Here is a 144,179-nt window from a genome sequence, read left to right on the forward strand (position 1 = left end):
ACTTTTTTTGTCGTAAAGAGCATATTTACCAAAACTAGCGGCCATGAGATCGCCTAGCATCAATTTCACCACCTCGCACACATATCGGCCACAATATGCTCACCCAAAAAACCGTCCACAAAACGTGGAACTAACCAGAATTTATCACAGCGTTATGAACGCCATGTTCTACATCACATGTCGCGTCCTTTAAAAGGCTGCTATGCTTCAACTTCGGCGGAGTTCGGATGTACTCTGCAGGTCGCTGGAGTTGATGTGAACATCTGTGAAAACATCTTGACCATACTGTGACCGATTGGAATTGAAGAGGTATCCTTATCGGGGCATTCCTTGTTTGTGACCAATTGGTGGCAACCAGAGAGCTACTGCAATGGGGCCTGTCCTTTCTCACCCTCTCTTGGTGACCAATTACATGCAGCAGACTCGAGATCGCCGAAGGAATGCTCCACTGCATTATGTGCCCAATGTAAGATGTGACAGACAGGTGAGGAGCACCAGACGTTGCACCCCCCGCAAGTACAAGGAGAAGCATTCTTACCTCGACTTGCCCGACACCACCTGCCTTTGGAGACTGCGCTTCCACAAAGAGGTTATCACTGAGGTATGCCAGCTGATAAAGGCAGATCTGCAGCCTGCCAGCACCATCAGTAGTGCACTGACTATCGAAGTCAAAGACACCGCGGTACTGTCGTACTACACCTCAGGTTATTTTTAGGCTACAGCTGGAGACATTTGCAGACTTTCTCAGCATGCCACACATCGCTGCATGAGACAGGTCACTGAAGCCCTGTACGGATGCAGGAGGGGCTCGATCAGCTTCCCTATGACCAGGGAGGCACAGACTGAGAGGGCTCTAGGATTCACCAGAATTGCAAACTTCCCCAAGGTGCAGGGAGTAACAGACTGTACGAACATCGCGATGCGGGCACCTTTTCAGGATGCTGAGGTTTTCAGGAACTGCAAGGGATTCCACTCCCTGAATGTCCAACTGGTTGTCGACCACCAGCAAATTATACTGGCAGTGAATGCTCAATTTCTGGGCAGCATCCATGATGCTCACACATCCTGCGTGAGAGCACTATATCTTACTTGTTTAACAATCAGCCACAAGGTCAATGTTGGATGCTTGGTGACAGAGGATCTGGACTCACCACCTGGCTGATGACCCCCCTGCGTGACACCCACACCGAGGCCGCGAGGCGATACAACAAGAGTCACAGAGCAACTCGCAATATCGTGGAGAAAACCATTGGAGTGCTGAAGCAGCGCTTTAGATGCTTGGACCACTCAGGAGACGAGCTCCAAAACTACCCTGAGCAGGTAGCTAAATTCATGGTGGTGTGCTCTATGCTGCACAATTGGCTATCAGGAAAGGACAAGAATTGCCTGATGAGTCTGACAGTCCACCTCACCAGAGAGAGGAAGAGGAGGATGAGGAGGTGGATGCTGACATCGGCCCACACAATCAGATTAACGCAGTAGCCATGCCCCCGCCCCCCTGTAGACCGCATGAAAGGGCCCATGGTGGCATGATAGCTGAAAGAGCATTACATCAGGAGCTCATCAATGATCACTTTGCCTGAAGGAACATTGGTGTTATTTACAAGGCTGACACAATGCTGGGTGTGCAGTTGAGACATGAACAGTGGGCATCACCTTTGTGACAGTTAAAGTTTAAGTTGATTGAAGTTAAGTGTGATTATACCCTTTGATGTGAAGGAATCACCGGCGTATAATGGTGCAGCTATCTGACACAATGCGCTACAAGGTTTTGTTAAATAGACAACATTTAAACCGAACATTAGTCTGAAATCATCAGTATTTCTGTACAAACCAACCCTCCCCCCCCCTCCCTCCTGCTTCTCCTCCCCTTCCCCTCCTGACTCCAAGCCGCCTGGCCGAGCAGGTCCTCAAACGATGCTTCATTGTGGGTGGGGGGGTGACGGCTGAACCGCTACTTGGACGGATGCGGGAGAGGACGGTTTCGAGGTAGGAATGTGCTCAGAGCCAGAAGCAAGATGTTGCTGCTGGCTCTCATGTGTGGTTAGCAATGTGGGTGCGGCACTATGGGGTGCAGTGCCGCGCTCCGGGGCTACTGGGAGCCCTCTGCCTCCAGTGTTCCTGGCTACCAGCTCCAGGGCCTCCTCCATCCCTTCCATGTTATATCTTATTTGTTGGACAAAAACTCGGTGCCAACTATATTCTTGGTACTTAGTAGGCTTTTTGCTACTGGTGAATCTCCCTCGTGCCTCCCGCAACAGTCAGATAAGCATACACCACAATCACTCACACTTTCAGTGCCTCTGAGCTCCCTTTCTCTCTGTCTTCTCTTCTGCGCATGTCATGATGACCCTTGACCTCCTGAATCGCGGGGAATCGAGCGTTGCCATGCCATTGCTTAGGACGGCCACACTTTACGGCAGAAGGTCAAAAGAATTTAACGCTACTGCCCATTTGATATCGCTCGTGGTAACGCCCATTTTCAAAAATGGAAACTGGGTGTTTTGAGAATGGGCAAGAAGCTGAGGATCTGAAAACCCTTTTTGAATGCCCACGCCAGAAATAACGCCCATTTTTAGGCGATAAGCACAAAAGTGGAGGTTCTAGCCCCTAATCTTTTATAAATGACTTAAGTACACACATGTACAATAGTTCTTCTTTATCTTTCAGGAATATAACCCTGTCTCACATGAAGTTTTTAAACTCTCTCTTCTTGTGAGATTCTCCAACTAACTACTTTTCCCAAAGATCTTTTAACTACCCTTAACTTGAACAAAATTGTTTCTTTTTAATTTCATGTACAGAAATTACCTGAACATCGTGGATTGTTAATACTATTGAAAAGGAACTGTCAATCAAATCTAAACTGGACAATTCACAAAATCATATGATTGAAAATTGTGTGTTAGATTGCCTCTCAGACCTATTCTAGTGACAATACTGTATAACAACATAACAAGGAAAAGTAGTTAGTTGGAGAATCTCACAAGAAGAGAGAGTTTAAAAACTTCATGTGAGCCAGGGTTATATTCCTGAAAGATAAAGAAGAACTATTGTATATGTGTGTACTTAAGTCATTTATAAAAGATTAGGGGCTAGAACCTCCACTTTTGTGCTTATCGCCTAAAAATGGGCGTTATTTCTGGCGTGGACATTCAAAAAGGGTTTTCAGATCCTCGGCATCTTGCCCATTCTCAAAACACCCAGTTTCCATTTTTGAAAATGGGCGTTACCACGAGCGATATCAAATGGGCAGTAGCGTTAAATTTTTTTGATCTTCTGCTGTAAAGGCTTTAACTGGCTGCTAAACTCCCTCTAAACAATGACTGCGTTTTAAACTGACATTTAACAAAACAGCACTCAAAAACAATATATATTTTTTGACACATACACAATTAAAGACATGTGGATTTATAAAGGGGTAAAGGGCCAATATATGTTTCAGCCTTTATAAAGATTCAAAATGAATTTTAATTACTTGTGAAACTTTGCCATGGCTTGGCGGGAGAAGTGGGGAGGAATGGCAGGCAGAAATAAAGTGAATGGAAATCCAATGTGGAGGTACAAAATGGGATCTGCAGGCAATTGACAATGGTACAGCATCTGACCTTCAGTTTCATGACTGGGAAAGTGGGCATGCTGGTCCACGAGGTGGGTATGAGTCGGACTTCTCTGTTTCACACTTCAGGGCAATCTCCCCAGAAGACAACAATGCACCATTCTTCGCAGCATATGATGAGCGAGCTCAATGTTGTCCACACCAGGGGGTTCTCAACCTTTCTGCTTCTGAGGCCCCCTGTCCCATATTATAAAACTTCCACAGAACCCCTGTAACACAACATGAGTATTTTGTCTGTATAAAAAAATAGTTATACAATGAAACATATATATTAATTATTATTTTTGTTTTAGTTACGTAATGTGACATTTGTTGCTGGTGCTGAGCAACAATTGGCAAGGCGTGGAGGTATCTTCGACAAGCTGTCCCCCTACCATGTGGCCTGATGAGGAGGGAGACCCTCCACAAGGCTGAGCAGGTTGGCAGGACAATTGCTGATTTTACAACAACAAAAAAATTAAACAGAAAGACAGCATTGTAAAGATTAAAAGATTTGTGTTGGGATTGTTAGTGCAAGTTTTTTTTTTATAGGTGCAAACAAACGCTCCGTGTAAACCTATCCAATTTTCTCTCTTTCGCAGTAGTTATTACAAAGTTTTTGCTCCAGAAAAAAAATCTGCATTTTATTTACTTATTGCTGACATGGACAATAACCTTTATCTAAAGAGGGAGGACATTATGGCTGCGATTTCACCTATCTCAACAAGTCCAATGTGCGAGGGTTGGTAGCGGGTCCCAACCTCGCTGCTGGCTCCAGCCCGCTGTGTGGAGATGATTTTCCATTGATTGGACTTGTTAAGACCGCCCAGTACATTTCCCGGGCCAATTAAAGGAAGCGGGTCTGATGACGTAATTTGATGATGCATCATCAGCTGGTTTCCTTAAAGGAACCATGTCCACATTGATTTTGACAGTTCTGCTCTCAGTGTTCTACAGCATTGAGATCCTGCAAACACTGACAAAAACTATACAGAGGTGCGCGACTGCACCCAGGCTCTCCCATGACACCTTCCATATGCTTATGGAGGGAGTCACAGCATGCAGGGAGCTTCTCTTCCCTTCCCATGGGCGGAAGAGACCTCCACAGGACACCAACATTGCCTGGTTGCACATTGCACAAGAGGACACAAGCAGGGATGTTGTCAGGAGGACCTGGCTACAGTGGCAAACCTTTCAATGATCTCAGTAGATCACGAAACATTACTACAAAGCCTCACCCAACCTTATCCTGCTGTGCCACTCATTACATCCCCATCACTCTGCCTTCCCTACCCTACTCCTGCACATCCTTACTCACACCAACTTACCTTGCACCTCTATCCATCCCTCTCTATCTACATTATCACTTCCCCATCTCACTAGCCACCCCTCACACTCATCCTAATCCTAGTCCAATCATACCAACTAACAACACACATGAGTAGGTACATAGGTGTTTTAGCCAATGTTCATGTAAAGTATTTGTTAATGTGCTGTCAGTCATTGAAATCTTTATTTTCAATATTTTGCATTCTTGGACATATTTGTGTGCACCTTTGGAAGTGACTTAGTGAGTTGCATTGAAATGTGATACATAACAGTATCTCCCCCCTCTCCCCGCAATGGTGATGAGTGTGAAAGGAATGGCTTGGGGCATGCTTTATGATGTTGGTGTGGGGTGGTGCCAACCTGACGCATCATGTGACAGCCAGGGTATATAGCGTCAAGTGAAGAAAATCTGACCATGGTGAGGCCATCCCTGGTGTCCCGGGCAGCAATGTGGTCAGGTGCTGATCGCTTGTATCCTGGGAAGCATCAGTTGATTGCAGAGAAGGTTGGTGTTGTTGTTGGTGCTGCTGGTGTTGGGTCTGATCGTGGTGGGATTCTGAGGACTAAGGTGGGATCGCTTCAGGGTCTCTGATGCTAATGTAATAGATGGCAGGCGTAATCTGTCATTGGTGAGAGAGGTTATTCCAATGAGGTGACACTGGAGAGATTGTTCCAAATATTTTCTCTCTGCTCATTCCTCTGCAACTCCTCCTCATTCTTAAGCTTGCTGGGGGACAGGAGAATTCACAGATGAATGCTTCCTGTAACAAATTAGGGTGCTTAAAATAAATTAAAATCACAAGTAACCATAAAATGCAAAAAAATAAGTGAAAAACAAAACAAAACAAATGAACTGAAGACAATGGAAAATAAGGGACCCAAAAAGCAAAAGCTGCAATTAAGTGAGAAATAACCCTGAACCAGAAAAACACAGCTTTAAGAAAAAAAAACCTCAGGCCAGGGAGGGCCTGTCACTCAACCACTGTTTTGTAGCTCAGAGCATTGACTGTGCTTCATCACAGACCTCAAAAGATTGCGGGCCACATAAATATAAATCATTTTTATGGGCTTAAATAATGCTCACCAGAGCTATGAAAGAGCCTCCACTGTGTCCAGCTCAGCCAGACCGTAAAGAATAGGCTGCACAATCCTTCACTATATTGGTGCAAAGTTTACTCTCAGGATTTTTAATACCTCTGCGTGCATAACTGGTTGTCAATTTTCTCCTTAAATCAGAGGGTAATTATTTTCCGTTAGATGAAAATCCTCTTTAAAAAAGAATAAAAACCTTTTAACTAAAATGAATATAATAGAGATGCGATAGTTTAGTGGGCAGGTGCACTGTGAGCTGTATTATTTAGCAATCCAACCCTAAAAGTTCCAGCTTCGATCACTGGTCTGTGCTAGGGTTTCCAACCCTCCCGGAATGACCAGGAGTTTCCCAGAATCGAGGACTCCCCCCCACCCCGCCCCCCCCCAATTGCTGCTTCGAGCAGTCCAGAAGATCAGCGATTTAAATTTTGCACCATTGTCCATTCTCCTGCTCCACGATGACAATGGCTGCTGTCGGAGAAACCTCCAGTTCTATGACATCACCAGACCAATGCCTCACAGAGCCATGACCATGTAGCGTGCAGTCGGAAGGGGCTGGAGAGTCAGAAATCAGGAAGCTCTGCAATCGCGGGATGGGGGGGTCACTGAAATCGGGGAGGCTTGAGAATGGGGGGGTGGAGTGGGAGGGGGTGAAAGAGAGGGAGAATGGAGACCCGGGGAGATGGAAACAGGAATAAGGACTCAAGGGGAGAGATGGGGAATGGCAGTTCGAGAGACTGGGGAATGGGGCTCGAGGGAGAGAACTGGACTGGGAGTCGGGGCTCAAATGGCACGTGAGTGAGAGGTATGGTGTGGGGATGGGCGTGGGGCCCAGCATTTCCCACAGAACTGGGAGCAGCAGCAGGAAGGTGGTGAGTGGGAAGGGCAGCCAGTAAAGGGCTGAGTGAAACTTAGGGACCTCACTGTGGGTAAGTAGTGAAAGATTGTTTCCACTGTTGGGAGAATGGGGAACTAGGGAATGGAACCAAAGAATCTCACTGGAAGAAACAAGGAGCAGGAAGGGTTTTAAATTGGGGGCTATTAGGACATGGGATTCTTCACCGCATGTGGTGATTGAGGTGGAGGCCAAAACTTCATTTCAAAAGGAATGGGATAAATATTTGAAAAGGAGGGATATAAAAAGATCTGGGGATGGGGGGGGCGATGGGGTTACAGGAGGGAGCACCAGTATCGAGACGCGAATGGCTGTAATAATGCTGTCATTTCTATAAATCTCTGAAAAAAACCTTTATTGAGTGCCAAGCTCAGGAAGTGGTTTAGAAATATTGGTGCTGAGTTTAGGTGTCACATGGTCAGGATGTCATGTGGTCAGAATGTCATGTGATCCCACCAGGAATACCTCCAACCAGAGGTGGCAACCCTTGGCTGCTGAATTAACTGATTTCAGTCAGAGCATTAGTTGGGGATCTATAATTGGCTCGGGAGGGGAGCAAGTATCAGCCAGAGTTCCTGCTTCTGATCGCTATCTATTGACCTCTGCTGGGAAGTGGATGCATGTGGATGTTGAGTAAGGACAGAATCAAGCTGGTGATCTGCATGATTGAGTAGCCTGTCAGCACTCACTCACCAGGCTCATTGGAGAAGACTGGATACTTGAAGATGTAGCAAAGAAATTCTGGAATCCCTGGAATTGCGTCCCACAAACGTCACCACCTTCAGGAGACGGAAGATGAAATTCTTTTAAAACATAATTGCAATTTAGAAATGTATCTAGTTCCCCTTTGGCCTAGCTCCTACATGTTAATGGAGAACACTGGAGGTTTTATGATTTTGAAAGTTAATTACAATAATGTGTAATAGTTTGCATATTAGATTATAAGGCTGGTTTGATAAGATTGGTAGAGTCTGCACTTGTTCAAATAACAATATGCCTGATTGTAAATCAATTATCCTTAGGGACACTATATATTTAGTGCTGTCTATTAATATCTGTGGAGGGATAGATATTCGAGATTTATACTGAATCATTCAGCTAGCAACTTGCTTTTTAATCATTGGGGAGACCAAACGCAGATTGACTGATCGCTTTGCTGAACACCTTCGTTCAGTCCGCATGCATGATCCTGAGTTTCTGGTCGCTTTCTATTTTAATTCTCTGTCCCACTCTGATCTCTCTGTCCTCGGCCTCCCACACTGTTCTAATGAAGCTCAACGCAAGCTTGAGGAACAGCACCTCATCTTTCGATGAGGCACTTTACAGCCTTCAGGACTCAACATTGAGTTCAATCATTTCAGATCATAACCACTGCTCCTGTTTTTTTTCAGCTAGCAGTTCTTGGTAATGTTCATGCCATTTACAGTTCCTCCAGACCCAACTTTTGTTTCTTTACTTATCCCATTACCATCCCTTTTTGCCTTGCCCCTTTTGCTCTTTCATCATTTCATCACTCCTACCTTCCACCCTATTACAAACCTTCCTTCTTGTTTTTTCCTCCCTCACTCCTTTCCCTGCCTCTGTACTTGCTTAAAACCTGTCACATCTCAAACTTTTGCCAGTTCTGACGAAAGGTCATCGACCTGAAACATTGGGCCCAAGTTTTGGGCCGCGCCTAGAACGGTGCAGCCCCGACCTGGACGCCTGTTTTTCGCGCCACAAAGTGCATCTAAAAGAAACTTCCAGATTCTCCGGCTCCCTGCTGGTCCTCTTGAGCCAGGCGTGGCACAGTACGAGCTGTAGGGGGCGGAGCTAGGTCCCTGCGCTGAAAACAGTGCTGGGACCTCTGCACATGCGCGCTACAGTGGGCGCGCATGTGCAGTAGCTCCAGGTGCCCAAAACTGTGTGGGAGGGGCCCGAAGCACGCAGCTCCTAGCCCTGGCCCAATGGCCTCACTGAGGCTGCGTGCATAAGGCTCCTCCCACGCCCAGCTCCTGCTTCCTCCCCCGACCTGACCCGACTCCCGCTTCCCCTACCCCCCTTGCTGCCCCCCCCTGGACCAGACCCGACCCGACCCGCGCTCCCACCGACCCAACCCACGCTCACGACCCGCGCTCCTCCGACCCCGACCCGCGCTCCCCCCGACCCGACCCGTGCTCCGGACCCCGGACCCGACCCGACCCGACGCCACATACCTGTAAATCTGGTGCTGGGGACGGGCCCAGCCCGTTCAGCCTTTCCCCCCTTCTCCTTTCCTCCCCCCTTCACCTTTCCCCCCTTCTCCTTTCCCCCCACTTCTCCTCACCCCCTTCCCCTCTCCTCCCTTTCCCCTTCCCCTCTCCCCCCTTTCCCCTTCCCCTCTCCCCCCTTTCCCCTTCCCCTCTCCCCTCCCTTTCCCCTTCCCCTCTCCCCTCCCTTTCCCCTTCCCCTCTCCCCCATTTCTCCTTCCCCTCTCCCCCCCTTTCCCCTTCCCTCTCCCCCCCTTTCCCCTTCCCCTCCCTTTCCCCTTCCCCTCTCCCCCCTTTCCCCTTCCCCTCTCCCCTCCCTTTCCCCTTCCCCTCTCCCCCCTTTCCCCTTCCCCTCTCCCCTCCCTTTCCCCTTCCCCTCTCCCCCCCTTTCCCCTTCCCCTCTCCCCTCCCTTTCCCCTTCCCCTCTCCCCTCCCTTTCCCCTTCCCCTCTCCCCTCCCTTTCCCCTTCCCCTCTTTCCCCTTCCCCTCCCCCCTTTCCCCTTCCTTTCCCCTTCCCCTCTCCCCCCTTTCCCCTTCCCCTCTCCCCCCCTTTCCCCTTCCCCTCTCCCTCTCCCTCCCCTTTCCCTCTCCCTCCCCTTTCCCCTTCCCCTCTCCCTCCCCCTCTCCCCCCTTTCCCCTTCCCCTTTCCCCCCTTTCCCTCTCCCCCCCCCTTCTCCTCTCGCCCTTCTCCTCTCCCCCCTCCCCTTCTCCCCTTCCCCTTCTCTCCCCCTTCCCCTTCTCTACCCCCCTTCCCTCCCCCCTTCTCTCACCCCCTCCCCCTTCTCCCCCATCCCTCCCCCTCTGCCTCCCTCCCTCCCCTCCCCCTGCCCCCCTCCCACTACCCCCCTCCTTCCCTCCCCTCGCTGTCAGAAACACAGACACTGACAGACAGAGAGTGAGAGACACACACAGACAGACAGACAGAGAGATAGAGATACTGACAGAGACACACTGGGGGGGGGGGGGGGGGGTGGCATCCCAGCACGCTGTTGGAGGACTCCCGGTGCTGCAGATGGTAAGTAGAAAATGTTTTATTTATTGATTTAAAAAAAAAATTATTTCTTTTAATTTTTTTTGATTGATTTATTGGTTGATTCATTGATTTTTTTATCATTTATTATTGATGATGGCTCTTTATTTGTAAAACTGAAGTGTTTAATGTTTGTAAACTTCCCTTTAAACCGCCCCCCCCCCCCCATTCCCTACGCCTGATTTGTAACCTACGCCTGATTTTCTGAAGTGTGGACAAGGTTTTTTCGAGCGTACAAAAATCTTCACTTACTCCATTCTAAGTTAGTTTGGAGTAAGTTTTCACTGCCGAAACTTTGAAAACAGGCATAAGTGGCCGGACACGCCCCCTTTTGAAAAAAATTCTGTTCCAAAGTGAAACTGTTCTAACTGACTAGAACTGGAGCAAACTAAATGGCGAGAATTTGAATTTCTAAGATACTCCATTCTACACCAGTTGCTCCAAAAAATCAGGAGCAACTGAGGCCGAAACTTGGGCCCATTAACTCTGTTTCTCCCTGATGCTGCCTGACCTGCTGAGTATTTCCAGCATTTTCTGTTTTTATTCCAGATTTCCAGCATGCGCAGTAGTTTGCTTTTGCTTTTTAATCAACTTTTTATTCTCTATTCCAGTTTTATTATACAATTTCTGGGAGCACCCAGCTAGTCTGAAATTCACATTCTGATCAGATGAATGTAATTTATAATTCGTACAATAAATGACAGTAATTCAATACAGTGGCACAGTGGCATCAGACAGAAGGTTTGAATGCAGATGCATTTGACATGTCTCCTGTGAAAAATATTTACAAGACCACTCAAAATTGGTACTTATGGCTCAATATACACAGCATTCAAACAAATTGTTTGTAGTTGTGTTTTGAGTAATTGGCAGGTCTAACACGGCCTCTCTGTATACACTCCCCCTGTAAGACAATTCTACTCCCTCCTATTAAAGATATTTTCTGAGTGAGAGTAAGTGTTATGCTAGCATTGCCAGTCAGAAATGAGCAGACTTGGCTTAAAAAGTACATTTTTATGTTATTATATTTTCCAGCATAGCTTTAAAGCAGCATTGACCAGTTTCTGCCAGTGCAATGAGCCACCAATAGAGGTAATTAACAGGGGACAAACCCAATTAACTTAAGTGACTGGCTGCTGGCCAACCCCAGTCATGCTGTAAGCCATGCTTTGACCAAGATTCCCATCAGATGCCCAGAGATCGGTACAAAAGTTTGACTACTGGGCAGCAATGAGATTGCTGAAGTCCTGTGTTATGGCGGGTTCAATTATCTCAACATGGTGAATCGAGACAAGACGACTGCTGTAACTTGGAGCCCAAGGTCGCTAGAGCCCAGGATCTCAGCCAAGGATGACTTCACTGTCGAAGTCACCCTCGCCATGGTGATCTGCAGCTTGGTCAGGTGATACTACCCGATGATACAGGTTACGGTAACTTCATAGACACCGTCATTTGTACTTCACAGTAGATGGATAGCTTTTAAGAATGTGCAGCAGATCCCTTTAAGTGCTGCTGGTGCCAGATAATCCTCCTGTTGACCGCCATGTGCTGGCAACATGTCACGTCCTGTGTGGCGGGAAAGTTAGCTAACCTCATGTTATTGTGCAACATCAGCTCTGAGCTCACCAGGCCAAACAGCAGTGGAAAAGTTTACTCATGTCGAGTGGTCAAATCTTGTAAACTTCAGTGAATTTTCAGCAGAAACTGGTCTAGTTCTATGAGATTACACTGTGGAAAGCATATCAAAATTGATGGTGAATGACAGAAAGTCCTGTCAGAAAAAACATGACTGGGAAAGATGGTTAACTTTAGGATTTTAAGGTGTGAGTACTCAGACTGTTCTCAGAACAATGACAGTAAAATTAGTAAAAAAGCAAAGAGTAGGAGTAAATGGGTACTTTTCAGAATGGCAGGCAGTGACTAGTGGAGTACCGCAAGGTTCTGTGCTGGGGCCCCAGCTGTTTACACTGTACATTAATGATTTAGATGAGGGGATTAAATGTAGTATCTCCAAATTTGCGGATGACACTAAGTTGGGTGGCAGTGTGAGCTGCGAGGAGGATGCTATGAGGCTGCAGAGCGACTTGGATAGGTTAGGTGAGTGGGCAAATGCATGGCAGATGAAGTATAATGTGGATAAATGTGAGGTTATCCACTTAGGTGGTAAAAACAGAGAGACAGACTATTATCTGAATGGTGACAGATTAGGAAAAGGGGAGGTGCAACGAGACCTGGGTGTCATGGTACATCAGTCATTGAAGGTTGGCATGCAGGTGCAGCAGGCGGTTAAGAAAGCAAATGGCATGTTGGCCTTCATAGCAAGGGGATTTGAGTACAGGGGCAGGGAGGTGTTGCTACAGTTGTACAGGGCATTGGTGAGGCCACACCTGGAGTATTGTGTACAGTTTTGGTCTCCTAACCTGAGGAAGGACATTCTTGCTATTGAGGGAGTGCAGCGAAGGTTCACCAGACTGATTCCCGGGATGGCGGGACTGACCTATCAAGAAAGACTGGATCAACTGGGCTTGTATTCACTGGAGTTCAGAAGAATGAGAGGGGACCTCATAGAAACATTTAAAATTCTGACGGGGTTAGACAGGTTAGATGCAGGAAGAATGTTCCCAATGTTGGGGAAGTCCAGAACCAGAGGTCACAGTCTAAGGATAAGGGGTAAGCCATTTAGGACCGAGATGCGGAGGAACTTCTTCACCCAGAGAGTGGTGAACCTGTGGAATTCTCTACCACAGAAAGTTGTTGAGGCCAATTCACTAAATATATTCAAAAAGGAGTTAGATGAGGTCCTTACTACTAGGGGGATCAAGGGGTATGGCGAGAAAGCAGGAATGGGGTACTGAAGTTGAATGTTCAGCCATGAACTCATTGAATGGCGGTGTAGGCTGGAAGGGCCGAATGGCCTACTCCTGCACCTATTTTCTATGTTTCTATGTTTCTAGTAAAGTGTTATCAGGAAATGAAAGCTGCATTCAGTGTTGTTAATCAATTTAAAAATATTGTAAGGGGTTTTGACAAGAAAATTGATAAAAGGCTTTGACTAGGTCAGTAGACAACCATAATAAATTGTGTTGGTTCATTCAATCACCTCCCCAGAAAGCATCCCAACTTCAAAATACAGTCTAAGTTCACCACAAAGTTATACACAACTTAACCATTAAAAGACCTCTCGAGAGTGAATCAAGAAATGGTAGATCTGTTAAACAAATTCTTCATATCAATCTGAAATACCAGAACAAATCAGACTGGGTCATTATCAAGGTCAATAAAGCAACTTGATCGACCTTATTTTTTTAATCCAGATAGATTTTACACAACATGAGTGCTTCCTGAGTTATTTATCTTTATTTCATATGTTACAGTTGCCACATTGATCGGCAGAAAGGCTAAAGAAGCAGTGTTTTGATGATGTCAACACTTACACAGCAGGTCACTTCTGCAAGGTGATTCATATTACTGTTCATTTGAAAGGAAAATTACATTGTATAGCCTTCAATTATCTGCTGGGAGGGGAAGTTATTCCTGCTCTTGTTGGTTTGGTTCATAGAATTCTAACAACAATGTTAAATGAATGTGACCAACATGTTAAAGTTAGGATGGGGACATCAAGTAGAATGATTGGTTATTACAAAGGTCTAACAGAAAAAGTCAAACAGCTTAAAATGTAATTATGTGAAAAGGACAATAAATGGTTATTAGCAGGAGCAGAAATATAGTTATTAGTTGTGATAATGGGATAATTACTCACAATTACAACACAAAAATGGCCCAATTAGTGATGGCTCACAAAACGAGGGGTGTTACTCCTGATCACTGTGAGATAACTGGCTATAAAACAGAGAGTAGGAATCTATGTGGCAGAACCCTGTGAGACAAAATTTCTCTGTTTATGTATTTTTCATATGAACTTTTTAAACCAAAATATTGTGTTCATCGAATGGTTATGGTTTTTGATTAGCAACCTAGAGGGTATTAGTCAAATTCCAGCAGGGCAAGTTGTGAACCAAAATTCAAAAAATCTGCTCGTGGGTGAGCCAGCACCAGGACAATGCATGGTGGCCCCGACCTGTGTGAGAACACCAGCGGCAGGTTGGGGCCTTAAAGAAAGCATACCACTCCAGGGAGCAGCATGAGCCAGTCAGGGAGGGCGACAGCTGTGATATATGTGAGCACTAGGTCCGTGCAGCCGAGCTGGTCTCCAGTCGTCTTGGTTAATCCTTGCCACTGGACCAAGACCTAGCTCTGTCAAGGCCGTGTGGTGGCTGGTGTGCAACGACCATCACACGTTAAAAAAATCCATGCACAGGCATCTTCCACTCTTCAATATGCAATCTGAGACCTGGAATATTAGGTCCTTCATTGAAACACCTGTGAACTCATTGAATTCATCTCTTTTTGGCGTGGAAGCAAGTCATCCTCGATTTTCTTAAGGAACATCAGACACTGTACTACAGGTCCTGGATTATCTGTGAGTAATACCACAGAAGATCTATTAGCAATGTTAAAGAAAGCTAAAGGATTACAGTCAATGTCAGGACGTCCATTATAGGTTTCCCAGGTACCATGGGTCCAGTTTTATGTTCCGCTGTCTCCAGGAATCTCCCTGACCTTTGGAACTGCAAGGTCTCAGCTCAGCAGTAGTACAGTGGAGAAACAAGCTTAAAGATCACATCAAAATAGTCATAGGAGTCACCAACAGAGCACCTCAATTATTTATAGATCATTCAATATGAATGAAAGACACAAAATAAACATTTGCTACAGTGTAGAGAATAATAATTGCATTAAGAAGAAACACTACTGGGAAGTATGCTTGTCGAACCTCAATGTGTATAAAATAATTGAAACATTGTGGCAGTTGGAGTCATCTAAATGTTACTTGTTTTGCCTATTTTTAGCATAGGCTACAATGAATTTTTAAGTGTATGCTGAATATATTTATGTGGTTTTCTTGGAGCTTGGTTCCTCACAACACACAACATGCTTACAGCTTGCCCAGGCTGGAGCAGATTCTGCTGCCAGCTCATGATTCTGTGATTAGAGGAAATCATAAAACACATGATCCACATTGGGACAATTTCCAAACATTGCTTCTGTTTCACGGCACAGATATCCTGCAGAAGGTCTATGATCTCTTCGCTACAGAACTGATAAAAATGGAAACACTCCCGATGCAATGCTGTTTAATTTGTCAATAATGAGCTTAAATGCTTTCATTTATCAAGGGGTTTAATGAACTGGTGCTTATTTTGCCTGAGATGAAGCTGAGCACTAAAACAATCATGGGCTTGGTGGAAAAAATGACATTTGTATGATTTTGAGTTCATTATTGCCATCGTATTTGCAAAATAAAAAGACTGGCTGTTTATTTTACATACTTAAATCAATAAATACATACTAATTAGAGTGTGACAGGTGACACTTTGGGGAGGGAACCGATGAGATGGTTATTCTCATTGTTGAGTTTGACAATGATGACATGCTGTTATCAGCAGGAGTTCTGCATATAATTGAAAAAAGTATGTTTTCGCCGCAGGGAAATGGGCCCAAAGCCATTTCTGCCATTTTTACACCCTCAAATCGATCTGCCCGAATTTCTTTGTACGTTTTGGTCCTTCCCGTGATTTGTCCGTGACCTCCATTTAAATGTATGGGAATGAGGGCCAATGACACTGCTGCTCCGAGTTTCCTGCTTTACACTCACAAAGCACTTGGGAGTAACTTAAGCCCCTATTTTAACCTAACCTGTTTGGTGCGAATGGGTCGGGTCAGATGTAGAGTTTACACCTCACCTGATTTTATGTTCCATTGATTCAATAACAACACATCAGCCCTCTAAGCTCCATGTCAATACACATCACCTGAGTGAATGGGACAATTTTAATCTAACCCACCCGTCGGGAATCTGATGGGATTGAGTGCAGTGCTAGTTTCACAGCCCGTCCAATTTTACTCTCCACCAAAGTTTTTTGGTGAGTATTTGTAGATTAGTCAATATGATTTGATTGAAAGACCCATGCTGGTGTTTGGATTGGGTGCAGACCAAAGGATGGTGGAAGGACTGGGACTGATTTGGTAATAATGGTTGCTACAGGGGAATAGGAATTATATGGTCAAAACATTTCTCAATAACTTACTGTCGAAGAGCTCTTTAAGCTAGCAGGATAGGTGGGCCTTGGTCTTCCTCACCTTCCTCTGATTTTTCCTGTTCTTCATGCTCCTCTGTCTCTATGTCTTTCTTCGCAGGTGACTCGATGGGTTGGCCCCTTTGCATGGCAAAGTTGTAAAACACGCAGCACATGACGACAATCCTAAAGATTCTCTGAGGGCTATACTATGGGGCGCCACTAGACCTAACCAGGCAGCAGAAACGTTGCTTGAGGATGCTGATGGTTTGCTCCATCAGGACTCTAGTGGAGGCATGGCTTTGATTGTATCTCAACTTGGCACCTGTGCATGGGTTTCTGACAGGTGTCATGAGCCATCATCTTCATCATAGGCAGTCCCTCAAATTCGAGGAAGACTTGCTTCCACTCTAAAAATGAGTTCTTAGGTGACTGAACGGGAATTACAGTCTCCGTCACAGGTGGGACAGACTGAAGGAAAGAGTGGGTGAAACAGGTTTTCCACACGCTCCTTCCGCTGCCTGAGCTTGATTTCTGCATGCTCTCGGCGACGAGACTCAAGGTGCTCAGTGCCCTCCCGGATGCACTTTCTCCACTTAGGACGGTCTTTGGCCAGCGACTCCTAGGTGTCGGTGGGGATGTTGCATTTTATCAAGGAGGCTTTGAGGGTGTCCTTGAACGTTTCCTCTGCCTACCTGGGGCTCGCTTGCCGTGTAGGAATTCTGAGTAAAGCGCTTGCTTTGGGAGTATTGCGTCAGGCATGTGAACAATATGGCCCACCCAACATGGTCAGTGCTTTGATACTGGGGATGTTGGCCTGATCGAGGACACCAACGTTGGTGCATCTCTACTCCCAGGGGATTTGCAGGATCTTGAGGAGACATCATTGGTGGTATTTCTCCAGCGATTTGAGGTGTCTCCTGTATATGGTTCACGTCTCTGAGCCATATAGGAGGGCAGGTATCACTACAGCCCTGCAGACCATGAGCTTGGTGGTAGATTTGAGAACCTGATCTTCGAACACTCTCTTCCTCAGGTGGCCAAAGGCTGCACTGGAGGTGGTGTTGAACCTCGTTGTCGATGTCTGTTCTTGCTGATAATAGGCTTCCGAGGTATGGAAAGTGATCCACGTTGTCCAGGGCCATCTTCAGGGGCTAGCCTTCATCTCCATGTAGCCAGCCTCTGAGCCAACGGTCTAGGTGAAAGAGAGGGGAAATTGAGGACTGGCACAGGATGAAGACATGGCAGCTGCCAGGATACCAGGCAGAGTGCTGCGTGATGCACTGTCTGTCGTTACACATCAGTTACACATTCAGTCCTACTCTTGTATGCTCCTGGATCTTTCATTGGAATACACAAGGGTATGTGCATGCAGTCCACAATAAATTGCACTGGTGAATAGCCAGCAATCTCGGCAAAGCCTAGAGCCCTATCTTCATGCTTCATGGCATCCAAAGGGAAGGCAATGAGGTCATTCCTTTTGGCAAAGAGCACATCCAAAATCTTCTTGATGGAGGTGCGCACAGCTGATTGACTAATGTTGCAACTGTCAACTTTATGCAGCCTAGAATGACCCTGAGGCATAAGAATTCAGGGTCATAGTTACTTTCACAGCCATAGGCAAAGACGAACATGGCTGGTGCTGGACTGCCGTTGGTGCTGCAGCAGGAGACACAGCTCTATGGGAGCTTGCCTGATAAAGGGGAGCCTTCTCACATTTTGCTACTTGCTGAACTGCTGGTATGTAGTGTACACTCCAGTGGGGTAAGGCCTCTTGCGAGTTTCCCTCCTTCTACCTCTTCTGTCTGCAGCGGCAAGCCTCTGGGCTCTTGCCCCCTGCTTTTCTTCGTCCTCAGCTTCCAGCCTCAATGACATCTCAATCACCAAACCTAGAATGCCAACCTAATATTTGGTAGGACCCCTGGTCAAAGTTACAGTACAGATTCAGCCAGATAACTTTTAGAAAGATTGATGACAGCACTGCCCAAGAAGCAAAAGCAGTACATTAGTAGTCAAAATGAACAAACCAGTGATTTATCTGAGAGCAGCGGATTATCCTTTTAAATAATACTGGAAATGGTGCCCTCTCAACTGTTCCTGCCCATGATTTGTGGGTCTATTCTAAAGTTGTTGAAAATTATATTTGGGCCTTTAAACAAGCACAGGACTCTAATTTGCATATATTAAATAGGTGTGCACTAATTTCAGGCAAGCAGCCTGGATGCCTAAGAGGAGACACGACCCAAAAAAGGCGTTGGGCGCACTTCTCGTGCAGTAAGCACAGGCGAGACCACGACCCGATGTTCAAAGTCCTAGCACCCAAATTAACATCATTAAACAGGCGGGACGCCCATTGAAAATCATCGCCATGTGGTCTAGCATCCTTGCATACCTGCTTGTTCCTCAGCCTGCTACTGCAATCTTCAACCAGAACTGGCTTTTTAAAAGGCTGAACTCTAATATCTCTGCACACCAACAGATGAAGTACAGAAGCAAAGATGAAGAAGAAAATATTCAACATCACGAATTCTCCCTCAAATAAAAGAATGTTGCTACAGAATAATTTAAAATAGCTGTGGATCCAATAAAGACATGACTCAACAAGCTCTCCCCATCATTTGCAGAAACTTCACAGGCATCACCCATAGTCTAAGTCCCTAATCCCCTACCTCAGAACTAAAAGTTACAGCATTGCCTCTGTCTTTGTGATTGAGCTTACAGTCTCTAGATTTTTCCATGCTAAGAAATCTATGCAGCTCACCCTCAAAGGAGATGGTGACCACCTCATTAAATAAACTGAACTGCACTGTGCTTCATGCTAATTATTCTGTGTAAACTTGATCCTTCTTAAGTCCATCTCAATTAATGTTGAGCAGTGTCCTTTAGCTCTGTTTTTAAACTTTGAGTAAATAAAATCTAGTACTCATATAATCAAGTTCCTCTGTTATTTTAATATTTTTAGAAAGCTATTCAAATATCAGGAACACAGAAAATAAGCCATCATGAGCAGAGACTTCTGAAGTACATTCAAAACCACTAAGTCCATTAAACTCAGCATTTTAATGTCAGCAAAGAATAACAAATAAGGATTAATATTGTAAGAAGTGTACTGTTCATTGTAACTTGACTGAATTTGCTGTACCAGCATGCTTTGAGAGGCTAAGAAGTCATGTTGCTGTGCAAATGCTGTAAAGATAAAACTGCTGCGGTTTACAAACCTACGGTTGAGACAATTTGCATGACCTTGAGAGTTCCGCACAACAATCTTTTAAGCTGTTATTAAATGATTGAACAATAGTCAATGTGGTCTGAAACAGAAGAGATACTAATGATTGAACAATAGCCAACGTGGTCTGAGACAGAAGAAATACCAATGATTGAACAAAGGTGGGGGCAGGTGTTATTGGGAGGGGGCAGCAACGATGTCACTGTGCCCGAGGTCCACCCGCCCGCTCACTGGTGTTTGTGCCCCAGATCTGTGGTAGCTTTCAGCCTGTTTTGCTTTGGTTGATGTCTGCGTTGTTTGGCAGAATTGGCTTTCGTGGGCACGCAAGTGCTTTATCGCGTATAGGGATCTGTGTAAGTACAGCAATCGGCCTTTCCCTGTCGTCTTTCTTACTATCCACACTCTTAAATATTACTCAACTTGATGAACATAGGACACAGCGCGGGTCGCGACCCCTCGCTGGGAATGATGCCGGATTAGGGAGGTTGCCGAACCAAAGAGTGCCGGATTTGAGAGGTTCAACCTGTACATATGTATGCTTGTACTTGCTTGTAATCATAGATTGATTTTAAGCAAAGAAAAGTCACCCTGAAGTCTTTTGTCTCAAGTTGTCTGTTCCACTACTCTATATACTGGAGGCAAGGTAGACACATCTTACAATATTTATTAACTAACTGGGCCCCCAGTGTTAAAGCTTATTGAGCACAATACAATTTCGGCTTGACATGGCTGAGAATAAATTGGTTCAAAAGTTACTTACTGTATTCTTCAACAACAGCACCACCAACATCTTATGTAAATTATATCTGTTGATCTACAGTCCTTTTTTGAAACTCTTCAAAAGTATTTTTAATTATGAATCTTAATGGACTCAATGACTCAGAATGTTGAATAGTGTCAATCTGCCTGCTTGCGGAGTGTTTGTTGTGGTAAGGCTCTTTTGAAAAGGCCATCCTGCCTGTAATTGGAATATCAGATTTCACTTTAATTGTTTCTCCCCCGGGGTACAGGTCATTAAAAAAGCAATGCAAATGTCAGCACCAATAAATTCCGAGCTGTATTTTTTTCTGGTATTTGATTATTATGCATGGTAATTCAGTTAATGGACACAGAGAGAGCCGGCTAACATGCTTATTTAAAAAGGTCGGATGAGAGGAAGTACTCTTTGCATTTGGTTTAAATCTAATAAAGAGTTATTAAGATATTGACAGAAAGTTATGGAAACATTTATCGTCTTCTTTAGCAATGAAAAATTAGCATTATAATCCCTCACATATAAGATCACAGTTAATGTGTTATAGCATAGGCATCAGGCGATTGTGAAGGTGTTCGTTATAACCAAATAGATACCATTATATATCAATAGGGCAACATTTCTATGAGTATAGTTTATGTACTGGTAATCTGCTGTAGAAAACAACCTCAGAATACGTTTGCAGCAGTCATATGATATCACATACCATTAATCCCAACAACAACAAAATGTATTTATACAGTGCCTTTACCATGGTGAAACGTCCCAAGGTGCTACAGTCAAGTTACAATGAACAGTGCACTTCTTACAATATTAATCCTTCCTTGTTATTCTTTGCTGACATTAAAATGCTGAGTATTATGAGATAAAAAATTTGACATCGTGCCACATAAGTAGAAATTAGAGCAGGTGAACAAAAGCTTGGTCAAAGAGATAGGTTTTGAGGAGCGTCTTGAAGGAGGAAAGACAGGTAGAGACATGGAGAGGTTTAGGCAGGAAGTTCCAGAGCTTGGGGACAAGGCAACAGAAGGCACAGCCATCAATGGTTGGGTGATTATAATCAGGGATGCTCAAGAAGGCAGAATAAGACACTGACATCTTAGGGGGGTTGTGGGGCTGAAGGAGATTACAGAGATAGGGAGAGGTGAGGCCATGGAAGGATTTGAAAATAAGGATGAGGATTTTGAAATCGAGGCGTTGTTTAACTGGAAGCCAATGTAGGTCAGCGAGCACAGGGGTGATGGGTGAGCGGGACTTGGTGCGAGTTAGGATACGGGAAGCCGAGTTTTGGATCATCTCTAGTTTACGTCGGGTAGAATGTGGGAGGCCAGTCAGGAGAGTGTAGGAATAGTCAAATTAGAGGTAACAAAGGCATGGATGAGGGCTTCAACAGTGGATGAGCTGAGGCAAGGGTGGAGACAGGCGATGTTACAAAGGTGGAAATAGTTATGCTGTGGATATGTGGTCGAAAGCCCATTTCAGGGTCATATATGACACCAAGGTTGTGAACAGTCTGGTTCAGCCAGACAGAAGTTGGTGAGAGAGATGGAGTCATTGGCGAGGGAATGGAGTTTGTGAAAATAATAGCTTTGTTATCACTTTCATCACTCTTTCTTTTTAATCCTGATATCTCCTACCATATAGTAATGAGTCAAAAGTAGATCCATACAGTAATTTCTATAACAAAAAAACAAGATGACAGTGATATTTGATTATTGTGTCAAGGCAGTATTTCAATCTCTGCAAATGCTGATAAACCACTTGCTTGACGTACTGCCTTTCAATTCAGTGCCATCTTCTATTATGCTGCATGTATCAGTATTTGCATTGATGATGAAATCAGTGGGGTGCATTCTGGCATACATCCAGTACATAAAGGGAGCAGGTACATTTCTATGGCAGGAGTACTGAGCAGAAACCATTTCTGCTGGCTTTGTCAGTAAATCGTTCTCTGAGTTCCCCAGGCAAGTGGCGCAACTCACATGTGTCGACATTCATCCCCAGTATATTTGTGCACATGGTTAACTATCTGATTGCACTGTGTGGTGAATTCTATATTCACTCACAGTGCAGTGCATCGTGAGCATCTCAGCAGCTCGGCAAAAGCACTATTATAGACTCAGAACACAATGAAACCAATGGGCAGGAGAAAATAATGGCAGCCGAAACTCAAAACCAGGATGTGGAAGAACAGTGCATGTTCAGGGTCCTTGACATTAATACCATTGGATAAAATGAGTGTCCCGGGTTAATGTAACCATTTTAACAATGGTGAATGTCAATTCAGCCATAGAAATCTAGAACCAGCCAAACGCAGTCACATTACGCATTATGAACTAAAAACACAATTGCACTATCACGGACGTGATATATTGGGGCCGAAATTGCCCCTCCCCATAAGGCCTCCGGCCGCTGGAAAGTGGCAGCCATGGGATGACGTGGAATGGCTGCTGACTCTCCGTGGAGGGGCCGCCATTTTAGAAATTGCCCTACCTGACAAACAAAGCGGTGTCCGGAACCACTTCGCCTGTTTTCTTGCCGCGGCGTGCACGCGCTGACCCCTTTCCAACTGGCAGGGACCCCCTCACGTAATTCCCCCTTACCCAAAATTGCCCCGTGGGAGAGGCCCCGCTACTGGCCAGTGTCCCCGACAACTTTTACCATTGGTGCAGTCTGTGAAATGGTGGCACGACAATTTTTTTGTAGGCCGACTGCCAGGTCGGCCCGACAATTATGCCCCCGGGTTTGGCCGGGCCGCCAACATGCAGCATTGCACCCCCTCTTGGGTTCCAAGCTGCTGGCCTGGCCTAAACCCTCTCTGGTGGCCCAGTGGACCTAACTTAAAAAGCTGCAGAGTTCGCAGTGGCTCTCCCCTTTAACTGAAAGGGAGAGACCTTGTGACCCGTCAGCAATGGACTGACGTCATCAGCACCGTGCTGATGACTACTGGGATGGCGGAAAACTTTTTAAAATGGTAGGTGCGCCCCATTTTGGGCAGAGGGCAACTTACCTTTAGAACAAGTTTATGTTTTATAGGAAGCAGGACATTTAAAAAAATCAAACATACCCTGATATTTTGTTATTATTTGTTACTGCAATGCCCTCCCCTGGACATCCCAACCTCGAATATAACTTATTACGCCGCTGAGTCTTGGAGCTACGTGAATATGACTATGAGTGACGTTTTCATGCTCACACCGAACAAGCTACCATCAGATTCTTCTCCCCTCCATCTGAACTGAGTTTCCACCTCCATTAAAATAGCAAAGAGAGGATTTAGTTATAAACATTTCTTATGGTAACCTCATTCATTAGCCTTTTGTTTACGTTTAAGTCTGTGATTCAAGATGAAGACTAATACATTTTGCAATGGACTGTGGCTTATTTCTGCTGACGGTATCCACAGGTTAAAATCAGCGCATGGCTTCTTCCTACTTCATTTCTCCTGAAGGCAAGGTTAGACATCTGTGCTTGCGAGCGAGTCTCTGGCCATGCAACCAGTAAACAATGTTTCACTTCTGTATGGATTTCCTGATTGCTGCAGGACTTTGATAACTTGGTATAATGCCACTTGGAGAATTTCTGTATGACCTTTTGCAGGTGTCAGAACAATCCAGATATGTTCTTTTTTATTTTGCTAACTGTCTGTACTCATTAAGGTGAGGGATGTTTATGTTGGGAAACAGAATGCCTTTAATCTTTTTGTTTGCTACCCTGTTTCATCATTAAGTAGTTCCATGTCAAACCAAGAAAAAGCTAGATATAGGGTAAATTTTCAACTAACAAAGAGCCTCACCCTGCCCTGAGAATACACTTCCTACTGCACTAGTGCAGATTTTGTCTTTCCAACCTTCCTCACAGCCTCTCTGAGTAAGACTAGCAATTTAATGCCTATTGACATTAAAATAAGGGAGATTTCATATTGCAGAGTCATGCTTACTGTCATGTATGTATGCTTGGGGTTACTAGCCACCAGGGGGCGCCACTGTCAGAGGTCATTGGGCTGTACGCACGTGTATGTGGGCCAGGTATATAAAGCAAGCAACCATGTAATATGTGCACTTTGGGACCGAATAAAGCAGAGCCAGGTTTGCACCTGAGTAAGTTTACAGTATTCAGTCCATCAAGTTATTACATACTTAACACTCACCAGGAAATGTGTTGAGATATTTCAATTAGGACTCTTATTATCTGTCTGGGAGAGAATAATTTCATCACATCAATTTGGAACTGATTTCAATCCAGGAATGAAGCAACAGAATTTTTATCCAGCATAGTTTAAATAACGAAGGAATGGAATGAAAATAAAACTACTGAAACTCCAAACAAATACTTTCAAACATCTCCTGAGTTCTTCAAATATTGCAATGTTTTCTTTGGGCCATCACTAATGTTTAAACTCTTTCTCCTGACTGTTCTGTTCTATAATAAAAAATGAATAATTCATTGCATAGTGGCCCTACAAATGGTCAGTTTATTTAAAATGAACCACAACATCTTTGCTTCCACTTTTCCCTTGTTTGCATCACATGACAGTAAGCTCTCCTAAATAAGTAGCTGAAAATATTAGGAACAGAATGAAGTTCTGGGTCTGCATTGCATGCAAAATGCACCTTAACCTGACAAAGAAAGGTTATCTCAGTTAACACAAGTGACATTGCCATTCTTCACACATTTAGTTAGGTCTCTTGGAAGATTTGGTACACTTGATTTAGGTCCAACTCGATGTCACACTGAAGTCACACACACCAAGGAATGCAATGATCCAGTCAAGCTATTTTACCAAGCCAAGCCGGCTTTGTTGTGTTCATACTTTATGTATTTGTTACAGCTCACTGGACGGGCGTTAGGAACCTGCGGGAGCTATTCACAGTTGCTGTACTCAGGCTGGTTCATGCCAGTTTGGGATTCCATTTAGGATTGTATAAAGCACACGGTTTAAGTTACTTTTCTCCTGGCTCAGTTTGTCAGTTATTTACGTGTACACAACAGTCTTCAAATCGAAGAACAGTTGATGGACACTATCAATAACTGTCAAAGATTTGTAATCTATATGGTTTCTACTTTGAAATTCAGAAATTTCATGCATTGATTGAAATTTAAAAGTTACAATTTGAAGTTCAAACTCAGAATTTAGCTGTTTATCTCACAGTAAATTGAGGAATTTTACACCCTGATGAGAAGAGGTTCTGTATAATCTTCCATGGTTCAGGTTACTGTTTCAATTATTTTAGTACTTATCCTATTCCTTTGCTTTCTTTGATGAGCATCGTTTCAGAAGAGTCTCTTTAATAAGTAGTTTCAATGTTATATATGACTTTAACTTGCTAATGTTACCAAAGTAAAATCCCATGTCCTTAAGACGGTGTTCAAAGTATAGTTGTACATTGGGCAGCAGTGCCCATTATCATGAGGTGCTGAGGCCTTCTAAGCACCCAATGTGCAATTATGTAGATTTACATAGAATTCTACAGTACAGAAACAGGCCATTCGGCCCAACAGGTCTATGCCGGTGTCTATGCTCCATACGAGCAATGTTCACTCTCATTTTCTTTTTCGTGCGTGGTTCCTTTAACTGGCTGCGTGGCCCATTCAGATTTTTGCGCATGTGAAAGTGCACCTTAACCTGATATGTAAAAGCCAGTGAGCGGCCTGCACAGACCGCTGCACTGCTGCATAGCTTAGCGGGGCCGTTGCATACAAGCCTCCTCTCATCTTACCGCATCTCACCCCATCAACATATCCTTATATTCCTTTCTTGTTCATATACTTATCGAGCTTAATCTTGATCTGTGCTATTCACTTCAACCATTCCATGTGCTAGTGAGTTCCATCACTCTCTGGATAAAGAAGTAGCTCCTGAATTTCTTATTGGATTTATTGACGACTATCTCATATGCACAATGTACTTTGACCCTAGAAGGACCTGGGGCATTCGAAGACAGTGCACCTCGTGTGTGCTCGGCTCATTGCACAACCAAATTTAATGCAAATTAGGAGATGGAACGTTTTGTCAGTTTTGCTTCAGTGGTAGCACTCTTGCATCGAAGTCAGATAGGCTGTGGGTTCAAGCCCTGCTCCAGAGACGTAAGCATATTGCTATGTATGCAACACTATGTGACCAGCATTCTACTGCCACCAGAGGGCGTACCTGTTGGAGTCCCAAGGGATCCCAGCATCCCTTGGGAGCACTGTATATAAGCAGGCCTCCCATGCTGTACTAGTACTCTGGAGTTAGAATAAAGAGACTAAGATCACACTTACTCACGTCGCCAGTACTCAGTCACATTACTTTATTCAAGACATAACAACTGGCGATGAGATAACGAACCATCACACGAAAATGCAGAGAGAACTGTTGGTATCCTGGAGAAATTCTCAGAAGGTGACAATTGGGAAGCCTTCATGGAGCGACTTGACCAATACTTTGTGGCCAATGAGCTGGAAGGGAGTGTGAATGCTGCCAAATGAAGGGCGATCCTCCTCACCGTCTGCGGGGCAACAACCTATGGCCTCATGAAGAATCTTCTTGCTCCGGTGAAACCAACAACCAAATCGTATGAAGAACTGTGTACGCCTGGTCCAGGAACACCTAGATCCAAAGGAGAGTGTTCTGATGGCAAGGTATCGATTTTATACATGTCAACAGTCTGAAGGCCAGGAAGTGGCAAGCTATATCGCCGAACTAAGGCGCCTTGCAGGACATTGCGAATTCGATGGATTCTTGGAGCAAATGCTAAGAGACTTTTTTGTGCTTGGCATTGGCCATGAGGTTATCCTCCACAAACTATTGACTGTTGAAACACCGAACCTGAGCAAAGCCATAACGATAGCAGAGGCAGTTACGTCCACCAGCAATAAAACCAAACAAATTTTGCAGCATAAAGATGTTTCGGTAAGTACTGTACACAAAGTAACGTCGTTTTCAAGCAGGAATGTATATGACAGAACGTACACGCCTGCAGTTGCATGACCTCAGATGACTCAGAGTCCGCCATCAAGCGTTAATGCGAGGCAATTGACACATTGTTGGCGCTGCGGAGGTGATCAACGAGCCCATCAGTGCCGCTCCAAACACTATGCGTGCAAAGGCTGTGAAACAATGGGACACTCCAGCGAATGTGCAGACGAGCTGCAAACCCTGCAAACCACCACGTTGCAAAGGAAGACCGATCCATGGCAGATTCCTGGGATGGCGGGACTGACATATCAAGAAAGACTGGATCAACTGGGCTTGTATTCACAGGAGTTCAGAAGAATGAGAGGGGATCTCATAGAAACGTTTAAAATTCTGACGGGTTTAGACAGGTTAGATGCAGGAAGAATGTTCCCAATGTTGGGGAAGTCCAGAACCAGGGGTCACAGTCTAAGGATAAGGGGTAAGCCATTTAGGACCAAGATGAGGAGAAACCTCTTCACCCAGAGAGTGGTGAACCTGTGGAATTCTCTACCACAGAAAGTTGTTGAGGCCAATTCACTAAATATATTCAAAAGGGAGTTAGATGTAGTCCTTACTACTAGGGGGAATCAAGGGGCATGGCGAGAAAGCAGGAATGGGGTACTGAAGTTGCATGTTCAGCCATGAACTCATTGTATGGCGGTGCAGACCCGAAGGGCCGAATGGCCTACTCCTGCCCTTATTTTCTTTGTTTCTATGTTTCAATGAAACAGAAGTAGAGACTCAAACCGAGGAGGCAGAAGTGTACGGGGTATACACCTTCACCACAAAATGTCCACTGATCATGTTAAAAGTCGAACTGAACGGAATTCCAGCATCCGTGGAATTGGACACGGGTGCGAGTCAGTCCACCATGAGCAAAAAGGCCTTAGACAAGCTGTGGAGCAACAAGGCACACAGGCCCAAGCTGAGCCCTATTCATACCAAGCTGAGAACTTACACTAAAGAGCCGATCCCTGTAATTGGCAGCGCAGCTGTAAAAGTCTCCTATGATGGAGCAATGCACGAACTCCCACTATGGATTGTACCAGGAAATGGCCCCACACCGTTCGGCAGAAGCTGGCTCGGAAAAATCCGCTGGAACTGGGACGACATCTGAGCGCCCCCGTCCTTCAACGACGCCTCATGTGCCCAGGTTCTGAGCAAGTTTCCGTCGTTGTTTGAACCAGGCATCGGAAGTTTCTCGGGGGAGAAGGTGCAGATCCACTTGATTCCCGGTACGGGTGGTGCCATACATGATGCGAGAGAAAGTTTAGATCGAGCTGGACAGGCTGCAACGAGAGGGCATCATCGTGCCGGTGGAGTTCAATGAGTGGGCCAGTCCAAATGTTCCGGTTCTCAAGGGCGATGGCACGGTCAGAATTTGTGGGGACTATAAAGCAACGATTAACTGTTTTTCGCTACAGGACCAGTACCCGCTACCCAAGGCAGATGACCTATTTGCGACGCTGGCAGGAGGAAGGAGTTCACCAAGTTGGAAGTGACCTCGGCCTACATGACGCAGGAGCTGCCGGAATCTTCAAAAGGCCTCACCTGCATCAACACGCACAAAGGTCTGTTCATCTACAATAGATGCCCGTTTTGGATTTGATTGACCGCGGCTTTTTTTCAAAGGAACATGGAGAGTCTAATAAAGTTGGTTCCGTGCACCGTGGTTTTCCAGGATGACATATTGATCACAGGCCTGGATACCATCGAACACTTGCAGAACCTGGAAGAGGTTCTAAGTCGGCTAGATCGTGTGGGACTCGGGTTGAAACGCTCGATGTGTGTTTTCCTGGTGCCAGAGATTGAGTTCTTAGGGAGAAGAATCGTGGCAGACGGCATCAGATCCACCGACGCCAAGATGGAGGCCATCAAGAATGCGCCGAGACCACAGAATGTGACGGAGCTGCGGTCGTTCCTGGGACTCCTCAATTATTTTGGTAATTTTCTACCCGCGTTAAGCACCTTGCTAGAACCTCTACATTTGTTGCTACGCAAGGGAGATGACTGCGTATGGGGGAAATCACAAGAGACAGCTTTTGAGAAAGCCCGAAATCTGTTATGTAACAACAAACTGCTTGTTCTGTATAACCCATGTAAACGTTTAGTGCTAGCTTGTGATGCGTCTTCGTACGGGATCGGGTGTGTGTTACAACAAGCAAACGAAATGGGAACATTGCAATCGGTCGTTTATGTGTCCAGGAGCTTGTCCAAGGCCGAAAGAGCCTACAGCTCTTGAAAAAGAAGCTCTAGCATGCATTTAAGGGGTAAAAAAAATGCATCAGGATCTGTTTGGGCTTGAGTTCGAAGTTAGAAACTGACCACAAACCGCTCATATCGCTCTTCTCGGAGAGCAAAGGTATCAATACCAATGCCCCTGCTCCCATCCAAAGATGGGCGCACACGCTGTCTGAATATAGCTATGTAATTCTCCACAGGCCAGGCACAGAGAACTGCGCTGACGCCCTCAGTCGGCTACCCATTGCCCCGGGGTGGAAGTGGCACAGCCTGCAGACTTGCTCTTGGTGATGGATGCATTTGAAAATGTAAAGTTACCCATTACGGACCCTTAGATCAGGACCTGGACCAACCAGAATCCTTTACTGTCCCTTGTAAAAAACTGTGTCCTCCATGAGAGCTGGTCCAGCGGCCCAGCGGAGATGCATGAAGAGATCAAGCCGTTCCAGTAGCATAAAAATGAAATGGCCATACAGGCGGACTGTCTTTGTGGGGTAATCGCGTGGTTTTGCCCAAGAAAGGCAGGGAAACGTTTATATGTGACCTACACATCCAGGCATAGTAATGATGAAAGCTATAGCCAGATCCCATGTGTGGTAACCCGGCATCGACTCAGATTTGGAGTCTTGTGTGCGCTAATGCAACACTTGTTCTCAACTGAGCAATGCACCCAGGGAGGCACCGCTAAGTTTGTGGTCATGGCCCTCCAAACCATGGTCTAGAATCGACGTTGACTTCGCTGGATGGTTTCTAGGAGAACTGTTCTTGGTTGTTGTGGATGCTTATTCAAAATGGATTGAGTGTGTAATAATGTCTGTAAGCACGTCCACTGCCACCATCAAAAACCTACGAGCCATGTTTGCCACGCACGGCTTGCCTGATGTCCTTGTCAGTGACAATGGGCCGTGCTTCACCAGTGCTGAATTCAAGGAATTCATGACCCGCAATGGGATCAAACACGTCACATCTGCCCCGTTCAAGCCCACATCCAATGGCCAGGCAGAACAGGCAGTCCAAACTATCAAGCAAAGCTGGAAATACATGTCAGAAGTCTCCCTGCAGACCTCCCTGGCCCGAGTCCTGCTCAGCTACCACACTAGACCCCATTCACTCACCGGGGTTCCCCCAGCCGAGCTGCTCATGAAAAGGGTGCTCAAAACAAGGCTCTCTCTAGTCCACCCTGATCTCCATGATCATGTCGAGGGCAGGCGGCATCAACAAAGCATGTACCATGTTTGCGTAAATTTGTCACGCGATATAGAAGTCAATGACCCTATATTGTACTCAACTATGGACATGATCCCAAATGGCTTGCTGGCACTGTCATAGCCAAAGAAGGGAGTAAGGTATTTCAGGTCAAACTCACAAATGGACTAACTTGCAGAAAGCATTTGGACCAAACCAAACTGCGATTCACGGACAGCCACGAGCAACCTGAAGAGGACACCACCAACTTCGACCCTCCGACACACACACAAGCGGCAACCGACATCACCATTGACCACGAAGCTGAACTCATCATCCCCAGCAGCCCAGCAAGGCCAGCCGCTCAGCAGCCCAGCGAAGGCCCAACCAACTCACCCACACCTGCATTTGTACCGAGACGATCGACTAGGGAGCGGAAAGCCCCAGATCGTGTCACCCTGTAAATAAGTGTACTATTGACTTTGGGAGGGAGTGATGTTATGTATACAACATTATGTAACCAGCATTCTAGTGCCACCAGAGAGCGTACCTGTTGGAGTCGCAAGGGATCCCAGCATCCCTTGGGAGCATTATATATAAGCAGGTCTCCCATGCTGTACCAGTATTCTGGAGTTAGAATAAAGAGACTAAGGTCACACTTACTCACGTCGACAATACTCAGTCACATTGCTTTATTCAAGATATAACACATATAATTTAGCTTAAGCCTTCAATGCAATACTGAGATAGTTCTGTATTGTCAGAGGTGCTGTATTCTGGATGAATAGCAAACTGAGGTTCCATCTGCTGGTTCAGTTGGCCATAAAAGATTCCATTGCTATATTTGAAGATGAGCAGTAGAGTTCTCCTGGCCAAAATCTATCTCTCGACCAACATCACTAAAGCAGTTTTATTGGATGTATAAATGCGAGCTCTTTATTATAATGCATTTAAAGCACATTAATAGTGCTTAATGTGCGCCGACCCGTCTAAGATAGGCAAGGTATGGAATGGTGCTTCTCTGTCTGAGGCGGGAATGAATTGCTGGCAGTAACTGCTGAGTTGTTTGCAGCTGCTTCAGTGCGACTTTTGCTTTTTAGCTTCTTATCTGCTGACCTGCTTTGCAAGAAGGGAGCATTTGTCGAGAGCATATTGAAGCTCTATCCCCATCTCTTATCTGCACCAGTTTTCCCAGGGATATTTCACTCCGTGATTTCTACAGTAACTAGGTTATCTTCTGGCCATCCCTTTGTATTTGCATGTTACGGAGCAGGAGGATCAGATGGTGCATGAAAGACAGTACGTTTGTGCCTTAAGGGATCACGCAAGGCCTGTTTTAGTGGGCCAGATAATATGTGGACATCTCTGAAGAAACCTGCATCTGGAGACTTTGATACTCCAAGGAGACCATCACAGAATTGTACACAATCTTGCATGGCATGGACTGGTTGCGCGAATGGACTGTTTCTTTGCTGTATGCTCTATGTAATCCTATGTAATGAAGAGCAATGGGAAGTTGGCTGTTCAAGGTCAAAACTATGAGGCTCTTCTGCCAATGGAGAGCATGGCTCATAGAATTAGGTTGCAGAGTTATAATCCCCTCTCTGTCCTATACTCGTGTCTAACAAGGTTCTGCACCGGGAGCTTAAGCCTTGCAGTTTTCCATTTATATGCGCTATCACACACATAGGGAATCTAATATTAGAGTTGCAACATTACAAAATATTAATACCTCTACATTGATATATAGGAAGCATGTTTAACAAGGAAGAGGAGTTTGCCAAAGCTACAGTAAACGAGGAGGATGCCTGGATATTGGATGAGATAAAAATAGATAAAGAGGAGCTACTAGAAAGGCTGGCAGTAATTAAAGTGGATAAGTTACCTGGTCCAGTTAGGATGCATCTTAGGATACTGAGAGAAGTAAGGGTAGAAATTGCAGAGGTGCTAGCCACAATCTTCCAGTCCTTAGATACAGTGGTTGGTGCCAGAGGACTGGAGGATTGCAAATGTTACACCTTTGCTCAAAAAGGGGAAGAAAGATAAATCTGGTAATTACAGGCCAGTCAGTTTAACGTCGGTGGTGGGGAAGCTTTTAGAAACAATAATCTAGGAGAAAATTGACAGGCACTTGGACAAGTATGGACTAATAAAGAAAAGCCAGCATAGATTTGTTAAGGGAAAATCATGTTTGACTAACTTGATTGATTTTTTTGATGAGGTAACAGCGAGAGTGGATGAGGGCAGTGCAGTTGATGTTGTGTATATGGACTTTCAAAAGGCGTTTGATAAAGTACCACATATTAGACTTGTTAGAAAAGTGAACCCCATGGGATAAAAGGGGCAGTAGCAGCATGGATAGAATATTAGCTAAGGGATAGAAAGCAGAGAGTTGTGGTGAATGGTTGTTTTTCAGTCTGGAGGAAGGTGTACAGTGGTTTTCCCAGAGTTCAGTACTAGGTCCACTGTTGTTTTTGATACACATTAATGACTTGGACTTGGGGATGCAGGGCACAACTTCAACATCTGCAAATGACACAAAAACTTGGAAGTGTAGTGAACAGCAAGGTAGATAGAAATAGATATCAAGAGGACATCGACAGGTTGGTGATATGGACGGACACATGGCAGATGAATTTCAACGTAGAAAAGTGTGAGGTGATATATTTTGGTAGGACGAATGAGGAGAGACAATACATGATAAATGGTACAATTTTAAAGGGAGTGCAAGAATAGAGAGATATGGGGTGCACAGGTTAGCATAGCAGCTAATACCACATATGTGATCCTGGGATTTATAAATAGCGGCATAGAGTACAAAAGCCAGGAAGTTATGCTAAACTCATACAAAGTACTAGTTCGGCCCAGCTGGAGTATTGTGTCCAATTCTGGGCACTGCACTGTAGGAAGAACCTGAAGGCTTTGGAGAGAGTACAGAAGAGATTGACGAGAATGGTTCCAGAGATGAGGATTACAGTTACTTGGATAGTACGGGTTGTTCTCCTTAGAGCAGAGAAGACTAAGAGGAGATGTGATAGAGGTGTTTAAAATCATAAAGGTTTAGATAGAGTAAATAAAGAGAAACTGTTTCCAATGACTGAAGGATCAATAACTAGATTTAAGATGATTGTAAAAGAACAGAGGCAACATAAGGAAAAACATTTTTACGCAACGAGTGGTTAGGAATTGGAATGCACTGTCTGATATGGTGGTGGAAACAGATTCAATAGTAGCTTTCAAAAGAGAATTGGGTAAATAATTAAAGGAGAAAAAATTGCAAGGATATGAGCCTGGGAGAAGACCTAACTGGATTGCTCTTTGAAAGAGCCTGCGCAGACTCAATGGGCCAAATGGCCTCCTCCTGTGCTTTGATTGATTCTATGATTCTGTTTTGAAGGGCAGGGTAGGTCTACTTATTAATTTTTATCGTTTCCTCCAATGGGGCACATTCTCTCAGTGAAGTCATCCATCCTGCAGCCTGGACAAGAACTAGTAAAATGGGCCCTCAGCATGCAGCAGATTTTAAAAGTTGGCCAAGGCTAAAATTCAGATTTGGGCCTTCTGAGTACAAGTCCTACACTGTATGTTAGTATTTTTTAGCTGTGACTATTTCAAAGCCTCTAAAAATTTGATAAAAGGCAACAAAATTGACTGAAATCAATATGTGGCTGAAAGTTGCAATTTATTTTTGTTGATTTCTTGAAACAAGACTAAATACATTTCATACTGTCTCAGTATCCAGATAGCTGGTTATATGAATCCAGTACACTCAAACATCTCCATAAGTGATCACAACTCAGTAGGTTGAGTGTACATTCCATTAGCATCTTGAAAGCTTAATGTTAAAAGCTGTAGGAAGTTACATTCAAGTCATTATTGTACTACAGCTAATTTTATGGTCTTCTGATTATACTATTATACTAAATTGAAGCTACTCAGGTTTGATTCTCTGTGATATTTTTCCTGTGTTAATTTTAATCAGAATGTTCTTTGAAACAATTACAAACATAGGGGATTATTTTGGCCAAATGATGAAAATGGCGGTTGTGCCAATAGGAAACACCGATTTGAAACTGTGGATTTAGCATGTAATTTTCAGGCTAATTTATGATTATCATGAATTAATCATGCCTCCAGGCGCTGAAACCGACAACTGCATGTTTAGCACTCAACCACTGATTAGATGCAGTTTTCCTGGAGCTGTATATGTAGCCTGCACTCACCCACTTCCACTGAAGGTGTGGAGTGTGCTGGCTAGGAGAGAAGCCAACACGGAGGGATAGTTCAGGGAGAGGGCGCACAGATTCTCAGACATGGCACTGGAGGTCCTGGTGGAGGAGGTCCAGAGGAGAAGGGATGTTCTGTACCCGCAGGGAGTAAGGAGTCCACCTCTATCCTGCAGCAGCTGGCACTGTTCTGCCTGGCCTCATGTCCTCCTCTCAATTCTTCCTGCAGACCCCGAGCAGAATGCCAATGACCAGCACTCCCTTTCGCCTGGTGACTCCTATGAAATGTCCAAAAAGGTAGAGTAGCACAGCACTCACTGTTATTAAGTGAAGTCCTCAGAGAATCTCCAGAATAAACATTGAAAGAGTGTTGGGGAACTGTCCCAGAAAGTCTCCCGATGTGTTTCAAAAGTCTTCTTCAAACCTCCAACAGCAAGTAAACAGTAAAAGGTGATACATCTTTAAGTGCTGCTCAAATCCTCTGCAACAACTTATTTGCTTCCAATCAGCTGATCACTGTTAGGAAAGGGTGTTAGGTCAAGCACTAGCCACCAAAATGCTGTGCAGCCTCTTTTATGAGTGCTAGCAGGCAATTTATGTGACAATCAGCTGTTTAACGATTCTCCAGGCGGCCATTCCTAGTGCAAGCTTTGACTCCTTTACCAAGATGGCGTCTTGCGCTAAGCGCAGGCTAAACCGACGATTCAACTTACGACCCCAGCTTGGCCACCTTGTAGGCTCTTTAGCACAAAGTATCCTTGAAAAATCAGCCACATAGTCATTTACAGAGAACCACAGCCCAGTCATGCGTCATTTGAAAATAAACTTTAAAAAAAATTATGGGCTGGGGAGATCTGCAATGGATGAAGATTTATTTTCCAATCACACCACACATATTAAAGAATGAGATCCTCACTCACATTTCAGCTGTCATCTCTTCCTCAGTTCACATTTTGTGTATGTGTTTCATGAATAATGCAGGCTGAAAATAAAGGTTTAACTTACACACAGTATAAGGACTCAAAATGATTATGGCTAATAATTGCTCCAAATCTATTGGGTGATGGACCCAAGTAAAACATTGCAAACAACACAGGCAGGTCAGAGCACTGACTCAACATGTGCATCCAGCCCATTCATAGTAGCATCTCTCACTGTCAATGTATTTCCTATCTATGTTGTTCCCTGCGTGTGGTTGCAAAGTTAATGCAGTTTGTATCATATCTTGGATACTTTCTACTCACCCACTCTGCTCACACTTAGGGCTAGACTTTCCACTTTCAGGCTAAGGCCGAAAAAAATGGACCTTGTTCCAGCGATGCGGGACCTATCGCCCGTGCTGATCGCCGGCTCAAGGCCCACTTTTTTTTTGCGATTTTCCACTCGGCCTTACCTCAGCGATGTCAAATGGGCGGTGATTTCTCGGCGATCTCACAATCGCCCAAAGAAAATGGAAGTGATTGGGAAAAAAAAAGCTTCCCTAGCAACGCATTACTGCGCATGTGCAGGTTGATTTTTTTAGGTTGATGTTCTTTCCCGTGTTTGGGAGATCAGCGGTCATCACACATGCTCAGAGGGTCGGGGAGAGAGAGAGAGGGAGAAGAAAATATTTTGTGGTCAGAATAAAGTCATATTCATTGACATGGAGGCATCACTTGGGAGGCGTAGGGCCAAGCCTTTCTGCGAGAAGGCCAATGAGGCCCTGGTGAATGTAGTTAGCACCAGGTGGGAGGATCTGGCACAGGGTGGGCATGGGAAACCTCCACCCCGTGCATATCGGAGGATTTGAGCAGAGATTGCCGCGTGGTCACGTCGGCATCAAATGAAGCCCGGACACCGGACCAGTGCCGCAAGCGTTGGAACAGCCTATTAGCAGCTGCTAGAGTAAGTTGAAATTTATATTATGTATTGTTTAATGATGTAAATAGTAACTAGAATCTGCAATGTTATTTGGTTACATGTAAGCATAACTAAATTATGAATACATTTATGCAACCCAGCATAAAGTTAAATGTTGCAGTGTGAAATATGCAACGTAATGCTAATTTGTATTAGAACATTTAAATCTGTCAGTCTTAAATGTCTTCAATGTCTTAAATTGCCTGCTCCATTTGCTTATGCCATGCAATGTTATCGTATCATTTACAGAAAAAGATATTGATCAATAATCGGGAGCAGCGCAGGACGGGTGGGGGCTCTGCCATGTTGCAGCCTCTGAATCCCTACGAGGAGCTCGCGGTGGCCTTGTTGGGGCCAGAAAGCCATTCGGTCACATCCCGTGGTGTGGCCAAACCCACCCTTGAGACATGTGAGTAATGAGAAATGTGCATTGTTCAATGTATGAATCATTAGTAGATACTGAAAATATCGTAGTTACGCATGTAATATTATACAATTAAAATGTAATTTGATGTTATGCAATGTTATGCAATTACAATCTAATGTTATGCTAATATAACATAATCTGATATATAATGGTAATGTACTATAGATGTTCGAATGAGGTCATGTTAAGTCATGTTAAAGCTTGTGATCACCTGTATATATATATGGTGAATGTTTTGACTTAGAGAAAAATTGTAATGCAATGATTTGAATAGTTAATCGTTTATCAAATTAAAGGTCAAGTGGTCGTCGAGTCGTTGGAGTCGACTGCCACTGAACCATCTCCTACATTGCAGGAGGCTGAAGAAGAATAGGAGCCACTGCAAACTCCTGCTGCTGTCCTTCACCAGAAGGAGGAGGAGGAGGAGGAGATGGAGACGGAAGAAGAAGAGATTTTTTTTTGCGGGTGGGGGGGAACAACCTGCGGCCATCTCGGTTGAGATGGAAGAAGCACCGGGACCAAGCAGTGTGCAGGTGGCGACACCAAGGCGCGTCACATTGCAAACGCCGACCCCACGGAGGTCTGGTCAGCGTGGCGAGCAAACGCCTGCCTTGGAGGGCCAGACAGAGAGCTTGATTTTCCTGTGCAGGGAGACGGTCGCGATTGGTCGCGACCTTATTCAGGGGTTCGAGGGATTCTCTGCGAACTGGAGCCAGTTCTCTGCGAACTGGAGCCAATTTCCAGCATCCTGGAGCGAGTTCTGCCAGATATTTCTCCAATTGGTCTTCTGAGCAGTCACTGATTGCAAGGGAGGCTTGGAGGCTATTCAGCAGCAGACAGCCGCAACCAATGCCCTACGGCATGCGTTGCTGGCTGGACACGGCGCTGCACCCCAAGGTGTTGTGTCTGCTCGCAGCGAGACCCCTAGCACGTAAGCGAGTACAGAGGGCCCAGTTCCTCCGGACTCGGAAGTAGAGCCTCAGGCTTCCGCTTCCTCTCCATCACCTCCACCACGGCAGGAAGTCTTGCCATCCCACTCTGCACAACGTCTTGGTGTCAGTCTGCATAGACCAAAACGGGCGGTGGGGTGCGAACACGGGGTGGGACAGGATCTGGAGGGAAATGTGGCCGCAGGTAGGGAAGGGGGAGTTCTTTTCTATGTACTTGTTTTAAAATGTTCACTTGCTGTTATCAATTTATTATGTTATTGTTATTGTTATTGTTATTGCCACTAAATTGGCCAATTTTATTCAATAGTTAAATGTTCACTTGTTCACTTGTTATCATTACTTAACTGTTCACTTTCCATTCTTTCTTAAATGGTCACTTGTTCGCATGACTGAAATGTTCACTTGTTGTCATGAATGAAATGGCCACTTATTAACATGACTGAAATGGTCACTTGTTATCATGAGTGAAATGGTCACTTGTTATCATGACTGAAATGGTCACTTATTAGCATAACTGAAATTGTCACTTGTAATCATCACTTAATTGCTCACTTGTTAGAATGACTGAAATGGTCACTTGTTAGCTTGTTTGAAATGGTCATTTATTAGCATGACTGAAATGTTCACTTGTTATCATTACTTAAATGACCACTTGTTCCTTAAAATGTATTTCTTCTTTTAACGTTTTGGGGATTTTGAGGGAAGGATGGGTTGGTGTGGGGTTGGAGGGAGGGTGTTGTTCATTAGTTGTTTTAAAAAAATGTTGTTTGTTAATAAAAAAAATATTTTTCTACAACTTTTGTAACTTCTCTCTTAGTTACATAAATTTTACAATGTACAGTTTTTCATGCATAATTGTTTGTTTATTCAGTTTTCCCACGCAAATGAAACTTTTGATTAACCGTAACTGTAATTGAACGTTTGAATATCAACAATAATAGTTCATGTGAAGCATTCATTAATGAGCTGCTGATGCAAAAGCTTAGCAGCCGTCTAACTGCCACTGGCTACCGGTCTTTGGGAGAGGTATGGTGGTACCGGTGCTAGATCGGCAGGCTGATTAAGCTCCCCTATGTCCTCACCCGCGTCCTCTCCCGCCTGTTCCTCCTCTTCATCTTCGCCGGCTGCCTCATCTGTCTCATCTCCTTCTGGAGGTGGACCTGCAGCATGATCTGGCATTATTTGTCCTCTCTTTATAGCTAGGTTATGCAGCATGCAACACACCACAATAAACTCTGCTACCTGATCAGGGTGGTACTGGAGGCTGCCTCCCGAATGATCCAGGCATCTGAAGCGCTGCTTTAGGACTCCAGTTGTCTTTTAACGACGTATGTGACTTTCATTATACCGTCTCTGTGCTTCAGCGACAGGATTACGCAGAGAGGTCATGAGCCAACTGGCAAGGCCATATCCTTTATCCCCCAGCATCTAACTGTGACCCTCTGGCTGATTGGCAAACAGGTCAGGGATAGCACTTTCATGTGAGATGTGTGCATCATGGATGCTGCCAGGAAATGTAGCATTTACTGTCATAATTGTTTGATTGTGGTTGAAAACAAGCTGCACATTTAGGGAGTGGAACTCCTTTCTGTTACGAAACACCTCTGTGTTCTTTAAGGGTGCTTTCAGGGCAATGTGCATGCAGTCTATTGCTCCCTGCACCTTGGGGAAGTCTGCTATTCTCGAGAAACCCAAAGTCCTCTCGGTCTGTGCCGCCTTGGTCATTGAGAAGCTTATTAAGTCCATCCTGCGAGCATAAAGGGCTTCAGTCACCTGTCGAATGCAGCAGTGTGTAGCGTGCTGAGAGATATGGCAGATGTTGCCAGCTGAAGCCTGAAAAGATCCTGATGCGTAGAAGGCTAGGGCAGCAGTAAACTTCACCTCAATGGACAGTGCGGTTCTGATGGTGCTGGAAGGCTGCAGATCACCCTTGACGAGTTGACATATCTCATCAATTACCTCCTTCTGGAATTGCAGCCTCCTAAGACAAGCATTTTCAGACAAGTTCAGGTAAGATTGCTTCTCCAAGTACCTTCGTTGGCTGTATGGTCTCCTCCTCTGTCTTCGTCTCCATCTACGCATTACTGTGCCACCTCTTCGATTGATCCTTTCAGTAACCAGTGTGTGAGCAGTTGCAATGAAAGGCAGGGAAAGCATAAACACTATCAATAATTACTTTCATTAATTTTAATAATCTCTCTACTCTATACTCTCTAATCACTGTAGTCTGCCCTCTCTGTACCAGTCAGTTTGATAGACCCCAACAATATTATTAAATAACTTCACTATGTAAAAGCTATTTACTAAATTATTCCAATATATGAGATCTATTTAGCATAAATAAGTTGATAATACCTATTTATATTCCCTGTCCAAAATTTCTGAGTACAATTGTCTTCAATTTTACTCTCTCAATAACTCAGAACTAATTCTCCACCCTTCCTCCGAAGTTAAAAATGGCGTCCGTGGTGCCCATTTCCCTCTGTAAGGCCCTGAAAAAGCAACTATCTTTGAGCACTCTTTTGGGCCTACCATCGGCCCAGCAAAGTGCATAGTAGGTGCCGAAACTTGGGATGGGCCTTATGTGGGCGATCATTTGGGCGATCATCTCGGCGATCAAAGTGGAAACTTAGGGGCCTGTTTTTCCGGCGATATTTTGGGCCTAGTTTCCACTTTTTGCTCAAAATGGGCGACAGAGGTCCATTTTGGGCCATAGATGGGCCTTAGATGGGCAATGTGAAGTGGAAAGTCTAGCCCTTAATAATCTCAGGTTTTTTCGACATTATAACACTTCTGATTTATTGCCATTGAAATTAATTTGCCACGTGCCCGCACAATTAAACGGTATCCAAACTCTGGCCCATCACACATGTTTCTAATTTGCTGGTTTGTCCTTTTGATTTTCATGGATCTGGAAGTTTGTAAAAGACAATTGCCTCATTGGTGGATAAATCCTAAATTGAAACAGCAAGACCTGTTAATATTCTCAACTTGAAACCGATGCAAGTGAATGGAAACATGCATTTAAACTTTGTAGTTGTCCTGTGAAGCTGGATGAATGTTCTTGGCATAACTGATCTGCACCATTTCTTCAAATTATATTTTGCATCTTCTGTCTGCACTGCTCTGACTATTTTTGTGTCATCAGCAAATCTGGCCAGTTCATTAATTTTGTCTTAGAATCATAGAATCTTACAGAAGGAGACCATTCAGCCCAGCAGTGGCTCTTTGAAAGAGCTATCCAATTAGTCCCACTCCCCTGCTCTTTCCCCATAGCTATGAATTTTGTTTCCCTCTTCAATTATTTATCAGTTCCCTTTTAGTCACTATTGAATCTGCTTCTGCCATCCTATCAGTCAGTACATTCCAGATCATAACAACTCACTGCATAAAAAAAAAATTCTTCTTACCCCCCCTGGCTATTTTGCAAATGATCTCCTCTGGAAATCGACCCTCCTGCCAATGGAAACAGTTTATCCCTATCTATTCTATCAAAACTCTTCAAGATCATGGATTCTAATAACCTGCCCACAATTGACACTGGACTAACTAGCCTAATAGTTCCCGATTTATCCTTTGCTCACTCCTTTATTTACCATCTTGCAGTCACTCAAACAATAATTTGCATATCTCAGAAGGATTGCAAATTTGTGGTCAGAGCCTCTGCCATTACCTCCCTGACTTCCTTCAACAACCCACCACCACACCATCAAGGCACTTACCCATGTGTTACTTTTTTCAGATGAGAAGACAAGGAAATGAAAAGCACTGAATAATAACTTTAGAAATGATTTAGCAGGGAGATATTATTATGCACAGGTACAGGTGCCACCCCATAACATTATTTTCTAAAGATAAGGGGACCGAAATTGTCCACCGCTGGAAACGGGGCACCATTGAACAAATACTTTGATTCTGTCTTCACAGAGGAAGACACAAATAACCTTCCGATTGTACAAGGGGACAGTAGGCCTAATGAGAAGGAGGAACTGAAGGATATCCTTATTAGGCAGGAAATTGTGTTAGGGAAATTGATGGGATTGAAGGTCGATAAATCCCCGGGGCCTGATAGTCTGTATCCCAGAGTACTTACGGTAGGGGCCCCTCGAAATAGTGGATGCATTGGTGATCATTTTCCAACAGTCAATCGACTCTGGATCAGTTCCTATGGACTGGAGGGTAGCTAATGTAACACCACTTTTTAAAAAAGGAGGGAGAGAGAAAACAGGTAATTATAGACCGGTTAGCCTGATGTCAGTAGTGGGGAAAATGTTGGAATCAATCATTAAGGATGACATAGCAGTGCATTTGGAAAGCAGTGACAGGATCGGACGAAGTCAGCATGGATTTATGAAAAGGAAATCATGCTTGACGAATCTTCTGGTACTTTTTGAGGATGTAACTAGTAGAGTGGACAAGGGAGAACCAGTGGATATGGTGTATTTGGACTTTCAAAAGGCTTTTGACAAGGTCCCGCACAAGAGATTGGTGTGCAAAATCAAAGCGCATGGGATTGGGGGTAATGTACTGACGTAGATAGAGAACTGGTTGGCAGACAGGAAGCAGAGAGTTGGGATAAACGGGTCCTTTTCAGAATGGCAGGCAGTGACTAGTGGGGTGCCACAGGGCTCAGTGCTGGGACCCCAGCTCTTTACAATATACATTAACGATTTAGATGAAGGAATTGAGTGTAATATCTCCAAGTTTGTGGAGGACACTAAACTGGGTGGTGGTGTGAGCTGTGAGGAGGACGCTAAGAGGCTGCAGGGTGACTTGGACAGGTTAGGTGAGTGGGCAAATGCATGGCAAATGCAGTATAATGTGGATAAATGTGAGGTTATCCATTTTGGAGGCAAAAACACGAAGGCAGAATATTATCTGGATGGCGGCAGATTAGGAAAAGGGGAGGTGCAACGAGACCTGGGTGTCATGGTTCATCAGTCACTGAAAGTGGGCATGCAGATACAGCGGCGGTGAAGAAGGCAAATGGTATGTTGGCCTTCATAGCGAGATGATTTGAGTATAGGAGCAAAGAGGTCTTACTGCAGTTGTATAGGGCCTTAGTGAGGCCTCACCTGGAATATTGTGTACAGTTTTGGTCTCCTAATCTGAGGAAGGACGTTCTTGTTATTGAGGGAGTGCAGCGAAGGTTCACCAGACTGATTCCAGGGATGGCTGGACTGTCATATGAGGAGAGACTGGATCAACTGGGCCTTTATTCACTGGAGTTTAGAAGGATGAGAAGGGATCTCATAGAAACTTATAAGATTCTGACGGGACTGGACAGGTTAGATGCGGGAAGAATGTTCCCGATGTTGGGGAAGTCCAGAACCAGGCGAGAAAGTCTTAGGATAAAGGGTAGGCCATTTAGGACTGAGATGAGGAGAAACTTCTTCACTCAGAGAGCTGTTAACCTATGGAATTCCCTGCCGCAGAGAGTTGTTGATGCCAGTTCATTGGATACATTCAAGAGGGATTTAGATATGGCCCTTACGGCTAAAGGGATCAAGGGGTATGGAGAGAAAGCAGGAAAGGGGTACTGAGGGAGTGATCAGCCATGATCTTATTGAATGGTGTTGCAGGCTCGAAGGGCCGAATGGCCTACCCCTGCACCTATTTTCTATGTTTCTATGTTTCTGTTGATTTTACCGGCGCAGTGAATGCGGTGGCGTCTTGAGTGAAATTCCGCTCTTTGGCTTTTTTTTTCCAGCTGACCGGAAGTCGGTCATAATAGGGGCAGGTATGCAGCGGTAAGTGGAAGTTCGTACTCTCGAAGGGCGGAGGTTGGGGGCGGGTGGAGTGGTCGCCGCTGTCAGTCATCAGCGTAGTCGCGTCACCACGGCTCTCCTCTTCACTTAAAGGGGAGAGCCTGCGCATTTGTTTAAGTTCAGTCCACTGGGCCACCAGGAAGGGTTTCGGTCTGTTGGCGGCCCGGCCGTGCCCGACATGCCAGTCAGCCGACAAAAAAAAACACATGGCGGCAGTGGCAGTAGGTCCTCCCCTTTAATGGAAGCCGCACAGATATTTTACAAGGACTACAGTCTTACTGCACCCGCAAAAAAAAATAGCTTTTGACGCTTCTTCATCAGAATTTCGCCGTTGGGGGGGGAACATTGGCGGTGCGTGCTCTGATGACACACTTAGGACGTATCGACAGCAGTGGAGCGGTGGGGGGGAGCGGGTCTTCGCTGGGATACCGCAGGAGGGGAATTTTTAAAATGGCGGCCATTACACGAGAAATCGGGGGCCATTGCACTCCACAGCGTGGCCGCCGGTATCCGGTGGTAACAGGCCTTAAGGAAAGGGTCAATTTTGGCCCCAAGCTTTCATAGTCTTTTTTTTGACAAAAGCAGTGCTAAAACTAAAAAAAAAATTATAAGAAAGATTTTATGCTGTGAGTGAGTTCTGGAGGATTATAATTCATTGAGAGGGAGTTGCAAAAGCTTGCATCTGATTCCTTTTATAAGACAGTAGATGTGTGCCTGTAAATGCAGTGGCCCTGGGGTAAACTGGGATTTTCTCAATTTTTGTTGCATCATATAATACAAATATTGTGTACTCTTATGACTGGATTAGTAAAGCGTCCAACATTTATATCTGTTAAATGCTACAGGTGCACACTTATTGACGAACAATTCTTTGCTCCCCACTAACAAAATCACATTGTCAGGAAAGGCACCAAAACTGCACGTTCTCAAGTTCATGAAGCAAAACATACTTTGCTCTTTTTCTTCTTTCTAAACAGAAGAAAATACATTCCGATAGAGATCTGTGTGCTGTCTGTTTAAATGCAGAGTAAAGCTCCCTGCACCAAAGTGACTTTTTTCCATTTTCCACACAGCCAAAATTCCAATTTATGCTCATTTAGGGGAATGCTTGGCCCGTTAATAACTGCAAGGCGGGAAGGGAACGGGGAGAGATTTAACAGCTAGGAAACACGGAAGTATGGGTTTCTCGGAGGTCCTTCCAAAATTAACGGCGGGCCCTGATTTAAATTTTTTAATCGGTTTCCTGGCTGCAGCCAGCCAGTTTGAGAGGCTGTCTGGCCGTTTGGTGGACAGGCAGTCAGGGAGCAGAGCGGAGGTCAGTCAGACATGGGCAGGGGTGGCGGTGAAAGTGAGTCGGACATTGAAGGTCAGGAGTTGAGTCGGACATCAGAGGCCTGGAGGTGATTCTCAGGAGGTTAGTTTGGACATAGGAGGTTGGGTGGGGAGTTGGACATCGGAGGGGATTCTGTCATCGGAGTTGGACCGGCTGTTGGTTTACAGGGTAGCTTGGGGGCCGAGGGTGGGGAAAGCACTCCTGCTCCAACTGGCCCACAAGCAGTGCTGGTAAAGCACTTACCTGTTCCATCGCTTCAGCTGTCGGGTTTCCCAAGCACCTGTAAATCGGTGCGGCCTGCCTTTCTTCCGCGGATACGTTCGCACCAGGGTGTCCCTGGAGATGGAGCACGTGGTGTCTACCGGTACGCTCGAGGCCTTCCACGAGAGGAGGGCACCGAAGGGACTGGAGTGCATCATCGCCCCCTATTTTGATTTGATTTGTATGCTTTTCTTAAACATTTTTGGTTAGTTTGCAGTTTCTAGTTGTTATGCCCCTTTAACAAGGAGTACTTGGTTTAATTGTATAATTTAAAAGAGTTGTAAACTGATGCTGGAGTCATTAAATTTTAAAGATCAGTGAAATTCAAGTTATAAAAACCTAATTAACATCTGAGGTGGATGTTAATTGCTGCAATAAATACCTGCCCTTCTGCACAAATTAACTTCCTGACTGCGGCGAGTAGATTACTCGCAGGCTCCAAATGTGCCTCCGTTAAATGCATTGGAGCTGGGTTGCGCTTGCGATCCAAAAATCTATTACAGGCAACTCTCGATTACCCGGGTTCCTCGGGGATTGGGCTATGCCGGTAAATGATTTCTCCGTTAGAGCGAGTTGACATTATAGTTAATGCTTACAGTACTGCAGGTGTGCTCTAACCAACAGCTGTAGCGTATCTTCTAATCCTTGAATTCTAGTCCTCTAGATCTAAAGACCATTAGGCTTGTTGATTACTTCCTGTAAATGTTCATGGCATTTTAATGAATTATGAGAGGCAGTGGACCTGTGTGCGAGCGGGAGCTGAGGCAAGGCAGAGCGCTTAAAAGCAAGGCTCAACAGGCAACATTGGAAAGGAACATCAGAGTTTCAAAGTGACGTCACACACACGGAATTTTAAATGCCGTTACAACAGTTTCCCGTTGCACCCGTGTGCAGATAATCGAGAGCTGCCTGTATTTTAATTACCCTCCCACCCGCAACCCACCCTTTTTGGGGGTTAAAATTCCACCCTTTGTGTTCTGGGTCCGTGTCTAACACAAACTTGGTTGAAACTAATTTCATATACAAACCTCAGCCAGCAGACAAAGGAGACTCGCATGCAATCAGGTTGAACTGGGTTTCAATGCAGCGGTGACATAGACCAGGGCTCCCATTAGAGGAATATGGGAGCCAATCCACCTGCTCAATTGGCCGGTGACCCAATAACTCAAATCCTCCCTTATATCCACAACATGTTTGACTGCAGAAGTACACAACTAAGGTGACAATTTCCAATTTGTGTTCAATGGCCTCAGTTACTCACTGGATAAACGGGTGAGCAACTTAGTTAAAGTGGCCACATAAGGGTTTGAAATGAGCATGTTAACTGGTGCACTAAAATAGTGTCTGCTGAAATTTCAACCCCATATTTTTCTTATATACGAATGCTTTTCATTCAATTTAGATCAGGTGTAAAGTTGTGTCAGTGTCAGGTAGGTCCTGAACTAGATACAAAGAAATCATTCTCCAATACTATCATTTCTCACCATGAAGAACACAAAATCCCCAAAGAAGAAAAACACATCAAACAAAGTTCTCAAATTGATTGCTTTATAAATAAACAAAGAATTTTATGCTCATAAAAATGATGGATGTTAACGTTGGGAAGTGAGACCCTTTCCTATTCCGAGCACCTAGTGCTCAACATCAAGCATTCCAGGTCTGGTGTCACAATCAGATGCAGAGTAGTGGAACAAGCTGCCTTTTCGTGCGGTGGATACAGACTCGCTGAATTCCTTCAAGCGAGAGCTGGATTTTTTTCTGGCTGGGACAGAGATCACCTCTTACAGAAGGTAGGTACTGCAGGGAATTCAAGGCCGGAGTGATCTGCCGGACTAGTTTTGATCGCCTAGATGGGTCGGAGAGGAATTTCCCAGATTTTTTTCCCCAAATTGGCCTTGGTTTTTTATCTGGTTTAGGGTGGGTTGGAGTGCATATGTTGTGATACACAAGGTATGGCAATTGTGTGGGACAGGCTTGATGGGCCAGATGGCCTTTACCTGTCCATCATTGTTCATGTTCATATGTCCTAACGTACAAAGAGTTTCTCGGTTTTACATTTGCTCTCTGGTAACTTCGGCAGAAGAGTTGTGGAAACCCTGAAAAACAGCATAACCAGCGTTTGCACCATTTCCCCAGGGTTTCCGTGGAATTACAGATGACTAACAGGACAAAACCCCCCCGCAGAAATTCACCTCATCCTAGCAGCCTGGGCAGACAGACATTGAGCCCGGTTCTCAGAGATGAAAAGCTGTGACAAATTGTACTAATTTAAATTAGCATGCTGATCTTCAAAAATGATTTTAAAACCTTTAGAAGCCATTTGTTGTTATTAGCTGGGTGCATAGATGAACATTTAAATTCTTTCAGCCTCCAGACATCACTGCTAATTTTCTCCATACTTCAAACTAAAGTTAATGTAATGAAAGGATGAGCTGAATATGAAGAACTCACAGTTCTCCTCTTGATAGAGCTAGTATACATTGCCACTGATGGAGTTGTAATCACATTCTAATATTAGTAGCAAACCCGTTAAATGTTCATATGAAATTTTTTTGTCCGCTAGGAAGTCAGCCCATATGAAGTCAACTGATTAGAAAATTCATCCACCAACAGCTTTGTATTTATAATATCCTTTTTCAGTGCCATCTCAGCACTTGGAAGTATACAGATTGGTGCTTCAAATCCATTGCAGAGGGACTTTCAGATCCTTGTATTCCTATGAATAAATAATTCAACCAGTAGTTCTTCTCAGCACACCATGTGGAAATCATACAGATTGCAAGAGTTATAATAATTCATCAGGAAAGCAAGGGAGCCGCGAGTCATTATTTGCCAATCATCTCCCAGTATTCATCTTATGCTTCTAACCAAACAATTCCACAAGCTTCCTTTGCCTGTGAAGCTAACCACTTAAAACACCCATCAGTGTAGTACTCTGAGTCGCTAGAAGGTATGCCTGGCTCATTAGTACTAATATGAAGTCTATCCGTGACTGATTCAAATAGTTCTGATGTTACATCTAGGGGAAAAAAATGTGCAAATAAAAAAGCTAAGTCATTAGAGATTCTGAATCTTCAACATTAATCAGTGTAGCTTATCTAGTTAGTAGGATACAACTGTACCTCATTCGGTAACCCATAGAAACATAGACATAGAAAATAGGTGCAGGAGCAGGCCATTCAGCCCTTCTAGCCTGCACCGCCATTCAATGAGTTCATGGCTGAACATGAAACTTCAGTACCCCCTTCCTGCTTTCTCGCCATAACCCTTGATCCCCCGCGTAGTAAGGACTTCATCTAACTCCCTTTTGAATATATTTAGTGAATTGGCCTCAACTACTTTCTGTGGTAGAGAATTCCACAGGTTCACCACTCTCTGGGTGAAGAAGTTTCTCCTCATCTCGGTCCTAAATGGCTTACCCCTTATCCTCAGACTGTGACCCCTGGTTCTGGACTTCCCCAACATTGGGAACATTCTTCCTGCATCTAACCTGTCTAAACCCGTCAGAATTTTAAACGTTTCTATGAGGTCCCCTCTCATTCTTCTGAACTCCAGTGAATACAAGCCCAGTTGATCAACTGAACCAGCACTGCAGTGCAGTTCTTCATAACTAATTGTAATAAAGTCCTGATGAGTATGCAAAAGATGGTTTACAAACTCAGACATAGGAGGCGAAATGGAGCTCTGTAGCAAGACCACTTAAGTGCGAAAATGGCGTCCGGACGCCATCTTCGTAAAGGTGTTTACACGAGTGTACCTAACAACTACCGGCAGCATGCAGAGCAGGCAGATCATGACACTAATTTGACGCCAGTGCTGCCATTTTGGAGCCCTATGCTCCAGCCTATGCCCACTTTCAACCTCACACAGCTGAACACGGCATTAAATAGTATGAAAGAGCCTCCATTTAAAGGAAGCATCAACTACTTGCAAGTTAGTTGCTGGTTGATTTCTTCTGGCTGTTGTTGCAATTCTACATGTTTTGGGTGCTTTCTACAGTTGGTTAAAGTTTCAATCATCCACAGGGAGTGGTGTGGCAGGTGCTGACTTAAAGGCTTCTGCATAGACCAGTTGCTCCCAGACATGGGTGGATTGGTAGGCCTTCCTCCTGGCATTGAGCATGACTGGGTGATTGAGCAGAAGCCACACAGGGCAGGACAGTCTGCTAGAAGTGGGAAGATGAGGAGGGGAAGAAGAGCTTACAGCAGAAGGCCATATTCGTCCAGGGTATTGACGGAGCAATTCTTCTAACGGAACTTCAGAGATGACTAATGATTGAGTTGTCTGCGCTTCACTTGTACTAATATCAAGTCTATTCGTTGTGACTGAAATCTGCCACCTGCTGCAGCCACAACTCCAACCTCAGAGCAGGGCAAGGACCGCATTGCCAGTGACTGTGAAGGTGACTATGGCTCTGAACTTCTGTGCATATTGGCTCTTTCCAAGCTGCTACTGGATATAAGCAACATATCTCCGTTTGCAGTGCATTGCTGCATAAGGGAGGTCACTCAGGCTCTCTATGCAAAGAGTGACAACTTCATCTTATTCTCTCGTCAGAGCATTAGGATTTGCAAGTTTCCCCCAAGCAGATTGCTTTGCAGGTGCCTTACGTCAACACTGCCATGTACCTGAAACAAAAAGGATGCCACTCCCTCAATGTGTAGCTGGTGTGTGACCAGAGGCAGCGAGTCATGCAGATCAATGCCAGGTATTCTGGCACTAATCACGATGCACTCATTCTGCGGCAGTCCTCTGTCAGCTGAATTTCAACCACCACTGCAAAACAAACAGTGGCCACTGGGCTACAAGGGCTCTCCGCTGACGACATGGCTCATGACTGCAGACCACAACCCAAGCACACGTGCACAGCAACGAGAGCCATGCTACCACAAGAAATCTGTCAGAGCAGGCCATTGGCGTGCTGAAGCAATGGGCCGAAGTTTCAGCATCTGGTGAAAACGGCGCACCTCCGAGACTTACGTGACCTGCCTGGGCTCGAAGGTGCGCCGGAGTATTCTGCAGCAATTCTCCGGTCCTCCTGGACCATGGCGTGGAGTGGCGTGGCGCAGCGTAGTCTCCCTGGGGAGGAGACCGCCTGCAGGGGGGCGGGGCTAGGGATCATGCCTTCTTCCCAGAGCCGGCAGGGTTGCTCGGGAGAGCATGGATACCGAGGGGGTGAGGTGGGAAAGAGCGTGGATACCGGGGGCGGGGGGGGCGTGGGGAGAGAGCGTGGATACCGGGGGCGGGGTGGGGAGAGAGCGTGGATACCGGGGGCGGGGTGGGGAGAGAGTGTGGATACCGGGGCGGGGGGGAGAGAGTGTGGATACCGGGGGGGGAGAGAGAGCGTGGATACCGGGGGCGGGGGGGGAGAGAGCGTGGATACCGGGGGCGGGGGGGAGAGAGCGTGGATACCGGGGGCGGGGGGGGAGAGAGCGTGGATACCGGGGGCGGGGGGGGAGAGAGTGTGGATACCGGGGGCGGGGGGGAGAGAGTGTGGATACCGGGGGGGGAGAGAGAGCGTGGATACCGGGGGCGGGGGGGAGAGAGTGTGGATACCGGGGGGGGAAGAGAGAGCGTGGATACCGGGGGGGAGAGAGAGCGTGGATACCGGGGGCGGGGGGGAGAGAGTGTGGATACCGGGGGGGGAGAGAGAGTGTGGATACCGGGGGGGGAGAGAGAGCGTGGATACCGGGGGCGGGGGGGAGAGAGTGTGGATACCGGGGGCGGGGGGGAGAGAGTGTGGATACCGGGGGCGGGGGGGAGAGAGTGTGGATACTGGGGGCGGGGGGGAGAGAGTGTGGATACCGGGGGGGGAGAGAGAGCGTGGATACCGGGGGCGGGGGGGAGAGAGTGTGGATACCGGGGGGGGAAGAGAGAGCGTGGATACCGGGGGGGGAGAGAGAGCGTGGATACCGGGGGCGGGGGGGAGAGAGTGTGGATACCGGGGGGGGAGAGAGAGTGTGGATACCGGGGGGGGAGAGAGAGCGTGGATACCGGGGGGGAGAGAGCGTGGATACCGGGGGCGGGGTGGGGAGAGAGCGTGGATACCGGGGGCGGGGTGGGGAGAGAGCGTGGATACCGGGGCGGGGGGGGGAGAGAGAGCGTGGATACCGGGGGCGGGGTGGGAGAGAGTGTGGATACCGGGGCGGGGGGGGGAGAGTGTGGATACCGGGGCGGGGGGGGCGTGGGGAGAGAGCGTGGATACCGGGGGCGGGGAGAGAGCGTGGATACCGGGGGCGGGGGGGCGTGGGGAGAGAGCGTGGATACCGGGGGCGGGGTGGGGAGAGAGCGTGGATACCGGGGGCGGGGTGGGAGAGAGTGTGGATACCGGGGCGGGGGGGGAGAGTGTGGATACCGGGGGGGGAGAGAGAGCGTGGATACCGGGGGCGGGAGAGAGCGTGGATACCGGGGGTGAGGGGAGCGTGGATACCGGGAGGGTGGGGGGGAGTGGCGCGTGGATACCGGGGGGGGAACGTGGATACCGGAGGGGGGGGAGGGGGACATGGATACCGGGGGGCGGGGCGTGGATACCAGGGGAGGGAACATGGATACCGGGGGGCGGGGCGTGGATACCAGGGGAGGGAACATGGATACCGGGGGGGGGAAACGTGAATACCGGGGGGGGGGGGGGAAACGTGAATACCGGGGGGGGGGGGAACCTGGATACCGGTGGGGGGGGGGACGTGGATACCGGGGAGGGGGGGGGACGTGGATACCGGGGGGGGGCGGGGACGTGGATACCGGGAGGGGGGGTGGCGTGGATACCGGGAGGAGGGGGGGGCACGTGGCAACCGGGTTGGGGAGGGGGGGAGCATGGCAAGAGATGGAGGGGGAGCGTGGCAACAGGAATGGAGGAGCGTGGGTTGGGGGGCACTCAATGATCGAAGGGCCGGAGGAGAGAGCAGGGGTGCCTCCTTCCAGCCTCTCCCCCACACCCCCTACCCTCCCCACACACACCCCCACCCCCCCCCCCACACACACACACACCCACCCACACACACCCCCCCCCCCACACACACATACACACCCCACCCCCACACACACCCCCACCCCCCCCACACACACCCACACACACACACACCCCCCTTCCCACACACACCACCCCCCCCACTCCCACACACACACACACACACACAGACACACACCACACACACACACACTCGCACCCGCACCCCTCACTGCCAGATACAGAGAGAGAGATACACTACAGAGAGAGACACTGCCAGAGACACCTTCCCTTCACATAAAGGTAGGACTTCTATTTTTTATTGATTGATTACTTATTACTTTGGTCTTGGTGCTTTAGGTGTACGGTTCCTTCTATTTTTAATTAATTAATTGCTGATTACTTTTTGTGCTTTATTTAGTGCTTAGTGCTTTAAATGTACTTTGCTTCTTTAATGTTGTTGTGAAGGTGTTTATGGAAAATCCTCTAACTTCCCTTACCCCCCGCTGTTGTGATGTTGATGTGTCCTTTGTGTTTAATGCTTCCCACCCACCGTCTCTGGCTGTGCCTGCACTAAACTTAACTCTAGGTAAGGTTTTTCAGAACTTACAAAAGTGGACACTTACTCCATCCTAAGTTAGTTTGTAGTAAGTTTTCACTGCCGAAACTTGCAAAACAGGCCTGAGTGGCTGGACACACCCCCTTTTGGAAAAAAAAGTACCTTACCTAAAGCCAACCTAAACTAACTCACTAGAACTGGAGCAAACTAATATCTGAGATTTGCAATTTCTAACATACTCCAAACTAAACTAGTTGCTCCAAAAAACTAGGACAAACTCCACCCGAAATTTGGGCCCAACGATTCTCCTGCCTGGACCGCTCTGGAGTGGTCAGCTGAGCAGGTCTCAAGATTTGCTGTGGTCTGCTGCATGCGGCACAACCTTGCCATCATGAGGGAGCAGCCCTTACCATCACCTATCAGACGAGAAGCTGAGGAGCAGGAGCACCAGGAGGAGGAGGCGGAGGAGGAGGAAGAGGACGATGTGGAAGAGGAGAAGGCAGGAGGCTGCAACCTAGACAGCCCCTTTCTGCCCGGGCTCTACGTGAATAACTAATTAATGAGCAATACCAGTAACATCAATCCCAATTTCCCATTTGCCAACAGTCCCACACTCCTTACCTTTCCTCTGTCACTGACCATCACATTGTCCTCTTTTCCACAGTGCAAAAATAAAAGCCAACACAAAGCACACATTCCCATCAAAATTTACAAATTAAATCATGCCATAGTGCATACAGAAATAAACCAATCATCTCTTCCGTGTGTCTTTGTCTGCCCTTGTGAGGTGCTATGAGGTGCTTCACCAGTGGCTACAGCCTGGCTGGTGGAAGGCTGCTGACCTTTAATTGAGGAGACTGCAGATGGCCTTGCAGGGCGACCTTGAGCAGCTCTGGGCCTAAAAGGTCTGGCTGCAGACAGCACCAACTCGTCATGGGCGGCAGCAGTCGGGGCTGGCTGGCTGACCGGCAACAGCAAGGGCACTGGCAGAGTGGCAGGGGTAGGAGCATGAATGCTGTCATCCTGAGATGCTCCATAGAGCTACTGCCACTCTGCCAGATCAGTGCCTCAGCAATCTTAATACTCTGTTGGAGAGCAGATTGCTGGAGTGCTGTGATGCCCTGGAAGTTCCTTTGAACAATGGTTTCCAGAGCCATGTTGGCCGTGGTCTGAACTGTCATGGCAGCAAGCTGAGATTGCATGACATCAGTCTGAGCATCCACCCCATCATCATAGGCAGTCCCTCGGAATTGAGGAAGACTTGCTTCCACTCTTAGAATGAGTCCTTAGGTGGTTGAACAGTCCAATACGAGAGCCACACTCCCTGTCACAGGTGGGACAGATAGTCGTTGAGGGAAAGGGTGGGTGGGACAGATGTTCCACATGCTCTTTCCGCTGCCTGCGCTTGATTTCTGCATGCTTTCAGCGATGAGACTCGAGGTGCTCAGCGCCCTCCCGGATGCACTTCCTCCACTTGGGGCGGTCTTTGGCCAACGTCTCCCAGGTGTCAGTGGGCATGTTGCACTTTATCAGGCTGGCTTTGAGGGTGTCTTGTAACATTTAATCTGTCCACCTTTGGCTCGTTTGCCGTGAAGGAGTTCCAAGTTGAACATTTGCTTTGGGAGTCTTGTGTCTGCCATGCGAACGATGTGGCCTGCCCAGCAGAGCTGATCAAGTGTGGTCAGTGCTTCAATGCTGGGGATGTTGGCCTGGTCGAGGATGCTAATGTTGGTGCTTCTGTCCTCCCAGGGGATTTGTAGGACCTTACGGAGACATTGTTGGTGGTATTTCTCCAGCGACTTGAGGTGTCTACTGTACATGGTCCATGTCCCTGAGCCATACAGGAGGGCGGGTATTACTACAGACAATGAGCTTGGTGTTAGATTTAAGGGCCTGGTCTTCGAACACCCTTTTCCTCAGGCTGCCGACGTTGGAGGCGGTGTTGAATCTCGTCATCAATGTCTGCTCTTGTTGATAAGAGGCTCCCGATATATGGGAAATGGTCCACGTTGTCCAGGGCCACGCCGTGGATCTTGATGACTGGGGGGGGCAGTGCTGTGCGGCGAGGACAGGCTGGTGGAGGACCTTTGTCTTTCGGATGTTTAGCGTAAGGCCCATGCTTTCGTACGCCTCAGTAAATACGTCGACTATGTCCTGGAGTTCAGCCTCCGTATGTGCGCAGACGCAGGCATCGTCCGCGTATTTACTGTAGCTCGACGAGAGTTTGGGGTGGTCTTGGACCTGGCCTGGAGACGACGAAGGTTGAACAGCTTCCCACTGATTCTGTAGTTTAATTCCACTCCAGCGGAGAGCTTGTTGACTGTGAGGTGGAGCATGGCAGCGAAGAAGATTGAGAAGAGGGTTGGGGCGATGACGTAGCCCTGTTTGACCCCGGTCCGAGCGTGGATTGAGTCTGTGATGCATCCGTTGGTAAGGATCACAGCCTGCATGTCATCGTGGAGCAGGCGGAGCATGTTGATGAACTTTTTCTGATAGCAGGGAGATTCCCCTGTAGTTGCCATAGTTGGACTTGTCCCCTTTTTTTAAGATGGTCACGATCACTGCATCTCTGAGATCTCCTGGCATGCTCTCCTCCCTCCAGATAAGAGAGATGAGGTCATGTATCCACGCCAACAGTGCCTCTCCGCCATACTTTAGTGCCATTAGCAGGGATTCCAACTGCTCCCGTAGCCTTGGTGTTCTTAAGCTGTCTTATGGCTTTTCCTACCTTGTGCAGTGTTGGGGTTTTACTGAGGTGGTGGCAGGTTGCATGCTGCGGGATGGAGTTGAGAACATTCGAGTCAAAGGCAGAGTTGCGATTGAGGAGATCTTCGAAGTGCTCCTTCCAGTGGGCCCTGACAGCCTCGCTGTCCTTGATGAGTGTTTCCCCAGTCTTGGCCAGCAGTGGGGTGGGGCCTTGAGAATTTGGACCGTAGGTGGCCTTGGCCGCGATGAAGAATCCTCTCATATCATGGCTCCATCCACCACCTGTTCTTTAGGTCCCAGGCTTTTTGTTGAACCTCAGCCTTGAGCCGTCTGTAATGCTGCTTTGCTGCTCCCGAGTTGGGTTGTTGCTTAAGGTTCAGAAATGCTCTGCACTTACGATTTATTAGCTCTTGGATCTCCTGATCATTCTCATCAAACCGGTCCTGGTGTTTCCTGGTTGAGTGACCAAGCGGCTCTTCGCAGGCACTGGTTATGGAGGCCTGGAGGGCAGACCAAGCACTGTAGGCATTCTGCGGCTTGGGGTCATCAAGGCATGCCAGGTTGGCTGTGAGGCGTTGACTGTATAGGGCTCTCTTAGCTGGGTCTTTAAGTGCCCCGACATTGACTTTTTTGCGGGACTGCTTCTGCTGCCCCCTCCACTTTGGGGCTATGTTAATATTGATGATGGATCGGATTAGGCGGTCGTCCGTTCAGCAGTCGTCAGCTCCTGTCATGGCTCGGATGATGCGCACAGCCTTGCGATCCCTGGCTTGGACGCTGACATAGTTGAGCAGGTGCCAGTGTTTGGAACAAGGGTGTTGCCATGATGCCTTGTATTTGTCCCTCTAGTGGAACAAGGTGTTGGTGATGAAAAGTTCATGTTCTAGGCAGTTTGTCAGGAGTAGGGTACCACTGGAGTTGGCTTTCCCTACCCCCTCTCTGCCAATCACGTCTTCCCAGAGGGCTGTGTCTTTGCTGACCCTTGCGTTGAAGTCACCTAGGAGGAGCTTCCACTGCAGCATTGGATGTTGGGTGGATGCTGCTTGTGCTGCAGTGGAAGCTGAGACATTGGACATCAGACACTGTATCATGGTTAGTCCCACAGGTATGCTGCTGGAGGTAATTACCCATTCCATGTTGGAAAGGATGGGCTCCAAGCTCTGTGCAAAGCCCTGTGCCAAATTGGTGCCGGACTCCTCCATGCTCCTTAACATTGAATTCAGGCTTTCCACTGCACCAATTATTTGGGTGTGTACACTCATCAGCCTTCTGCTGTAGCCTGGCCCATCGAAATCATCATCCAAGTCCTCTGCAGAAGAACTAGTGTGTAACTTCACTCCCCGGCGAGCTGGTACCTGGCTATCCTTTCCCCTCTGTCCTGGCTCCTGTACACTTATGCCCGTTATCTCACCATGTGCATATCCCTCCTCCATACTATCCTCTAAATTACATGCTGTGTCAGTATCTGAGCTGGTGGATGAGACTCTGAAATGTCTTCTTGCTCTTCCTCCACTGCTTGGCCAGATTGCACTTCTTGGGTATCTGAACGGAAAAGGCAGCAAGGTTAGCGTTGTGTTGAGGGGTGAGGAGAAAGTTAAAAGTGCGAGCGTACACCATCAGCAGCTTCTCAGTCAAAAGAGATTGTGGGATGAGGAAGAAGTGGGATGAGAGAAGGAGGATTAGGTATGCAGATACCATCAGCTTCAATTTCTTCAACCTCACCAATGGCCACAGCCTCAACAATGGCCACTCCCATAGTGGCCAGCACTGTCTCCTGCATGTGGGTTAGAACATGCAGGTCCCCCTCTCCCCCTCCGGTTAGTTCCTGCTGCCTCTGGTTGTGCGCCACCTTCTCTTACAAGAGAGCGGGAAGTGTGTCCATAAGTGTCGTGCAATATGTTTGGATGATATGTCTCTCATTTTTGAATAACTGGCAGTGTGTGCAAGCTGTGAGATGTAAGTTTGAGGCTTGCAACATTGATAAGTGTGTGAGGGTGGGGTGAAGCTTCTGAATGCTAGATATAAGTCCTGATTGATAAAGATTATTGATAGGTGTATGATGGGGATATGGTGAATTCAGCAGTGGCTGAGGCTAGTGGTGCAGTTGGTAGGATATGACATTTGAAGATGCATTCATGGATCTTAACCACTCATGTGAGATCATTAAAGTTCTTCCAACATTGTATCCATGTTCTTGGAGCTATATTCCTGGTATTGACGTCTGCTGCTATCACTTCCCACTGCCTCCTGAGCAATTGCCTAGCGGGTCTCCTGCTCCCCAGAGGTATCTTTCCTCCATTCCACCTCTTCCAGGAAGACCTCCAATCCAGCCTCCAAAAACCTTGGTGCCGGCTCTCTCCCATGATCAGCTTTTGTTGATTGTTACACAGCACACTATTCCCAATGATCTCTAGCAACCACAGTGCACCTCCCCTTTAAGAGGTGCAGGCTAGCTTTAAGTAGTACTAGGCACTCACGATATTGGCTCTCCTGCTGATGTGTGCAGCCAATGAACAGGGCAGGGAACACTGGCTGCACACAGAAATCAGGGTAATGCGCAGGCAGCACGAAGTTGGCATCCTGTCTGCATTTCAATCAATCGGCATGGGTTAATCGCATAGCCAGTTTTCGGGGGTTATCCAATTTAACAATATTCTCATCAAACAAAGTAAATAACTATAAACAGCAGTGTAAATTAATAATTCATTTTCCAAATTTCAAAAATGACCTGTCTCACAGTTAAACAACTATAATAAATATTGCCTGCAGGATAAATCTGTTTGCTGCACACAGTGAGATTGTGAACACATTCTGTATAACTCTCCTGGCAACATTTATTACACATCATTAAGAGTTAGGTAGGATATATTTGTAATTGGAAAATTAATCATTTTACTTTATACTGCTCCTTATAACTATTTACTTTACAAAGTGTCATATTATACATACAAGATGCCCAGAGGTAACTTTTTTATTTACCTTGGGACTTCACAAAATCAGAGGTCCTGAACGTTATCAATCTGTCGGTGACACACATGCTGAAGCTGGGACAGATTGTGCAGTGTTGTGTGCCAGGATAGCAGTGGTGTGAGGCGAGGGGGCACAGAGGAGGGGCACAGAGCTGGAAGAGTGGATCCTGGACCCATTCCCTGTAGAGCAGCAATTATATGCTTTGCTGCTCTATATGTGCTTCATTTTCTGCCTTCACCTTGTGAAGGCCTTTGCAAATTTCTTTCAAAAATCTTCCACAGAATACTCGCAGAATCCTGCATGATTTGCCCTGCGTTCGCACCTTTTTCCTCAGCACACAGTTGGAATGAGAGTGAGGGAAACCTCATGGATAATGGAGTTCTTACAGAGGAACTGGATTCAAATTTTTTTTCAATGTTTACAGTATCTTTTCATTAGACATTTTACCATTTTTCGAAAAGCATTATGTTAAGCAAAAACATTTTGGGGGCCTTTTTTAACTCTCTGAAGGTAGGTTTGTTTTTAAAATGACTCAAATGTAGTATTTTGCACCCGGTGTGGTACAAAGTGATAGAAGCACACCAGGGAACTCAGCAAAAGCTTTATATTAGCAGCACTGGGGAAAAGACAATTTAAACCAATCCTGTCTATGTCACTATTTTGTCTTTATTAGAAACAGAAAGTAATATAAAAACATGTCGATATTCTTACAGACATCTGGGACTCGGCGAATACTGGGACAGATGGTGTAACTCCTTAAGCAATGAGATTTAAGGATTGAGAAATAAACAAGTATGACTAAAAAGGAGAGTGAATTAGAGTGGGTGAATTCAATGTCAAATCAGGTACAGAAAGAGAAATAAAGAGAGGGAAAGAAAGATTGGATTAAGAAAGAAAAAGAGACAGAAAGGATAAGTAAGAAACAAGAATAGAAAATTGAAAATTTGACATTTTTAAGACTCCAAGAACAGTTCACAATCTGAAGGAATGAGAGTCCACACTATTACTTCCTCACTTTTTGGGCAAGACAGGTTACTTGGCAGTCATTAACAATTATCACATCGTTAAAAGGATACCTATGCTGTTAACTGCTAGACTTAACTTTCTGTAGTGAGTTTAATAGGCAATTAATGTTCAAATGCAGAAACTTAAAGCAACCATCGGGAGGTTAAGAGCGAGGTTTTCATGAATCTAACTGCAGAGTGGCACAAATTGCCAGTAATATCGACCAAGAGCAGAGGAGTAGAACTAACTAGATAACTCTTTCATAGAACTGGCACAGGCACAATGGGCCAAATTGCCTCTGGGGTATGATTCTATGATTCTATCTGCCAATTACAGAGAACAAGAGTAACTAGTTGCAATACCAGATTTCTGATTGATCCCCTTGGAGGACAAGACACACCCAACAGTTTGTCTGGAATGTGTAATTAGATTCTGCCTGTTGGAGTAATCAAGGGCTTTATTTTTGCCACTATTGGGTGCTGTTTTTTTGGCGTCCACTGAATTGTTTGGAGCAATCTTGATTTTGCAACTTTTCTCAAAGTTTGTACACTGGCGGCAACTGTCAGCGTGCAGATTTTTTCTACGGCAGATTTTTTGGCGCGTGTCTGAGTGAAAACTGATTTCCACTCCGTTTTGGCCATTTAACAGATTTTCGCTAACACCAATTTTTTTCAGGACAGCACACAGTGGCCTTAAGTACCGATCAGAAAAACCCTACGCTAACTTAAGGAAATCGGCACTGAGTATATTTCTGAGTTTTTGGAACGAGGGAAGAAGACAAATTAAAACAAAAATTCATGATGATTTTTGCAGAGAGAACTTGGAAAATAACTCGGAAAGTTAATTTTTCCTACAGAATGTTTTTGAGAATGGGCAAATTGCGATTCCACCCCACCACAGAATCTCTGCTCACGGGATTCCAGGCACAGGTTGGAGGAGTGCCGGCCGGCCGGCGGCAGGATCGCTTCCTCGGCCGGACACAAGTACAGGAGCTCACCGCTTGGATTCAACCACCGCCACCCTGGGCTTCCTTCCAAGCTGTGTGCCGATCTCCTGTGTTTCTGGCCGGCCGAGGGAGCGACCCTGCCGGCATGCACTCCGAACTGTGCTTCGGAGACGGCACAGCAGCAAATATACGCATTTCAGCAAAATCTATAAATGGTGCCATAAATCACTGTGCGTCGCATCTCCATAGAGATAGAGCTTTGTGTTGCGCATGCGCAGACCAGGGTGCGGTCCGTTCTACTAGGGCGCCACCCAACAAAGGTGTGAGTGCTTCAGTAAGTACTGACTTACAATAACAAGAATAACAAAATTAAGAGTAATAATTATGGGTGCAACTCTGCCTATGCCTCATGTCATAAGGTTAATTTGCATGCATGCCATGCAGAGGCTACAGATAATATGATGCCAACATCGGAGAACCCAGATAGGCACTCATACCTGCACCTGAGTGAGGCAGACTGCATTCGCAGGCTGCGATTTAGAAAGAAGGTCATCACTGAGATCTGCCAGCTAGTCAGGGCAGGTATACAGCCAAAAAGTGGCAGGAGGACTGCCCTACCTGTGGAAGTGAAGGTTACTGCAGCACTTGCCTTCTATGCTTCTGACTCATTTCAAGCAGCAACTGGGGACATGTGCTGCGTCTCGCAGCATACCGCACATTGCTGCATTCGACAGGTGACTGCTGCACTGTATGGCAGAAGGGACCAGTTCATCAATTTCCCGATGACCACACAGGCAATGCAAGACAGGGCTGCGGGTTTCTCCAGAATTGCTGGCTTCCCAAAGGTACAGACTGTACCCACGTCGCCTTGAAAGCAGCTTTGGATGATTCTCAGCTTTATCACAACAGGAAACGGTTCCACTCTCTAAATGTCCAGCTCATCTGCAACCATCTGCATCGGATCATAGCAGTGGATGCCAAATATCCAGGTAGCATCCATGATGCTTTCATCCGACGTGAGAGTATTTCATCTGCGATGTTTCAGGAGCTGCCAGAAGGGCACAGCTAGTTGCCCGGGGACAAATGGTATGGGCTTGCCACCTGGCTTCTGACCCCCTTACGCAATCCCCACACTGAGCCAGAGCATCAGTACAACATTTCACACATAACGACATGGAGGATCATAGAGCGGACAATTGGCATACTGAGGCAGTGTTTCCAATGCCTGGAACACTCTGGAGGCTACCTGCAATACATCCCTCACCGCGTCAGTCAGTTCACTGTCGTGTGCTGCATACTGCACAACTTAGCCATCATGAAGGGACAGGTACTGGACGTTGAAGATCCTCCTGAGGGGAGAAGTGGGGAGGGGTGGGAGGAAGGAGGTCGAGGAGGCTGACAATGAGGATGAGGAGGAGGACCAGCAGCAGGAGGAGGAGCAGCAGCAGGAGGAGGAGAACAAACCCTTGCCACCAGCTCAACCCGCAGGACAACGGCAGAGGAGGAGGCTTCGTGCACCGACAGCCATAGCTAGAGACTTGCATCAGCAGCTAATCCGTGATCACTTTGCTGCCTGAAGGTTAAATGGCCCGACAGTGTTGACTCTTTGTGTTATGTTTGTCTACTTGTATTTACTCTGTACAGCCACCAGAGGGCTCATCCCCTGGAGTTCCAAGGGATCCCATAATCACTTGGGAGCACAGGTATTTAAGAAAGCTTCACAGGTTGGAGAGGCACTCTGGAGACCTGCAATAAAAGACTACGGTCACACTTTACTTTGAGCTCACAGTGTTCAGTCTGACTCTTTCTCCATACACAACAACTGGTGATGAGATACAGATAGCGAACCCAAAGATGCAGAGAACAGTGGGCATCCTGGAGAAATTCTCGGAGGGAGATGATTGGAAACTTTTGTGGAGCGACTCGACCAATACTTCGTGGCCAACGAACTAGATGGTGAAGAGAGCATTGCCAAACGAAGGACAATCCTCCTCACCATCTGTGGGGCACCAACATATGGCCTCATGAAGAATCTGCTCATTCCAGCGAAACCCACGGAGAAATCATACGACGATTTGTGCACCGTGGTCCAAAAGCATTTGAACCCGAAGGAAAGCATTTTGATGGTTGGTGAGTTATTGGTTCTACACCTACGAAAGGTCTGAAGGTCAGGAAGTGGCAAGTTATGTCGCCGAGCTAAGATGCCTTGCAGAATATTGCGAATTTGAAGGACATTTGGAGCGCATGCTGAGAGTCTTTTTCGTACTTGGCATTGGCCACGAAACCATACTTCGCAAACCTTTGACTGTAGAGACCCCAACCTTGAGTAAAGCCATAGCGATAGCCCAGGCATTCATTGCCACCAGTGACAATACAAAGCAAATCTCTCAGTACACAAGTGCTGCTGCAAGTACTATGAACAAAGTGATGTTCTTTTCAAATCGTAACGTACAGGGCAGGTCACACATACCTGCAGCTACACGTCCGCAGATGTCGCAGAGTCCACCATCGAGGGTGATGAATGCAAGGCCATTAACAGAGATGCAGAGGTGATCATCATTTCCATTCATGCCAATTCAAAGAGTACGTTTGCAAAGCTGTGGAACAATGGGACACCTCCAACGAGTGTGCAGGCGAGCTGTTAATCCTGTTAAACCTGCAAATCACCATGTTGCAGAGGAGGACAGATCCACAGAGGATCACGACGAACCAGAGCCTCAGATCAAGGAGGCAGAGTTCACCACGAATTGTTCCCCGATAATGCTGAATGTTGAACTAAATGGACTCCCGGTGTCAATGCAGCTAGACACGGGCGCGAGCCAGTCCATCATGGGCAAAAAGACTTTTTTAAAGGTTGGGGTGCAACAAGGCCTCAAGGCAAGTCTTAACTTGAGTTCACATGAAACTAAGAACTTACACGAAAGAACTGATTCCTGTAATCGACAGTGCTACCGTAAAGGTCTCCTATGATAGAGCGGTGCACAAGCTACCACTCTGGGTGGTACCGGGCAATGGTCCCACGCTACTCGGCAGGAGCTGGCTGGGAAAGATACGCTGGAACTGGGACGACGTCCGAACACTATCGCCCACTGACAACACTTCATGTGCCCGGGTCTTAAGCAAATTTCCTTCACTGTTCGAACTAGACATCGAGAAATTCCAAGGAACAAAAGTGCAGATCCACCTGATTCCTGGGGCGCGACCCATCCATCACAAGGCGAGAACAGTACCGTACATGATGAGAGAAAGAGTAGCGATCGAGCTAGACCAGCTGCAAAGAGAGGGCATCATTTCCCCGATGAGTTCAATGAGTGGGCCAGTCCTATCGTCCCAGTCCTCAAGGGAGACAGCACTGTCAGAATCTGTGGCGATTACAAAGTAACTATCAATCATTTCTCCCTGCAGGACCAATACCCACTACCAAAAGCCGACGACCTCTTTGCAATGCTGGCGGGAGGAAAGACGTTCACGGATCTGGATCTGACTTCAGCCTACATGACGCAGGAACTGGAAGAATCATCGAAGGCCCTCACCTGCATCAACACGCACAAAGGTCTTTTTGTTTATAACAGATGCCCATTTGTAATCCGATCAGCGGCGGTGATATTCCAGAGAAACATGGAAAGCTTACTAAAGTCGGCCCCGCACACTGTGGTCTTCCAGGACGACATCTCGGTCACAAGTCGGAACACAGTTGAGCATCTGCAGAACCTGGAGGAGGTTCTTAGTTGACTCAACCGCATTGGGGCTCAGGTTAAAACGCTCGAAGTGCGTTTTCCTGGTGCCTGAAGTTGAGTTCTTGGGAAGGAAGATTGCGGTGGAAGGCATCAGGCCCACCAACGCGAAGACGGAGGCAATCGAGAACGAACCGAGGCCACTGAACGTGACAGAGCTGCGGTCATTTCTGGGACTCCTGAGCTGCGGTCATTTCTGGGACTCCTGAACTACTTTGGTAACTTCTTACCGGGTCTCAGCACACTGCTAGAACCACTGCAAGAAATTGCTTGTGTTGTATGATCCATGTAAGCGTTTGGTACTAGCATGTGATGCGTCGTCATATGGCGTTGGTTGTGTATTGCAACAAGCTAATGATTTCGGGAAACTGCAATCGGTTGCTTATGCATCCAGGAGTCTGTCTAAGGTTGAGAGAGCCTACAGCATGATTGAGAAAGAAGTGTTAGCGTGTTTTATGGGTTAAAGAAAATGCATCAATAACTGTTTGGGCTAAAATTCAAATTGGAAACTGACCATGAGCCACTTATATCCCTGTTCTCTGAGAGTAAAGGGATAAATACCAACACATCGGCCCACATCCAGAGATGGGCGCTCACGTTGTCCGCATACAACTATGCCATCCGCCATAGGCCAGGCACAGAAAACTGCGCCGATACTCTCAGTAGGCTGCCATTGCCCACCACAGGGGTAGAAATGGTGCAGCCCACAAATCTAGCCATGGTTATGGAAGCATTTGAGAGTGAGCAATCACCCGTCACTACCCGGCAGATCAAAACCTGGACAAGCCAGGACCCCTTATTATCTCTAGTCAAAAGCTGTGTGCTTCACGGGAGCTGGCCGAGTGTCCCAGTGGAAATGCAGCAAGAGATAAAGCTGTTCCAGCGGCACAAAGATGAAATGTCTATACAGGCATACTGCCTTTTGTGGGGCAATCGAGTAGTGGTCCCCAATAAGGGTAGAGACACCTTCATCAATGACCTCAACAGTACCCATCCAGACATCGTAATGATGAAAGTGATAGCCAGATCCCACGTGTGGTGGCCCGGTTTCGATGCGGACTTAGAGTCTTGCTTTCACAGATGTAATACATGCTCGCAGTTAAGCAAAGTACCCAGGGAGGCGCCACTAAGTTTATGGTCTTGGCCCTCCAAACCTTGGTCTCGGGTACACGTCGACTATGGAGGCCCGTTCTTGGGTAAAATGTTCCTTGTGGTTGTAGACGCGTACTCCAAGTGGATTGAATGTGAGATAATGTCAGCTAGCACGTCCATTGCCACTACTGAAAGCCTGCGGGCCATGTTTGCCACACACTGCCTACCCGATGTCCTGGTGAGCGACAACGGGCCATGTTTTACCAGTGCTGAGTTCAAAGAATTCATGACCCGTAACGGGATCAAACATGTCACATCTGCCCGGTTTAAACCAGTGTCCAATTGTCAGGCAGAGAGAGCTGTGCAAACCATCAAGCAAGGCTTGAAGAGGGTAACTGAAGGCTCACTGCAGTCTCGCCTATCCCAAGTCCTGTTTAGCTACCGCACGAGACCCCACTCACTCACTGAGATCCCACCTGCTGAACTGCTCATGAAAAGAGTACTTAAGACAAGGCTCTCGTTAGTTCACCCTGATCTACATGAACAGGTAGAGAGCAGGCGGCTTCAACAAAATGCATACCATGAGAGCGCAAATGTGTCAAGCGAGATTGAAATCAATGATCCTGTAATCGTATTGAATTATGGACAAGGTCCCAAGTGGCTTCCCGGCAGTGTCGTGGCCAAAGAGGGGAGCAGGGTGTTTCAGGTCAAACTTTCGAATGGACTCATTCACCGGAAACACTTGGAACAAATCAAACTCAGATTCACGGACTATCCTGAGCAACCCACCTTGGACCCTATGTTTTTTGATCTCCCAACATACACACCAGTGGCAACCATCATCCACAGCAGCCCAGCAGGGCCCAATACACCAGGCAGCCCAGCAAGGTCAGCTACACAGTATCCCAGCGAGGGCCCAACAAATGACTCAACAACACCAGCTTTCACACCGAGCCAATCAACCAGGGCAAGAAGGACCCCAGATCGACTCACATTGTAAATAGTTACACTATTGACTTTGGCGGGGGGAGTGTTGTTATATATGTAAACTTGTATTTACTCTGTACAGCCACCGGAGGGCTCATCCCCTGGAGTCCCAAGGTATCCCATAATCCCTTGGGAACACATGTATTTAAGGAGGCTTCACAGGTTGGAGAGGCACTCTGGAGACCTGCAATAAAAGACTAAGGTCACACTTTACTTTGAGCTCACAGTGTTCAGTCTGACTCTTTCTCCATACAGAACACTTTGCACTTGTTAGTCTGAAAAAATAATGTACATAATAATGTATGTAATGTTGTGTTGGTTTCTGTTGCTTTAATTCAAAAAATAACGTGCAGGATTCTGCTTAAATTTAAAACTAATTAGGTTTATTAAACATTTGTACAGTTGTACTTAAATGAAATGTTAAAAATTGTATCAAACTTTAAACTTTTCAATGAAGAAAACAACAAGTAGCAGGAACAAACAAACAAACAAACAAACTCCGAGCTGCAGCCATCTCTCCTACCCCCTTATTCAAAGACCTAAGTGTTGTGTGCTCCTCTTGCCCCTGTTCTTGTCTCTACCCCTATCCACGTCCGTTGTCGCAGACTTCTGCTTCCTCACCCTGACTCCAAGGTTTTTTCTGCTTTCTGCGCAAAGGCGCATTTATTGTTGATGGGATGGTCAGGGACAGACCTAGCAGACAGCATTGTGGAGGCCCAGGTTCATCGTCGGACTCTTCTTCAGCCTGTGGATCAACCCGCGGCACACTACCTGAGGTTGGATTGGAATGTTAGTATCAGCAGTTAATGCTGCCAGTTGCTGTTGGGCAATGACAGTCTGGGTGTGTCCACTTATTGCAGCAGCTATCTCCGACATTCTCTCCCTAATCTCCAACATCCGCATCCTCATCTGTCCCGGCACTGCTCCCGTTCCTCCAGACCATGTTGCTACTTCTACTGACAGTCCCGCTAATTCTACCCTCACCCCACCCATGGTGGCCAGGAGCGATCTCGTTAGCTCAATGTTCTCCCTACTCATTCCCATGATCTATCCCATGTCCCCTGCATCCTGTATTTCAGGTTGAGCTCTCCTTCCCACCCTCCTCGGCCGTTCCTCAGGTGTGGCTTGTTGCAATCCACTGGGACCCGCAGCCTCAGATTGTACCCCATGAAATGTTGCATCAGTTGTATCGCTCAGCAAAGGGCTTGGTGTCCTGAGGGAGTTCACCGGCTCCAATTCCAATGTAACCATCTCATTATTGAGGTCTTCCTGCTGCCCTTCATTGTCCAGCTCATCCTCGTCCTGATGTTGATGAAGAATATCTGGACTGACGGCTTCCTGATCATGCTCTGCTTCTACTTCTGCTTCTACTTCTGTCTCTTCCTGATGCACAACATCTGCAAAACATAACAGAGCAGCTGTTTGGTTAGCAGCAGGGGAGAGGGCGGAGGGGGCAGTGTGACATGAGTACACGGGTCACACAGCACAGGCTCTTTTCAATGATGCCAACCTAGACTATGTAATTTGCGGGGCTTACCCTCTCTCGATAACCTGGGCCCAGCGTTCACATGGGTGGTTGATCTTCTCTTGCGAGATTTAATCATATCAGCGATCCTCTGTTCCACGGCTGTTAGTTGCAGCCTACTTGCTGAACCTCCTCCAGTTTTTGACCTTTCTCGGTTGATCTGTGACACCTTCCTCTGCGAAGATGAAAACAGAACTTTTTAACGGGAGGGTCCTTCTGCTGTGGTGGCCACACACACACACACACATATTAGTCACATTTACAAATGAAATTGCAGTGCAGAAATAAAAATATTGCTTACAGAAACTGCTTGGCCAAGGTTCAGCCACTTCTTTTTGACCTGCGTGTCCCTTCTCAGGGTCATGGCCACTGCATTAAACTCTTCTGCAACTTTTTCCCAAAGCTTTGCTAGTAGAGAGTGTTTCAGTTTCTTTTGTCCCATTCTTCCTGTTAGCGCGAGTGTTTTCCTGAAAGAATCACTCGTCACTCTGGATCGGTTCCAACGTCAAAACGGTCTTTATTACACCGGCGGGGAGGAAGCCTCTGGGTTACTCCAGGCACTTCTCTCCACCGAACAAAGGAATTCATCGACACTTATATGTTTTCCAACAGTTTGCTACAGCTACACAGACTACTTCGGCTGGACACAATCCAATCCTAACAACTATAAATTACAAATCGATTCCTCTGGGCCAATGGAGTTGGCCCCCAAGGTACCAGGGGATGGCGTGATCATCTCATGCCCTCGTGATGTTCTCCAGACCCCCTTATCTCTACTGTCCTTGGGTTCTGCCTGAGCCTAGCTTTCTTATCTTAATACAATTGGGCAGAAAATCTGGTCTGGGCTTTGGAATGTGCTGATTTGGACTTAATTGTGTGTGCCTGTGTGAGAAACACAGTTGTATCAGTTACCTAGGAATGTGGTCAAATCAGCCAGTTGCGTTCCCCTGATGCTTTGCAGAATCTCTGGCAGCCATTTCATATCTAGCAGCCATTTTATACATACGTACATACGTACCCTGCAGGTGCCTTTGCCTTCGGAAGTGCCTTACAACAATCCCCCCTTTCGGTAAGGGACTAATCCTAGTCCCCTTTAACCGACAACATTTGTTTCCCTGTTTATTATTTTACGTATCATCCGGTATTCCCTGCCCCAACCTGCTGGCCAGTCACGTGGTTTCAGGAATCCCGGTTGCTTACATCAAATTGATATAGTCCAAATTACCCTGTCCTTCGGATATGTGAATTTCCTTGTCTACTTGAGCTTTGTTTCAGACCCTCCTGCGTCGTGCATACTGCCTGCAGGATCGACAGGCCATGACGCCCCATGTTAGTGCTAAAACCAGCTGTACCCCAACCAGTATGTGCGATATTATTCAAATCCAAGGTGTATATTTATGTTCATCCCCCGTCCCAAACCCTCCTCCACCAAATCTCATCTTGCAACTCTATATCGGTATCCTTTTCCAGTATTTTAATCTTTGTCTGTAGTTGGTGGTAGAGCTTGACAGACTGGCCCACTCTGAGTCTTAGTTCCCTTAGTACTTCAGCTACATGTGGGATGAGGGCCTGCTCTGGCTCGTCATACTCCTGTAGGCGATCGCGAAACTGATCGGTGGCGTTAATGATTTTGGCGCCTCGGCTTCTAACCTGGGTAATGCCGGCTTGCCCTATTGTGATGGTTGTAGGGGTGTGAAGCAAGAGTTTGGCTATCGGATCTGGCACTGTAGACCATTATACTGATAAAAGTGTTCCGTGGTAGAGACACAGTATTTTCCCTTTGCCTCCGTATCTTGCTCTGGCAAAGTGTGTGTGTGCTGGTCCAATTTCTAATACGCATCCATCGGTTCGATTGAACCCGCACTCGTCTAATTCTCCTTGTCCCACTCGGTGAGGGCACACCGTAATGTCACCCCTTTGTTTGCATCCCGTTAAGGAGATTCCATAAAGTGTGTTGTTTCTGCGGACAGCGGAGGTTGTGGTCAGAGGGAGGTGTTTTCCCGTATTACCCCGATATTTTCCAGCTGGTACAGGGGAAACGGTCCCGAGTCATGTGTGACTATGGGAATCATCTGGACTATTCCCACTCTGGTAGCTTTGCCCATCTGGCAGTCGGGGATCACCGGGTGTACTCTGGTTAGTCCCTTCAGGGTACAGTTATCCAGTGCCCCTTTTCGTTTTGCCAGTTGAGCCAGATGTGAGCTATCTATCCAGTCGGGCACCTCCCCCCTTTGGATCTGATCGAGGTTGTGGCGTATCTGCCCCACTACCCATAAGCCATAAGCATGACAGAGTTGTCCCTGTCTAAGCCTTCCAGCATCTTCCTTTTCTCTATCGATAAGGCTATTAATTGTTTTGCCCTGAGCTTCTAGGACAGAAATTCCGTCCAGTTGAATTTCTGCAGCCTCTCTTCCTAGCTTGGCTTGATCTTCCTGATTCTGCTCTGCCCGTTCTAATAGCCCTTTCATCACCCCTTTAAGTTTACTATGGAGGTTCCGGTGTTAAAACCAGTAGCAGCATCATTAACTATTCCCCTCTTGGTCCTATGAACTTGCTCCTGTCCTCGGAATCTACTGGCACCCATGGCATCGGCAGCCTGCTGCATTGCATCCTTACTTAATACACTATACATATTTCTTGCTTGTTCCGTACAATATTCCAGCATTCGTATGCCTGAGATATTGATCGGAACAGGCACAATTTCATTCTTAACATTATGCGTTAAAATAAGTTCTGCCCTTGCTGGGGTGCATATTCCGTTAGTTAAATTAAACAAAACCCCATAGTTCATGTAGTGGTGTCTTTCCTCCGTGTGCTGTATTTCTCGTAGTCCGTCTGTATTATCCAGTGCTTGAATGGGCCTTAAGGTTCCCAGTATCCTGAGTCTCCAGAGTCGAAGTAGCCGCTGTGGTCCCATCTTGGTGAGTGTTTTATCTGCAAATTTTAAACAGACAGCCTGGTCGTCACCAGGTGTTAGGTTCTGGTCTACTCATCTTTTATCCATGCATGTCGAGGTCACTCTACTCCGCACTAGTTATCCCAGTCTGGTTTACTGTTAGGTTTATGGACTACACTTACCCAACGTGGGGTACAATGGCTCTATTGCCATAGGTGATGGTACTATGGCTGCGCACTGCACTATCAGTCTGGTCCCGTTTTTTTAAAATCTCTTCCAACTTATTTTAGCTTTAACTCTTGAATTTGTTTTGTTTGAGTATCTATTTCTTTTATCTGTATCAGGCGAGTATTATTACATAGGCTAGTTCTGTTTTATTTTTTATTCTGACTATCCCACCATTTCCTCTGTCTGTCAGGTGAGTCTTCTTTATTCTATTAAGAAATCCAAATTAATAATGTCCAGTGTAAAACAGCTGTCAATGGAAAGGGTTAACTTCTTTACAGGTTTGTAAGAAGGCCTGATGTCATTACGTGACTTCACGTAATTATCCGAAATTTTTTCCAAGTCTTTGTGCCTTCAAAACTTACTGAGAAATTAGGAATCCGTTAAAACAGCAGAAATCATTAGTAAAGCCGTCATAATAAAAATCTTCTCATCGGGAAAGACAGCGTTTTAGATTAAACTCCAATTTTTTTCTAAACTTCTAATTCAACTACTTGCCAAAGATTTTTTTTAATTGATTTAAAATGAGACCACTCATTTATAATAGCTATTTTGTTTACTGAAATCCAATTTTCACACAAGCTGTCTGCATTCCAACATTTCGGGGTATTTTTACGGTCCCGTTAACTAGGCAAATCTTGTGTTTTATTTCTCTCTTGGCACAAAATCTAAACTTCCGTGCCAGTTCCATTTTCTATAAGAATTTTAAAATTCAGTAAGATTTTCTAATTCCCAGTTTTTTCTTTCTGTGCTGAGTTCGCATAACTTAGATCTTTTCTCCTCGTTATTTTAAAAACCTACTGCTTGCTTAGACTGTTCGGGACTTTTCTTGATAAACAACGTCCATTTTGGAGTGTCTTTTACCTCTTCCAATTTTTTTTCTTCTTTTTCCCAATTAAACCAATATCTTTTTCACAGCCAATATCAACCAGTATTTAGTAGGTTATGTCTTTTTCCATCACAAACACGTTTTTCCAGCATTTATTTAGTATGTTACGTCCTTTTTCAATTAGATCCCCTTTCTTCAAATTAAGTTTTGTATTATACACAGAAGGCTTGTGTCTCCATAAATTTGTTAATTTATAATCATCAGACAATCGAAAACACTTCTTTTTCCAAATTAATTCAATTTGTTTTCTTTCAAGGTTGCGTCTTTATTTTTTCGTCTTTTCCATAACTAGAACAGAGTCTAGCACGTAGGATTTGAAAGCTGCTTTCCGTTATCTCAAATGTTCCAGTTTCAAGGGCATTACATTGTCCTTTGTTCTAAACTGCTAAAGCCTGCTGTTTTAACATTTTAATTTTCCCAAAGTCGCTTTTACACTTTCGCAGATAGCTCACCACTTGCCCAGGAGTTTGACCTGATCCCTGAAAGTATTTCTAGATTGTTTCCAAACCCTTTAGTTTGATTTCTCTTTTGTTTTAAGAGATCAGATTTAATTTTTTAGTTTGAATCTATCTCAGTATTTCTCTTAATATCTCAAAATCCCAATTCAAATTTTGTACTGCCAATTTAAAACTATTTTTTCTGAGCTAGAAGCTTTTGCGTCAAGGTTTTACACAAAGGAAAACGGATGCATACTTTCCCAGCCCGCAGCCTCGAGAGATCCATGCAGACATTTTTTTAAAGGCATTACAACTTCCCATCTCCGTTCTTTATCTCATTGCTAGACTAAATGATTGCGTGTTCTCTTTTGACAAGTAAGTGAGTATGTCAAATAATTCTTTTTTTAAAACCACTGGGACCATGTATTTTTTATCTTTTGCTCAACAAGCCTATACTTTGTGCATTTCTTAGCTCCGTAACTTATCATCTGAATAAATATGCACCTGCATTTCTAACTTAAAATGTAATTCACATGGGTGGTTGGTCTTCTCTTGCGAGATTTAATCATATCAGCGATCCTCTGTTCCACGGTTGTTAGTTGCAGCCTACTTGCTGAACCTCCTCCAGTTTTTGACCTTTCTCGGTTGATCTGTGACACCTTCCTCTGCGAAGATAAAAACAGAACTTTTTAACGGGAGGGTCCTTCTGCTGTGGTGGCCACACACACACACACACACATATTAGTCACATTTACAAATGAAATTGCAGTGCAGAAATAAAAATATTGCTTACAGAAACTGCTTGGCCAAGGTTCAGCCACTTCTTTTTGACCTGCGTGCCGCTTCTCGGGGTCATGGCAACTGCATTAAACTCTTCTGCAACTTTTTCCCAAAGCTTTGCTAGTAGAGAGGGTTTCAGTTTCTTTTGTCCCATTCTTCCTGTTAGCGCGAGTGTTTTCCTGAAAGAATCACTCGTCACTCTGGGTCGGTTCCAACATCAAAACGATCTTTATTACACCGGCGGGGAGGAAGCCTCTGGATTACTCCAGGCACTTCTCTCCACCGAACAAAGGAATTCATCGACACTTATATGTTTTACAACAGTTTGCTACGGCTACACAGCCTACTTCGGCTGGACACAATCCAATCCTAACAAGTATAGATTACAAATTGATTGCTCTGGGCCAATGGAGTTGGCCGCCCAGGCACCAGGGGACTCCGTGATCATCTCGTGCCCTCGTGATGTTCTCCAGACCCCCTTATCTCTACTGTCCTTGGGTTCTGCCTGAGCCTAGCTTTCTTATCTTAATACAATTGGGCAGAGACATCTGGTCTGGGCTTCGGAATGAGCTGATTTGGACTTAATTGTGTGTGCCTGTGTGAGAAACACAGTTGTATCAGTTACCTAGGAATGTGGTCAAATCAGCCAGTTGAGTTCCCCTGATGCTTTGCAGAATCTCTGGCAGCCATTTTATATCTAGCAGCCATTATATACATACATACATACATATACCCTGCAGGTGCCTTTGCCTTCGGAAGCGCCCTACAACACTTCCTTTGTTTTCAAGCCCATTCCATCTCCTCTCAATGATGTCTACCAGGGGCTCAATCTTTTCTGCTAGAAATCTCTTGGCCCTTCCCCCTTCCCCTTCTCCTTCTCCTTAGCCTTCTCCTTCCCTTGAATCCATCTTTAGCAGCTAAAATTTAAATGTCCAGATCCAGCTCCGATCCCAATGTGTTCTCACAAGCTACTTATCCAGAGCAGGAAGTTTACTGTGGATACGCAGACACACCCGTCATGTGGAAAAAGTGATTGATTTTTTTTCCCTGGTGCATGCTCACTGACTTTTTGGCGCAGACTTGAAGCTTCATCCCCAGATTTAACTTCGGGTACCGCAGCGCCAAAATTAAATTTTACTTTGGTGAAAGTTGGATTTTTTTTCGGCGCAAAAAAATCGGACGTTCATCCTCCTGAGCACCAAAAATTGGCAAAGAGGAACATTGAGCCCCAAGACCTTTACAATGTGTAATTTCGTCCAATCATTATGACAGCCAGGCCGAGGCAGCCACAACTGCTTTCAGCGAACAGACATCATACCTGTTATGTATGCAACCCTATGTAACCTGTATCATACTGCCACAAGATGGCATACCTTTGGAGTTCCAAGGGATCCCAGTATATAAGCAGGCCTCCCATGCTGTACCAGCACTCTGGAGTTTGAATAAAGGAGCTAAGGTCACACTTACTCATGTTTACAGTACTCAGTTGCATTACTTTATTATGAACATAACAACTGGCGACGAGATAACGAACAATCACACGAAAATGCAGAAAACTGTTGGTATCCTGGAGAAATTCTCAGAAGGGGACGATTGGGAGGCCTTCGTGCAATGACTCGACCAATACTTCGTGGCCAATGAGCTGGAAGGCGATGAGAACGCTGCCAAATGAAGGGCGATCCTCCTTACTGTCTGTGGGGCAACAACCTATGGCCTCATGAAGAATCTTCTAGCTCCGGTGAAACCAACAACCAAATCATATGAAGAACTGTGTACGCTGGTTCGAGAGCACCTAAATCCGAAGGAAAGCGTTCTGATGGCAAGGTATCGATTTTATACATGTCAACGGTCTGAAGGTCAGGAAGTGGCAAGCTACGTCGCCAAACTAAGGCACCTTGCAGGACATTACAAATTTGATGGCTTCCTGAAGCAAATGCTAAGAGACAATTTTGTGGCTTGGGATTGGCCGTGAGGTTATCCTTTGCAAACTATTGACTGTTGAAACACCGAACCTGAGCAAAGCCATAACGATAGCCCAGGTATTTATGTCCACCAGCGATAACACCAAACACATTTCACAGCATAAAGAGGTTTCGGCAAGTACTGTACACAAAGTAACGTCATTTTCAGGAGGAATGCACATGGCAAACGTACACGCCTGCAGCTGCACGACCTCAGATGACCCAGAGTCCGCCATCAAACGTTAATGCGAGGCAGTTAACACCTTGTTGGCACTGCGGTGGTGATCATCGAGCCCATCAATGCCGCTTCAAACACTATGTGTGCAAAGGCTGTTGAACAATGGGACACCTCCAACGAATATGCAGATGAGCTGCAAACCCTGCAAACCATGACGTTGCAGAGGAGGATCGATCCATGGCGGATCAGGCTGAACTAGAGACAGGAACCGGGGAGGCAGAAGTGTATGGGGTACACCTTCACCACGAAATGTCCACCGATCATGCTAAAAGTCGAACTGGACGGAATTCCAGTATCCATGGAAGTCAGTCTATCATGAGCAAAAAGGCCTTCGACAGGCTTTGGTGTAACAAGGCACACAGGCCCAAGCTTAGCACCATTCACACCAAGCTGAGAACTTACACTAAAGAGCTGATCCCTGTAATTGGCAGTGCAGCAGTAAAAGTCTCCTATGATGGAGCAGTGCACGAACTCCCACTATGGATTGTACCAGGAGATGGCCCCACACTGTTCGGCAGAAGCTGGCTGGGAAAAATCCACTGGAAATGGGACGACATCCAAACACTGTCGTCCGTTGATGACGTCTCATGTGCTCAGGTTCTGAGCAAGTTCCCGTCGTTGTTTGAGCCAGGCATCGGAAGTTTCTCGGGGGCGAAGGTGCCGATCCACTTGGTTCCCGATACACGACCCGTCCACCACAAGGCACGGGCGGTGCCATATATGATGCAAGAGAATGTGGAAATTGAGCTGGACAGGCTGCAGCGAGAAGGCAACATCGTGCCGGTGGAATTCAACGAGTGGGCCAGTCTGATTGTCCTTGTTCCCAAAGGCGATGGCACGGTCGGAATTTGTGGGGACTATAAAGTAACGATTAACCGTTTTTCGCTACACGACCAGTACCCACTACCCAAGGCAGATGACCTATATGCGACTCTGGCTGGAGGAAAGACATTCATCAAGTTGGACCTGACATCGGCCTACATGACGCAGGAGCTGGCCTCACCTGCATCAACACGCACAAGGGTCTGTTCATCTACAACAGATGCCTGTTTGGGATTCGATCGGCCGCGGCAATTTTTCAAAGGAACATGGAGAGCCTGCTAAAGTCGGTTCGGTGCATTGTGGTTTTCCTGGACGACATACTGGTCACAGGTCAGGACACTATCGAACATTTGAAGAACCTGGAAGAGGTTCTAAGTCGGCCAGATCACGTGGGACTCAGGTTGAAATGCTCGGTGTGTTTTCCTGGCGCCAGAGGTCGAGTTCTTAGGGAGAAGAATCGCGGCAGATGGCATCAGACCCACTGACACCAAGACGGAACGGCATCAAGAACGCGCCGAGACGACAGAACGTGATGGAGCTGTGGTCATTCCTGGGACTCCTCAACTATTTTGGTTATTTCCTACCCGGGTTAAGCACCTTGTTAGAACCCTTAACATGTGTTGCTATGCAAGGGAGACGACTGGTATGGGGGCTATCACAAGAGGCTGCTTTTGAGAAAGCCAGAAATCTGTTATGTTCCAACAAACTGCTTGTTCTGTATAACCCATGTAAATGTTTAGTGCTAGCTTGCGATGTGTCTTCGTACGGGGTCGGGTGTGTGTTACAACAAGCAAACGAATCGGGAACATTGCAACCAGTCGCCTATGTGTCCAGGAGTTTGTCCAAGGCCGAAAGGGCCTACAGCATGATTGAAAAAGAAGCTCTGGCATGTGTTTACGGGGTGAAAAAAATGCATCAGTATCTGTTTGGTCTCAAATTTGAGTTAGAAACTGACCATAAGCCGCTCATATCACTATTCTCAGAGAGCAAAGGGATTAATACCAATGCTTCTGCCAGCATCCAAACATGGGCACTTACACTGTCTGCGTATAACTATGTAATCCGCCACAGACCAGGCACAGAGAACGGTGCTGATGCTCTCAGTCGTCTACCATTGCCCACCACCGGGGTGGAAATGGCACAGCCTGCAGACTTGCTCTTGGTGATGGATGCATTTGAAAATGAAAAGTCACCCATTATGGCCTGCCAGATCAGGACCTGGACCAGCCAGGATCCTTTACTGTCACTTGTAAAAAAAACTGTGTCCTCCATGGGAGCTGGTCCAGCATCCCAGAGGAGATGCATGAAGAGATCAAGCCGTTCCAGCGGCGCAAAGACAAAATGTCCATACAGGCGGACTGTCTTTTGTGGGGCAATCACGTGGTTTTGCCTAAGAAAGTCAGGGAAACGTTTATACACGACCTACACAATACCCACCCAGATATAGTAATGATGAAAGCTATAGCCAGATCCCATGTGTGGTGGTCTGGCATTGACTCATATTTGGAGTCATGCATGCGCCAATGCAGCACTTGCTCTCAACTGAGTAATGCATCGAGGGAGGCACCGCTAAGTTTGTGGTCATGGCCCTCCAAACCGTGGTCTAGGATCCACGTTGATTTTGCGGGCACGTTTCCAAGCAAAATGTTTTTTGTTGTTGTGGGTGCTTATTCAAAAACAATTGAGTGTGTAATAATGTCTGTAACGTCCACTGCCACCATCGAAAGCCTATGAGCCATGTTTGCCACGCACGGCCTGCCTGATGTCCTTGTCAGCAACAATGGGCCGTGCTTCACCAGTGCTGAATTCAAGGGATTCATGACCCGCAACGGTATCAAGCACGTCACATCTGCCCCGTTCAAGCCCGCATCTAACGGCCAGGCAGAACGGGCAATCCAAACCATCAAGCAAAGCTTGAAACGTGTGTCGGAAGGCTCCCTGCAGACCCGCCTGTCCCGAGTCCTGCTCAGCTACCGCACCAGACCCCACTTGCTCACCGGGGTTCCCCCAGCCGAGCTGCTCATGAAAAGGGCGCTCAAAACAAGGCTCTCTCTAGTCCACCCTGATCTCCATGATCATGTCGAAGGCAAGCGGCATCAACAAAGCATGTACCATTATCGTGCAAACTTGTCATGCGATATTGAAGTCAATGACCCTGTATTTGTACTCAACTATGGACATGGTCCCAAATGGCTTGCTGGCACTGCCATGGCCAAAGAAGGGAGTAAGGTGTTTCAGGTCAAACTTGCTAATGGACTAATTTGCAGAAAGTTTTTGGACCAAATCAAACCGCGATTCACAGACAGCCACGAGCAACCTGAAGAGGATATCACCAACTTCGACCCTCCGACACACACACAAGTGGCAACCGACATCATGGTTGACCATGAAGCTGAACTCACCATCCCCAGCAGCACAGCATGGCCAGCTGCTCAGCAGCCCAGCGAAAAACCAACCAACTCACCCACACCTGCATTTGTACCAAGACGATCGACAAGGGAGCGAAAAACCCCAGATCGTGTCACCCTGTAAATAAGTGTACTATTGACTTTGGGAGGGAGTGATGTTATGTATGCAACCCTATGTAACCTGTATCATACCGCCACCAGAGGGGCATGCCTGTTGGAGTCCCAAGGGATCCCAGCATCCCTTGGGAGCACTGTACATAAGCAGGTCTCCCATGCTGTACCAGCACTCTGGAGTTTGAATAAAGGAACTAAGGTCACACTTACTCATGTCTACAGTACTCAGTTACATTACTTTATTATGAACATAACAATACTCTCCAAGGGTAGAACCTTCTCCCCTGCAACAAGTTCCTGATCTTCACCCTGCAACAAGTTCATGATTTTTCCCCCCCAACAAGTTCATGACCTCCCCCAACAAGTTCCTAAGAACATAAGAAATAGGAGAAGGAATAGGCCACCTGGCTGCTCGAAACTGCGCCGCCGTTTAATAAGATCATGGCTGATCTGATCATGGACTCAGCTCCACTACCCTACCAGTTCCCCATAACCCTGTATTCCCTTATCACTCAAAAATCCGTCTATCTCTACCCACTAGCATGTCTATATCCCGTTTCAGATTTTTTGTGTGCTCCTCACAATTTGCTTTCCCACCCATCTTTGTATCATCAGCAGATTTGGCTACATACACTCGATCCCTTCATCCAAGTCATTAATATCACTCACTCACCCACTCACTCCCACCCACTCACTCTCACTCTCACTCAAACTCACTCACCCACGCACCCACTCACTCACTCCCACTCACTTACTCACTCACTTACCCACCCACTCACTCACTCACCCACTCACTCACCTACTCACTCCCACTCACTCACTCACTCACCCACCCACTCACTCCCACCCACTCACTCACCCACTCACTCACCCACTCACTCCACTCACTCACCCACTCACTCCACTCACTCCACTCACTCACCCACTCACTCCACTCACTCACCCACTCACTCCACTCACTCACCCACTCACTCCACTCACTCACCCACTCACTCCACTCACTCACCCACTCACTCCACTCACTCACCCACCCACCCACTCACTCCCACTCACCCACACACCCACTCACTCACTCACCCACCCACTCACTCCACTCACTCACTCCACTCACTCACCCACTCACCCACTCACTCACATTCACTCACTCACCCACTCATTCACCTACTCACTCCCACTCACTCACTCACCCACTCACTCCACTCACCCACCCACCCACTCACTCCCACCCACTCACCCACCCACTCACTCCACTCACCCACCCACTCACTCCACTCACTCACTCCACTCACTCACCCACTCACCCACTCACTCACTCACCCACTCACTCACCCTCCCACTCATTCATTCCCACTCACTCACTCACTCACCCATCCACTCACTCAGCCACTCACCCACCCACTCACTCCACTCACTCCACTCACTCACCCACTCACCCACTCACTCACTCACTCACCCACCCACTCACTCCACTCACTCACCCACTCACTCTACTCACTCACCCACCCACCCACTCACTCCCACTCACCCACTCACTCACTCACCCACTCACTCCCACTCACTCACTCACTCACTCACTCACCTACTCACCCACCCACTCACCCACTCACTCACTCACCCACCCACCCACTCACTCCACTCACTCACCCACTCACCCACTCACTCACTCACCCACTCACTCACCCTCCCACTCATTCATTCCCACTCACTCATCCACTCACCCACCCACTCACGCCCTCACTCAATCATTCACTCACTCACCCACTCACTCACCTACTCACTCCCACTCACTAACTCACTCATCCACCCACTCACTCTCACCCACTCACTCACCCACTCACTCACCCACTCACTCACTCACCACCCACTCACTCCACTCACTCACCCACTCACTCCACTCACTCACCCACCCACCCACTCACTCCCACTCACCCACACACCCACTCACCCACTCACTCACTCACCCACCCACTCAATCCACTCACTCACCCACTCACTCACCTACTCACTCCCACTCACTCACTCCACTCACTCACCCACTCACTCACATTCACTCACATTCACTCACATTCACTCACTCACCCACTCACTCACCTACTCACTCCCACTCACCCACTCACTCACTCCACTCACTCCACTCACCCACCCACTCACTCCCACTCACCCACCCACCGACTCACTCACTCACCCACCCACTCACTCCACTCACTCCACTCACTCACCCACTCACCCACTCACTCACCCACTCACTCACTCCACTCACCCACTCACTCAGCCACTCACTCACTCACCCACCCACTCACTCCACTCCCTCACCCACCCACCCACTCACTCCACTCACTCACTCACTCATTGAACACACTCACCCACTCACTCACTCTCACACTCATTCTCCCACTCACTTACTCACCCACTCACACTCACCAAATCACTCACTCACTCACTCTCCCACTCATCACTCACTCACTCACTCACTCACTCCGATGTTGGGGAAGTCCAGAACCAGGGGACACAGTCTAAGGATAAGGGGTAGGCCATTTAGGACTGAGATGAGGAGAAACTTCTTCACTCAGAGAGTTGTTAACCTGTGGAATTCCCTACCGCAGAGAGTTGTTGATGCCAGTGCATTGAATATATTCAAGAGGGAGTTAGATATAACCCTTACAGCTAAAGGGATCAAGGGGTATAGAGAGAAAGCAGGAAAGGGGTACTGAGGGAATGATCAGCCATGATCTTATTGAATGGCGGTGCAGGCTCGAAGGGCCGAATGGCCTACCCCTGCACATATTTTCTATGTTTCTATGTTTCTACATAGATTGTAAGTAGTTAAAGACCCAGCACCATAACCTGCAGCACTCCACTAGTTACTGTTTACCAAAAATCTGTCTATGTCCACCACTTTCAATGACCCAGCCTCCACAGCTCTCTGCAGCAGAGAATTCCATAGATTTACAATGCTCTGAGAGAAGAAATTCCTCTTCATCTCAGTTTTAAATGGGCGGCCCCTTATTCTGAGACTATGTCCCCTAGTTTTAGTTTCCCCTATGAGTGAAAATATCCTCTCTGCATCCACCTTGTCGAGCCCCCTCATTATCTTATATGTTTCAATCAGATCACCTCTCATTTTTCTGAACTCCAATGAATAGGCCCAACCTACTCAACTTATCTTCATAAGTCAACCCCTCATCTCTGGAATCAACCTAGTGAACCTTCCCTGAACAGCCTCCAATGCAAGTATATCTTTCTTAAATACAGAGACCAAAACTGTACGCAGTACTCCAGGTGTGGCCTCACCAATACCCTGTACAATTGTAGCAGGACTTCCCTGCTTTTATACTCTATCCCCTTGCAATAAAGGCCAACATTCCATTTGCCTTCCTGATTACTTGCTGTACCTGGATACTAACTTTTTGTGTTTCATGCACAAGGACCCCCAGGTCCCTCTGTACTGCAGCACTTTGCAATTTTTCTCCATTTAAATTATAATTTGCTTTTCTATTTTTTCTGCCAAAGTGGATAACCTCACATTTTTCCACATTATACTCCATCTGCCAAATTACAGCAAGTAATCAGGAAGGCAAATGGAATGTTGGCCTTTATTGTAAGGGGATAGAGTATAAAAGCAGGGAAGTCCTGCTACAACTGTACAGGGTATTGGTGAGGCCACACCTGGAGTACTGCGTACAGTTTTGGTCTCTGTATTTAAGAAAGATATACTTGCATTGGAGGCTGTTCAGGGAAGGTTCACTAGGTTGATTCCAGAGATGAGGGGTTGACTTATGAAGATAAGTTGAGTAGGTAGGTAGCTTAGCCTGTCTATATCCCTTTTCAGATTTTTTGTGTCCTCACAATTTGCTTTCCCACCCATCTTTGTATCATCAGCAGATTTGGCTACATTACACTCGGTCCCTTCATCGAAGTCATTAATATAGATTGTAAATAGTTAAAGACCCAGCACCATAACCTGCGGCACCCCACTAGTTATTGTTTACCAACTGGAAAATGACTCATTTTTCACGACTTTCCGTTTTCTGTTAGTTAGCCAATCCTCTATCCATGCTAATATTTTACGCCTAATCTGTGAACTTTTATCTTGTGCGGTAACCTTTTATTTGGCACCTTATCGAATGTCTTCTGGAAATCCAAATACACCACATCCACTGGTTCCCCCTTAACTACCCTGCTCGTTACATCCTCAAAGAACTCCAGAAACTTTGTCAAACATGATTTCCCTTTCATAAAACCATGCTGACTCTGCTTGATTGAATTATGCTTTTCCAAGTGTCCCGCTACTGCTTTCTTAATAATGGACTCCAGCACTTTCCCAACGACAGATGTTAGGCTAACTGGTCTACAGTTTCCTGCTTTCTGTCTCCCTCCTTTTTTAAATAGGGGTGTTACGTTTGCGGTTTTCCAATCTGTTGGGATCGCCCCAGAATCCAGGGAATTTTGGTAGATTACAACCAATACATCCACTATCTCTGCAGCCACTTCTTAAAAGACTCTAGGGTGTAAGCCATCAGGTCCAGGGACTTGTCCACCTTTAGTCCCATTATTTTACCGAGTACTAATACATTAGTGATAGTGATTGTTTTAAGTTCTTCCCTCCCTATGGACCCTTGATAATCCACTATTGGGATAGTTTTAGTGTCTTCAATCGTGAAAACCGATATAAAATATTTGTTCAATGTCTCTGCCATTTCCCTGTTCTCCATTATTAATTCCCCAGTCTCATTCTCTAGGGGACCAACATTTATTTTAGCAATTCTTTTCCTTTTTATGTAGCTGTAGAAACTCTTACTATCTGTTTTTACATTTTGTGTTAGTTTACTTTCATAATCTATCTTCCCTCTCTTTATCATTTTTTTTTCTTTGCCAGCTTTTAAAAGTTTCCCAAGTCTCTGGTCTCCCATTAGCCTTTGCCACATTGTATGCTCTTGATTTCAATTTGATACCATCCCTTATTTCCTTAGTTAGCCACAGATGGTTATCCCTTCTTTAGCAGTCTTTCCTTCTCATTGGGATATATTTTTGTTGCGAGTTATGAAATATCTCCTTAAATGTCTGCCACTGCTCATCAACTGTCCCATACTTTAATCTATTTTCCCAGTCCACTTTAGCCAACTCTGCCCTCATACCTTTGTAGTCTCCTTTATTAAGTTTAGGACACTGGTTTGAGATCCAACTTTCTCACCCTCCAACTGAATTTGAAATTCAACCATGTTATGGTTACTCATTCCTAGGGGATCCTTTACTTGGAGATCATTTATTAATCCTGTCTCATTACACAGTACTACATCTAAGATAGCCTGCTCCTTGGTTGGTTCTGCAATGTACTGTTCAAGGAAACTGTCCCAGATGCAATCTATGAACTCTTCCTCAAGGCTGCCCTGGCAATTTGCTTCGTCAAATCAAAATGAAGGTTAAAATCGCCCATGATGATTACTGCTCCTTTTTTACAAGCCTCCATTATTTCTTGATTTATACTCCGTCCAACAGTGTAGCTACTTTTAGGAGACCGAGAGACTATGCCCACCAGCGACTTTTTCTGCTTATTATTCATTATCTCCACCCAAACTGATTCAACACCTTGATCATCTGAGCCAAAATCGTTTGTGACTAACGCACTCTCATCCTTTATTAACAGAGCTAACGCACCTCCTTTTCTTTTCTGTCTGTCCTTCCGAATTGTCAAGTACCCCTGAATATTTAGTTCCCAACTATCAGATCATATCCATTTGTATCTATTTTTGCCATCAACTCATCTATTTTGTTATAAATGCTGCGTGCATTCAGATAAAGAGTTTTTAAATTTGTTTCTGTTATGTATGCATGCTTGTACTGTTATATGATGTCTGTAACACTGAATGTACCTTACACTGTACACACCTTACTGTACATCAGAGGGTGCCGCTGCTGGAGACCTAAGGGTTACCTACACACTGGGGGTAACCCAGTATAAAAGGGAGCTCACAGCTTGGTGTCCTCACTCAAAGAGCTGCAAATAAAGGACTACAGTTTACACAGTTTAAGTACCATACCCTGCCTCGTGGAGTCATTACCAAAGGTGCCTGCATACACTACAGTTTCTTTACCATTTTTTCCTGCTTTGACTTCACTTTTTGATTCACCTTTATGCTTATACATTCTGTCCCTTCCTGTCACGGTCTGATTTTAATTTCCTCCAGTGTTACCCTGCCCTATTGCCTTCTCCTTATTCTTTGACTTTTAAAATTTCTGCTCACCTGAATCCTACCCCCCACTAATTAGTTTAAAGCCCTCTCTTCAGCCCTAGTTATTCGATTCACCAGGACCTTTGTCCCAGCACGGTCTAAGTGGAGCCCGTCCAAATGGAACAGCTCCTTCTTACCCCAGTACTGCTGCCAGTGTCCCATGAACCAAAACCCATTTCTCCCACACCAGTCTTTTAGCCACGTGTTTAACTCTCTGATCTTATTTACCCAATTGCTCGTGGCTCAGGTAGTAATCCAAAAATTACTGTTAGGGGATCCAGAGATACAGAACTTTTGTGGTTCTTGTTATGTCTGTAATGTACTTATGAATAACACCATGAGGCAATGTGTTGTACTCAAACTGTAGTGACCTTGGTCCTTTATTCGTAACTCCAGAGTGAGTCACAAGCAGGGTGGGCAGCCTTTTATACTGGGCCCTGCACACCTATGCAGGTGACCCTCAGGTCTCCCACCGCAGTGCCCTCTGGTGGACAACCCCGGTCTCCACCAGTTGCAACCTCCAGTTTTGCCAACATAGTATATACACAGTGCAAACCTTATTGATAGTACATCAGGTAACAAATCCCCATCTTATGTGACTATACAGTGACTACACAGAGAGTATCTCTATAGTCTACATATATAACATCACTCTCCCCCAAGTCCTTTGTGCCGATTACCTTTGCACTATGTGCTCTGGCTTAGCTCTCCCCAGACTTAAGTGCCAATAGCCATTGCACCTTGGTTGTGCTTTGGCTTGGCTCTCTCCCTGTTAACCCCCAAGTCCTTTTGCCACAAGGTTGGGTAGTGGTTACCAGTTTGGATGGTTCAGTGATGCATTGGAGGTTCCAGTGGGTTCTGGGTGTGATCCATGTGTGTCTCCATGGCTACACACATCCATTTCCCTACCCCCCAGCGAGATCATGCAGCAGGCCCATTACATTAACATACAGGATCAGACACAGTGCAATTACAAAGAAAGGCAGTTACAGTTTGTATCGTGACACCTTGGTTCAGTGACTTACATTTGTTACATTTTGCGGTCGTGCGCCAAGATTAGGTAGATTGCATTCATGGTTCAGTCATGGTAAGTACTGAGGTAGCAGTACAGGTATGCGCGGACGCAGGTTCCAGAGCAACCGGACGGGGTCCTAGTCGTCTGATAGCTGTGCTGCGCCCCCTGCTGGTGGGGTGGGCTTGATTCGCTCACCTAGCCAGGACTCAGGGCCTTTGCTGTTGCCTAATGGTGGGCAGAGCCACAGATGTGTGTGGCTTCCCTGTCCTCCTTTGAGGGCTGCAGAATCTTCTGCCTGCTCTCTAACGGTGTTGGGAACCTGGCTGTTCCAGGTCCCATTTAGGGAACTCATTTGTTCTAATCTTTCGCTCCCTCACATGACCGAGGTAGCGATTGAGGTCTGGGGGCTGTGCTGTCTCCACCCAGGTGGTGGGCAATGGCGGCTGACTGCGCGTATTGGCGCCGTTTTCGTTTCCAGGTCTGTGGCGAATAGTGTCATCGGGTGCCTGCAGCGTGGGATAGACCTGGGGCAGGGTATCAGGATCAGCATCTTTACCCTCCTGAATTTGCTCGCTTGCTACTTTTGGGGACACTCTATTCCCGACATCTTGCAACAACATTTTGTTCTTTACATTAGGAATAGTACCGACATCTCGCAACAACAATTTGTTCACAATCATAATCGATTCATTACATTGATTGCCATGCATACATGTTTCTTTAAGTTCAGTTGGTTGCAGGTCTCCTTTAAGAGAACCCTGCTGGCTTTACCCCAATCAAATCCTTTGTTAGACACCACGTGTTGGTCCCTCAGTGTTGCGCCGCGTGATATGGCTGCGGCCATCTTTTTTTTCAGCCACGTTGCACCTCGCTGCAGCAGGGACGTGATATTGCCTCTGTCCACAAGGTCAACTGCCTTGATCCTTCTCTCCCGCGATTCTGCCACAAAAGCTGGAAGAGTGCCTGTGAATTCGATCATCCTCCCCAGGAGTCCTGCCACTGGAGTCGGGAAAGTACTTTTAGGTCGTTCTGGTCGGATCATTGCCACGCAGTCGTGATGGATGGTCTGTGCTTCAGGTACTGCGCTGGTCTGTTTTCTGGTGCCTGGCCCAAGAGAAGGTGACGTTTTGCTCTGCCTCTGCGCATGGGGGACATCAATTGCTGGAGTGAAAAGGTCTTCCCATTTCCTCTGGATCTTCCCCATTCACCTTCTTCCAAGTAGCGTAGGACCATCACCTGCAACAATCCACAGAGATAAATTATGGATTACACTTACATCCGCACTACCAAGTACTGGTATCAGCTCCTTGCTGTAGGTGCGCAACTTTTCCTGTACTGGAACCAGCTCGGGTCGTTTTTCGTTCCATAGCCTCTCAAAGGCATCCTGGCTCATCATTGACTGGCTCGTTCCCGTGTCCACTTCCAAGAAGACTGGAACGCAGTGTATCTCGACTTCCATCTTCACTGGAGGATAATCGGTGCTGCAGGTATACACTCCATACATTTCTTCTTGGGGCTGAGCTGCCTTTCTGGCCAAATCATCATACTCCCCGCTGGATTCAAAGTCATCTACCGACTCCTCTGCTAGACGGTGAGTCATATTTCTTTTCATTCATTCATCATAGGCAGTCCCTCGGAATCGAGGAGGACCTACTTCCACTCCCAAAGTGAGTTCTTTGATGGTTGAACAGTCCGATACGAGAGCCACAGACCCTGTTACAGGTGGGACAGACATTCATCGAGGGAAGGGGTCGGTGGGGCTGGTTTGCCGCACGCTCCTTCCGCTGCCTGTGCTTGGTCTCTCCATGGTCTTTGCACCGAGACTCAAAGAGCTCAACGCCCGCCCGGATGGACTTTCTCCACCTCGGGCAATCTGCGGCCAGGGTCTCCCAGGTGTCAGTGGTGATGTCGCACTTTACCAGGGAGGCTTTGTGGGTGTCCCTATAACCTTTCCGCTGTCCTCCTTTGGCTCGTTTAACATGAAGGGGCTCCGCATAAAGCATTTGCTTAGGGAGTCTCGTATCTGGCATGCGTACTATGTGGCCTGCCCAGCGAAGCTGATCGAGTGTGGTCAGTGCTTCAATACTGGGGATGTTAGCCTGGTCGAGGACACTGATGTTGGTGCATCTGTCCTCCCAGGGGATTTGCAGGATCTTGCAGAGACATCGTTGGTGATATATCTCCAGCGACTTGAGTGACTTTTACACATACGCTGGAGGTGGTCCTTCGTGTTACAGGCTTTGCATACGTACTCAGCAAACTAACACTGGGGAGCCCTATGGTTTTTTTTCAGTGGTCCAACATTTTTATTATTTCAAACCAAATTATAGGATCCGTTAATGTTTACATAGGCTTGGGAGGAGGTCCACGTGGGATGTTGGCACCTGGCCTGAAACGTGGAGGGGGGGGTTCGGTCCTTCCTGGCCTCCCAGGAGTGATTTCTCACCACCTTGCTGTGGATGGCATAGCTGACGCAGTAATGTAACTTCACGTAGAGCTTGGGCAGAATATATGCATCAAAGACGCTGGCCTCCAAAATATCTCTGACTGCAGTAGCCTCCACAATGTTGCAGACAACAAACTTCTTAATGGCTTTGTCTTTGGGGACGCAGCGAGCACAGTTTGTGCACCTGATTGGCTGGACATGGCCGCGGCCCTTCTTGGCACGTCTGTTGTTCCTTTGCTTCTTAGTCATCTTCAGCACGAGTCGCAAAGAGGGACGGAAATCCGGTGAGCCCTATGGTTCCCTCTGCAATGCCAGCATGGTGCTACTCAATTAGCACCCCTCGACGGACTCTGAGTTCTGGAAACCCTGAGGTCTGTGCTCTCTGCCCTGGGCAGAGCCACGTTCTACAGCCTTGCCTGTGAAAAGGCACCATTGTGTGTACAGTACTTGTCAGGTTTGAGTCCACAGGATGAATAATTTGCTTGGTGCTGCAGGTCGAGGTCATGAACACCTGACTGATGCTGATGGCCTTCTGCAGGTTGACTGTGGTGTCGGCAGATAATAGCTTGTGAAGGAAGCCTTCATGGCCAATTCCCATAACGAAGATGTCTGGCAATGCTTCGTTGAGGTGCCTGCCGAAATCACACGGTGCCGAAAATCTCCTGAGATTGGCAACATATTTTGCAATCTCCTGGCCCTCAGGTCTGCGGTGAGTGTAGAATCTGTGCCTGGCCATGAGGATGCTCTCTTTTGGTTTTAGTTGGTTGCGAATTAGTTCAGTCAGCTCATTATATGTCTTATCCTTGGCCTTCATGGGTGCCAGCAAGTCCCTGACGAGACGGCAGACCTCGGGCCCACAACTGGTCAACAGTATAACCTTGCTCTTCTCTGCCAATGTGTCCGTCTCCCCTGCCAGGTTGCTTGCCACGAAATATTGCTCGAACCTTTCCGTGAAGGCATCCCAATCATCACCCTCTGCGAAGTGTGCCAAAGGTAGCCATAATCGCATGAAAGTCCGTATTCTCGTCGTCAGTTGTTATGTCTGTAATGTACTTATGAATGATTCCATGAGGCAATGTGTTGTACTCAAACTGTAGTGACCTTGGTCCTTTATTCCAAACTCCAGAGTGAGGCAGCCACAGCCTTTTATATAGCCCCTGCCACCAGGGCAGGAAATCCCGGTCTCCACCAGTTGCACCCTCTAATGGTGCCAGCATAGTATATACACAGTGTAAACCTTATTGACAGTACATCAGGTAAACAAATGTCCATCTTATGCAACTATACAGTGACTACACAGAGAGTATCTCTATAGTCTGTATATATAACAAGAGCTACGGTGACTGATGGGGCATTGTGTGTGGGTCACGGATTTTTAACATGTTCATTGGGTATGAAGTGAATAGTGACAGTGTCATGACTTTGCATTCTCGATCTCATCGCCGCCTCCCCCCCCTGCTTTGGACCTGGATCACGTTCTTCCCCCATCCCCACTGTGCTCTCTGTGCTCTTCCCCTGCCCCTAAGTTCTTGAACTGCCCGCTCCCCAATCTCCTGACCTTCTCCCCAAACACGTGCAGCACAAACAGGCCAAAACTTTGGAGGTGCGGGGTGGGGAACAATCGCTCCAGAAATACCTACACAGACAGTAAGCGTGGTAAAGCTTCCACCCTCCCAAGGCCGTAGCCGACTGCTCAGGCCTACGTCCACCAGCTTGACCCACAGATTACTAGTGATGGGAGGACAAGGACCCTCTGGTGAGCATGTGCGGCTCCGGTGGGGACTGGTCGGTGCTCAGGCTCTGTCCCCATGTTCGTGCAAATAATTACTCCGAGAGAACAACTGCCTCAGCAGGCAGCCAGCTGAGAAATATTGCTATTCACATCAAGGATATTTGCAGCCAACTTGTAGCATAGGGAAGTGCTGCCAGTGATTGCCAAGGTCATCAATGCTGCTAATGGTTACATCTGTGGTCCATTGTTGGTCAGCACTACAATAATAGTGAATGTGTCGCTTACCCATGTATCAAATAGATCACTGATGCATTTATCAGCATGCCCAACAGTTTCCAATCCTTTTGTACTGAATAACATGACATGGCTGCTTAATGTAACTGCACTAGTGCTTTTCCCAAAGTACAGGGGTTACTGGTAGGTGCCACATATCCCACCTGAAGCCCATCCTGGCGTCACTAAGTGACCATGTTTGTGTTAAAATAATTTGATGTTTAAAGCCCTAGGAAGATATAAATATGGTAAGCCGTTAAATTGTCAGGTTGAAAGTGTCCCATTTTGATGTATGGATGGGGTTAGAACCTCCACTTTTTTTGCCTGCTTAACGCCCACTTAACGGCCATTTTACCGCTGAAATGACGTATAACACCTATATATTGCCCATTTTGGCATAAAGTGGAAACTGAAGGGCTTTAGGAGACTTATTGCCGAGCGTTATTTTCCCAATGGGATAAACGGCGGGAAAAAATATTACCATCGCCCACTTTTTTGGGGTGGAATCAGCAGAATGGGCGAAATCAATGCCCATAATATCAGCCAGCGGTATTTTCCGCAAGGAATTAACACTGAGATTCAATATGAACGCCCGCCCACTGTTTTTTGTCATAAAGAGTTTATTTACTCAAACTAGCAGCCATGGAGATCACCCATCGTCAATTTCATCACCTCGCACACATATCGCCCACAATATCGCTCACTCAAAAAACAAAAAGTGGAACTAACCGAATGAACACCAGAGGTGTGGCTGGCATTTGTTAAATCCCACTCTTACATGAGGAGCTGATATCGGAAAGATTTGCCTGAAAGAGCGCTGATGTGAGTGACAACGCTGACACACTGCTGTGTGTGTGCAGCTCAGACATCAATGGTGCCCATCACCTTGGTGCCAGCTAAAGTTTACGTTGATTGATGTTAAGTTGTATTTAACCCTTTCATGGTAAGGAATCACCAGTGTGTAATGGTCCAGCGATCAGAGACAATGCGCAACAAGGTTATGTTCAATAACAGAAGTTTAATAGCAACATTATTTTGAAATCATAAGTATCACAGCCAATAACACACAACCCCGCCCACACCCCGCTTTTTCCACCATTGACATAAATCATATGTTCAACATGTCCACCAAAAACAGAATACAAATGCAAAGCAGGAGCGTAGTCCCCAGCCCACATACATTGCAACAAATTGCCACCACCCAGATGGAGATATAACACAGCCTGCGCACATGCACCTCACTTTCCTTCAGCCATCCCTTCTTCTCCCCACCTCTAACCCTTCCCTTCCTCGCTCCACGGCACCTGGCCAAGGAGCTTCTCAGGAGGTGCCTCATTGGGGAGGATGAAGACAGATGCGGTCATTTCATGGGTACGGGAGCGGGGAGTGCCGAGGGGGCAACATTCTCTGATGCTGAAGCAGGATCTTGGTCCTTGCTCTCATCTGTTGTTCGCAGTGGTGGTGCGGAACCTAGGGGTGGAGCGCCACGCTCGGGGATGACTGAGAGGCCTGTTACAGCAGTGTTCCTGGCTATCGCATCCAGGGACTCCACCATGCACGGAATGTACTCGGTCATGGTGGCCAGGTGTTGGGATATGCCCCCCAATGCTTCGATGAGCTGGTCACCAAAGTCTAAAGTCCTCTTGGACAACTGTACCATCTCTCCGCTATCATGTCGCATTCATGGAACAGACCTGCCGCATTCACGAGGCCTCTGCGGGATCGGCACCATCCTGGGGACAAATGGGGTGCCCTGTGGAGAGGTGCTTGGGGCCGGTACCTCCAGAGTGGAGGCGGGAATGACCGGAGGAGCACTAGATGGCCTTGGGGTGGAATGGCTTCTGGAGTGTGGCGATGCAGGTTCTTCGAAGTCCGCGCTCTCATCCATCGAGAATAGACCCAGCGGATTGATGGGCGACAATCGGAGCTCCTCAGCACCAGATGTAGTAGGATCGTCTGCGTGCCCCCACCTTCTGGCCTCTGTGGCCTTGCCTGGGGCCGCGCTGCTGGCTGAGCTGCAAAACACAAATGAGGTTATTAGAGGAGAAGGGGATGATAAGATGACAAGGTGAGTCCAGCGCTACACACAGCATATGCACAACAAAAGCACCACCGCTCTCAAAATCATCGCAGACATCACATTTCATGACCATCAACACATTGTGCATTGCAATGATTTTCATTAGGCCAACATTATTTCTATGATCTTTTAGAAATCATCTATAATATATGATTGTTCGGATATGAGTTGGTGTGGCATCAATGACTTTACATCACGCAATGGTGTAAGCTTTATTCATGTGGCATCACTTCAGGGTCTGCAGATGCGCCCGTGGCTGTCCGGGGGTGCTCCCCACGAGTGCAAGCACCCGCTCCTCCATGTCAGTGATGTCGCTGATGACTGGTGGCCCCCCATCTGTTCGCCTCTGCATGGACCTTATCGTCGATAGCTTCTTCTGTAAAAGGTGACAGGACGACATGGCATGAGATCATTGCGAGATATCGTTGCTAGGTACTGTCACAGAGACTGATACAATAAATAACCAACAGACGTAATCATGATTATTATGATTATTATCATTCTTTACCTAAAGACGTACACCGTGACCTCAGGCTTTGAGTAAAACATTCCCGGTCAAAGTACAAGACCTCACATCTGCTGATAGTCACTCATGACGGTTACAAATCAAATTATCTAAATACATAAGTACATGTAAATCAATGTAGTACTTACTCCTGCAGATCCCACAAAGCCATTCCATCATTTGCAGCATCGGTTGCCCTTACGCACCTTGTTGGTCGCCGACGAGACCACCTCGGCTATCTCAGTCCATATCCTCTGGTAGGCCTTTAGGGTGGGCTTCTCTCACCTCTCCCTGTGTCAAATCACCCCAGCGTAACTCGACCTCCTGCAGGAGGAGGGCATTTGTCTTGTCCGAGAATTTCCTGGCTCTTTTGCGCCCTCCAATGTGCTCCTCTCCCACCTCACTGCTCTCTCCAGCATCAGTCTCCACAGCGTGCTGTGATGCCTCCTCCTCTCTCTCCATTATAGGGTAAATTCGGTCAAATATGCAGCTGGTAACAGCTAATTTTTGTTTGCCTACTTGCTGTGACGCTCTAAAGTCTCCCTCCTTCCTACCAAAGAAGCCACACCACACCCAGATACGCCTTCAATCCCTCTGAGCTCTCTCTCTCTCTGTCTCCTCTTCTGCGCATGTCATGGTGACCCTTGACCTCCAGAATCGTGGGAATCGAATGTTAGAAACATAGAAACATAGTAAAATAGGTGCAGGAGTAGGCCATTCGGCCCTTCTAGCCTGCACCACCATTCAATGAGTTCATGGCTGAACATGCAACTTCAGTACCCCCTTCCTGCTTTCTCGCCATACCCCTTGATCCCCCGAGTAGTAAGGACTTCATCTAACTCCCTTTTGAATATATTTAGTGAATTGGCCTCAACTACTTTCTGTGGTAGAGAATTCCACAGGTTCACCATTCTCTGGGTGAAGAAGTTTCTCCTCATCTCGGTCCTAAATGGCTTACCCCTTATCCTTAGACTGTGACCCCTGGTTCTGGACTTCCCCAACATTGGGAACATTCTTCCTGCATCTAACCTGTCTAAACCCGTCAGAATTTTAAACGTTTCTATGAGGTCCCCTCTCATTCTTCTGAACTCCAGTGAATACAAGCCCAGTTGATCCAGTCTTTCTTGATAGGTCAGTCCCACCATCTCGGGAATCAGTCTGGTGAACCTTCGCTGCACTCCCTCAATAGCAAGAATGTCCTTCCTCAAGTTAGGAGACCAAAACTGTACACTGTACAACTGTAGCAACACCTCCCTGTCCCTGTACTCAAATCCCCTCGCTATGAAGGCCAACATGCCATTTGCTTTCTTAACCACCTGCTGTACCTGCATGCCAACCTTCAATGACTGATGTACCATGACATCCAGGTCTCGTTGCACCTCTCCTTTTCCTTGCCATGTCGTTGTTAAGGACAGCCACACTTTACAGCAGACAGTCAAAAAAATTTAATGCTACCGCCCATTTGATATCGCTTGCAGTAACGCCCATTTTCAGAAATGTAAACTAGGTGTTTTGAGAATGGGCGAGAAGCCAGCGATCTGAAAACCCTTTTTTGCCGTCCACGCCGGAAATAATGCCCATTTTTGGGCGATAACCACAAAAGTGCAGATTCTAGCCTGATATATATGAGATACAAGAAAGGGAGTAAGGTTGTTTAGGAACTTTGCATTAGGTTACCAGTACACATTGAACAGGTATACAGACAATACTTTGTGGCATATAATTTTGCACCCTCTACTTGATATTCTTACCTTGCCAGGTTTAATAGTTTGCTGCCTTCCCAGGCGCTGAAGGCACTGTAGTTGACACCAAGCCTGGCTGCCATTCCTGCCAGGCTTAATGCATTTTGTCAGGAGGGTGGCCTGGGGTGTCAAAGAGGGGAAATCATCCTCGCGCCCATCTCATGCAGCAGCGTATCCACTTCAAGAACCATCAACCAGGGAGTTGGGTGCGGTGCCATTCTATCCCATGGCCATGGACTCCGTTTAACATCTCTCCAATGGGTTTGCCTTCCCTTACCATGTGCAGTCTTTCTGAAGGCTGGAAGAGTTTCCACCCCTCTTGCAGTCATTTACTTTTAAATGGCTGTTTCCCCATAAATCTTTTCAGCAGCAGATAACCGAAACACTCTGTAAGGCTGATGTGCACTAAGAGAATATTCTAATCATTTCAATAAGTTGACAATGCAAACTGAGATGAGGGAAGGCCATCATCATAGGCAGTCCCTCAAAATTGAGGAAGACTTGCTTCCACTCTAAAAGTGAGTTCTGTCATGTATTCAACCAACATTGTAACCCATGTATAATCTGACCTAAGTTGTACACTATGAGAACAATGACCACTAGGTGGTGAACTTGTGGGAGACACTCCTAACCTGGACCTTCAGATATAAAAGGGCAAGCTCCACCCACTTCCATCACTGGAATGCAATGGAATAAAGGACAGCTCACAGACTGACCTTCTCTCAAGCATGGGCCTCGTGTGCATTTATACTGTATAGTAAGGACGTATCAATGGCGACGAGAAACTGGGATTTAAACCACGCGAGCATGGCCACGAGCAGAACAGACGAGAGGTACTGTGTTAAGGAATGGTTGGGACAGAGATTCAACATTGTTAAAGCAGCACACAGTTCTCCAGGCAAACAAGGGCAGTCGGGCATGCCCCAACATATAGTCGAACCCAGAGGGGGAGTTCGACAGAGACAATGGCAAGCTGAACGGCGATTCACTACATTGCAAGGGACAATGCGGCCAGTAATGGGGTCATCAACACCTGTTAATGGTGCACGCAAGGACAATAACAGGGGCAGTCAGGGACGATCGACTGGCAAGGGACCTTTTGTTTCAAACAGCAGCTCATGTTGGAGGTGTGGAGGCACACACTCAGCCGGAGTTTGCAGAGATGAACAAAGTACCTGCAGAAATTGCAGAAATGAACGCTGGGGGAAATCGCTGGAAGCTGAATTTCAGCGAGTTCATGGGGAGCACGTATACAGTTCATACACTAGGACTCCACCGATAATGATGAAAGTGCTCCTCAATGGCATCCCAGTATCAATGGAGCTAGACACGGGGGCCAGCCAGTCCCTGATGGTTATCAAACAGTTCGAAAAGTTGTGGCCATCCAAGGCCAGGAGGCCAAAATTATCGGCGATTGACACACAGCTACGGACATACACAATGGAGATCATTCCGGTGCTAGGCAGCGCCACGGTAGTCATGACCCACAAAGATTCGGAGAACAGGTTGCCACTGTGGGTTGTCCCGGGGGATGGTCCCGCACTACTGGGGAGGAGTTGGCTTGCTGTCATGAACTGGAAATGGGGCGATGTCAATGCAATTTCCTCTGTGGAGCGAGTATCATGCTCACAGATCCTGGACAAATTTGACTCATTATTTCAACCCGGCATTGGCACTTTCATGGGGGCCAAGGTAGTGATTCACATAAACCCGGACGCCAGGCCAGTACACCACAAGGCCAGAGCGATGCCGTACGTGGTGCGGAAAAAGATAGAAGGCGAATTGGTCCGCCTGCTGAAAGAAGGCATCATCTCGCCATTCGAATTCAGTGACTGGGCGAGCCCGATTGTGCCGGTGCTCAAGGCGGATGGGTCGGTCAGGATATGTGGCGATTACAAGGCCACCATCAATCGGGTGTCACTCCAAGACCAGTACCCGCTACCGAGAGCAGAGGACCTCTTTGCGACGCTATCCGGTGGCAAACTTTTTTCAAAATTGGACCTGACCTCAGCTTACATGACCCAGGAGCTGGCGAGTGAGTCGAAGAAGCTGGCCACTATCACGACACACAAGGGGTTGTTTGAGTACAACAGATGTCCGTTCGGGATTCGCTCGGCCGCCGCAATCTTCCAACGAAATATGGAAAGCCTCCTCAAGTCGATTCCAGGGACGGTGGTTTTTCAGGACGACATCCTCATCACGGGTTACGATACTGAAGAACACCTCCAAAACCTGGAGGAGGTGCTACGCAGACTGGACCGGGTAGGGCTGCGACTGAAAAAGGCGAAGTGCGTCTTCCTAGCTCCAGAGGTAGAGTTCCTGGGGAAGAGGGTAGCAGCAGACTGGATCAGCCCGACTATGTCCAAGACGGAAGCGATCCAGAGAGCACCCAGACCCCGTAACATGACGGAGCTGCGTTCATTCCTGGGGCTCCTGAACTATTTTGGTAACTTTCTTCCCAAATTGAGCATGCTGCTAGAGCCGCTACACATGCTCCTACGCAAAGGTCGCGATGGGTCTGGGGGGACAGCCAGGAAAGGGCTTTTAATAGACCACGCAATTTGTTATGTTCCAACAATCTGTTAACACTATATGACCCATGTAAGAAACATGTGTTAACGTGCGATGCCTTGTCCTATGCGTCGTCCTAGGGTGTGTGTTGCAGCATGTCAATGCCAAGGGTCAGTTACAGCCGGTAGCTTATGCCTCCAGAAGTCTGTCCCAGGCAGAAAGGGGCTACGGGATGGTAGAAAAGGAGGCGCTCGCATATGTATTTGTGATAAAGAAAATGCACCAGTACCTGTTTGGCAGGAAATTTGAGCTGGAGACAGATCACAAACCCCTAACGTCCCTTTTGGCCAACAACAAGGCCATAAATGCAAACGCATCGGCTCGCATACAGAGGTGGGCACTCACGCTAGCCGCCTATAACTACACAATTCGGCACAGACCGGGCACCGAAAACTGTGCCGATGCACTCAGCAGGCTCCCACTAGCCACCACTGAGGGGGCTACTGAGCATAGTGCTGAGATGGTCATGGCTGTTGAAGCTTTCGGAAGCGAAGGCTCACCCGTGACAGCCCGTCAGATTAAAGTCTGGACAAGTAGAGACCCGCTATTGTCTCTAGTCAAGAAATGTGTCCTGAATGGGGACTGGGCAGCCACGTACAGGGCATGCCCTGAGGAATTTAAACCATTTCACAGACGCAGGGTTGAACTCTCCATTCAGGCCAATTGCCTACTGTGGGGAAACCGCGTAGTCATGCTCCAGATGGGCAGAGAGGTGTTCATCAGAGAACTCTGGTGAACCCGGGCATTGTCACGATGAAGGCAATTGCCAGGTCACACGTTTGGTGGCCAGGGATAGACGCAGATCTGGAACTTTGTGTTTGCAGGTGCAACACATGTGCCCAGCTGGGTAATGCGCCCAGGGAAGCCCCCCTTAGCCCCTGGCCATGGCCCGCCAAGCCTTGGTCATGCATCCATGTGGACTACGCAGGTCCTTTCATGGGAAAAATGTTTTTGGTTGTAGTAGACGCCTACTCCAAATGGATCATTGAAAGAAAGGCTGCTTCCAGCATACAATCACAGCATCACTGTGATGGGGCCACATAACTGGGCCAGGAGTCTTGTGCTGACTCCTGGCTGTGAGCTACGTATTTGCTTTTATTTTAGGATTTTTTCGTATAGGTTTATGTTGAAGAAGCTTGGCAAGTTTCTACATCACATTATGCAATAATGTTACCATCAGAAATTTAAATTGCTCTGGATTTCTTTATCTCAGCGCAAAACAGTTATTTCCCCATAGTGAACCATTGTATTGGTGTGAATAGTGAGCTACTGTACTGATATAAATGATTGTTCTACAAAAGTGCACCACTGTACTAATATGAGCAAAATTTATTCCGTCATGGCAAACCACTTTATTAGTATGAACGAGTTATTCCATAATAATTAGTGACTTTAAGTCAATTTTTAACCAATTTCCACTGATTAATTCAAGGGGGACGAAATTCGGTAACTGCTGTGAGGTGAGACTTCCTGCGCCCAGCACAGAAGTCCCGCCCCGGCAGCGAAATTGGGGTTATCGGCACCGAGAGGAAGTGGAGCGCAATGTCGCGCAGTTCACTTCCTCTCAGGGGTGGGACTCGGGCGCTAACCAGAGGAATCTGCCAGCGCTATGCCGAGTGCCGAGTAGCACTGGCGGGGGCACAGGGTCCTCCTCTTCCGTTAAAGGGAAAGGCGCACACTGCTGACTCTGTATTGAGGAGAAGAGGCCACCACTTCACCACTGGGGAGCGGGGTGTCATGGATGCAGCCCGGCACAGAAACGAAGAGCCAGGCTGCAACATTGCGGCATGGACACCATGAATTGGAAAAGGCAAGGCCGTGACCGGTAAGTCGACCATATTTTAAAAAGTGCACATTGCACCTCCCCTTTAATTTTTACCCCACGAGTGGAGTGAAGTCCAGTTCGCGACCCGTGAAGCTGGAGCGGACATCGCCCGCCGTGGAGTCATAAGGTGCCACCGAGTTTCCACTCAGGGCAAAAACGAGTCATTATGAACGGGGCTACCGGTTTGCACCTCCGCTAACTCCCGCAGAATTTGGCGCGAGGCGGTAGTGGCCCCACGCCCCGGGTGAGAAGTCATTTGCGCCCCATTAGTGCCTTCCGGGGGCGCTAACGGGAGACGCAAACAAAGCAAATTTCTCCCCCTCGGACATTTCTTAGTTGTTAAACCGGTTAAAAAACTTCTTTACATTTATCACCATTAAAATTCTGAATTTTTCCTTCTCAGTGGATCCTAAGATGCTTGCATCTCATGCTCATGATGTCATCACATGCGTTATGTGATGATGTATACACTCAAGGTGTGTGATGACATCACTAGTGTGATGTGCGCACATTCAAAGTCCCGACTTTAGCTCACAATTCTGCAAAGGAAACAATTTGAGTTAAGTTATCTTGTGACATTTCTCATAGTCCATGTAGCATGAAGAAAAATTGAAGTATGGATTTCTCCAATCCAATACAACCTCGGATTTTTCCCACGAATTGGCCTAATGTTTTTTCTCTGTTCTTTTGCCTCTTTGTAAGTGACTGCTGGTGAGTGGGGGTGTGATGTGGGTCATGATACTCAATTGTATCATAACAGTAGGGGACAGGCTGAATGACCATCCTGTCAGTCATTTTTGTATGTTCATATGTTCAAAAATACCAGATATTTCAAAAATTTGGTATTAGTAGAGAATTTACTAAACAAGTAAACCCCAACTGAGTATATTGTTTTGCTGCCAAACATTAACTCATGGATTTGAGACTGTATATAATTGCCATGAATATGATTCTCAAAGAATATGTAATAAGATCTTAAGGTACACTGGACCTGAAAGTGCAAAATTACAGGGTGTCTCACATAATTGGTGGAAGTGAAGCTGAATCATGAAAATCTAATTTTACATGTTCCTAAGACTGAATAAATAGGAATACTTAGGTTTAGCTCTTTCTTACCTATACATTTGCTGACTATTTAATGATCCATTTAGTTTAACTACGCCTCTTGCTTATTTGATTGAGATTTAATGATATACACAATAAAAACTGAATTTTATCAATTTTCTCCAAATGGACTTTCTTTTTTTGGCTCTAATTTATTACCCCTTGTATTCTACCAGTTATCTTGCTTAAAACAATAACTGATAAACACCCTCAAAAATCAGGTTTTTAAATCGGCACTCAAAATTGCTTTAAAGATCATTAATAATGGTGAACTACTGTTCCAGTATGAACAACAGTTAATCTATAATGGGGGCAATTATACAAGTGTCAACAATCCCTAATGGGGTTCCAGCCTGTCCCGACATCATCCTCTTCATCTCTGCCATCTTCTTCTGAAATGGTGCTAGATTCCTGAAGCATCTTCAAGGATGTGAAATAGTATGCCCATTAACAGTCATGAAATGTAAGTATTTATAATGTTCCAGATGGCAGAGAATCAATAATAAATTCTTCAAGCACTGTGAATACTAGATGTTATGGTTATATGATTTATCAAAATTTACTCAATATTCTTGGCAAGCTGACTACAGAATGTGTTATTAACATTGCTATGATACGATTTATTACTCGCAGGCAAATTTAACAAATCATATAACATTTACCAGAAATCATCATCATAGGCAGTCCGTCGAAATCGAGGAAGACTTGCTCCACTCTAAAACTGAGTTCTTAGGTGACAGTCCAATACAGGAATTACAGTCTCTGTCACAGGTGGGAAAGGGTGGGTGGGACTGGTTTGCCGCATGCTCCTTCCGCATGCTCTCGGCGACAATACTCGAGATACTTAGCGCCCACCCAGATGCTCTTCCTCCACTTAGGGCGGTCTTTGGCCAGGAAATCTCAGGTGCCCGTGGGGATGTTGCATTTTATCAAGGAGGCTTTGAGGGTTTCCTTACAACGATTCCTCTGCCCACCTGGGGATCGTTTGCCGTGTAAGAGTTCTGAGTAGAGGGCTTGCTTTGGGAGTCTTGTGTCAGGCATGTGAACAATGTGGCCCGCCCAATGGAGCTGGTCAAGTGTGGTCAGTACTTCGATGCTGGGAATGTTGGCCTGATCGAGGACACTAATGTTGGTGCATCTGTCCTCCCAGGGGACTTTCAGGATCTTGCGGAGACATCGTTGGTGGTATTTCTCCAGTGATTTGAGATGTCTACTGTATATGGTCCACGTCTCTGAGCCATAGAGGAGGGCGGGTATCACTACAGCCCTGTAGACCATGAGCTTGGTGGCAGATTTGAGGGCCTGATCTTCGAACACTCTCTTCCTCAGGCAGCTGAAGGCTGAGATGACACGCTGGAGTCGGTGTTGAACCTTGTCGTCGATATCTGCCCTTGCTGATAATAGGCTCCCGAGGTATGGAAAGTGGTCCACGTTGTCCAGGGCCGCGCGTGGATCTTGATGACTGGGGGGGCAGTGCTGTGCGGTGGTGTCAGGTTGGTGGAGGACCTTTGTCCTACGGATGTTTAGTATAAGGCCCATACTTTCATATGCCTCAGTGAAGATGTTGACTATGACTTGGAGTTCAGTCTCTGAATGTGCGCAAACGCAAGCGTCATTCGCGTATTGTAGTTCGTCGACAGAGGTTAGGATGGTCTTGGATCTGGCCTGGAGATGACGAAGGTTGAACAGGTTCCCACTGGTTCTGTAGTTTAGTTCCACTCCAGCGGGGAGCTTGTTGACTGTGAGGTGGAGCATTGCAGCGAGGAAGATGAAGAAGAAGGTTGGTGCGATGACGCAGCCCTGCTTGAACACGGTCCAGATGATTGGGTCAGTGATGGGTCCATTGGTCAGGATCACAGCTTGCATGATTTTCATTTACTTTCGGCTGCCCTCAAAAGTTTGTCACCATCCTCTGCCTGCTCCTCGACGACATCACCAGAAATGGACAACCAGAGAATCTACTGTTCGTCGAGATAGTTGAATTTTTTTCTGGATATCTGAGGTTCTTTTCGGAGGCCATGTGATTGTATTTCTCTACTGTGCACCAATTTCTCTGCATGTATAGTCCACATTTTCAATCAATATGGGCTGTATATTCTTCTGGGCAATATGTTTACAGAAAAGATGAACATAGGGAAAAAGGATGCAGTGCCAGCAGAAAGTATCAGCAGACCATTCATTGAAGTTAAGCATTGTAATGTGAATTCCTTCCTCTCCACAAATGGACTATCAAAAAAAAAGTCAACATTTATTTATTAACACCATTAATGATAAACTCACAAAGCACTCCAGAGCTGCACAGTCAAATCAAAATGTTTTTTTTATTCTGGGTAGTTAGTGAATTCAATTAAAATGTTGATAGATCATCATAGTAATGTCGGAACATCAATGGTACTATTAAAGTTTTTTTTTAAAAAGGCAGTACAGTGTAGCAGCCATTAGCAATCTCTTACATTGCAATAGGAACAGGAGGAAAAGAGGGTGGTCTGAGAGAGCAGAAGTAGCTGCAAGACTCATAGCAGTCAGCACCCCCGATAGACTACTTGGACATGGCTGCATAACAGTGCATGAGAAGGCTAAGGCTCATCATGGAGGCTGTGATTGAGGTGAGTCACCTCGTTACAAAGATCAATAAGTAAAGTTATCAGTGCACTGACAGTGCTAGTGAAGGTCACTGCTAATGTCAACTTTAATGTCAATAGAGCAGTCCAGGCACCAAGAAGTTAGCCGGAATTTTCGCATTGCAGAGTGTACGGGTTTGAGAGCTGGTTGGCGGTTAAAAACACTGAAATTGTGCCACGGACCCACTCATGGAGAAGCGGACGACCTCATTGAGATTGTTAACTGCTTGTTGAGAAACCCTTAACAGCTTTTTTAACGTGAGGTTTCAACTTTTACTGTTTGCGCATGGGATTCACGGACCTCGGGAAGATCGCCTGTGAAAGGAAGGCGGGAACCAGTGGCAATTGCGCTACTTCATTAAGTGGCAGCTGTAAAATACAGATAAATACAAACAGCTTCTACCTGCTTCGTGCCTAAGGGAAAGGCTCTGGCTGACACCATTTTGTGCAGGGATTTTGCTTTCAGGAGTTTGCGGGTCATTTCTGCAACCTCAGAAGCCACTCTCGACACATTGCTAGTCACTCTCACTACATTGGAGGATTGTGCCTATGATTTCCACTTTATCTGGCAACGATCAGATCCGCATGGATGCCGCTTATGCTGTCTCACCTTGGACCTCAGATTCGGACCAAGGTGACCCCCAGCACTAACAACACCAGCCACACCAGGAAGGTGTGACTACGAGTGAGGCAGGTATGGGGATCCAGAAGGTAGCAAGGTAGTCCTTGCAATTGTCTAACAGGTATGAGGTTCTTGCTCCCTGAGTGGACGAGAGCAGGGACTGCAGGAAGGATGAGCAAACTGACCACAGCACCATGGCACAGGGGGCTATTCAAGTTGGGGGAGTAAAAAGAAATGTAGTAGTGGTAGGGCCCAGTATAGTTAGGGGGATAGATGATGTTCTCTGCAGCCGAGAGCGTGAGTCCCAAAGGCTGTGTTGCCTGCCCAGTGCCAGGGTTAAGGACATCTCCTCTGGGCTGGAGAGGAACTTGGAGTGGGAGGGGGAAGATCCAGTTGTCGTGGTCCACGCAGGTACCAACGACATAGTTAGCACAAAGAAAGAGGTTTTGGCGGGCATAGCCGCACCACCTCAGGAGGAGAAGAGGGAGATGAACAGGACGAAAATAAAGAGGAGGAGGAGGAGGAGCAACAGGAGCATGAACAGCAGAGCTGGACGAGGCAGCCATTCAATTAGCCTTGTCAGACTTTGGTTCCAATGTATTCGAGGCTACTTCCCGGTTGATCAGCACATCCCCAACATTCTCATTCCATACCACACCCCAAAGCTGAAATGAGACACAGCACCAAATCCGCAACATTTCAATAATAAATGTATCCAAATTCAGTAACACATATACACAACAACAATATTAACTAATTACCCTTGTGCAAACCCTTACTTCCTCTCTTTTCAGATTGCGCCTTTTCCTAATCTACTGCTCCTACGTAGTGTGTCCCCAGTGGCTGCGGCATGGCTGATGGAAGGCTGCTGAGAATCAGTGCCAGAGACTACAGATGGCCTTGCAGGATGCCCTCGACCGGCTCTGGGCCTGGAAGGCCCGGCTGTACACTGCACCACCTCAGGATGGGCGGCGGCAGTCTGGGATGGCTGGATGACTGGCTGTGTCAAGTGCAATGGCAGAGTGGCAGTGGTGGGATCAGGAATGCTGTCATCCTGAGAACAGCAGATTCCTACTCCCACTGCCACTCCCCCGGAGCAGCACCTCAGCATCTCCAACAATCTACTGGACCACAAATTGGTGGCCTGTTGCGACATCGTAAGATCTCCGGCGGACTGTGGTGGACACAGCTTGCATGGCTGAGACTGTATGAGAGCAGTCTGAGACTCAATGCCACCAACCATTGTCTGCATTACAGCACTAAGATGTTGCGTGGCTTCCACCTGTGCTGCAATGGAAGCTGCCACATCGCACATGACATGCACCATGAGGTCTGGATCGGCACGGTCTCTCTGAGAGTTCACCGTCCTCTGCAGAGTGGAAGTGATGGGCTCCATGTTGTGCGCAAACCTCTGTGCAATGTTGGAGCTGGACTCATCCATGCTGCTTAATATTGCCGAGACGTTCTCAGGCACTATTGCATCTATCATCTCGGAGTGCATGGCCATCACCCTTCTTGTGAACACTTCCCCATCGAGGTCCTCATTGGAGTCCTTCCGGGGAGCTGGCTCCCGAGCTACCCTTTCCCTTTGGCCTTTCTGCAGCCCGCTTGTCCACACTGCATCACCCAGTGCAGACCCCTCTACTAAACGTGCCTCTAAAGATCGCGTAGGGCCAGTATCTGAGGTGGTGCCTGTGGGTGAGATGCAGTGACACGGTGCTTTGCTCCTCTTCCTCTTCTTCCACCTCATTCTCACTGGGAGGCTCAGGGACAGGATCGTCATCTGGTTGTTGATTATCTGAAAGCATAAAGGCACAGGACTTGTGTTAAGATGAGGGCAAGGGGGCAGGAATGGAGCAGGGAATGCAGCCAGTTTCAGGAGCTGGAAAGTGACAATAGCTTGTGGTGTGAGGGGGAAGTGGGATGTGAGAAGGAGAGGGGATGAAGATACCGTTGTTGACCCTAAGGGAGTCGATGTCGCCGATGGCCGCGGCACAACCACCTGGTGCCCAATATGTCACAGCATTCGCTCCTCCAGGTCTGCAAGGTGCTAGATCTGTGCATCACCCCCGCCTGTTCTCTGCTGCTCCCTCCTAGTGTGTGCCAGCTTGACCTCAAAGAGAAACGAATGTGTATGAGTGAGAGTGCAGCTATATGTTTGGGAGATACGCGTGCCATAGTTGAATAGCTGTAATTGTAGGCAAGGCATGAGATGTGAGTTTGAGTAGGTGGAAATGTTGAGTGATGGGGTGTGGTGGTTCGCGCAGTGTGTACAGACTGAGGTTCAGATTCTGGTATGTAGGACCTGTTGAAGCATCAACTCATCTTGACCACCCGAGTTGAATTGCTTCTGGCACTGTGTCAGGCTCTGGATCACCACACTGCTGACCAAAACCTCCTGGGCCACTTTGTTCCACATTGCCCTGAAGACCTCCTTCCAATGTTCGGGTACAGCACTGCCCTCCTTCATTCCACCCTGTGACCAATGCCTCTAGTGCCTGGTCTGTGAAACAACGAGTTCTCTCCCTGGGAGTGGGATCAGCCATTATAATTAGGGGATTGAGTTGGTTGCAGATCACTTCCAGCCAGCAATGCTGATAATGAAGATCTGCACAATGATGCAACCCCCCCCCCCCCCCCACCCCCCTTTAAGAGCTGGAAGGAGCCAGTGTGAAGGACCATTTCCGATTGCATTGCACCTAAAATTCATTATCGCTCTGCTGGTTGTGCCGCTGTAGCGCTCTACTCAGGCGATTTAGCGGTCTAGTTCTGTCCTGGAGCGTTAACAGCCAATTTATGGGAAGTTCAGAATCATTACTGCCTAGTGCTAATTTTTCAAAATTTCAAAAATTAACACCCCAAACGGGGCACTACTTACTTTTTAGCCCTGTGAGTGCACCTTTGCTTGAACCCACACAAATCTCTTCAAAATATAGCAATAGCCACCTCTCCCAACCACCTGCGTACTTCCTCCAACAACCTTCAACTGGGATGTATGCAAGGCTCCTTTAAATATCTGAGCTGAAAGATATCATCTTTTTAATTGGCCAGGAAACCCGCATGGCTGTTTCAATTGATGTGATTGAGTTAAACCCGGATTGCGGAACGCGCTGTTGAATACTTCAGGATAGCAACCAGCTGCACGGCCCGCACACAGACCGCCCCCCCCACCCGCTCTCTGCCTCTAAGGTAAAGATTCCAGCTGTTATTTCAGGAATCAGCCACTTTGATTGCCTTTGGAAGAATGAACAATCTGTTTTCTTCACAATGACAGAATCATATACCAGAAGACAGTAAAGGTGAATTGCTTTGACTCAGTTGTCTAATGGTACTGCTGTATGTGTTTAATGTGTTTAGCTTGTGCACTGTGAACTTCTCCTTGCTGGTTGTGCATTTGCTCGACCAATAAATGTTTCCCCATATAAAGGAACAGCATCGATAGGTAGTTACATTGCCAACTTGCATATTGCTGGAGATACAAAAGGCTTGTTGCCTGTATCTGTGACTGACCCTGATACACATGGTCACATAAATGTTCTTTATTGGGCATGGCTGTGTGCTTATCACTTTCAGAGGCAAGAGAAAAAAAAGAGTCACCACTAACATCTTTACCCATAAATCCTGGGGCAAGAATTAATTCCAATTAGCTGTAATAAGCGAATAAATTGTGCATGCATCAGAGGGGAAAAAATTAAAATATTAACTGGATGAAAATAAAGGAACATTAGTACCATAATCAAATTCAATAGTTTTAATTTTACTGGGTGTCAGTTATGTTTGAAATTATGATAAATAAGTATCATGAAATATGCTGTTCCCAGCCTCGTGATGCTTTACTGTCTATTAATGAGCAGCAGCAGTTCAGTTTTTCAACCAGAGATATGAGTAATGTCAGCCACCTACAAACTTGATAGAAAGGGGAACATTCCTAAACTAAAGGACATCTTGTGCACCATGTGAAGCAAGCTGAAACCTTCAAAATCTAATTTCTGTTGTGCTTGAAATTGCACTTTGTCAAGATGCAAAGAATATAACAAGCTTCGATCTCTGCAAGAGAATGTGCGGTAAATATGAAATTAGAATTCTATTTCATGAAATCACCATCTACTGCAAATTAGCAACATTTCTTCCTTTCTCTCGTTGAAAAATATAATAGTTACCCATCTAACTACTAGAATAAAAGATTACTTCACAAGATAAAAGTTCATGGGGTGGGGGTAATATTTTAGCATGGATAGAGGATTAGCTAACTAACAGAAGACAGAGAGTCAGGAAAAGTGGTTCATTCTCTGGTTGGCAACCAGTAACTAGTGGGGTGCCGCAGGGATCAGTGCTGGGACCCCAAATATTTACAATCTATATTAACAACTTGGAAGAAGGGACTGAGTGTAACGTAGCCAAGTTTGCTGATGATACAAAGATGGGAGGAAAAGCAATGTGTGAGGAGGACACAAAAAATCTCCAAAGGACATAGATAGGCTAAATGAGTGGGCAAAAATTTGGCAGATGGAGTATAATGTTGGAAAGTGTGAGGCCATGCACTTTGACAGAAAAAAAAATCAAAGAGCAAGTTATTATTTAAAATGAGAAAGATTGCAAAGTGCAGCAGTACAGCAGGACCTGGGGGTACTTGAGCATAAAACACAAAAGGATAGTATGCAGGTACAGCAAGTGATCAGGAAGGCCAATGGAATCTTCGCCTTTATTGCAAAGGGGATGGAGTATAAAAGTAGGGAAGTCTTGCTACAGCTATACAGAGTATTTGTGAGGCCACACCTGGAATATTGCATGCAGTTTTGGTTTCCATATTTACAAAAGGACATACTTGCCTTGGAGGCAGTTCAGAGAAGGTTCACTAGGTTGATTCAGGAGATGAGGGGGTTGATTTATGAGGCAAGGTTAAGTAGGTTGGGCCTCTACTCATTGGAATTCAGAAGAATGAGAGGTGATCTTATCGAAACATATAAGATTATGAGGGGGCTTGACAAGGTGGATGCAGGGAGGATGTTTCCACTGATGGGGGGAGACTAGAACTAGAGGGCATGATCTTAGAATAAGGGACTGCCCATTTAAACCAGAGATGAGGAGAAATTTCTTCTCTCAGAGGGTTGTAAATCTGTGGAATTCGCTGCCTCAGAGAGCTGTGGAAGCTGGGACATTGAATAAATTTAAGACAGAAATAGACAGTTTCTTAAACGATAAAGGGATAAGGGGTTATGGGGAGCAGGCAGGGAAGTGCAGCTGAGTCCATGATCAGATCAGCCATGATCTTATTGAATGGCGGAGCAGGCTCGAGGGGCTGTATGGCCTACTCCTGTTCCTATTTCTTATTATCCTATCCTTAGGGAGAGGTGAGCCCTGATTTTCATCTGGGGCCTGGATTCGGATGATGCTGTGTCAGATGATGCTGTGAGCTGACCCCATACCTACTTCTGGGTTCAGCCTAACTTGCATAGTGTAGGCAAGCTCCAGTTGTCAGCAATACCTCTCAATGTAAGTTCAGCCATTGGGCAGTAAATAGTTCAAAGGCCCATTGTTGTTTCTGGGTGCAAAGGCCAAGCACTAAGGTATCCAGTTATGCCATGTCTGATCTGGAGTTGGGTACAATTGGGCTTGCAGTATGCAATCTGCCACAGTCTTCCCGATGAATCTTAGCCAGATAAGCACTGAGAGGCTATTTCCCCTGGCCAGAGACTCTAGAACAAGGGGGCATAGTCTCAGGATAAGGGGTCAGCCATTTAAGACTGAGATGAGGAGGAATTTCTTCACTCAGAGGGTTGTCAATCTTTGGAAATCTCCACCCCTGAGGGCTGTGGACGCTCAGTTGTTGATCATATTGGGAACGGTAACATAGTGGTAATGTCACTGGACTAGTAATCCAGAAGCCTGGACTAATGATCCAGTTAAAACCTCGGTTTGTGGTGCAGTTACTTACTCTTGCGGATCCCACAAGGTTGTTCCATCGTTTGCGGCATTGGTTGCCCTCACGAACCTCGTTGGTCGCCGACGAGACCACCTCTGCTATCTCGGTCCATAGTCTTTAGGGTGGGCTTCCCACACCCTCCCTATGTCAAATCACCCCAGCGTGCCTTGACCTCCTGCAGGAGGGAGGCATTTGCCTCGTCCGAGAACCTCCTGGCACTTTTGCGCCCTCCAATGTGCTCCTCTCCCAGCTCACTGCTCTCTCCAGTGTCAGTCTCCACAGCGTGCTGTGATGCCTCCTCCTCTCTCTCCATTATAGGCCAAATTCAGGCAAATATGTGGCTGGTAACAGCTAATTCTTTTTTGCCTACTTGCTGTGTAGCTCTAAAGTCTCCCTCCTTCCTCCCAAAGCAGCCACACCACACCCAGACACGCCTTCAGTCCTCTGAGCTCCCTCTCTCTCTGTCTCCTCTTCTGCACATGTCATGCTGACCCTTGACCTCCTGAATCACGGGAATCGAGCATTGCCATGTCGTTGCTAAGGACAGCCACACTTTACGACAGAAGGTCAAAAAGATTTAACGCTACCGCCCATTTTATATCGCTTGCAGTAGCGCCCATTTTCAAAAATGGAGATTTGGTGCTTTGAAAATGGGTGAGGACCCGGCGATCTGAAAACCCTTTTTTAACATCCACGCCGGAAATAACGCCCATTTTTGGGCAATAAGCACAAAAATGGAGGTTCTAGCCCCATGGGGTGGGAACGTGGAGTTGAGATCGAAGATCAGTCATGGTCTTATTGAATGGTGGAGCAGGCTCGAGGGGCCGTATGGCCTACTCCTGCTCCTATTTCTTATGTTCTTATGTTCTTATGTTCTTATGTAAAAGGGTACTAACATTTCCGGACAAGTTTAGTGGGTATGTGGGCTAGAATTTTCCCTAGGATCGCTGCCGGCGGATTCTCAGCGGTATTCCAGCGGTTATGACTTTTGAATCGGCGGAATACCGCTGCTGTGCGCTCCCGCGATTTTTGGTGGTTGAGTCTCGGCGATGGGCCGGAGCGGGTGGTGGGCCAGAGCGGGTGGTGGGCCGGAGCGGGTGGTGGGCCGGAGCAGGTGGTGGCGAAGGGCCTAAAAGTTGGTGAACTGCTTGCCTTACTAAAGGCAAGCAGCCTCCCCCAGAAAACGCACGCATGTGTGGGCATTCTGCCATGATTTCGGAGTCAAAGGTGACCCTGTGCATACGCAGAGAACATGAGAGAGTGCTGGACATTTTGAGAGTGCAGAGGTGAGTCGATTTGAAAGAGAGAAGAACTGTTTCGAAAAAGGATTTTGGGGATTATATTCACTATTAATTGATAATATAATATAACTTTTAATAATAATAGTAATATTAGTATATCATTAAAAAATAATAAATAATTATTTAAATTTAAATATAAAAATCAGTATAAATAAGATGGAAAATCAAGACATGGCAGTGGCGAGGGAAGTAGGTGGGAGGAGGAGGGCTGTTCGTTTCGCCCAGGAATCATTGGTCCACGAAGTGGAGGCCCGCTGGGATCAACTAACACGGTGGGCAAAGAAAACCTGCACCAAATGTGTATCAAAGGTTATTGCACGAGATCGCTGAGGCGGTGTCGTCCGTCACGCCATGATGCGGGGGCCGAACCAGTGCCGCAAACGGTGAAACAGTGGTCTGGGAAAGTGATAATCACTTTTATCATGCACTGACTAATTACTCTTAAGTAGTGCCATGTTTTATTATGTTGGAAAGTTTGGTGACATTTTTTATTACCCATCATCGATCTCATTGTGTTCATCCTCTGTATTTTCATGCGTCATCATGCAACACTAATGTGCTATCAGAACTTAAATGGTGCACTCGTTGTCGAAACGACTGGGAACAGCTAATTAGGGATGTTTACCTATATATATATATATATGTGTATGTATGTATGTGTGTGTTCCGTATTAGTAGCTGTGAAATTAGTTTATACATATTTTTTGTCACCTTTTCAGAAAAAATTAGCCGGCAATAGGGCGGAGGTCCGCCAAAGACTCTTCGATCAACAGACCTAGAGGAACGCACTGCAGCCCTGACGGGAGCGTATGATTGCACTGCAACATGTATTGGTGCCGAACCAGTTCTCCCGGAGGGTAAGTCTACATAATCCCTGGGCTGTACTGCGGTCATGTTATGTCAATATAATGTAGAATGCAATTCTGAGAGCACGAAATGATTTTTTGGTTGATCACACCCTGCCACTTGGAAAGTAAACTGTTTGGGACTCAAGTTTTGTTATGTCATGTAGTTTCTGTCTAGTTTGCTTATGATAGTTTCATGTAATGATTCTCGGTAATATATGTTTGTTCTCCACATAAGCCTGCGCAAAGTGAATTGCTCTCACGTTACCTCTGACCTCTCCCCTCCCCTGTCGCCAACCATTAATGTTATGTTTTACAGTTGCATAGATCAAGCTGCCGACCCCTCCCAGAGAGGAGTCATTGGAGGGAATAAGGAAGGAATAAGGTGGTAGAAGAGACGGAAGTGATAAGATGGTGGAAGAGACGGAAGAGATGGTGCTGCAGGAGCAGGAGGAGAACACTCCTCAAAACTTTGTCACGGTGGTGGTGCGGGAGGAGGGAGGGGTGGCGGGATTTCAAGGGTCCTTTCTACCTCTGGCCACCGGTTCCTCATCGGAATCCAACTTTCTTGGATTCCAGTCCAAGGAAGCAGGACCAAGCGGCATGCAGCAGCGCACATCGACCCCCATGCTGAATCCACAGTGGCTGATCCAGCAAGGTGGGAATGCTGCGAGACAGGCAGATGCGAGCCTGGACAGGGTGGGACTGTCCAGGATAAACATCGACTTGAGTCAAGAGCTCCTCCAGGCCATTGCTGGGTTGTCCGCAAACATCGCAGCTTTAGCAGCCCGACAATCGAAGGACATGGCAGAGCTGATTGCGGCGGTGAGGGAGAATACCCAGACTGTCAATGCCAAGTCTATGTGGCAATCAACAGTTGTGGGATATGGCACTGCACCCCAAGGTGCCGTACCATCAATGGTGACAGTACCTGATTGTCAAGAGGAACTGGTTTCTTCTGACTTTAAGATGGGTCCTCAGCATGGCCATCTTCTCCAGAGCCCCCACACATAGCACTGCCATTGTCGCCACCCCCACCCTCAGCACTCATGCTCAAGGTTCTACATGATGTACCGGTCCCGACATGGGCAGGGCCAGGGGTATTGATAGCGGGAGGAGGAGAAGGGGCTCATTGTGAGGGAATGGCAACTGTTGGGAACCCAGCAAAAGTAAGGGAGGGTTTCTGTAAGATTTCAGGGTAATCATCATCATAGGCAGTCCCTTGGAATCGAGGAAGACTTGCTTCCACTCTTAGCATGAGTTCTTAGGTGGCTGTACAGTCCAATACGAGAACCACAGTCTCTGTCACAGGTGGGACAGATAGTCGTTCAGGGAAAGGGTGGGCAGGGAGCTTAGTTTGCCGCACACTCCTTCCGCTGCCTGCGCTTGATTTCTGCGTGCTCTCGCCGACGATACTCTAGGAGCTCAGTGCCCTCCCGAAAGCACTTCCTCCACTTAGGGAGGTCTATGGCCAGGGACTCCCAGGTGTCAGTGGGGATGCCGCACTTTATCAGGGAGGCTTTGATGGTGTCCTTGTAACGGTTCCTCTGCCCGCCTTTGGCTCGTTTGCCGTGGACGAGTTCCGAGTGGAGCGCTTGCTTTGGGAGTCCCGTGTCTGGCATGCGAACTATGTGGCGTGCCCAGCGGAGCTGATCATGTGTGATAATACTTGTTTGAAAGCATGGCAAAATAAAACAAAAGACAGGAAACAATTTGAAGAAGCCAGAAATTTAAATCTCAGTTGCAATATTTTCTATGAGGCCTCGAGATTGCTGGGCCGACTGATTATCATTTGTTTCTGACCAAATGCTCCTGTTTCTTCTGGTCCTCATTCAATAGATAGGAAGCAAAGAGTAGGAGTAAATGGGTACTTTTCAGAATGGCAGGCAGTGACTAGTGGGGTACCGCAAGGTTCTGTGCTGGGGCCCCAGCTGTTTACATTGTACATTAATGATTTAGACGAAGGGATTAAATGTAGTATCTCCAAATTTCCGGATGACACTAAGTTGGGTGGCATTGTGAGCTGCGAGGAGGATGTTATGAGGCTGCAGAGTGACTTGGATAAGTTAGGTGAGTGGGCAAATGCATGGCAGATGAAGTATAATGTGGATAAATGTGAGGTTATCCACTTTGGTGGTAAAAACAGAGAGATAGACTATTATCTGAATGGTGACAGATTAGGAAAAGGGGAGGTGCAACGAGACCTGGGTGTCATGGTACATAAGTATTGAAGGTTGGCATGCAGGTACAGCAGGCGGTTAAGAAAGCAAATGGCATGTTGGCCTTCATAGCGAGGGGATTTGAGTACGGGGCAGGGAGGCGTTGCTACAGTTGTACAGGGCCTTGGTGAGGCCACACCTGGAGTATTGTGTACAGTTTTGGTCTCCTAACTTGAGGAAGGACATTCTTGCTAATGAGGGAGTGCAGTGAAGGTTCACCAGACTGATTCCCGGGATGGCGGGACTGACATATCAAGAAATACTGGATCAGCTGGGCTTGTATTCACTGGAGTTCAGAAGAATGAGAGGGGATCTCATAGAAACGTTTAAAATTCTGACGGGTTTAGACAGGTTAGATGCAGGAAAAATGTTCCCAATGTTGGGGAAGTCCAGAACCAGGGGTCACAGTCTAAGGATAAGGGGTAAGCCATTTAGGACCGAGATGAGGAGAAACTTCTTCACCCAGAGAGTGGTGAACCTGTGGAATTATCTACCACAGGAAGTTGTTGAGGCCAATTCACTAAATATATTCAAAAACGAGTTAGATGAAGTCCTTACTACGAGGGGGATCAAGGGGTATGACGAAAAAGCAGGAATGGGGTACTGAAGTTGCATGTTCAGCCATGAACTCATTGAATGGTGGTGCAGGCTCGAAGGGCCGAATGGCCTACTCCTGCACCTATTTTCTATGTTTCTATGTTTCTAAAATACATTGGAAGTGAAAGATAAACTAAAAATGCAACCGTTTCCCCACAGAGAAAAAAAACTAAATGGAGGTATAACCAAGTAAGGTAAGTACATAAAAAATGGGCGGTTTCGATCCTGAGCAATAACCCACGGTAGCGGGCTGTAAAAAGCAAATTTTTATGGAAATTAGCGCTGCAGGGGAATTTTGTTCGATTTTTGGGCGGGAAACATGGGCGGCCGATGTGCAGCACCGTCGGCGGTAATCATAGGCCGAAATTACCGCCAGCGATAATCAGGAGTAAAATGGGCATCAAACAGGCGGTACAGGGCGGTAATTTGCCTTTTTGGCAAAAACAGGCAGTAACTGGGTGATCCCAGGGGAAACTCTAACCCAGAGTTAGGTAAGTACAGCACCTTCACGCCATTCCAGGTATTTCAATGGTGAGCCTCTGGGTGAGATACTGTTATCACCCATCTTTTGGAGGAGCAGGGCATCCCAGACAGCAACTTCCTTATTTACACAATTAACTGCACATGTGCGGTCGCTCGAAGTTGTTGTCCAACTTTGGCATAAATAATGGTGAGCGGCGTTAGCCTCACCGTTACGTCGATCACAAATTCCGGCACATTATTTTGCCACAGATCTTGCTTGTAGTGCTTGCATCATTTAAAAATACCCCTGAGTACAAACCCCAATCAATAGTTTACTCTCCGAAGCCCCTGGACGGTGTCCGGGGCTAATATTCCATTCCTACAACCTTTGATGGTTTCGCAGACAATTCGGCCGCCATAAGTGGTGGGGATTGTTTCTGCATTAGAGAGAGGAAGTTAAAAGATTCTACACTGAGCTAAAGAGAGGAGCTGATCATTTCTTTCAAAGGACCTGGATTTTCAACTTGGACCCAACCGAGTTACATTATTAATCAAGTGATCCCGATTGCAAAAGTGAGTATAGACCGAAGCACCTGCAGTAGCTTCATTTAAGTATTGATTTGGGGTTGGGACATCCCACAAACCATTTCTCAACCTTTGGCTTTGCAAAACAGCCATTCATAATCACAAAGTTCTATGCGCCTTTGTGCCAATTGTCTTAATTAGCGCCATTGTTGACACTAATGGGTTTCCATATGGAAATCTCCCATTTTCCAACTATTTGGCAGAGGGAATATTGTTTCCCTATTTATTCAATCAAAACCTCTCATCATCTTGAAAACCTCTATTAGGTCACCTAAAGCATTAGAACAGTCCTAACTTTTCCAACTTCTCATAACTGAAGTCCCTCATCCTGGTAAACTTCTTCTGTACCCTTTCTAATGCTTTTACATCTTTCCCGGTGTGGTGCCCAGAATTATCCACAATACTCCAGCTGAGGTCTAACCAGTGATTTATAAAGTTTGAGCCGAGCATGATCTCTTTGCTTTTATATTCTATCCTTCTATTTATAAAATCACATAACCTGTATGCTTTTTGACCACCTTATCATCTTGCACTGCCTCCTCAGTTCCTGCCACTGACACTGTTCAGTCTGGATGCTTTTCTGTGCAGCAGACTTTTGGCTAGTCATGAATCTGCCGGTGCCTTTAAGATTTAGCAATGTGAACACCCGAAACCAGCCCATGGATACCAGTGTTCCAGACTCTGAACGAAAACAACACCAACAGGAAAGCCGCTCAAGTCTGGTTTGTTTCCCTTAAATGTGGCTTTAAGCATTAAATATTACAGACTCAAGTTTCAAATGTTTTGAACTGGTGCTGTTATTTGAGGAGATTTTGTTTTCAACTCTGCAAGCTGCAATTTCAGATTTTCTTGTTATTTTTAGAAGTTTCATTACCATATAAATGTGCTAGTATTTTGCATCACAAAACAGGCATATCAAACTATGCCCTGCAGGTCAAATATGCATAATTAATGCTTTTTGTTAAACCTCTTGTGGAGTTGCAGGCTGACAATTTGCACCACATTACTGATTTTGGGCTCAATTTTCCCCAAGTCCGTTTTCTGTCGAATTGTCAGAGTTACACCTATTTTTCTCGGCCAGAAATGTGCCAAAAATATTTTGCCAAAGTTTCCCCGATGTATAATTCGAATTTGGCGCCGCGCAGCATGTCCAGTCACCTGAGGGGTGGAGCCTGCTGTCTGCGCCAATAAACAAAGCCGCACCTTCTGCGCATGTGCGGGGATAAAAAGTAAAGTTTTTGACGTCGTTCCAATGGACGCGCATGCTCAGTACAGCTCGGATTTGGCAATCAGCCATTTTTAAAGAGCCAGTTGTGTGTAAGAGAAGGAGTGCTGTGAGAGCATTGGAAAAAATTGCAGCTGCAGCTGTACAAGATGCAACGTGGTGCAAGGACCAAGAATTTCTTACAGGAAGAAGCGGAGGTACTAGTTGCTGTGATTGAGAATAGATGGCAGGAGCTGGACACCAGCAGAGGTCACTTAAAAGTTCCACCAAAAGAAATGAAGAAACACTGGAACCAAGTTGCAGAAGATTACTGCGCAGTGGTGAGCACCACGAGATCTGGAGGCCAGTGTAAAAAGAAATGGCAGGACCTTGGTAAAGTAGTTAGTGTAAGTAATATTTTCAATTATTCAATGCAATTGTAAATGTGACCAGCTGCATATGTCCCACCCAGCAGAAAGACACCCTCTCTAAAATGTTGCATTTTCATCTTTGCAGAGGAACATAATAATAAAAGGGAAAGAACTCAAACAGGAGGAGGCCCGACAAATCTGCACCCACTGACACCCTTGGAAGAGAGGGTCACAGCTTTGATGGGTCCTGCCTGGAAAAAAGCAGTCAGTACTGCACAAGCTGGGCCCACACGCGAGGAAGAGGGTATGTCTTGCAAATTCATCGTGGCCCTTCAAATCGGCCTGCTGCCTGGCCTGCGAAGTGTGAGCCTACTCATGCCACCCATCCTGCCCCCTCCTCTGCTGCTAACCATTTGACTGTTCTGTTATATTTTGCAGAACTTGAGGCCAACCCTGACGATGCAGAAGATTCAGACGTGGACGAGCCTGAAGAGGAGAACATCTATGGGGATGAGGGGGAGGGGATGGAGCTGGATGAAGCTCCCACTGTTGCACTGATTTTGGAGGAGGTGCCGCTCATGGAGGTGACAGCCCCTTTCGTGACTAGTGGTTTGAATGTTGGTGGGACATTCCATGGTTTCACACCTTCCGAGGTTGCAGGTCCCAGTGGTGTGGTGCAGCGAGGCACACCCAGGGCCCCACCGTCCCAGGCTGCGGGTCCCAGTGTTGGGGTGCGAGCTACACCCATGGGGAGGAAGGGAAGGAGCGCTCGACCGCGCTCACCTGAGGTGCAGGATCTAACAGATGTAGTTCAGATGATGTCAATGACTGCGGAGAGCATTGACCTTACGCGATAACTCCTGGACGCCATCAGTGGGGTGGGTGATGAGGTAGCGGGACTGTCGGGAGAAGTAACAGCAATGACACGAGAAATGGGAACGATATCTGGGACCATCAGTGAGGGAATAGTGGCCATGAGGGAGGTTGTTATGTCTTAGATAAAGAATCAGACTAGATACTGCAAGCTCAAAGTAAGTGTGACCGTAGTCCTTTATTGCAGATCTCAGAGTGCCTTTCCAGCCTGTGAGGCCTCCTTATATACAGGTGCTCCCAAGGGATTGTGGGATCCCTTGAGACTCCAGGGGTTAAGACCTCTGGTGGTTAGACATGGTAATTACAGGTTTACATACATAACAGAGGGAATGTCAGATGTAGCGCAAACCATGTCACTGACCATGAGGGAGCGAATGTTGCAGGTAGTTCAGACAGTTTAGCTCAACATGAGGGAGGGAATGTTGCAGGTCATTGAGACACTGTCAGGGCGCATGAGGGACGGCATGTTGGAGTTAGCTGCAATAAGGGAACACGCCCAGACCCCGCGCCCATTGACAGAATCAACTGTCGCTTCCATTCCAATCCCCACACCAGCCTCTGAAGAGCCCAAAGCTGGGCCCTCCAACTTGTCGCCTGGGCCCTCCAACTTGCTGCCTGATGCTGACGCCCCCCATCTTCAAGATGTGCGCATTACCCGAGATGTTAGAAAGAATAAGCTTGGTATCAAGCCCAGAAACACTGCTGGCAGGGGTGGTGGAGTGTCCCAAGTCCAAGCACAGCGGGCGGTCTTAGAATAAGGGGGATGAGAGATGGGTGCAGCCTTTCTTTGCTGCTGTTGTTGTTGTTATTATTATTGTTACTGTTGTAACTGTTCTCAAATTAAAAGTGTTTTGTAAGTTATTCGAATTTACAAGTTTATAAGTGATCTTAAAGTTTTTACGTGATCTTAAAGAGTGATATTAAAATTTGGTTCAAGAATAAAAAACCGGCGCAAATGACTGGGGAAAATTGGGCCCTTTATTCTAAGCTGATATAAAACTAGCTCTGAAATGATGATTTTTGCAATACAATTTATAATCTGTTTTCAGCCAAGTTATGTCAGAGCAGGGGATAAAGAGTTAGCATCCTGATTGATAATAAGGATCACATATAGTTACTGGCAGATGCTACTTACAACAATGCCAAAGGTTTCCTACTGAAAAGAAAAATAAAAATACTCACCATTCCACCAGCCAATCACTTACCCGCTTGGCTGTGATGTCACACTTTGATTTTGATTTTTTTAAACTTTTTGTCCCTGCACCAGCTGGCTCCTCCGACAGCCACGCCCTTTTTATGTCCTCTCGATCCTCCCACTCCAGCTCCTGAGAGAGGGAAGAAGGTCATGAACTCGGGCGGGAGAAGATCAGGAGCTTGGCGGGGAATGGTCAAGAGCTCGGAGGGAGGGGGAGGGAGGTGGCCAGGAGCTCGGAGGGGGGTGGGGGGTGTCAGTAACTCAGGGAGCAAAGGTCAGGAATTTGTATGCAGGAGGAGCATGGGGAGGGGTGGAGGGAAGAACGTGATCCAGGTCTAAAGGAGGGGGTTGAATGAGAGCAAGAACAAGATAGATCACATTCTCTGGCCCACTGTCACGCCTGGATCACAATCTCCCTATCCTCCCCCTGCCCCCCATGTCCCCAGAATGCAGAGGTTCAAGAAGGCAGCTCACGACCACCCTTTCAACTAGGAATGGGCAATAAATAAATGAATTTTAAAGAATGAGAGATTATTCTGTGTTGGTCCTTCAACATGCATAACATTACATTTATGTGTTATTTGCCGGACCCGACTATTCCAGTGTTCTCCTGGCCAGCCTTCCATCTTCCACCCTCAACAAACTTGAGCTCATCCAAAACTCTGCTGCACGTATCCTATATCGCAGGAAGTCCCATTCACCCATCACCCCTGTGCAGCTGTCTCGAGGTCCCGCGCAGTCCATTAAAATAAATTAGGTGGAACATTGCCCGCCAACACCTTGATTTTAACATTCTCATCCTCATGTTAAAATTCCTGCATGGCCTCTACCCTTCCTCTCTGAACTCAGCAGTGTGAGTGCTCCTAACCCGGGAGTGTGAGCCCTGTCTGTTCTCTGAAAGCAGTTGTGTAATGCATCAAATTACACTTTGCAAAGATCTTGATTACTCAGGCAGGGAGGATCTAATTACACATTCCAGACAAACTGCTGAGTGTGTTTTGTCCTCCAAGGGGACCAATCAGAAATCTGGTTTTGTGCTCCAATCAGAACCTTGGTGTTACAAATAGTTACAGCCTTTATGTTTCCACCTACATAAAGTTCAATTTTTATTAAAAACAGGGCACTGGTAGAGAGAGATCTGCTATTAACTTCTAACTTATTAATATTTTTTGTAACATTTCTAGGTGCATAAAGTTTAAAGTTTTACTGTTTGTTGCTACAACTTCACTGGGAAAATGACTAGCGGTAAGAGTGAGTTTACTGCACAGCTTCACTTCACAACACAATAAGGCCTTTTGTAAAAATCAAGTTAATACCCCTAGACCAGGGCTGGATAGATTTCAGCTGACTAAAACTTGTTTGAGTGAAAAATAATATTCTCCAAAGGGGACAGAGAGCTTGGGTTTGTATACGACGGGATGGGAGACAGAAAGATGGAAAGAAGGATTGAAAGAAAGTAAAGAAATCTCTTGTTACAGAGAAGGCACAGATGCAGAGAAGTCTGAAGATTAGAGATGACAATATGTATATGCACTATTTTGCTTCCCCCTACATGTTATTGTTAATGATACCATCCACAAAAAACATTGGAAAATATTCACTTTTGATTATATTGATTGTTATGCCCTTTTTTGTTGTTTAGCTTACTTCCGTCAATTTTTAAAATGTATATTTTCCCCCTTCCATTAGATTCTTACATCACACAGGCGACACTTGTTTGAACCACAGGGAATGTTCATCATGGTGAATAGTGTGCCAACACTCATTTCAAGATCTAGACTTGAATATAAGGGGTATGATTAAGACGTTTGCAGATGATAATAAAATTGGCTGTGTGGTTGATAATGAAGAAGAAAGCTGTAGACTGCAGGAAGATATCAATCTACTGGTCAGGTGGGCAGAACAGTGACAAATGGAATTTAATCCGGAGAAGTGTGAGGTAATGCATTTGGGGAGGGCTGAGAAGGAATGGGAATACACATTAAATGTAGGACACTGAGAAGTGTAGAGGAACAAAGGGACCTTGGAGTGCATGTCACAGATCCCTGAAAGTAGCAGGCCAGGTAGATAAGATGGTTAAGAAGGCATACGGAATACTTGCCTTTATTAGTCGAGGCATAGAATACAAGGGGGTTATGCATGTACAATGCAAGGTCTGTTTCGTAATGCACATTGAAAAGAAAAATGTTAATGTACCGTCACCCATTCCGTGTACTGTATAGTGACATGTGTAATGTAATTTGTTGAATGTATTACAATGTATCCCGTATTGTACCGAATTGTATTTGAACTGAAAAGCAAGGAAATGTATTGAACGGAACTGCCGTCAGCACCCAAATGTAGTGCATGGGATTGCTGACGGCAGCTAAATGTACTGAACTGCTTTTGAATGTACTGTACAAATTTTTACATGAATAAAGTATATTTTGAAATAAAAAAAAGGGGGTTATGCTTCAACTGTATAAAACACTGGTTAGGCCACAGCTAAAGTACTGCGTGCAGTCCTAGTCACCGCATTACAGGAAGGATGTGATTGCACTGGAGAGGGTACAAAGGAGATTTACAAGGATGTTGCCGGGAGTGGAGAACCTTAGCTGTGAGGACAGATTGGATAGGCTGGGTTTGTTTTCCTTGGAACAGAGGAAGCTGAGGGGACACCTCATTGAAGTGTATAAAATTATGAGGGGCTTTGATATAATGGATAGAATGGGCCTATTTCCCATAGCGGAGGGATTAACAATCAGGGGGCATAAATTTTAAGTAACTGGTAGGAGATTTAGCGGGGATTTGAGGGAAAATTCCTTCACGCAGAGGGTTGTTGTTATGTTTAGAATAACTCCCCGAGGCTATGTTGTAAACTTAAACCATTGTGACCTTGGTCTGTTTAATATAACTCCAAAGTGAGGCAGCAACGTGGTGGCCTGCCTTTTATACCTACTTGCACCAGAGTACACACAGGTGACCCGTAGGTCTGCCACAGGTGTGCCCTCTGGTGGCAAGTCTTACACACAGGTGAGTTTCACATACATAACATCACTTCTCCCCAAAGTCTTGAGTACAAGTTATTTACACGTTGAGGTGATCTGGCGGTCTGTGTTCCCTGGTCGATCGCCTGAGTTGACATCCTGGCATGGGTGAGTTGGTCGGGTCATCGCTGCACGGCAGCTCAGCTGGTCTGGTCGGACTGTCGGGCAAGGTGGGTTCATTCTCGTGATTGACAGCGAGGTCACTTGCCGGTTGGATGCGTGTTGGTGGATCATAGATGGTGGTGTCTTCCTCAAACTGTTCTTGGTAGTCCGTGAATCGCAGTTTGATCTTATCCAGGTGCTTTCTGCACGTTTTCCCATTCAACAATTTTACAACAAACATTGTATTCCCCTCCTTGGCTAAGACAGTGCCAGCAATCCACTTGGGACCTTGACCGTAATATAGAACAAACACCAGGTCATTGACTTCAATGTCATGCGAGGCCGCCGTGCGATCATGGTACACATTATGCCTGTGCCATCGGGTTTCTACGTGATCAGTGAGGTCTAGGTGGACTAAGGAGAGCCTGGTTTTGAGTGCTCTTTTCATTAACAATTCTGCAGGGGGAACCCCAGTGAGCGAGTGGGGGCGCGTCCGGTAGCTGAGCAGGACCCTGGATAACCGGGTCTGCAAAGAGCCGTCCGTTACACGTCTCAAGCTTTGCTTGATGGTTTGGACTGCCCGTTCTGCTTGACCGCTGGATGCGGATTTGAATGGGGCCGATCTGACATGCTTGATGCCATTGCGGGTCATGACTTCATTGAATTCCGAGCTGGTGAAACATGATCCATTGTCACTGACAAGGATGTCGGGTAAACCATGGGTGCCGAACATGGCCCTGAGGCTTTTAATGGTGGCAGTGGACAAACATGATGACATTATTATACATTCAATCCATTTTGAATAAGTGCCCACTGTTACTAAGACATTTTCCCTCGAAAGAGGCCAGCAAAGTCTACGTGGACCCTGGACCATGGTTTGGAGGGCCATGACCACAGACTCAGTGGGGCCTCCCTGGGTGCATTTCTCAGCTGTGAGCAAGTGTCGCATTGGTGTACGCATGACTCTAATTCGGAGTCATAGAAACATAGAAACATAGAAAATAGGTGCAGGAGCAGGCCATTCAGCCCTTCTAGCCTGCACCGCCATTCAACGAGTTCATGGCTGAACATGAAACTTCAGTACCCACTTCCTGCTTTCACGCCATACCCCTTGATCCCCCGAGTAGTAAGGACTTCATCTAACTCCCTTTTGAATATATTTAGTGAATTGGCCTCAACTACTTCCTGTGGTAGAGAATTCCACAGGTTCACCACTCTCTGGGTGAAGAAGTTTCTCCTTATCTCGGTCCTAAATGGCTTACCCCTTATCCTTAGACTGTGACCCCTGGTTCTGGACTTCCCCAACATTGGGAACATTCTTCCTGCATCCAACCTGTCCAAACGCGTCAGAATTTTAAACGTTTCTATGAGGTCCCCTCTCACTCTTCTGAACTCCAGTGAATACAAGCCCAGTTGATTCAGTCTTTCTTGATAGGTCAGTCCCACCATCCCGGGAATCAGTCTGGTGAATCTTCGCTGCACTCCCTCAACAGCAAGTATGTCCTTCCTCAAGTTAGGAGACCAAAACTGTACACAATACTCCAGGTGTGGCCTCACCAAGGCCCTGTACAACTGTAGCAACACCTCCCTGCCCCTGTACTCAAATCCCCTCGCTATGAAGGCCAACATGCCATTTGCTTTCTTAACCGCCTGCTGTACCTGCATGCCAACCTTCAATGACTGATGTACCATGACACCCAGGTCTCGTTGCACCTCCCCTTTTCCTAATCTGTCACCATTCAGATAATAGTCTGTCTCTCTGTTTTTACCACCAAAGTGGATAACCTCACATTTATCCACATTATACTTCATCTGCCACGCATTTGCCCACTCACCTAACCTATCCAAGTCACTCTGTAGCCTCATAGCATCCTCCTCGCAGCTCACACTGCCACCCAACTTAGTGTCATCCGCAAATTTGGAGATACTACATTTAATCCCCTCGTCTAAATCATTAATGTACAATGTAAACAGCTGGGGCCCCAGCACAGAACCCTGCGGTACCCCACTAGTCACTGCCTGCCATTCCGAAAAGTACCCATTTACTCCTACTCTTTGCTTCCTGTCTGACAACCAGTTCTCAATCCACGTCAGCACACTACCCCCAATCCCATGTGCTTTAACTTTGCACATTAATCTCCTGTGTGGGACCTTGTCGAAAGCCTTCTGAAAGTCCAAATATACCACATCAACTGGTACTCCTTTGTCCACTTTATTGGAAACATCCTCAAAAAATTCCAGAAGATTTGTCAAGCATGATCTCCCTTTTACAAATCCATGCTGACTTGGACCTATCATGTCACCATTTTCCAAATGCGCTGCTATGACATCCTTAATAATTGATTCCATCATTTTACCCACTACTGAGGTCAGGCTGACCGGTCTATAATTCCCTGCTTTCTCTCTCCCTCCTTTTTTAAAAAGTGGGGTTACATTGGCTACCCTCCACTCGATAGGAACTGATCCAGAGTCAATGGAATGTTGGAAAATGACTGTCAATGCATCCGCTATTTCCAAGGCCACCTCCTTAAGTACTCTGGGATGCAGTCCATCAGGCCCTGGGGATTTATCGGCCTTCAATCCCATCAATTTCCCCAACACAATTTCCCGACTAATAAAGATTTCCCTCAGTTCCTCCTCCTTACTAGACCCTCTGACCACTTTTATATCCGGAAGGTTGTTTGTGTCCTCCTTAGTGAATACTGAACCAAAGTACTTGTTCAATTGGTCTGCCATTTCTTTGTTCCCCGTTATGACTTCCCCTGATTCTGACTGCAGGGGACCTACGTTTGTCTTTACTAACCTCTTTCTCTTTACATACCTATAGAAACTTTTGCAATCCGCCTTAATGTTCCCTGCAAGCTTCTTCTCGTACTCCATTTTCCCTACCCTAATCAAACCCTTTGTCCTCCTCTGCTGAGTTCTAAATTTCTCCCAGTCCCCAGGTTCGCTGCTATTTCTGGCCAATTTGTATGCCACTTCCTTGGCTTTAATACTATCCCTGATTTCCCTAGATAGCCACGGTTGAGCCACCTTCCCTTTTTTATTTTTACGCCAGACAGGAATGTACAATTGTTGTAATTCATCCATGCGTTCTCTAAATGTCTGCCATTGCCCATCCACAGTCAACCCCTTAAGTATCATTAGCCAATCTATCTTAGCCAATTCATGCCTCATACCTTCAAAGTTACCCTTCTTTAAGTCGATGCCGGGCCACCAGACTTGCAACCTGGCGATAGCCTTCATCACGACTATGCCTAGGTGGGTACTGTGCAGGTCGCATATAAAAGTTTCCTTGCACTTTTTTGGCAAAATCACATGATTCCCCCATAGGAGGCAATCCGACTGGACTGACAGTTCGTTTTTGCATCAGTGAAACGGCTTAATTTCCTCTTACATTTCCCTGGAAACCCCTGACCAGCTCCCATTGAGGAAACATCTTTTTACTATTGATAACATGGGGTCTTGGCTGGTCCAGGACCTGATCTGGCGAGCCGTGACGTGCGACCCCTCGCTCTCAAAGGCATCCATTACCAGAAGCAAGTCTGCGGCTTGTGCCATTTCCACCCCGGTGGTGGGCAATGGCAACCGACTGAGGGCATCCGCACAGTTCTCTGTGCCTGGTCTGTGGCAGATTACATAGTCGTATGCAGACAATGTTAGTGCCCATCTTTGGATGGGGGTTGAAGCATTGGTGTTGATACCTTTGCTTTCTGAGAGCAGTGATGTGAACGGTTTGTGGTCAGTTTCGAGCTCGAACCGGAGACCAAACAGATCTTGGTGCATTTTCTTAACCCCGTATACACAAGCCAGTGCTTCTTTCTCAACCATACTATAGGCTCTTTCAGCCTTGGACAAATTTCTGGACGCGTATGCAACTGGTTGCAGTTTGCCTGACATATTTGCTTGCTGTAACACACACCCCGTACGACGACACATCACATGCTAGTACCAAACGTTTACATGGGTCATACAATACAAGTAATTTGTTGGAGTATAACAGGTTTCTGGCCTTGTTAAAGGTTGTTTCTTGAGATTTACCCCAAACCCAGTTGTCACCTTTGCGTAGCAGCAAATGCAAGGGTTCCAGCAAAGTGCTCAACCACGGTAGAAAGTTACCAAAGTAGTTGAGGAATCCCAGGAACGAATGCAGCTCCGTCACATTCTGTGGTCTGGGTGCATTTTTGATGGCCTCCGTCTTGGAGTCCGTGGGTCTGATGCCATCCGCCGCAATCTTTCTCTCTAGAAATTCGACCTCTGGCACCAGGAAAACACACTTGGAGCATTTCAGCCTGAGTCCCACTCTGTCCAGTCGCTTCAGAACCTCTTCCAGGTTATGCAAGTGTTCGGCGGTGTTTCGACCAGTGATCAAGATGTCATCCTGGAACACCACTGTACATGGAACTGATTTCAGCAGACTCTCCATGTTCCTCTGGAAGATGGCCGCACAGAGAAAATCCCAAAAGGGCATCTGTGATACACGAACAGTCCTTTGTGCGTGTTGATGCACGTCAGCTTCTTTGACGGTTCAGCCAGCTCCTGCTTCATGTAAGTGGAGGTGAGGTCTAGCTTGGTGAACGACTTTCTCCTTGCTAGCGTTGCAAATAAATCCTCCGCTTTGGGTAGTGGATACTGATCCTGTAACGAGACTCGGTTGATCGTCACCTTGTAGTCCACGCAGATTCTGACCGTCCCATCGCTCTTTAGCACCGGCACGATTGGACTGGCCCACTCGTTGAACTCGACTGCCAATATGATTCCCTCTCGTTGAAGTCTGTCCAGCTCGATTTCAACTTTCTCTCGCATCATATACAGAACTGCTCGGACCTTGTGATGAATGGGCTGTGCCCCAGGAACAAAGTGGATCAGTACTTTGGCGCCTGTGAAGTTGCCGATGTCTGGCTCAAATAACGGCGGGAATTTGTTTAGCACCTGGGCGCATGGGGCATCATCCACCGAGGACAGGGCTTTGATGTTGTCCCAGTTCCACTGGATCTTTCCTAGCCAGCTCCTGCCGAACAGCGAAGGACCATCGCCTGGTACAATCCATAGTGGTAAATCATGCACCATTCCGTCATATGATACTTTCACTGCCGCACTGCCGAAAACAGGTATGAGTTCTTTGGTGTAAGTGTGCAGTGTAGTGTGAATCGGGCTCAGTTTTGGCCTCGGTGCCTTGTTACTCCACAGTTTCTCAAAGGCCTTCTGGCTCATTATCGATTGGCTTGCTTCCGTGTCCGGTTCCATGGAGACCGGAATGCCGTTAAATTTGATTTTTAACATTATTGGAGGGCTTTTGGTGGTGAAGGTGTGTACCCATACACTTCCTTCTCATTCTCCAGCTGAGTTGCCTCTCCTGCTCGTTCAGCATGATCCACACTGGATCGGTTGCTCTCTGCTGACTTTGCTACGTGGTGAGTTCGAGGTCGCTTGCACAATCGCTGGAGGTGCCCCATTGTTCCACAGCCCCTGCACACGTGATGCTTGAATCGACATTGATGGGCTCTGTGACTGCTCCTACAGCGCTAGCATGGCGTTAATGGATTCACATTAGCACTCTCCAGCAGCCTCCTAATCATCCTGGGCCTGGCCTCTCTGGCCATGTGGGTCCTATCACTTACAGTCCTGCCTGCTGAAGGCATTAGTTAAGCACAGTACTTGCCGGTGAGCCTCAATTCTATGAAGATATCTGCTTCGTGTTGTCGCTCATGGATATGAAGGCCTGGGCTATCGTGATGGCCTTGCTCAGATCCAGGGATTCGGCAGACAGCAGCTTGCGAAGGATGTCTTCGTAGCCAATTCCAAGCACGAAAAAGTCCCGCAACATTTCCCCCAAGGATCCTGCAAAGTCGCACTGCCCCGCACGGCATCTAAGGTCGGCGATGAAACTCGCCTCGTTGTGGCCTTCGGAGCGACGGTGCTTGTAAAAGCGGTACCTGGCCATCAGGATGCTTTCCTTGGGCTTGAGGTGCTCCTTAGCCAGCGTACACAGCTCTGCGTATGATTTGTCTGTTAGTTTGGCCGGTGCCAGCAAGTTCTTAAGGAGGCCATATACCGATGACCCACATACAGTGAGGAGAATCGCCCTGCGCTTGCTCTCTGTTTCAGCCGTGTCCAGTTCGTTGGCCACAAAGTACTGGTCGAGGCACTCAACAAAGGTTTCCCAATCATCACCCTCAATAAATCTCACAAGAATACTAACGGCAGCCATTTCTGCACGAAGGTTCGTGGTCTGTAACTTGTCGTCAGTTGTTATGTTTAGAATAACTCCACGAGGCTGTGTTGTAAACTTAAACCATTGTGACCTTGATCTGTTTAATATAACTCCAAAGTGAGGCAGCAATGTGGTGGCCTGCCTTTTATACCTGCTTGCACCAGGGAAAACACAGGTGACCCATAGGTCTCCCACAGGTGTGCCCTCTGGTGGCGAATCTTACACACAGGTGAGGTTCACATACATAACAATTGTGGGGGTCTGAAACTTACTGCCTGAAAGGTTGATAGAGGCGGAAACCCTCACCACATTTAAAAAGTACTTGGATGAGCACTTGAAGTGCTGTTACCTGCAGGGCTACGGACCTAGAGCTGGAAAGTGGGATTAGGCTGGATAGCCTCATTGGCTGGCACGGACACAATGGGCCGAAATGGCCTCCTTCCATGCTGTAAATTTCTATGATTCTATGAAGAACATGAATAATGGCCATTTAGTTAAGATGTCGAATATTCATGGCACCGTAACCGCAGAAATCAGCCAACACAAATGTACCGTGCGCACTGTATGTAAATTGGCACTGTCGATCACCCAAGCAGCTCAGTGAGTAAATGTGCAATATGGATGGTATTAAACTATATAGACCTTGAAGGTCATAGATACACTTTCCAGTCTGTAATGTGTTACCTTTATTCCCTGCTCTGACAAGGAGCAACGAGGACAGATGTAGCACCTGGCCAGCATCCTGGCTGAGATCAGATTATAAATCTTACTGTAAAAAGTAGCATTTCTGAGCTTGTTTTATATCAACTGCAGAATAAATTATTAATGTGCTGCAAGTTTTCAGCTTGTAACGTCACAAGAGGTTTAGCAAAAACCATTAACCTTTACTCACCGAAGAAAAATATAAATTAAGAATTCACCATGTGGTAGCAGCAATATCTTCCCAGGAGGGTGTTTGCTCTGAGCTGCCTGCATTTCTGACACTTCCAATGCATCTTACAAACTATCAGCCTTATCCATTCTTAGCCCAAACAGTCATAAGAATGCTGAGTGTGCTACATTTAGCATAAATGCTAGAGATGTACATGACGATATGCGGATACGGTTAGATGAAGGGGGATGGGAGGAGGCTTGTGTGGAGCATAAATGCCGGTATAGAGCAGTTGGGCCGAATGACCTGTTTCTGTGCTGTAGACTCGATGAAACTCGATGTGTTCGCTGATCTCATCTGAGGCAACAATCACAACAATTTCAGCCAGCGTCAGGGAGGAAGGAAGGTTACAAAATCAGCTAGGATCCCACTCTTTGGGCCCAAGTTTCCACATGATTTGCGCTTAATTTTTAGGAGCAACTGGTGGAGAACGGACTATCTTAGAAATCGCAATTCTCCACATTTTTTTTTCTGCAGTTCTAGTCAGGTAGAACAGTTCTACTTTGGAACAGAATTTTTTCTTCAAAAGGGGACGTGTCCGGCCACTGACACCTGATTTGAAAGTTTCCACAGTGAAAACGTACTCCAAACTAAAGTAGAATGGAGCAAGTGAAGATTTTTGTAGAACTGAAAAAACCTGTTCTATACATTAAAAAATAAGGCGCAAGTTACAAATTAGGCGTCCAGAACGAGGTGGGGGGGGGGGGGGTGGGGGGAAGGGAAGTCATTAAATTCTATAATAAATCCTTATTTATACTTCTACAAATATTATACAAATAAATCCAACCTGAATGAACATTTATAAGCAAAGAAAAGATTAAATAAACCATCTTCCTACCTGTGTGAAAGTGCTTCAGGCAGGCCTTTCGGGACCGAAGGCTGAACGGGCCGGCCCGAGACCTCGGGCAGGGCCCGTCCCCAGCACCAGATTTACAGGTAGGTGGCGTTGGGTTGGGTCGGGTCGGGGAGGTTCGGTTCGGTTCGGGTCGGTGGGAGGGGGTGGAGGGAGAGGGGGAGAGAGAGAGGGAGGGGGGAGAGAGAGGGGGGGGGGGAGAGAGAGAGAGAGAGGGAGGTGGGGAGGGAGAGAGAGAGAGGGAGGGGGGGAGGGAGAGAGAGGGAGGAGGGGGGAGAGAGGGGGAGGGGGGAGGAGAGAGGGGGAGGGGGGAGGAGAGGGGAGAGAGGGGGAGGGGGGGGGGTAGGTCAGGTCGGATCCAGTCCGGGAGCGGGAGTCGGGTCGGGTCGGGGAGGCGGGAGCGCAGGTCGGTTGGGTCCAGTCGGGGTGGGCGGGGAGCGGGAACAGGAGCGCGGGTCGGGTCCAGTCGGGGGGGCGGGGAGCGGGAACAGGAGCGCTGGTCAGGTCGGGTCCAGGCGGGGAGCGGGAACAGGAGCGCGGGTCGGGTCCAGTCGGGGGGGGGGGGCGGAGCGGGAACAGGAGCGCGGGTCGGGTCGGGTCCAGTCGGGGGGGCGGGGAGCGGGAACAGGAGCGCGGGTCGGGTCGGGTCTGGTCCGGAGGCAGGGTGGGGGAGCGGGTGTCGGGTCTGGTCCGGGGGTGGGGGGGGGGGAAGCAGGAGCTGGCCGTGGGAGGAGCCTTATTCACGCAGCCCCAGTGAGGCCATTCAGCCAGGGCTACGGGCTGCGTGCTTCGGGCCCCTCCCACACAGTTCGGCGCCTGGAGCTACTGCACTTGCGTGCCGACTGTAGCGCGCATGTGCAGAGGTCCCGGCACTGTTTTCAGTGCAGGGACCTGGCTCCGCCCCCCCACAGCTCGTGCTGGCTGCGCCGAGGGCCAGAGGACCTGCAGGTAGGTGGAGAATACCGAGGATTTTTTTAGGCGCACTTTGTAGCGCGAAAAACGGGCGTCCAGGTCGGGACTGCGCCGTTCTAGGCGCGTGTGGAAACTTGGGCCCTTGATGACTATTCAATAACTCCCCTAGGAAAGTGTGCTGGATGGTCAGTGGGTGAGGGGACAGCATCAGGTCCTCTGGTCAAAGACGCTGATGGCAGTCTCAATCAGGTACGGTCACTTGGGAGAGCTCATGGAGGGCAGCCAGCAGCTGTGGAACTGTATCCCAGCAAGCAGCAGAGGGCAAAAAAGGGTGTTGAGGAAGACCAAATTTTTGTTTGCATACAATATAAAAAATGACAGTTAATTTCCACTTCTTTCTACGGTTTATGAATAAATCATATGCTGAAATGGATCAGCTTGATAGTTAGTAAGATATGCTGGAAATGTCAGAATTGAAGGCATCTCAAAGCAAAGGCCCTCCTGGGAAGATATTGCTGACATCACATGATGAATTCTTAAGTGATATTTCTTCAGTTAGCAAAGTAATTGAAATTAATACTGAGCTTGAACACCAGGCCCAATTTTTATTCTGCCGAAATGCTGCGTTACTAAATGGAAGGACACTCAGATGGGGAGGAGCAGCCTCAGGAACCAACAGTAGCAGCAGCTGGGCCTGTCAGAAGACAGCACGAGAGGGGGGCAGGCGGTGGATTGGGGATGGGGGCGGGGAGCCGCTCGTAGGGGACACTACTCAGCGCACAGCGTGTGCAGGTCAAGACTCTCTTCCTTGGACCTCTCTGAGCAGCAGTGCAGGAGTAGGCTGGTTATCTCAGACCTCTGCCACCTCCTGCAACAGGACCTGTTGCCTGCTGGACCAGGGGCCATGCTTTGCCAGTGACTCCAAACATCACCACAGCTCTTAACTGCTTCTCCACTGGCTCCCTTCAGTCTGCGACAGGGGGCATTAGCCGCCTATCACAGTCGGCAGTACACAGCTGCATTAAGCAGGTTACTGATGCCCTGTTCACCAGGGCGGAGTGGTACATCACCTTCCCCATTGCCCGTAGGAGACAATAGGACAGAGTTGGGAACCTGCAGCAGTGGTTCGTTTCCCTCATGTGCAGGTGTGTCTGACTGCACACATGTTGCTATCAGTGTAATAGACCACCACCTAGTGCACTACTGTGGTAATGCAACTACTGCTGTAGATAATAAAAGGGTCATGTGATTATAGTCACATGATAACAGATGGAGCCATCTTGTAGAGTGTGTTTGCTAGTGATGTCATAAGAATATATCATAATCAGGGCACTAGAACACCAGCTAGTAGCATTTGCCAATAGAAAAGGCAACCGCACCATCAATGTCCAGCTAGTGACAGAGCACAACAGCTCTATCAGGCAGATTGCTGCAAGGAATCCAGAGAGCTGCCATAATGCATTTATCCTTACACAGTCTACCATCCCCCTGATATAAGACCACCTGAGGAACGTGGTAGGGTGGTTGCTGGGGGAACAAGGGATACCCTCTATGAGATCACATTTTTCATTTTTATGTTTAACTCCCTCCATGGCCTTGCCCCTCCCTATCCTACAGCCCTGCAACCCTCTGTGAACTCTGCACTCCTCCAATTCTGGCCTCTTGAGCATCCCCAATTTCCTTCGCCCCACCATTGGCGGCCGTACCTTCAGTTGTTTAGGCCCCAAGGTCAGGAATTCCAACCCCAACCATCTCGTTCTCCTCCTTTAATCTGCTCCTTAAAACATACCCCTTTCCTGTCCTAATATCTCCTTATGTGGCTCGGGGTCAATTTTGTTTCATAACACTCGTGTGAAATGAGCTGGGATGTTTAACTACGTTAAAGACAATGGCCCAGAATTTGTGGTCAGCGGCGAAGCAAAGACGTTTCCCGCTATCCTAAAGTACGCTTCGCACAAAGAGCTTGCGATCACTGTGTCGAGTAGTTTGCATTTTCCGATGTGTAATTCAAATCAATGTAGTACAGTGGGAATCTCCCAGTGCGAGCTGCTGGGACATTAACAAGCTGTCTAAGGAGCCAATCAAACAATCAATTCGCAGACAGCTCTTAAAATTCTAAAAATTCAGTCACGCCTCCTTTGGGGCGGTAACTCAGACGGAGCATTAATTTTAATTAATTAATTTTAGCGCCTTGAAAAGATTTGCGCCCTCCGCCCAGAAATTCGTCAGAATTGGACAAAGAGCTGACAGGGGCACTAAATCAGCCGTTACACACCAGGGCTGGGCGGACGCTAACGAAAAGCCGGCATTAAATTTAACCGAATCATTGCGTATGAACCAAACTCCAATTCAGATCTGGGAAACATCGACTCTTAAAGGCGCAGCATAGTAATGTACCCATTAAAGTTTCCAAAATCACTTTTCTCAAGCTGAGCTCTTATTTCTGTCTGCGCTGCAAACTCGGAGGCTCACGCACCGTGCTGTGTGTAAACGTTGCACTGACTGTGACCTCCGACAGAAGTGTTTCCTCATCCTTTTAAGTAGTTACCAGTTAACGACTCTGCAAGCCTGTACCCACTGCTTTTCCAGACGTTGTCCTTGATGGCCACTAAATGAGGCGGCTGCCAGACCAACCACGCCGCAAACGTGGGCGTTGCACCAGAAATATGTCATTCAAGAAGACCATGGCTGATCATCGAGCGCAACTCCATTTTCCTGCCTGATCTCCATATCCCTTCATTCCCCTAGACCCCGAAAATTTATCTATCTCAGCCTTGAATATATTCAGAGACTCGGCATCAACAGCCCTCTGGGGCAGAGAATTCCAAAGGTTCACAACTCTCTGAGTGAAGAAATTCCTTCTTAACTCTGACTTAAATTGCCTACCCCTTATCCTGAAACTGTGCCCCTAGTTCTAGACACTCCAGCCAGAGGAAACCATCGCTCAGCATCTACCCTGTCAATCCCCTTCAGAATCTTGTATGTTTCAATGAGACCACCTCTCATTCTTTGACACTCCAGAGAGTATAGGCCCATTTTACACAATCTCTCATCATAAGACAGCCCTATCATCCCAGGAATCAATTTAGTGAATCTCTGTTGCACCGCCTCCAAGGCAAGTATATCCTTCCTTAGATAAGGAGACCAAAACCGTGCACAGTACTCCAGGTGTGGTCTCACCAAGGCTCTATACAATTGTAGCAAGACTTCCTTACCCTTATACTCCATCCCTCTTGCAATAAAGGACAACATGCCATTTGCCTTTGTTAGTGCTTGCTGCATCTGCATGCTAGCTTTCTGTGTTTCTTGCAGCAGCAGTTCTCCTACATCAATGTCACTGAGGATCAGTGTGTTTGAAGGCTGCACTTCAGCAAGGATGTATGTGGTCACATAGCTCCCATTTCCTGCAAATAAACCTCAGGTATCTCCTGCAACCAGACCTCAAGCCTCAGACCAGGGTGAGGACGGCTCTCTCAGGGGTAGTCAAGGCCACCATCGCGATAAATTTCTATTCCTGGAGTCCGCGATCGAGGGTCGGGGCCTGGGAGTGTTGGGAAGGATTAATGGTCGGGAGCAGTGGCGATGGGGGGTGGGGATCGCCATCAATGTGGGAGTTGTGCAGTGGCAATTGGGTCCTTTAATGTGGGCTCAGGAGGAGCACTCCTGCTCCTTCCAACTTCACATTCAGTTAATTTACTTACGTCTTGATTGGCAGTTGATCTCTGGGGCTGGTTTGCTTGAGTTGCCACAATGAAGCTGGCTGCGTCAGGGTAAACCAATGTTGGAGCGGGGACCTCAAGCAGGCATTAGGCCTTTTATTTGCAAAAGCAAAGGGTATCATGCCTGCTTCAGGTGTGGATAAAGGAAGGCCTCTTGTTCTGACCCAGTAGGATGGTCGACAAACTGCCAGCCCGCAATTTTGGAATTTTAGTAGGCTGTGCTGTGCCTGTAAAACGAGTGCTCTGTGGCCAATTTCTAGGCCATAGAAAATTACACCACAGAAGGAGGCCATTCAACTTCTGTAAATGTCAGAACTGCAGGCATCTCAAAGCAAAGGACCTCCTGGAAAGATATTGCTGACCACATGATGAATTCTTAATTGATATTTTCCTTCAGTGAGTAAAAAAGGTCACAGGTGCAGTTACCAGTCTGTGTTAATGGTTTTTGCTAAATCTCTTGTGGAGTTACAAGCTGAAAATTTACAGCACATTAATGATTTTATACTGGAGTTAATATAAAACTATCTCAGAAATGCTGCTTTTTTACAGTCCGATTAATAAACTGATTTCAGCCATGATACTGGCCGGGTGCTGCATCTGTCCTCGTTGCTCCTTGTCAGAGCAAGGAATAAAGGTAACACAATACAGACTGGAAAGCGCATCTATGACCTTCAGCAGGCAAAAAAGATGCCAATTTTGGCGTCTAGAACTTTAAAAAAGCATTACATTTTTTTAAAAGTTTGTTCATCTTTATTTCAGGTTTGCCTTTTCCCCGTGTGAGTCCCCCAATCTTTGTTTTGCTCCAACATTTTTTAATAGATTTTCGGTTGTCTAATGCCTGAGTTCGCGGCCTGAGGCGGCGTTAATGGGTTACCTACCGGGATCGCAATGTTTAGCGCCCCAAACGAAAATTCATTCGAGGCTCACCGGGGGTGCTAACCAGTAGCGACTGGTTGCTGATGATCATTCCTGGTGCAATGTCCATGTTTGCACCCCCATCAGAAAATTAGGTGCGACCACCTCATTTAGAGGCCGCCAAGAACAGCGCCTGGAAAAGCAGCTGGTACAGGCTTGCAGAGTCGTTAACTGAGGGCTACTTAAAGGGGTGAGGAAGCGAGTCTGTCGGAGGTCACAGTCAGTGCAACGTTTACACAGCACAGTGCGTAAGCCTCCGAGTTTGCAGCGGCAAAAGAAATAAGTGTTCAGCTTGAGCAAAAGTGATTTTGAAAACTTTAATGGGTGCATTACTATGTTCCAAAGTACAGTGGCTTTATAAATCAAATAATTTATCTAGTGTTTTGTTTTTTTAAAGGTCTCTGAAATATACTTAACTTTAGCTTTGCACATCACCAGCTATTCCCAGGATCTGAATCAGAGTTTGGCGCATGCGCAATGACTCGGTTAAATTTAGTGTCAGCATTTTCATTAGCGTCTCCCCAGCTCTGGTGTGCAACGGCTGATTTAGTGCCCCTGTCAGCTCTTTGACCGATTCTGATGAATTTCTGGGCGGAGGTCGCAAACATTTTCAAGGCATTAAAATTACCGCTCTGCCTGCGTTACAGCCCCAAATGAGACACAATCAAATTTCTCCTCTGTTGTGTATGGAGAAAGAGTCAGACTGAACACTGTGAACTCAAAGTAAAGTGTGACCTTAGTCTTTTATTGCAGATCTCCAGAGTGTCTCTCCAACCTCTGAAGCCTCCTTAAATACGTGTGCTCCCAAGAGATTATCGGATCCCTTGGGACTTCAGGGGATGAGCCCTCTGGTGGCTGTAAAAAGTAAATACAAGTATACATATATAACAATACTCCCCCCCCTCCAAAGTCAACAGTGTAACTATTTACAATGTGAGTCGATCTGGGGCCCTTCTTGCCCTGGTTGATCGTCTCGGTGTGAAGGCTGGTGTTGTTGAATCATTTGTTGGGCCCTCGCTGAGCTGCTGTGCAGCTGGCCATGTTGGGCTGCCTGGTGTGTTGGGCCCTGCTGGGCTGCTGTGGATGATGGGTTCTGCTTTGTGGTCAACCGTGGTGTCGGTTGCCACTGGTGTGTATGTTGGGGGATCAAAAAAGGTAGGGTCCAAGGTGGGTTGCTCAGGATAGTCCGTGAATCTGAGTTTGATTTCGTCCAAGTGTTTCCGATGAATGAGTCCATTTGAAAGTTTGACCCGAAACACCCTGCTCCCCTCTTTGGCCACGACAGTGCCGGGAAGCCAATTGGGACCTTGTCTATATTTTAAAGCGAATACAGGATCATTGATTTCAATCTCGCGTGACACATTTCCGCTATCATGGTATGCACTTTGTTGAAGCCACCTGCTCTCTACCTGTTCATGTAGATCAGGGTGAACTAATGAGAGCCTTGTTTTAAGTGCTCTTTTCATGAATAATTCAGCAGGTGGGATCCCAGTGAGTGAGTGGGGTCTCACCCGGTAGCTAAGCAGGACTCGGGATAGGCGAGTCTGCAGTGAGCCTTCAGTTACCCTCTTCAAGCCTTGCTTGATGGTTTGCACTGCTCTCTCTGCCTGACCATTGGACGCTGGTTAAAATGGGGCAGATGTGATATGTTTGATCTCGTTACGAGTCATGAATTCTTTGAACTCGCACTGGTAAAACATGGCCCGTTGTCGCTCACCAGGACATCGGGTAGGCTGTGTGTGGCAAACATGGCCCGCAGCCTTTCAGTAGTGGCAGCGGACGTGCTAGCTGACATTATCTCATATTCAATCCACTTGGAGTACGCGTCTACAACCACAAGAAACATGTTAGCCAGAATGGGCCTGCATAGTCGACGTGTACCTAGACCACAGTTTGGAGGGCCAAGACCATAAACTTAGCGGCGCCTCCCTGGTTACATTGCTTAACTGCAAGCATGTATTACATGTGTGAACGCAGGACTGTAAGTCCGCCTCGATACCGGGCCACCACACGTGGGATCTGGCTATCGCTTTCATCATTACGATGCCTGGGTGGGTACTGTGGAGGTCATTGATGAAGGTGTCTCTGCCCTTCTTGGGGACCACTAAGCGATTGCCCCACAGAAGGTAGTCTGCCTGTATAGACATTTCATCTTTGCGCCGCTGGAATGGCTTTATCACTTCCTGCATTTCCACTGGGACACTGGACCAGCTTCCGTGAGACACATAGCTTTTGACTAGAGATAATAAGGGGTCCTGACTTGTCCAGGTTTTGAACTGCCGGGCAGTGATGGGTGATTGCTCACTCTCAAATGCTTCCATAACCATGGCTAGATCTGCGGGCTGCGCCATTTCCACTCCCGTGGTGGGCAATGGCAGCCTACTGAGAGCATCGGCGCAGTTTTCTGTGCCTGGCTTGTGCAGACAACGTGAGCACCCATCTCTGGATGTGGGCCGATGCGTTGGTATTTATCCCTTTACTCTCGGAAAACAGAGATATAAGTGGCTTATGGTCAGTTTCCAATTCAAATTTTAGCCCAAACAGGTATTGATGCATTTTCTTTACCTCATAGACACATGCTAACGCTTCTTTCTCAATCATGCTGTAGGCTCTCTCAGCCTTAGACAGACTCTTGGATGCATAAGTAACCAATTGCAGTTTCCCAAAATCATTAGCTTGTTGAAATACACACCCGACGCCATATGATGACGCATCACATGCTAGTACCAAACGCTGACATGGAGCAGACAACACAAGCAATTTGTTTGAGCATAACAATTTTCTCACTTTTACAAGGCATTTTCTTGGCTTTTGCCCCAAACCCATTTGTCCCCTTTTTGTAGTAAGACATGCAGGGTTCTAACAGTGTGCTGAGACCCAGTAAGAAGTTACCAAAGCAGTTCAGGAGTCCTAGAAACGACCGCAGCTCTGTTACGTTCTGTGGCCTCGATGCGTTCGCGATTGCCTCCGTCTTCGCGTTGGTGGGCCTGATGCCGTCCGTTGCAATCCTTCTTCCCAGGAACTTCACTTCAGGCACCAGGAAAACACTCTTCGAGCGTTTTAACCTCAGCCCCACGTGGTTGAGTCGACTAAGAACCTCCTCCAGGTTCTGCAGATGCTTGACTGTGTTTCGACCTGTAACCAAGATGTCGTCCTGGAAGACCACGATGTGCAGGACCACCTTCAGTAAGCTTTCAATGTTTCTCTAGAATATCGTCGCCACCGATCAGATTCCAAATGGGCATCTAGTCTAAACAAAAATACTTTTGTGCGTGTTGATGCAGGTGAGGGCCTTCAATGATTCCACCAGTTCCTGCGTCACGTAGGCTGAAGTCAGATCCAGCTTCGTGAACGTCTTTCCTCTTGCCAGCGTTGCAAAGAGGTCATCGGCCTTTGGTAGTGGGTATTGGTCCTGCAGGGAGAAACAATTGATAGTTATTTTGTAGTCGCTACAGATTCTGATGGTGCCGTCTCCCTTGAGGACTGGGACGATAGGATTGGCCCACTCGTTGAACTCGATTGAGGAAATTATGCCCTCTCTTTGCAGCTGGTATAGCTTGATCTCTACCCTTTCTCTCATCATGTAGGGTACTGCTCTCGCCTGCTGATGAATGAGTTGTGCCCCCGGAATTAGGTGGATCTGCACTTTTGCTCCTTGGAATTTCCCGATGCCTGGCTCGAACAGCGAAGGAAATTTGTTTAAGACCTGGGCACACGAAGTGTCGTCAGTGGGCGATAGCGCTCGGACGTCATCCCAGTTCCGGTGTATCTTTCCCAGCCGGCTCCTGCCGAGCAGCGTGGGACCATCGCCCAGTACCAGCCAGAGTGGTAGCTTGTGCACCGCTCCATCGTAGGAGACCTTTACGGTAGCAGGTTTCAGTTCTTTCATGTAAATTCTTAGTTTCTTGCGAACTGGAGTTAAGACTGGCCTTGAGGCCTTGTTGCACCACAACCTTTCGAAAGTCTTTTTTTCCATGATGGACTGGCTCGTGCCCGTGTCCAGCTCCATTGACACCAGGAGTCCATTTAGTTCAACATTCAGCATTATCGGGGTCAATCCATGGTGAATGCGTGCACCACATGTACCCCTGCCTCCTCGATCTGAGACTCTGGTTCGTCGTGATCCTCCATGGATCTGTCCTCCTCTGCAACATGATGGTTTGCAGGTTTAAAAGGCTTAGCAGTTCACCTGCACACTCATTAGAGGTGTCCTATTGTTCCACAGCCCTTGCAAACGTACTTTTTGAATCAGCACGAATGGAAACGATGATCACCCCTGCAGCGCCAACAAGGTATTAATGGCCTTGCATTCATCACCCTTGATGGTGGACTCTGAGACATTTGCGGACATGTAGCTGCAGGTATGTGTGACCTGCCCTGTACTTTATGATTCGAAAACAACATCACTTTGTTCACAGTATTTTTAGAAGCGCTTGTGTGCTGAGCGATTTGCTTCGTATTGTCACTGGTGGCAATGAATGCCTGGGCTATGGCCTTACTCAAGGTTGGGGCCTCCACAGTTAAAAGTTTGTGAAATATGGTTTCGTGGCCAGTGTCAAGTACAAAAAAGACTCTGAGCATGTGCCCCAAATGTCCTTCAAATTCGCAATGTCCTGCAAGGCATCTTAGATCGGCGACATAACGCGCTCTCTTCCCCATCTAGCTCGTTGGCCACAAAGTATTGGTCGAGTCGCTCCACAAAAGTTTCCCAAACATCTCCCTCTGAGAATTTCTCCAGGATGCCCACTGTTCTCTGCATCTTTGGGTTCGCTATCTGAATCTCGTCACCAGTTGTTGTGTATGGAGAAAGAGTCAGACTGAACACTGTGAGCTCAAAGTGTGACCTTAGTCTTTTATTGCATGTCGCCAGAGTGCCTCTCCAACCTGTGAAGCCTCCTTAAATATCTGTGCTCCCAAGGGATTATGGGATCCCTTGGGACTCCAGGCGATGAGCCCGCTGGTGGCTGTAGAGAGTAAATACATGTATACATATATAACAACCCCCCACCCTAAAATTTTTAACAGCTTACATCACAACCCGGCTCACTGTCTACAAATTGATTGTTTGATTGGCTCTTCAGACAGCTTGTTAACGTCACAGCAGTTCACACTAGGGGATTCCCACTGTACTACGTTGATTTGAATTACACATCGGAAAACACAAACTTCTCGACACAAACTCTTTGTGTGAGGCATACTTCAGTGTCAGCGGTGAATGTCTTTGCTGCCCTCTCCCTGTATCCTTTCATTTTTTGTCTAATTATCCATTTCCCATTTAAAAACTGTTATGGATTTTGATTCAACCAGTGTTTCTGGTAAAGCATTCTATGTCATTAACAGCCATCTGTGCAAAAGAAACAAAATTCTCCTAACTTTGCTTTTCATTCTCATAATGATGATTTTAAGTTATATCTACATCAGTGTAGATTGAATTGTCTTACATTTGTGTTTTAACTGTTCCTATGTTTAAATGTAGGGAGCATATATCACCAAGTGAGAATGTTCACATCCAAGGCAATAACTTTTTAAAAATGTGTTCATGGGATGGGGGCGTCGCTGGCAAAGCCAGCATTTATTGCCCTTCAGAAGGTGGTGGTGAGATAACTGAGTGGCTTGCTAGGCCATTTCAGAGGACAGTTGAGAGTCAACCACATTGCTGTAGGTCAGGAGTCATGTGTAGGCCAGACTAGGTAAGGACGGCAGATTCCCTTCTCTAAAGGGCATTAGTGAATCAAATGGGTTTTTACGACAATCCAGTAGTTTCATGGTCACCATTACAGATACTAGCTTTTTAAAAAATTCCATGTTTATTTAATTAACTAAATTTAAATTCCAAAGTTGCCGTGGTGGGATTTGAACTCATATTTACTGGATTATTAGTCCAGTAATATAGGACTCAAATTTGGCTCACCCGCTTTTTTCAGCACACTTACCGGAGATGCGTCGCTTTTCTCTGTTGATTGCGCCGAAAAAATCGTTCCCCACTTTGGCCGCTGTCCGGCCTCTCCTCGGCCTTCGTGCAGTGTGGCGGAGCTGGGGGCGGAGCCAGCGTCCTGCGCTGAAAACAGTGCCAGGACATCTGCACATGCGCAGTGGAGTGTCCGTGCATGTGCTGTAGCTCCTCGCCCCCAGCCTCTCTGTGTGCGTGCTGCAGCCGCTGTGTGTGTGGGACCGGATGCCTGCCCCTAGCCCTGGCCAAGTGGCGTCCCGGTGCGATCGACCTCAGATTTGAAATATTATGCACTGTAGCTATTTTTGAACTTTCTTAATGGCTTGTCATTTTACAGGACTTTTGGATATTTTGAAAAAATTATGTGAATATGTTTTGTCTCTTGTGAATAGTGGTGACCATTTGTCGAGCCTATTCACCTGGTGCTATTGTGAAAGAAGATCATAAGTGACGGAGGAACACTGAGAGAATATCTTATTTATTGAAAAAGACTTTATTTAGATAATATGGGCTCAATTTTGGCCCAGTATAATCATTGCAAACAAATAGTTGTTTAAATTAGTTGTGAGATTAGGGCAATTTAATTCAATCATCTTTTACTTCTTTTATTTTTGTAGTTTAAGCTTCCATGAATGCTTCTGTTGTATAGTAAATTAACTTTGTGAAGTTAAGATAAGTTATGATGTCCTGTATAACTGTTTGATCCTATTCACATTCTTTAGTCAAGTCATTAAGCTTTGCTGGCCTCCGATGTACCTACCAGCGCTGATTTCTTAACTCTCCGCAAGGGTTTTCTGAAGTGGCCACATGCACTGGCCTGAGTAGATTTGGAGTAACTTTTAGCTGGCCAAAGTGGCCTAACTGGCCAAAACTGGCGTAGGTGGCTGGTAACGCCCCCTTTTGAGAAAAACTAAACTAAACTAAAAAAATCCTAACTAACTCATTTACACTGGTGCAAATTGAATGTGCAGAATGGGGATTTTTAAGATACTCCAGAGAAATCAAGTTGCTCCAAAAAAAAACGGAGCAACTCCTGGCTAATTTCACTGTGCTACCTGCTATAGGATAAATGGTGGTAGTCAGATAAATAACTGTCTGAGTGTTAATTGTGTGTCATTCTATGCAGTTCTCTGAGCTTGCTGTTGTACAAATAAGTTTGTGCAGGAGAACATCTTAATAAGCAATTTCTGTTATTGGATTACTGCACCACTAAATCATACATCATTCAACCTCATTTCTCATTTCATTTGCATATGCTTTATGCAAAATACGTCATCCACCTCCAGCCCTTATGACAGAATGATTGATTCCAATTCATCCATATTATGGATATTTGATGGCCAAAAAATTGGTATGCAATCAAGTCTGCATTTCTCATTGTTCTCATACGAGCAAGTAATTGACACAGTTGGGGGCAAGTGGTGTGTGAACAAAATGACAAGTGCTGCTTTGTGTTAATCAGCAGTATGCAGACATAATCTGGACAGACAATGTCAATGAACTGGTACAGCACAAAGTCACAGTTACGCGACAATACCTTTTACATTGGATTACAAAAGAGATTACATTTCTTCGACTTAATGGGATGTGACAAGATTCTATACTACAGTGCTTGTATGTGTATTCAAGTGCATGAGCAGATCCATGCAAGTATACGCAAGTCTGTAATTGAGACCAACGACTGTAGATGACTTTTAGAAGTCATTTCCAAACATTGCTTGATTTTAAGTCAACTAAATTACTTCTGTGGGCAAACGCTTATGTTGGCTGAGTAAGCAGAGTTTTGTTTATACAGTATCACAATTGTAAGTCCAATGCCCTGAACCCTCCCCTCCCAGAAACGTGGGATTTAGCAATTCTAAACTATACTTCAAAGCTTGAATTCACATCTCTTTGATATGTTCTAGCCTACAGTTAACAGCAACAATATATTTTTGCATGTGCTGATGATATTGTTGATGCTAAAGCCTTTTAAACGCCATGGCAACAGATACAAGAGTAAACCTATTGCATTCAGTTCTAAAGCATTAAGTGCAATAGAAAAAAGGTACTTATTTCAGTACTTACACTTATCAAAGAATTCTATCAGTAATGAAAGCCTAGGAATGCAAATTAAGCTCAGTCATGGATCTAACAATATGTGGCAGCATCACTTATCTCACTGAGCAGGGAGCACTTCATTTGTCCAGTGAAGATACTTAAGACTAAAGTAAGACTTCATTCCATCTGAAAGAGAACAATCTGGTCGGGATTATCCTGACTAGTACTACCTGTGGGTGGACCGAAAGATAGTATGTAAGCTCAGAAGTGCTCCTACTGCTGTTTCAGAAAGGGGTTTAGATTGCCATTCTTCTCTGTACACACTTTAGATGATCAAATTAGAATAGCCTTGGAATTCAAAATAGAGAAACATAAAGAAAGAAAAACTTAAATTTATATATTGCCTTTCACGATCTC

At 46.6% G+C, this 144,179-nt stretch overlaps 1 protein-coding gene, 1 long non-coding RNA gene and 1 pseudogene across 2 annotated transcripts; 1 reads left to right on the forward strand and 2 right to left on the reverse strand.

Annotated features, from left to right (window-relative positions):
• Positions 1 to 52,663: 52,663 nt before the first annotated feature.
• LOC139275838 (uncharacterized) lies at positions 52,664 to 112,025 on the forward strand. The gene is made up of 3 exons (XR_011595765.1): positions 52,664 to 52,768; positions 111,469 to 111,606; positions 111,914 to 112,025. It is a non-coding gene; the product is annotated as an uncharacterized lncRNA (long non-coding RNA).
• Positions 66,891 to 73,522, reverse strand: LOC139276242 (uncharacterized). The gene is made up of 5 exons (XM_070893948.1): positions 73,230 to 73,522; positions 72,941 to 73,101; positions 68,291 to 70,923; positions 68,002 to 68,164; positions 66,891 to 67,861 (listed from the first exon to the last, which is right to left on the reverse strand). Exons 3-5 carry the CDS (start codon positions 68,429 to 68,431, stop codon positions 67,512 to 67,514), a joined length of 654 nt encoding a protein of 217 aa, XP_070750049.1. The 5' UTR covers positions 68,432 to 70,923; positions 72,941 to 73,101; positions 73,230 to 73,522; the 3' UTR covers positions 66,891 to 67,511.
• LOC139275837 (small ribosomal subunit protein eS26 pseudogene) lies at positions 88,287 to 88,699 on the reverse strand (annotated as a pseudogene).
• Positions 112,026 to 144,179: the final 32,154 nt, after the last annotated feature.

This window comes from Pristiophorus japonicus, chromosome 11 (assembly GCF_044704955.1).
Source record: "Pristiophorus japonicus isolate sPriJap1 chromosome 11, sPriJap1.hap1, whole genome shotgun sequence".
NCBI classification, from domain to species: Eukaryota; Metazoa; Chordata; class Chondrichthyes; family Pristiophoridae; genus Pristiophorus; species Pristiophorus japonicus.

Excerpts from the sequence above, each read along its gene's own strand:
- LOC139276242 (XM_070893948.1), bottom strand. The coding sequence starts at position 68,431 with ATGGGACAAAAGAAACTGAAACACTCTCTACTAGCAAAGCTTTGGGAA. Across the intron at positions 68,165-68,290 it reads ACCTTGGCCAAGCAGTTTCT|AGGAAGGTGTCACAGATCAA; the intron begins GTAAGCAATATT and ends TCATCTTCGCAG. Across the intron at positions 67,862-68,001 it reads GCCCAGGTTATCGAGAGAGG|ATGTTGTGCATCAGGAAGAG; the intron begins GTAAGCCCCGCA and ends TATGTTTTGCAG.